General features: G+C 45.8%; 1 protein-coding gene across 1 annotated transcript; it reads left to right on the top strand.

Annotated features, from left to right (window-relative positions):
- The first annotated feature begins 48,744 nt into the window (after nucleotides 1-48,744).
- On the top strand, nucleotides 48,745-89,259 carry EHF (ETS homologous factor). The gene is made up of 9 exons (XM_062198038.1): nucleotides 48,745-48,792; nucleotides 69,622-69,721; nucleotides 74,752-74,997; nucleotides 77,776-77,838; nucleotides 80,716-80,784; nucleotides 80,896-80,964; nucleotides 86,454-86,516; nucleotides 88,111-88,306; nucleotides 88,421-89,259. Exons 2-9 carry the CDS (start codon nucleotides 69,625-69,627, stop codon nucleotides 88,518-88,520), a joined length of 903 nt encoding a protein of 300 aa, XP_062054022.1. The 5' UTR covers nucleotides 48,745-48,792; nucleotides 69,622-69,624; the 3' UTR covers nucleotides 88,521-89,259.
- Nucleotides 89,260-144,179: the final 54,920 nt, after the last annotated feature.

Genomic DNA, 144,179 nt, shown 5'->3' with positions numbered 1-144,179 from the left:
ACTTAGGCTCTCAGAATGTGCCTTCTCATCTTAATGTGATGGCCTTTGTACCTTATACGGCATTGAGAGGTTTAATCCTTTTGCGGTGCCTAGTACACGGTAAGCATGCAATCCATTAGCTAATAATAGCGCATTTCTGGAGACTTGGGATGGGCTCTTTGTTTCCCCTTTTGCAAAGGACCACAGCATGATGCACACAATGGCATGCACTCAAGTGGTGCTGGTGCCACGATGGAGATGATGATGAGGCTGTGCTGACGGTTGCAGGGATGCCCGTGCCAGCGTGATGAACAGTACGATGTACTAATTGTCATTCATTTCATGCATTTGTGTGACGACGATGGTGACAGGCAGGGGAGAGTTCCAGGGATGGTCATGTTGCAAGGGATGGATATAACCAGAAGTGGAAGCCTTTTGCAGTCTCTACCCAAACCACATCATCAACACTTGAACTTGGCTTTCCTGAGAATCCATTCCTTAGCTAGCTGACAGATAATGCTGACTAACTTGTTGCACCCTGACTTCCTTCTCGGCCTGGTTGACCTGCTTTGTTGCTGGGCCCTCCTCTCGTACTCCCAGATCTCTGCATCTTTGTCAAGCCTCACACTGTGCTTGAAGGCACCCAGGCCCCATAGACAGGTGATAGCTCAGCTCTCTCCAAGGTCATCCATCTCCCAGTAGGCAACTGATGCTCACATCAAGGAACATGCTTCTTAGCCCCTGAGGATGGAGGGCAGAGTACAGAAACCTACAAAACGCAGCTTTCTGGGGTCTTATGGGTGATGTGGCTCCTGTGTTTGCTGTTGTGAGAGAGGACAGGTGTTGTATGGAGCAGAGATGTGCACTTGTGCAAACCTGGGGCTGATGCCCAACCCCGGTCAAGCAGAGGCACCTGGAATGTACTTGCCCAGGAAATACTACCCTTAGTTCTGTTGCCTCTTCTTTCCAAATAATTGCAAAGGCCTCCTGGGGAGGGCCCAATTCCCACTGGCCTGGGATCCTGAGAAAGCTGCAGACAGAAGACTTTCCCGTTTCCAAGATCAAGACAAAGGAGGGTTAGTGTTGTGCCCTGGCTAGGCTGAATCAATTGCCTTAAGCTCTTTGTCTGAGGGCTTAGTTTTTCTGCTAACCTTGTCAACTAGACTTCAGGGAAGGAGGCAGCATCTTTTCCAGGAGTGGCTCAGATTTTATAGTTTTAACAAATTCATGAGACTAAGACATCTCCCCAAACTCTTTGGCTTTAATATTTACTTGTGAATTAATCTTTCTAGCAAATTCAGACACAGTGGCATCTCCTGACCTTTACTTTTTTCTTCTTTTCCTATAGGCCCCATTGTATCCATCTGAGATATTCTGAAAATAGACAGTGACACCTAGAATACACTCTTCCCTCTTCCTGCCAATTCTCTGACTGGGATGCTGTTCATGTCTAAAAATTACTAGGCTCCAACTTTCAAGCAAGGGCAATGACTAAAGGATGACATTATATGTTCTTAAAATACTAAGTCTCCATGAATCATTCTTCAACACAAAAACATCATGTCTGCAATACTGTGTCGGTTCTATACTTGACTATAAATATTCTAGGAGTTAAAGCATGGTTATTTAATAAGTAAACAGTTGTGCTCTTCTAAACAATTTGCCTTTCCGGCCACGTTCTTGGGGGTTTCTTAAGTTTCCTGGGAGAACCCAGAGAAGGGAAGAGGAAAAGATTTCTATATGTGGCACTAGTAGGATGCATGATATTCTTTTGATGGTGACTCTAATGAACACTGGTCATACCGCATGTTTTCTTTTTTCTTTTCTTTTTTTGACAGGCAGAGTGGACAGTGAGAGAGAGAGAGAGACAGAGAGAAAGGCCTTCCTTTTCTGTTGGTTCACCCCACAATGGCCGCTGCAGCTGGTGTGCTGCAGCCGGCGCACCACGCTGATCCGAAGGCAGGAGCCAGGTGCTTCTCCTGGTCTCCCATGGGGTGCAGGGCCCAAGCACTTGGGCCATCCTCCACTGCACTCCCAGGCCACAGCAGAGAGCTGGACTAGAAGAGGAGCAACTGGGACAGAATCGGTACCCCGGCCAGGACTAGAACCTATTTGTATGAATCCATTTACTTAAAAAAGAAAACAAAACCAACATCTGAAATAGGCAAATCTAGATAGAAAGAAGACTGGGAGTTTCCACGGGGAGGGTAGAGCAGGGAGTGACTGTTTAATGAGTACAGGGTTTCCTTTTGGGTTGATGAAAATACTGTGGAACCAGATAGAGGTGATTGTTGCTCTGTGAAGGAACTAAATTAAAAAGGTTTAATGATGAGTTTCATTTTATGTGAATTTTACCTCATGTTTGAAAGAGAGTGGAAACAAGAACCAAGAGAAAGTGAGAAGAAGAGACATAATTAGACAAGAGACTTCAACAAATTTTGGAATATGCAAAGCATCTGGAAAAGTTGCAATTGACTCAGCAGAGTGGAGGAAGCCAGAGCCCACAAGACAGCAGGGAGTGGGATAGAGTGCAGGGTGAGATGTCATCCAGAAAGTGATGAAGAGGTACAAGACTATATGTGAGGCTCCAGCTCTCTCCCTGGATGCTGGCAACATGTGTTATAAAAAACGGAGAAGTGGTAGGGATATGACATATAGTTAAAAAGTAGAAAACTTCATAGAAATGTAATTCTTCAGAGAGAAAAAGAAATTGGATCCCTAAAATTAGGATAAGTTGCCATGGAAACAGAATCATTAGTGAAGAGGAAAGAGTTTCTGGAAAACATAAAAACATGAACCATAAAATAAAAACATTAAGCTGAAAGTTGGAAGATAATGTTGAAACAGTGAGGTAAATAAAGAAAATAGAAGAAATGGAATATGAGAAGCAGAGATGCCACATGATCCAAGGGCAGAGCCAGAGCAGTCCCAGAGAGAACTTGTCTAGGGAGCCAAATCGTGGACAGCTCAAGAAGGAATAGCACCAGTGCAAGAAGCAAAGGAAAATCTGATTGTGTAAGCATATAGAAAGCAGGGTTAAAAAATTTGTGTAAAAGGTTTGTTGTTATGTGTTGTTACATTTATAAAAGCAATAATAGAAGTCACACACACACATACACACATACACACACACAAAGCCCAAGTGACTAAGGCAATAGTTAACTCCTGTAAAAACAAAAAGCAGCATTCAGGAAAGAAAAGGCAATCATGGTGTACTTCTTGACTAATGAGTTAAAAATAAAGATGAACATATTCAATAAATACAAGCACTTATTGATTTAATCCAAAGCTGTGACATCTGGAGGCAGGAAGAGGGACAGTGGAGTGTTAAGCTAAATTTTAATTTACCAAAATATCTAAAATTGACATGTCAAGCAACTGCAGTGGAGGCACATTATTTAGAAATATGAATGCCAATAGCAGAAGAACTTAAAGAAATGAAGATGATCTAGAAACAGGATTTAGAAGAAAATATAGGGGAATGGGAGCAAGTTTTGTTTTTGTTTCTGGTGGATTTTTTTCTTTTTTTAGTAAGCCTTTTAGTACCATTAAGCACATTTCCAACAATGTTAAAAATAAGGATAAATATTAGTCAAAATGTAAATTAGTTAAAAATGTGTGCCCATGTTGAGTGTGTCAATAGCATGCATGTCAAGACTGATTGATACTGTTGGCTTCCTTATATTCATTTCCAAAATGAGCACGAGTAATTAAACTTGCTGGCATTTATGAGGCGTTTAAGATGTGCCACTCTGCATTAGCTTAGTAAATCCTTATAATAACTCTGCAGCTGAGGCTCTTTTACTCTCTTTGTTTTGTAGACCAGGGAGCCCATAGAGGTATTAGCGTGCCCAGGGTCCTATGGCCAACAGCCAATGGGCGTGGGACTAGGAGTCAAACCAGCTGTGTGTGACTCCACATCCCCTGTGCTTCACCGTGTGATTTTCCTACCTTCCCCCTGCATCTTCATTATTTTCAGAGGCTAATTGCCCATGCTCCGTGCGGGGGGTGCTGCAAAGGAGGATTACACAGGTGCAGTGTGCGCCATGACTCTTGTGGAGAGCAGCACGTCCAAAATAAACACTAATAAGCACATGAAAAGATGTTCAATGTCACTAATCATTAGGGAAATGTGAATCAAAACTCTGATGAGACACCACCTCACACTCATTATGATGGCTATCAAAAACCAGAAAATAACAAGTGCTGATGAGGCGATGGAATAATTGAAACTCTTTGCACTGTTGGTGGGAATGGAACTTGGTCCATCCATGAAAGAAAACAGTAAGCAGTCCTTTAAAATATTAAAGACAGAATGACCATATGATTCAGCAATTCCACTTCCGGGCGTAGATGCAGAAGAATGGAAAGCAGCCCCTGAAGAAGACACATAGTCTGTAATTCTTTTTTTCCTGAGCCTCCCACGTGAGTGTCATCAACCTTTAGAAGTGCTGATTAGATTGCAATAAACTACTTATTTCTGGTTAAGAGTATCTGGACTGAATTTTCCAGGAAGTAAAAAAAAAAAATTGAGTCCAGTAAAATGCTGACTTGAAAACGAATTAAATTCAAGAGGATTGATACACAGCAGGAGCAGGCCAAAGAAAGCAGCAGGATTTGTAAACTGGTTCTAGCTCTTGCTTGAAATGGCTGTGAGAGTCTCGACTTCTCCTTTTTATAAATGATGCTTCCTGCAGTTGTGACAATTAGATGATCACATTTGGATTTGAAAGAGTAGGCAGTGGGCTGGCGCCGTGGCTCACTTGGTTAATTATCCACCTTCGGCGCCCATATGGGCACCAGGTTCTAGTCCTGGTTGCTCCTCTTCCAGTCCAGCTCTCTGCTGTGGCCCGGGGCTGGGTGGGGGGGGAGGGAAGTGGAGGATGGCCTGGGTGCTTGGGCCCTTGCACCTGCGTGGGAGACCGGGAGGAGGAGCCTGGCTTCTGGCTTCAGAGCGGCGGCCACTTGGGGAGTGAACCAACGGAGGGAAGACCTTTCTCTCCGTCACTCTCTCTTAAAAAAAAAAAAAAGAGCAGGCAGTAATAATTTTTTTATGATTCTTTGATTATTCTCTATTTTCAGCAAAACTATTTTCTGTGCTCAGATGTAAAATGAAAAAAAAATCTATGGGGTTAATATGATCTTATCTTGCTTTTATAATGCTTAGTAATTTGCATTATAATATAAAATATAAAAGCCTCACAAGTGAGTACATGGTGAGGTTAATCGATGAAGAGGACAAGGGAAGTATTTCTACATTTGAAAATAAAAGCTTACAGAGAACAGCTTTTAAAATTAAAGAGTGGAAAGTAGGCTCTCGGAGAGGTATCTGTACACAAATGTTCATAACAGCATTGTTCGTGGTGACCGAAACATGGCAGCAAGCCAAATGTCCACAAATGGACGGCAAAGCAGAATGTGGTATATTCATATAATGCAATGCTGAAAATGTTGAAAAGGAAGTGCTGACACATGTTCCCACAGGGGTGAACACTGCAGACATGAGATTGCTATGTAAAAAAGCCAGACACAAAAGACAAATACTCTATGATCCCAGTTTTAGGAAGAGTCAATACCACAGCAGTAGGAGGTAGGATGGTGGTTGCTCGGGGCCAGAAAGAGGGAGGTTGCAGAGTTGTTGTTTAATGCATGCCGAGTCAGTTTTCCAAGATGAAGAGAGTTCTAGAGATGGCCAGTGGCGATGAGTACCACCTTCTGAATGTACTGACCTGCACATTACAAGTAGTGAAGATGGTAAATTTGTATTTTACCATAATTTAAAAATATTGGGTCAAAAAAACGACAGGCACTCACACACATTACCCACTTAGGCTGAGCTGGGACGCAGGGAGGGGGTGGCTCAGGTAGCACCTGGGCCCTCTAATTACAGATGCTGCAGTGACCCTGGGGTGGATGGTGTGGTGGCGGTCAGGGACAGGGCAGAAAGTAAGAGTTCCGCTGGCCACACACATCCTTGCAAAGCTCAGGCAGATGGCGCATCACCTGCACCTGACCTGTCACCAAGGAAACCTCCTTTGCCCTTCTAATTTTTTTCCCCAATCCCTGCCTACTTACCTCTCTTCTTGTTTATATCTGTTGTTCTTTTTCAGGCTTCAGAACATTGATTTTATTTTTTTCCCACCTAAATATAAAGGCTGACTCTTGAAAAATGGAGAAATCCAAGAAATCACCCGGAGGTTGTTTGCCACGCCCCCTTGATCGCTTAAACAGGTTGTTTTGGTGAAAGGCATACATGTTGACAGTCCCAATAGCCAGACGGCACTGCAGGTTTGTATGAGGAAGCCGTGGGTCACAGAGTGCTGACTTCTCAGCCCTGCTCGCCAGTTCTTTCTGTTGTCGCTTCTGGTCGTCTTCCGTGGTTGGCAATGACTAGCTTCCTGGGCACCGTGCGGCATCCACTCACTTACTTACTCTTAGCTACTTGCTGATGGATTCTTTTTTTTTTTTTTTTTTTTGACAGTTAGTGTGAGAGAGAGACAGAGAGAAAGGTCTTCCTTCCATTGGTTCACCCCCCCAAATAGCCGCTAGGGCCAGCGTTGCGCCCATCCGAAGCCAGGAGTCAGGTGCTTCTTCCTGGTCTCCCATGTGGATGCAGGGGCCCAAGCACTTGGGCCATCCTCCAGTGTCCTGCTGGGCCACAGCAGAGAGCTGGAGTGGAGGAGGAGCAACCGGGACTAGAACCCGGTGCCCATATGGGATGCCGGTGCCGCAGGTGGGGGATTAACCTAGTGAGCCACGGTGCTGGTCCCAATGGATTCTTTTTTTTTTTTTTTAACTTTTATTTAATAAATATAAATTTCCAAAGTACAGCTTATGGATTACAATGGCTTTCCCCCCCATAACTTCCCTCCCACCCGCAACCCTCCCCTTTCCTGCTCCCTCTCCCCTTCCAATGGATTCTTTATTGCCAGTGAAAACGAGGATCTGGTCACTTGAAGTGCTTTCCCCCAACCGGGCTCGCCCTTCTCACAAGGACCCTTGGTCTCCCTTCCCCATCCTCCAGGGGGTGCTGCTACCACTGTGGCTAAGACGTCGGACTGATGCTACAGCTGTGTTAAGTCCCGTTCCTGTAGCACGGGAGGAAGTTCTTTCTTTTACTACTCCTGGCCTCCTGCACACCCTGCCTCCAATCTTGCCCCTGCATTCACGATGACCCCATTTGTCCTTTGCTTGGCTTTCTAATAGCCTCTCACCAGCGTTTCTCTCTACTCCACCTCCAGCTCTTTGCTCCATAAGACCATCTATCAGCTCTGTCTTCCCCATGCTGACATCCCTCCCAGGGCCCTCCCGCCTGCTCTGCGGGCCCTTCTGCAGGCTGTTCCAGTCTTCCTGGCTTTTCCTGTCTCCATCACCCCAGGAGTCCCAGTCTCCCATTTCCTGTGTTGGTGCACCTGCATCCTGGACCCTGTGTCTTTCTGAGTCTTGGTTTCTTCCCTGGCTTTGACTGAACAGACAACCCATGAACTTGCCAGGAGTGAGAGGAGTATTTTGTGAGTCCTGAGTCTCAACATCCCTACCCTGGAAGCACCACTGGGCCTTTGCACACCAAGAATCCCCTGGCCCTTCCCACCCACAGAGAGCTCCATTCCCTCAGTCTCCCCAGCTCATGGTGAACCCATCCCCCAGGACATCTCTGTGTGTCCTGGTCTGGCACAAGAAGCCTGTCCATGTCCTGCAAATGCCAATCAACACTTGTCTTAATAACACCTTAGCCTCAGCACTTAAGGTTTACGCTGTATTAATCACCTAATAAAGAAATCTTCACAGCTGTTAATTACTAACCTAGTCCTCATACGAGAGTGCCATCGTAGGAGCTATAGTGCGTATAGTCATCCAACAAACATTTATTGTCTACTACATGGAAGGCATCACGCACAGACCTTCGTGTGGAGTATCTGACGGGATCCTCACAACAATCCTGTTAAGTGGACATCATCGCCACCTGTGAGCGAGGAAACAGTTTCAACTGAACACCTACTGTGTGCTGGGTGGTGAAGATACTGCAGGGGGCACACATGTAGTGTTCACCCCTGTGGGGGCATATGTCAGCACTTCCTTGTCAACATTTTCGACCTTGAATGATATGTATATAGCACATTCTGCTTTGCCGTCCATTGTGGACAGTTGGCTTGCTCCCACGTTTTAGCTGCCATGAATCATGCTGCTACAAACATGGGTGTACAGAGATACTCTCTAGCCAAGGGCAAGAGAGGTTAAACATGATTTGATGAATAGTTCACTGAACACATGTGGGGCAGGCATCATGAAAAACAGTACAATGGGAACCCATCAAGAGGACAACCTGTCCCTGTCTGGGAATCACAGGTGCATTAGGTCTGTGAGGTAAGTGTCAGCCAGGTGAACTGAGGAAGAAGAAGGTGAGAGAGGGCAGGACAAAGGTCACAGTTATGGCTGGAACAAAGTGTGGGAGGGTGCAGCTCCGCAGAGGCCGGGTCAGAGAGCAGACTGGAAAATGCCCCTGTGCTCTGTTAAAGAACCTGCATGTTACCTCGACAGACATGGGGCATGCTACCAAGAATTTTGAACAATGGAAGGAAGCCATGAGATGATTTATTTTGTAAGAACCCATCCTTACTGTGCAGGGATTAGAATGAAGAGGGTGAGGAGACATGAGCAGAGCCAAGAGAAGGCTGTGGGGTTGTGGCGTAGTGGGCTAAGCCTTTACCTGCAGCGCCGGCATCCCATATAGGCGCTGGTTCTAGTCCCAGCTGCTCCTCTTCCAATTCAGCTCTCTGGTATGGCCTGGGAAAGCAGTAGAAGATGGCCCAAAGGCTTGAGCCCCTGGACCTGCCTGGAAAACCTGGAAGAAGTTCCAGGCTCCTGGCTTCAGATCATCTCAACTCTGGCTGTTGCAGCCATTTGGGGAGTGAACCAGCAGATGGAAGACCTTTCTCTATGTGTCTCCCCCTCTGTGTAACTCTGCCTCTCAATCAAATAAATAAAATCTTTAAGAAAAAAAAAACAGAGAGAGAAGGCTACTCCAGACACCATGACCTTGGCAATGATGCTTGGGGCAGAGGGGTGCCAGCAGGGGTGTGGAGAAATGGAGAGAGTCAGGAGTATTAGGCAAGAGCCCTGTCCAAGGTCACAGAGACCAGAGCTGGATCTGAACCCAGCCCTAGGCATCAAGGCCACTGTTCTTTCTGGGGCACAAAAGTTCCTTACTTATTTCTCTGTGCAGAATGGATCAGGGCCCTTGCACAGTTTCTTCCCCCAGCTCAGTGTTTGGGTTCATTAAGTTATCCCTCAAGAATTGTAAGGAATCTGTTTCCTGTGCAGTAGTGGAGCCCCTCCTGGATGCTGAGCCAGGTGTCAATCATTTGGGGTGTAAGATAAAACACAGCTGCTGCCTTTATGAACACACAGCCTACTAAAGACAGTAGGAGCAGACACACGGGCCCAAAGCAAGACTAAGCAAGAGGGAGATACGGAATCTTATACAATTCTTAGTGTCGTAACTCTGGGGCCACAGTTCTTGACCATTTGCACTATGGGCACTGTATCTTCAATGGTCCTGCAACGCAGCTGTGTTTTCCTAATTAGATTTAAAATACCATCACTTTTACACTGGCCTGAATCTCTGTCTTAACAAGAAATTGCATTCCTCAGGAACAATAGTAATACATTTGGATTTGTTTTTATTTTGAAAGTTAAACAATTCAGCTGAATAATGGATCTTCATGAATTTATTGGTCCGTGCTTAAAAACCTTCTCATTAACTAACGTCTTAGTGATGGGGTCAGAAGCTTTGCAGTTCCAGAATATAACCATGGGACCTAGGCTTCCTTCCACCTTTGTGGTTCCCAGGGTGCAACACTTATGTCAGAATGTGTTTCCACTTTCAGCTTGAAAATAGGATTCAGTACTCGAGGGTGTGTGTCTCCAATGGAAACTTTGGGGTTCAACCAGAAAGGGAGCACAGATGTCATAGGTCTGGACTATGGAGCCTTGGGGACTGAGCGTGTGTTCCTGGGGGACCCTACCTGAGTTGCCGTATGGATGGGCTAGCAGGTGCGAGCTAGGCAAAGAGCAAATGTTGCTTCTGGTGCATTGTTCGTTCTCCAGGGCTGTCGAGCCCTCTATTATCTGAGCCAGGCCTTCACAATCTGGTTTGAGAGTCTGTGAAGAAAGGGGTGAGCAGTGGTGTGCTGATAAATATTTATTGGAATGAAGAATGTGTGAACACAATTTCCAAATCACACAAAAACGTATGATCTCTTTATTGTCAATTCTTTACAGCCCATTGATTCCTACAGAGCGCGCTTGTTGATTTTTATCTGAGATCTTTTATCCGTAGTGGAACTAATCTCTTATTGCAGCTGATGACCCAGCACAGTTCCGACAAGACTCTGGTTGACTAAGGGATGGGAAGAAAGGGACCCAACGAAGCCATTCATTGGGCATTGCTCAATGACGTGAACAAAGGCTTTGCTCAGTTGGGTGAGGGGTTTTCAAGTACTGGAAGAGTATCTCCTCCAATTTGTGTGCTTTCCACCACAAACAGACACGTTTTAGAATTTAATCTGCATGCTTAACACTTCTCCAGCACTTTTAGAAGTCTGGCTCAGGAACCAGATCTAACCTTAACCCCCAGCCCCATCTGTTTCTCCACAGGAAGTTTATTGGTACACAGACACACCCATTCACTTCCGGAATGTCTATGGTTGCGTCCGTGTGGAATGGATTGTACAGGGACTGTATGGGTTCGGTATACAGCTCTTTACAGAACAAGGTTTTCTGCCCAAAGCAAGACCAAACACGAGGAAGGTACAGAATCGTACACAATTCTTGGTGTCATAATTCCAGGGCCACTGTTCTGGATCATTGGCTTTGTGGGAACCAGCAGAGCAATGCTACATCAAGCCTTGATGGGTTGTGTTTGCTGACTTCCAGTGTCGACACTGTCGTCAGGGCTGGTTTCTATCGACCCTGAGGACAGAGCTGGGGAGAGATGCACAAAGCACAGCACTACACAGTATTCTCATGGTGCAGCCATAGTAGGCACAAGTTAATAACTTCTACAGCACAAATAATAAAATGTAGCCATGTAATTAGAAGCTGACAAAGTTTGAGTAGTTTTCTTAATATATCTAGTCACAAATTGATATGTTAATTTATAACAATGACTGTGTTTAACAAGTGGCTTGCTAAACTTCTGAGGATTTAGCAATTAACATAAACTGGTATGATAATTTTCCTTCTTTCTGTGTGTGTGTGAGAGAGAAAGAGCAAGTGAGCGAGTCTGCTAGCATGGCAGAAGTGAGAGATGTCATTGAAATTCTTTTTTTTAAATTCATTTTAGAAAGCTTTTATTTAATGAATAAAAATTTCATAGGTACAGCTTTAGGAATATAGCAGTTCTTCCCCATACCCACCCTCCCACCCCCACTCCTGTCTCACCTCCTACTCCCTCTCCCATCCCATTTTTCATTAAGATTCGTTTTTAATTATCTTTATATACAGAAGATCAACTCTATACTAAGTAAACATTTCAACAGTTTGCACCCACACAGACACACAAAGTATAAAGCAGTATTTGAAAGCAAGTTTTACAGTTAATTCTCATAGCACAACACATTAAGGACAGAGGTCCTACATGGGGAGTAAGATTCTTTTTTGTTTTTAAACTATTTTATTTTTTTAAAAAAGATTTATTTACTTGAAAGTCAGAGTTACACACAGAGAGAAGGAGAGACAGAGAGAGAGAGAGAGAGATCTTCCAACTGCTGGTTCACTTCCCAGTTCCTATCCCAAGCCAGGAGCCAGGAGCTTCTTCTGGGACTCCCACATGGATGCAGGGGCCCAAGGACTTGGGTCATCTTTTTTTGCTTTCCCAGGCCATAGCAGAGAGCTGGGTCAGAAGTGGAGCAGCCAGGACCCAAATCAGCCCCCTTATAGGATGCCGACGCTGCAGGTGGCAGTCAGGGGAGTAAGATTCTTAATTCTCCGGAGATGACTGTCTTCTCCCATGGTGTGACCCGGGCCCACCCCTGTGCCTAGATGTTTCCTGCTGTTCCTGAAAACCCATTCCTTTTCTCTCTTTGTCAGGTGTGGCTCCCACCTTCCCTCCACTTTCTCTCTGGCTTAAACCTCACAGTTGTGGCTGGGGTGGGGCAGGTGTTGGCTGGGCTTGGGGAAGGGGATCAAGAAGCCCCCTGGCTGTTTGCCCTTATCCGGAACCATCAGCACTGGACTGGTGTGGCCCTGGCTGGCTCATCATGAGAAACAGTGCCCGCTCACTTCCTGGTTGGCCCTACTGTCTGGCTCCACAGAGAGTGATGCTGGGTAGGACGATGGCATGATGAGAGGCTGTGGGACTGGAGGCACACCCCTTAAAGGCCGGGTGCTGAAGTAGGAAGAGGGAAAAGGCAGTGTGAAGGCCCTGGGGCCCGTGGGGCTCCCTTGTGGTACAGCACAGTCTATAGGAGGAGGTCTAGGGTAGAAATACAGGAGGAGGGATTACATCAACCCCTGGACTGCTGGTGCTCACGACTGAGTGAGGCTGAGGGCACAGCATTTACGTTTCCACCAATAGTTCCTGAGCAGCTGCGATAGCCCACACTTTGTATAAGGCTCATGCTTTTAATTTCTCTCACATTTCAAGTGACAAGGATGGGGAGCAGAGGAAGCCTGGGGGAGAACAGGTGAAAGAGGGAACAAGAGCTGGACCACGGGGCTGCCACGGGGGCAAGAGGGGGGTCCCTTGGGAGGTGTTGAGTGAGGCAGGGCTGTGCTCTTAGATCCTAAACTGTGGATCCTGTAGAAGGGACCAGCTATGAGGCTCTTGCTGTAGCTGGGCGAGGGTGGCTGGGTAGAAGTGGATATATCATGGATGAATCCTAGGTGCACTGGGTGGGAGAGCTGGCAGAGTTTTTTATTTTAATTCTTTCTTTTTCTTTCTTTCTTTTCTTTTCTTTTCTTTTTTTTTTTTTTTTGACAGGCAGAGTTAGACAGTGAGAGAGAGAGAGACAGAGAGAAAGGTCTTCCTTTTGCCATTGGTTCACTCCCCAAGTGGCAGCTATGGCCAGCGCGCTGCGCTGATCCAAGCCAGGAGTCAGGTGCTTCCTCCTGGTCTTTCATGCGGGTGCAGGGGCCCAAGCACTTGGGCCATCCTCCACTGCACTCCTGGGCCACAGCAGAGAGCTGGACTAGAAGAGGAGCAACCGGGACAGAATCCGGTGCTCCAACAGGGACATAAAAATTGATTTATTTGAAAGGCAGAGTTACCGAGAGAGAGGGAGAGAGAGATGGGGAGAGAGAGAGAGAGAGAGAGAGATCTTCCACCTGCTAGTTCATTTCCCAGATGGCTGCAACAGCCAGAAGCTCCAGGCTCCCATTGAGCACCCAGTAAAGGAGGCCCAGGGCTGTAAAAGCATAAGGCATTTGTCAAAGGGCTAGTGGCAAGTGGGCAGAGTTAGGGGGAGACACGAAGCCCTCCTGAGAGCCTGCTCTGCCCAGGCCCATGGCCTATGCCCACTGAAACGTCCCTGTGGAGTGACTGTGTCTCAGAGCAGAGATTGTAATCATTGGAAAAAGTTCTGTACGTCATGTCATATGGCCTTCTAGTATGTTTTACAGTCAAGCCAAGAGGAGTAGGATGTGGTGGCTGCAGGAAGACTGGGGGCTCCTGCAGTTGGAGGTTGGAAGAATGAGGAGCAAGTAGCCCATCTCTTTCCAATTCCCACAGGGAGAAGCCCAAGAGAGCTTTCCCAGGGCACTCTGCGGACATCGGGCCACGGTAGACGAAGCACTAGATTCTCTCCCTATGCTCACACAGTACTGCCACTGATAGCATTGTTCCTGATTGATTTCTCTGAGTCTCTGTTTTCTCACCAGCAATGACTAATAATTCCCACCACGGGGTGTTGGTGAGGACTAAATCACTTAAAAATAATTGAAGTAGGCAGGGAATGGCAAGGTGAAACGCAACTGTGAGAGGTGCAAGTGATGGAGCCGTATGATGGGGCTTAGGCTACTCCATGATGGATTTTCACATTTGGCATAAGTAGTGAGGGCTTCCGTCCTTAACTCACTGGACTTACTATCTTCAGGATCCCAAACGTCCAGACAGAAAACATCTCTCACCATCGAGTCAGATATCTCCAGTTGCCTCAGAGAGTGAAAGCAAACCGCAGGGCCTCCTGGGCTGGAACAGGAAACAGAACTTTCGGTTTCCAAATCAATCCATGCCCTTTCCCCCTGGTTTCTGATCCATTCCTGCCCCTACCCCTTATCTGTGTAAAGCCCTGAGCAGGCTGCCGTTGAAAGCTCCTCTGATCTTTCTCTTTTGCCTCCCATGAAGCTGATAAAGGAGCAAAAAGGGAACATGCAGGATGAAAATGAACCCATGGCTGTTGGCCCCAATTATGTATGGGGTGTGTATACGCATGGGTTAGGGGAGGAGACTAGTAGAGACAGATGAGGGGTGACTTACTCCCATGGAGGGGTGTGTAGAGTTGGGTTCTAGGCTGACAACCACATACCATCTCGGTACAGATTTATGTTACTCAATAAGGTAAAGGGCATTGGGTCGAAGCTTTGAAGACCCTACTAGCTCTTTCTTGTTTCTGATTTCACCTCTTGCGGTAGACTCGAAGCCTGTGGCTCTTAGTCTAGTAATTCTCATATCTTGCCACCAGAGGGCGATGTTTCCTTAATCCCAAGGCAAGTTTTCACTCGGAAAAAGTCAAGTTTTATTGCCTGCCTTTTTTTTCCCCTTAAGAGAATGAGTTTCCAAAGCCATGAGGAAAGAAGGAGCTTTCCTCCCAAGCACCTTGGACAGTTTATGCTGCGCACAGATGAGACTGTTTGCAGGAGACCTCTGCTTTCTGCGAGGACGGAGAACTCCAGCTGGGATTCTGTCTTACGCGGTTGCAGGCAATGGGAGCCAGGCAATAGGGGTCCAAAAGGGAGGCTTAGGGGGCAGTGAAGATGCACTCTTGCCCGTGAGCCTGTGCAGCCTGGTAAAACCCTACCCCGGAGAGGGGCTTCACATCAGGTTTTCCCAGCCCACACGGAGCTCCCAGAGCAGCCGAGATGTCCTGACATGAGCGGACCTCTCTACTCCTGACAGTCAGAGATGCAGGAGGGCAGCCCAAGTCCAGCCCTCTTCTTGGGCAGGTGGGGAAGCTGACGCCCAGACCGGGTCAGCTCTCCTGATTCCAGCATTTCCCATAGAATTTGCAAATGTCTCCTCTGGTGTGCTCAGCCGGCGTACCTTGTTAAGCCTGCTGGCTCAGGGCCTCCCCTGCAGATATCTCTGCACACCAGGGTGCGTGGCCCTGAATGAAACTCCAACAGCTGATGGACTTGTTCAGAGCCATCTAACAGCAGGCGAACCCAGGAGGGGCGAAGAGGCATCTAAAGACATGGCTTATTAACCTGCAAAACAGATCTCACAGTAGAGGTCTTTAAACACTTAATAATTATGTAATAGTGATTGCTTTTTTATTTAAAGATTTTGTTTATTTATTTGAGAGGTAGAGTTACAGACAGAGAAAGGGAGAGATAGATAGAGAGAGAGAGGTCTTCCATCCACTGATTCACTTCCCAAATAGCTGCAACAGCCAGAACTGAGCCTAACCAAAGCCAGGAGCCAGGAGCTTCTTCTGGGTCTCCCATGTAGGTGCAGGGGCCCAAGAGCTTGGACCATCTTCCACTGCTTTCCCCAGACCATAGCAGAGAGCTGGATCGGAAGAGGAGCAGCTGGGACTTGAACCAGCACCCATTATAGGATGCTGATGCCGCAGGCGGAGGATTAACCTATTGTGCCACAGCGCCGGCCCCAGGGACCAGGTTCTGTGTTAAGCACTGACCATCAGCATGGCATGTCATCTTCCTAGCAAAGCTGTGGGACAGCTTTGAGCAACTGTGCTTTACAGGGCCCACAGAGGCTCCGCCTGGTTCAGGAGTTGCTCATGGTCGCACAGTCGGAGGGGGCAGAGCCGACTCTCACAGCCTGGTTTGATCTTTCAGCTCCTGCGCCGTGCTGCCACCCCACAACACATTCTCTCGTGTGTAGGATCTGGTGTGGAAACGTAATCCGAGGTGCTGCGGAAGCACCCGTCATCATCTCATCATTGCCTGTTGAGACACGAAGGCTCGGAGACGGCGAGCAGGCTGAGAGCTCAGAGCTGTGGTGACATCAGGCTGACACCTACAGGACACTTGGAATGTGGATGTGCGGGATGATGAGAGAGGCTCCTGCCCAAGGCTGCCAGCACCCGTGTCCAGGAAGCCCTCTGGTTCTGTCTGCGTGGACGTTTTCACCACTGTGTGCAAAAGGGAGGAGTCAGGGCGGCCCTGGGGGCGAGGGAACAGCACCCAGAGGATGGACCGGAGCAATTCATGTGCGGTGTCACATTGCAGCCAGGATTCCTCCATCCCCCCTCATGGGGACAGCATCTCAAGTACAGGAAGTCATCCTTAAGGAGAAGGTGACACGGCTACCGATGGCCCTCAGAAAGAGAGGCTCCTGTTTTACCTCCTAAGGGTGCGATGTGGAAACGGAAGCATCTGATTGAGATGCAGACACGTAATTCTCCATGTCGAGAGCAGTAGCTACTGTCAGGGGAAGAGAGACGAGAATTTCCAGACTGACAGATTGGACTCCTGACTCAGCACCACCCCCTTGGGCCCCGTGACCTTGGGCAGATTACTCTGCCTCTTCCAAAGTCTCAAGGTCAACATCTTCAGGAATCGGACAACAGTGCACCCTAATGTTGCTGTGACTGTTTAATGAAATGGTGTGTATACAGAGTGTGGGAAGTACCAGACCTGGGAGTGCTTGCAGCACACGGTAAGTGCTCATTAAACGCTAATGGTGGTGATGACCATGGGTGCTGTCGATGCCCAGCCTTCTCTCTGACCATTGGGAAGCACCTGAGAACTTTTGAATCCATTGAAAGCTTGACAATCTTGAGGGCCCTATGTCCCCGTCTGTTGACTGCTGCTCTGCCTTGAAGATGAGCCTCACCCTCCACACCCCCGTCCTGTGACCTTCCCAACTGTCAATTCTCAGGGCCCCAGGACCACGCTCTCTGATGAGTTTACTCTCTGTGCCCAGTACATGTTGAGTGAATAAATCAGAGCTGATACAACTATAAAAAGCTGGATCAGAAACAAGCTCCCTTAGATGCGCTTCAGATCTTAAAAGGCCTTCGCACTCAGGTTGCTCAGAGCCAAATCCATGTCTAATAAAGGTTTGACAAAGGACCTGGAACAACGTGATCAAAGGGAGAGGGGGAGCTCCTGTGTCCATCACTGGGAGGCAGAAGGATGGCCCTTGGGGTGGGGCTGGTGCCCCCCCAGTCTCCAGGTCTGATCAGCTCTGCAGAAGACACTTGGGTCACATTGTAGCAAAGGAAGGAGACCAGAGATGGAATCTGGAGAAAGGAAGAGGCTGCCTAGAGGCACTGGCCTCCAGGAGTAGGGAGAAGGAACCTACGGCCCTGGGCCTTGGAAAAGTGACCTAAGGCTACCTTGATGATGTTTTGGTACCTAGATTGACAAATTTATAAGGGCCTTGATGACCTCAAGTCCCGCCTCCCTGCACCTGCCACTGTGCCTGAAATTCCATCATCTGGCTTTCTTTCCTTTGGGTTAACAACCAAGGACAAGTAAATTCTGGAAAAGTCTTATCTTGTACCTTCAGCTCTGGGTTGCTTCCTCTAGATTAAGAACATAAACAAAACCCAACAACTTCGTTTTTTTAGATTATTTGTTTTTATTGATGCACAATAATTGTACATATTTATGGAGTACAATGTAATATTTTGATACATGCATGATTTTAATGATCAAATTAGGATAATTGGGATCCATCACTTCATAAATTCAAGATTTCTTTGTATTGTGAACATTCAAAAGTCTTTCTTCTAGCTACTTAGAAACATACAATGTTATTGAATAACTTAAAGATTTTATTTATTTATTTGAGAGGTAGAGTTACAGACAGAGAGCGGGAAAGACAGAGAAAGGTCTTCCATATACTGGCTCACTCCCCAAATGGCCACAATAGCCAAGTTGGGCTGATTTGAAGCCAGGAGCCAGGAGCTTCCTCTTGGTCTCCCACGTGGGTGCAGGGGTCCAAGCACTTGGGCCATCTTCTACTGCTTTCCAAGGCCAGAGCAGAGAGCTGGATTAGAAGAGGGGGAACCAGGACACGAACCGGTGCCCATATGAGAAGTTGGCACCACAGCTGAAGGCTTAGCCCACTACACTACGGCACAAGTCCCTAGAACACAATAACTATATGTTTTCCCTTTTCTATTAGAAAAGACATCCACACTTATTGTTGAACATTTGGAAAAAGATGTAAGCAAAATGAAGAAAGAATCAAGTCAGCCTAGAATCTAATCATGCAGAGACAACTGTTATAATACATTATTTCCTTGGCTATTTCCTTTCTAACAAAAATGTTTTTTCTTCTGAAGTTGAATAGAATGCAAGCTTGCCACCTTTTCTTTTATGGTTAATGGTTTTTGGTTTTTATTTGGGAAATCTATTCCTGAGTCACAGAGAACTGTCTCGAATCTCCATCTAAGAGCTGTGTTCGGTTTTTCCCGTCAGTAAAAGGTTCATAATCTTCCTAGAACTGACTTCTGTGTGTGGTGTATGGTGGGGACACATTTCAGTTTCCAGGTGTACCGAGACCACCCTTTCCCCACTACTCTCCACTTTGACTTTTTGTTGGAAAAGAAATGGTTCACGTCTGGAAGATCTCCTTTGGGGCACTTTTGTGTTCCACTGCTCTGTCGGTTAGACAGGATCAGAGAGGCTATGGCTGTACTTGGCTTGGATAACAAACAAGCCCCAGCATCTATGGGTTGACCTACTGTGGTCTTTCTCACTGGCGGGTCTCCGCTGACGTGGGAGACACAGCCGGACGCGTGTCCCTGCGGGGTGAAGTGTGAGCATCGCCTCCACGCAGAGAAGAGAGACCGGGGAGGGTCCCTGGGGTCTTCCCTGACTCGGCAGGAGTGCGTCGCTCATCATTGCCTTCCTCCGGCTTCCCATGTGCCAGAACCAGTCTGAGAGCTGCATTGCCTGCAAAGGACCATGATGCGCTGTCTGCCGGGCACCTGGAAGGGGAGGATACCGGATGATGGAGAACACTGGTGCTGTGTGCCTCCGCCGAGGTATCCTGGCGTGCAGGTGACCGTCCGCCTGGAAATGGCAGGCGTCGCCCCAGTAGTTTCAGCCGCGGGACCCCATACCTGGGAGAGCAAATGCTCCAACCCCGTGTTTCGTCTTTCAGAAGGTCTTGGCCAGCCTGGAACCTTGGCAGTTTCATAGGCATTGTAGAAAGTGCTTCTGAAGCTCTCTAAACATTCTGGTTGGGATTTCTCTTGAGCCTATAACTCTGTTTTAGGAGACCAGACATTTAAAGTAGTGAGTATTCCAATCCATTAACAGACTGTCTCACTCTCAAGTCTGCCCTAATTTCTCTCACAAATGTTTTATTATGCTTTGTGCAGAAATCTCAGGGCCTTTGCACTGGCTTCTCCTTGTGCCTGGGATGCTCTTCTCCCAGGTACCCAACTGTTGGAACCCCTCAACTCGCTTACATTTCTTCTCAAATACACCTCTCCAGAGACCCCTGCTCTGACCTCTTGGTCTGCAACAGTGTTTCCTCGCCCCTCTGCCTCTAGAGGCCATCTTGCCCTGCTGTAATTTGCTTCATTGTGGACACGAGGTGAAGTGGTGGTATTTTATAAATGTATCTTGAAACACAGAAGTCAAAAACTATTTGTTGAGCCAGATTATGGAGTTAAGCAAAGCTGCGTGATCCAGGGACAGTTATTCAATGTGCGACTCGGATTTCTCACCTGGAAAACAGAAATCAGAACCTCACCAGGCTGCTCAAAAGAGCACACAGCAGCACGCAGTGCCCAGGACTAAGGCCAACGCACACTAGGATGTCACCAAGTGAGGACGAGAGCCAGAGTGGCGAGATGTTCCTGTGGCTGGCCAGAAGCCAGCACCATGGTCACCTCAGGCTCCCTCTGTCTGTGCTGTGGACACTGACAAATGTTCTCTATCTCAAGGGACGGTAGCCCTCAAAAGTCGTTTTCATAAAAATCACCTGGGTTGCTAGGGGCACATAGGCCATAGGCATGGAAGTAAACCCAAGTCTTTTAATTCCATTGTCTTTTAAAATCCATTGGCCACGGACATCATGAAGGGTGATTGTACGTGGCTAGATCGACTGTTTCCATAAACACTTGGGGGACCTGGAAATCCGAGTTTTTAGCAGAATGCTCTCGCTATTGCTGGATGGCTTGTGTTCTTACTTTCCAAAGTCACCTGCTGAAGTTTTCACCAGGTGATGGCATTAGGAGGTGGGGCCTTAGGAAGAAATTAGGTCACAAGGGTGGAGCTCTGGTCCATGGACTCAGTGGTCCCCCACAAGAGACCCCAGAGAGCCCCTTCACCCCTCCTGCTGTGAGAAGACACAGTGAGGCAGGTACAGGTTCTGCCCAGCCACCTGACCTGCTGGCATCTTGGTTTTGAACTTTCTAGTCTCCAGACTATGAGGAATTCAGTTCCGATGTTCATAAGTCTAGGCCGTGGTGTTGCAGCTTCAGAGTGGATCAGTTCCTCTCGGAGAACGGTGGCTTTGAGAAATGCTGTCCCAGGACTCACAGAGTGCTGTCAAAGCCTGGGTCACTGGGATCCAAGCTCTTCTTGCAAAGACTGAACTAGAAATGAATATTCCCTTGAACCCCTTTGGCTGTGCCATTTGCATAGCTCTAGAACCTTTTCATCAAGTGCAAATGAGACCCAAATGAGTCTTGATTTTCACCCACAAAGAAGGCTGCTGGGGGTATGGATTAGCGGGTGAGAGGAGGGTCTGAGCACTCTAGGGAAATGAACATGAGTTGCAGTCACCCGGCTTCCGGCCTCTGCTCTGCACACGTGCTGCCTTGGCTTGCTAAGTCAGCATCGTCTATAAAATCAGGATGGGCATCCCCGCCCAGTCTGTGTCTCAGGGAAATGATGTGCCTACGTGAAATAAACAGGCAAAAGAAAGAAGAGCAGACTGCCTGGTGAGCAGCGAAGAGGAAGAGTTAGGAGTTATTGGCTGGGCTGGAACGTGGAGGCCAGTGGCTTCCTGCAGCAGCTGGAGTCCAACCAGGACAGCAGGAAAGACCCGAAGCGCTTCCAGCAGAGGGAACTCAGTGCAGGGAATGCGTCACACTCGGGCTAGGAAAGCTGCGAGACCAAAGAGGGGAGATGCAGTCCCTGCTCAGAGGGCAGCGGGGACAGAAAGGCTTTGGAGACTGGAAAGAGTGAGGGAGGAGGCATTGCTCCCTCAATCTCTGACAGGCTTGTCTGGAGGGAGCCGGAGCCGTGGAGGAGACAGCGACGGCGGAGCTGTGCCCAGGGCCGAGAGGAACAGAGACCTGCCCTGGCCTCTCACTTCTCCTCCAGTCTCCTGCTGCTCCCTCTGGCTGAAACCAAGAGCGCCTTTGTACTCTGCAGAGCTCAGTGCTTTCCGCACAAGAAGGTCAACACAGAGACGGCTCGGTTCCTTTTCTCACTTCTGTGATTCTCTGAGTGCAGGAGTGAGCGCGGTGTTCCAAACGTGGCCGCGGCTTCTCCCCTGTGGACAGCAGCCTCCATGTCCGTCAACTCTGCAGGAACCAGGGCTCTCATCAACTGCCCTTTGAGCTCCTGGAATGCCTGTGTGATCCCTGGAATGCCCCCAAGGCAGCTTCATGGAGGAAGCACTAAGTGATGCTAAGGGACCCTTTCCCGTAGCATATAGCTCATGGGATCCTAACACCTTGAAAAAAGTCATGGTGGATGTCAGAGCTACACAACCCAGTGTATCTGATTGATCTTATGTTTATTATTTGTTTGAGAGGTAGAAAGATACACACACACACATACACACACACAGAGTAAGTGTGAGAGAGAGGTTCCATCCACTGGCTCACTCCCTAAACACTTGCAGTGGTTGAGCTGGGCCAGAGCCAGGAGTCAGGAACTTGATCCGGGTACCCCACATGGATGGCAGAGACCCACATACTTGAGCCATCACCTTGCTGCCTCCTGAGGTGCACCTTAGTAGGAAGCTATGAATTCCAGATCGAGAGCTGACGATTGAGCACGTAAAGCTGGTGCCTCAGTGCTGGCATCCCATATGGGCAATGGTTGAGTCTTGTCTTCTCTACTTCTGATCCAGCTCCCTGCTAATGCACCTGGGAAAGCAGCAAAGGATGGCCCAAGTGCTTGGGCCCCTGTACCTGCTTGGGAGACCTGGAAGAAGCTCTTGGTTTCTGGCTTTGGATCAGCCCAGCTCCAGATGTTGTGGCCATTTGGAGAGTGAACCAGCGGATGGAAGGTCTGTGTGTGTGTGTGTATCTCCTCCTTTTTCTCTCTGTAACTTGGCCTTTCAAATGAATAAAATAAATCAGAGAGAGAGAGAGAGAGAGAGAGAGAGAGAGAGAGATTGATTGCATTCGCTGGTTCATTCCCCAGATACCTACAACTGCTAGAGCTGGGCCAGGCTGAAGACAGGAGCCAGGAGCTCTGTTCCAGTCTTCCATGCAGATGGCAAGGATCCCAGTACTTGGGCCATGACTCGCTGCCTCCACAGATACACATTAGCAGAAAGCTGAATTGGAAGTGGGGGTGGGGCTTGAACCCAGGCACTATGATATGGTATGTGGGCTTAACCGGCTGAGACAGAGTGCCCACCCCTCCAGGTGATCCTTATGCTTCATTTGAACTCATGGAAATGTGTTAAATGAAAAATGACTTAGGATTTTCAGTGCCCCCAACACAAAGAAATGATAAATGTTTGAGTAATGGATATGCCAGTTATTCTGATCTGATCCTTATACTTATATGGATGTATGGAAATATCAAAGTGCACCCCACAAATACATCTAATTATGTGTCAACAAAAATTTTTAAACAGAATGAAATGAGGAAGGAGGGCAATGTCACTATTTACCCATTCTCCTGCAGAGGTACGTTGAGGTTGTATACCATTGTTCATTTAATAAATGGTGATGTGATGGTTGACTTTGTACCCTGTCATCCTGGGGGCAGTGGGGAAAGCTTCCCAGGGTTTGTATCTGGACTTGAACTTGCTGGATCTTGGACACATGCATCTCCCTCCGTATTGGACATGAACAGTTCACCGTCCAAAGCATGTGTAGCAATCCACACTCCTGGAGCAGCAGTAGGTTCGAATTCCCTCCTCTTTACATCTGGCCAGTGTCCAGTACCACCATCCTTTCTAAGTCTGCAGGTTCACAGGACACAAGGTAGCGTCTTGTGTGTTAGTTTGAGCTTCTCTGATTTTCAGTGAGATTGAGCATCTTTTAACGTGCTTAATGATACTCATTTTAATTGACTTTATTCTAGGCTTTCTTTTCACTAATGAATTAGAGTATTAAAACATGCCTTTTTTTTTTTAAAGATTTAGTTATTTATTTGAAAGTCAGAGTTACACAGAAAGAGAAGGAGAGGCAGAGAGAGAGAGGTCTTCCATCCCCTGGTTCATTCCCCATATTGGCCACAATGGTGGAGCTGCACCAATCTGAAGCCAGGAGCCAGGAGCTTCTTCCAGGTTTCCCATGTGGGTGCAGGGGCCCAAGGACTTGGGCCATCTTCTACTGCTTTCCCAGGCCATAGCAGAGAGCTGGATTGGAAGTGGAGCAGCTGGGACTCGAACTGGAGCCCATATGGGATGCTGGCACCGCAGGCGGTGGCTTTACCAGCTATGCCACAGCACCGGCCCAAATATGTCTTACTTTCAAGGGTGAGCATTAGGGGCCATTGCTGTAGTCTAGCAGGTAAAGCCACTGCCTGCAACATCGGCATCCCATATGGGCACTGGTTTGATTCCCAGCTGCTCCTCTTCTGATCCAGCTGCCTGCTCATGGCCTGGGAAAGCAGCCGAAGATGACCCAAGGGCTTGGGCCCCTGCACCTTTGTGAGAAACCTGGAAGAAATTCCTGGCTTCTGGCTTCAGACTGGCCCAGATCTGGCCTATGCAGCCATTTGGGGAGTGAACCTGTGGATGGAAGATCTCTGTCTCTGTGAAACTCTGCCGTTCAAATAAATAAATCTTTAAATAAAAATAAATAAATAACTTGAGCCACCATAAAAAAAGAAGTTTGAGGGTGGACATTAAGACACCAGTTAAGATGCCTTTTTTTCATATTGGAGTGTTTGGGTTTGATGCACGGCTCCAGCTCCTGACTCCAGCTTCCTGCTACTGTGTGCCTGGGAGACAACAGGTGACAGCTCAAACAGCTGAGTTACTGATGCCCACATGGGAGATGTGGATTGACTTTCCAGCTCCTGACTTTGGCCTGTGTTCAGCTCTGGCTGCAAACATTTGGGGAGTGAACCAGCAGATGGGAGATCTCTCTCTCTCTCTCTCTCTCTCTCCTTCCCTCTTACTATCTATCTATGTCTCAAATAAAGAAATTTACAAAACCGAATATAAATTTCTTTCAAACTGGATCTCATCTCAATAAAGTCAGTTTTTCATTTGAATGAAAAACATGTTGTTCCAACAACTGTACTTGTTTGGAGCCAAATGGCCCTGTAGTCGCGGATGGCACTCACCATCCCTGTGGAAATGACAGACTTCCCTCCCTGCCGCAGCCCCAGCCAAGCCTTTGCTCCCCTGAGGATTCCGAGACCCAGCTGTCTCCCTTCCTCAGGTCTCTTTTGCTAACTGAAGGGAGTCCCAGAGCCTTTGCCTCACATCCACTCTTCAGGGTGCCTGCTGGTAGCCGCTCTGGTGAGCATGGGCAAGGCACAGGGAGATGGAGCGTCTGCAGCCAAAGGCACCATCACCACCTCGGGACCTCAGATCTGGGTCCACAGTGCCAGCTCCCTGCAGGTTACACTCACAATGCAGCAGTCATACTTCTGAGATGAATCTCCCCGCCCTCGCCCCCAAACCACCCTCCCCCACAATCCACCCCAGCATCCTTCCCCTGAATTCCCAAGGTTGGTACTCATAAGTTAATCTTCCCCTTCTCTTTCATAAAGGAGACCCATTCTCTTTCTGAAATTAGCCGCAGAAGGGAAAGCCGTTGCTGTCCCAGGAAATGCCAGATGGGAACGTCATCTGGTTTTGGTTTCTGACACAGATTTCCGGCTCCATGCTTCCACTCCTGTCCCAAGCCACCACCGTGCAACACAGTCTCCACACAAGCCTTCTTTCCTGTTGTCACTCATGGTCCCTCTCCCTGTCCACCACCCATGTCCTTCCTGGCCTTTTCCCCAGGCAAGCCAGGAGCCTAGAGCAGGACAGGGCAGGCAGAGGAGAAAGGGGCTTCTGGGATGGAGGGGCGGGCAGCTCCACAGAAGGGGGAAGGCGCTGAGAGCCTGCTGGTCTTTACGGAACAACCCGAGAAGGGCCTGACACCAACAATTTTCCCTACGAAACTCCCCACCTCCTGCCATGGGGCCCTCTGAGACATGGTGGGGCTCTGAGCTGAGGCCCTGTGCAGCTCATTGTCCAATGCAGCCAATACTTATTGAGCTCCTCCTGCGGGCCAGAGCTGGGTAGCCTGGGTGAGCTGGGAGTGGCAGAGAAATCCCGGCCTCGCGCTAGCTGTCGCTTAGCCAACACCGGGGCTTCAGGGCAATGAAAGGGACAAGCAGACTTTGATCTCTGCAGGGAGAAATGTCTGGAACAGGATGTGCTATCAGGACACTGGGGAAGGGGTCAGGCCCGGATGCCTTAGTGGTGGAGGAGTGGGGGGTGCTGGGTAGCCAGCAGGGAGCAGGGGCCCAGAGGGAGCTGGAAGGCTCCTGACCCCAGGTTTTTGCCTCTACTTAAAGCTTTATTTAGAGCTGAGAAGTAAAGTAGGTAAAAAGCACCAAAGACAGAGCATGGTACACAGCAGGTGCACAATCAAACATTCCTTTTCTTTTTCTCCTTGTTTCTCATTTCCCTTCTTCTTTTTCATTTTTCTCTTTTTCTCTGTTCCCTTTCCTACGTGGAATCGGAGTCTGCCCTCACCTCCCTCCTTAGCATGTATTGGAGAGCGGTGGTTGACATGCGTCTCTGTACAGGGCCGGGATGAGAGTATTTCAGACTCCCTGGCTGGACAGCCGGCTCTGTCCTTGGTTGTTGCCCTGTGACAGCAGCCACAGTGAAGACGCAAACTGTAAGGCTTTTGTGCCAATAGAGCTTCACTCATGGACTCTCAAATGTGCATATTGCATGCTATTCACTTGTTACTATTATTCTTTTGATTCTTCTCCCATCACTTAAAAAAGTGAAGACCATTCTAAGATCACAGGTTGCCCTGAAACAGAGAGTGGACTGGATCTGGCCCAGGGTTCTAGCTTGCTGAGACCAGTCATTTCTAAGTTCTAGGGCTTGCGGCCAAGTTGCTCATCTCATGCTCCAGCGCTGAGGAGGGGCCCCCTGCTCAGGCCCCGTGGCAGGTGCTGGGGTGATGGTTGTGGGTGGCACAGAGTCCTACACTCAGGAAGCTTGCATTTCTAAACCCTGCAACCTAGTGTGTGCCAGCCAGGGAACCCGGGCTGGGAGCACGGTGATTCAGCACTGGAGGTCCAGGTGGCCTTCGCTCAGTGTGGCACAGGGGTGCTGGCCTCTGAATTATAGGAGGAGGCCAGCTTGGGATGAGCTAGAAGAAAGTGAGGGCAGAGAGGGAGCGGCACAGGCAAAGGCCACAGGCCTGGACCTGAGCACTGTGGTTCAGGGCAGGGCCTTCTCTGTCCTCACAAGGGTTTGCTTCCCCGTACTGCTCAAAGCAATGGACTACCTGGGAAGCAAGGACAGGGTTTTCTGGGTAGAAGTGACAAGTTCTGATTGACATCCCATTAGCTGAGGGTAGGCCATCTTAGACAAATGCACTCAGAGACATAATCCCAATTATTTTGCTTGTTTAGTATATGTTCAGATGCTTCTAGAAGGTGCTTGCTTGGCCAAGTCAGCTGTTTTGTTTTCCTGAGTCTTTTGCAGTCTAACTGGGATGGGGCTTCCTGGGAAGAGGTGGGAGCTTGTACCTGCAAAGCATAGAGGCTGTCTCTAAAGGTGGCTCTTGGGGGATGGAAGCCACCGGGGGTCAGAGTTTGTGCAGAAAATCACCTTGCATTTCCTAGCCCATGTGCATATGCACCTACACACACACACACACACACACACACTTCCAAGCAGCTGGCACCTGCAGCCTCACCTCCCTCCTGCCCTTCCCAGCAACCCCTGCCAGTCCGTGCAGTGCCAAACCTCTCGGCCTTGCTTCGCTGAGCCTGCAACCCAGGGGCTGTGCCTCGGGTCCTCTGTGTCTCACAGAGAGGTCTGGGCCCTGACTCAGGTTCTTCTGCTCTAACCCAGAAGCCACCTGTGCTCCAGGGAGCTCCAGGGAGGCTGGGAAACTTGCAAAGAGCAGTTAATCACTAACTAGCTGGAGATAAGAGCGAGAGAATGAAACAATTGAGAAAATGCCCAACCCAGAGCTTAGTGCTTCCCTGCTGTACAAGCCAGGACCTGGCCCCGTGCAGAGAAGCCCGGGATCAAACTGGGGTTACTCTCAGGAAAGAACTGACTGGCTAGGCTCTGGGGAGGACTGTGCATCCTGGGCTGAGGGTCTGAGAGCAGCCCATGCCCCTTCCCTCTGGGGCCATTTCATTTAGACAAGCCTGGGCCCCAAGGACAAACAGGCAGTTACACAAGGAGGGCTCCCCTTATTGCTAAGGTCAAGGTCTGGACTTCAGCTTGGTCCTTGCACCTTGCCAGCTCTGTGCAGGGCATGGAGATCCAAGGTGAACCAGACAGGGTCCCTGCCTTTGGTGTGTTGGAGGTGGAAAGAAACACAAATGGACCGCCTTCCAGTGTCTAGGACACACTGATGGAGGAGGAGGCAGACACTGTGGCATCAAAGAGAAGAAGGGTCAGCTCTGCCTGGGCAGGTCGGGAAAGATGCTTGGAAGAAGTCTCAATCACTGTAGTTAGTGGAGGGGCTGCCATGCCAGCCACCAGCCGAGGAGCTTCCTAGACGTCTTCCAATCCCACAGCCCATGCGAGTGGGAGGTGACAGCCCCGCTTCACAAATGGAGCTCTTGGTGGTACATCCAGGGCTGCATGGCTGGTACATCCTACAGCTGAGATTAGAACTCAGGTCTTTGTGGCCTTCGAACTATATCAGTCTCCTTCCAAAGGCCCCTTTCCCATAGCTCATAGCTAATCTACGAGTATTCTCAGGGGAGTGATTTTTCCCTCAGCCAAAGACTTGGATCCTGGGGAAAATGAAAGCTCCAGGCTTCTACTCAGGCTGGCGACAGCCATTCAGGCTGTGGCATGGCTCCAGTGGTGGCCGCGAGAGTAGCTGGGGGCTGGGAAGGTTGGAGGGTGCTGAGAACAGTGAGAAAGGGACTCTTAGGCAGGAAAGAGGGGCCAGGCGGGAGGCAGTTGGTTCCCAGCTTTTCCTAATTTTCCTTAGATCTCATTGACCTGTTAAGCCCAAGGGCTTTTAATTTCTTCTGAGAACTCTGGTAAGCGTGCCTCCCTCCTTTCTGATGACATCAGCAGCACCCAGCAGAGTTGCCTCATCGATCTTTATTACCTCCTTGTCTCCTCAGGATCTGGGAGATAAAACTGCACCCCGAAAGCCTGGAGAGGCGTTTAGGGAAATCCAAAGCTCCCTGCCAACTGGAATGGCAGCCTGCAAGGCAGAGCCTGCTGTATCTGCCTGCCATCCCCCTCACCTCGTTTTCATGGGTGCAGCTCACGCACCTGCATGGCAGCCAGCCGGGGTGGGGAGCACCCTGGGCTCCTCTCACCGTGACCTTGGCTAGGATGGACTCATCCCTTTTGGTCTCAAGGGCTTTTCAGGGTGGCTTGGTCCGAGATTGGCCAGAATGGGGAAGAATCCCATGAGCGTTCTGGGATGAGTGTCCAGGGCACGGGGCAGAGTGGAGGAGGCTGCCTTCCTGTAAGGAGAGCTCTCCCTCCCTCTGCATCTGATCCTAGCCAACCATTGCCAAGCATCTCATACGTGAAAGCAAGACTAAGCCATGGGTTCATATATGTTAACTCATGTAAGTCTCCCAGCACCCTGCACAGCAAGTTGGAGTAACTGCCTTCAGGCTCTCTGGCTAGTATCAGCAGGGTTGGACTTCGAATCCGGGCGCTCTGCCTCCAGAACATTCTGGGTAGACTGTCCAGTTGAGATCAGGTCCGAGGCCAGCAGCACCAGCATCATCTGGAAGTCTATGAGGCAGAACCCCCGGCCCACCCCAGACACTCTGCAGTGGCCTCTTTAGTTTAACCAGGTCCCCAGGTGACTTGTGGGCACACCACAGCTTCTGCAGCACAGCTCTCAGTATAATATATGCCATTATTCCTGGTGGTCAGTTTGTCTCCCAGTTGTTTATCCATTCACCTGGCGGATAGTGACTGTCCCCCAGACATTGTGCCAGGAACTTTGGGTCGTGTCCTCGTGTGGGCAGGTGGGGAGTGGGGCAAGGTGGTGCTTTCTGGGACACTTACATCCAAGTCCCAGATCCTCCACATTCTGGCTGGGAGAGTGTGGCTGAGTCATTGCCTCTTCCTGGGTTCCAGATTCCTCATCCGTGAAACAAGGCAGGTGAGCCAGAAGTCCCCTGACAGAACACAGGGTGGTGTTCCTGGTGGGCATTTGTGAGGGTCGGCTGATAGAGGGAGTCTGAGTGAGTGAGTGAACTAATTGTCTGCCTCTGTTTCCATGGGATGCAAAGCAGTGCTAGTGTAGACGTGTGTCGAGGAAGAGGTGGGGCTTGCCAACTCCTCTCACTAGGATGGGGGGCCTAGTGTGCCCCTCTCTCTGGCCCACCTCTGCCAGCTCAGTTGATTTCTCTTGGCCATTGTCTGTCCTTGCCTATCCTGTCTGTTAGCTTTGGCCATGTGTCCCGTGTGGGTAGACATCAGGGCGGGAGACTGATGAGACTGATCCCGAATCCTGGCCTCTGACCTTAGAGAACTTACAGGTCACAGAGGAAGGTGGTAAATAAGGTCTGGGTGTCAAAGACTGGCTCATCTCCCCTCTCACTCTTCCCTGCTTGTCTGCAAACTATTTAGGGACCCTTTAGTAACTGAGATAACACAAGTGCTACTGTCATCATGCCCCATATGTCTTTAGCTCTCACTCCAAGGCAGCACATAGCACACTGTAAATGCATGGTGTCACCAGATCCTTCCAACCACCTCATAACGCCTAGGGACCACGTTTCAGCTGAGACCACTGAGGCTCACGGTGGTTAAGCAACTTCCTGGGGTCACTGAGCCACTTCCTTGTGGTGGACCCAGGATTTGAACCCAGGTTTTCTCAACTCTGAAGCCTGTGTACTAAAAACCACAACATCTAGTGCCTTGACAAGGTAATTGTGGGTTGTTGCTTGGCTAAATAACTAACCTTAGTTGGTTGGTTAATACTTCCAACCACGAATTGCAGCTCTTAAAAGCAGCCTCCAAAGGAAGACAAAATGCAGCTTTCCAGGCCTCACCTTCAAGTGACTGCAGTGGAGCCAGCCTGCTGTGGTCAGTTAGGCACCTGCATTTGGGTAAAGCTCCCAAGTGATTCTGCTATTGAATTTGTGTGGGAGCCATTGACCAGGGGAGACGTTGGGTCCGGGTCCTCTGGGGCTGGCAGGCTCTTCCTTATTTGTAGGAGGAAGCTGTTGGCTTCTGGGAAGGAGCTTCCTGCCAGCAACCTTTCACCCTCAGTGAAAGTGTGGAGATGGAGATAGGGAGTTAAACCATTGGCAGCTGCAGTAAGGGCAAGGTGTTCGCCGGCTGACTTAGATCCCTCTGCTTCATGTACTGGAGATAGTGTGCGCTGAGCCCTGGGGTGTAGGCAGGCAGGTGATATAGATGCGACTCTTTTTTTTAAAAAAATATTTATTTATTTATTTGAAAGTCAGAGTTACAGAGAGGCAGAGGCAGAAAGAGAGAGAGAGAGAGAGAGGTCTTCCATCTGCTGATTCATTCTCCAAATGGCCGCAATGGCCAGAGCTGCGCCGATCCGAAGCCAGGAGCCAGGAGCCAGGAGCTTCTTCCAGGTCTCCCATGTGGGTACAGCAGCCCAAAGACTTGGGCCATCTTCTATTGCTTTCCCAGGCCATAGCAGAGAGCTGGATTGGAAGAGGAGCAGCTGGGTCTCAAACCAGCGCACATATTGGATACCAGCACTGCAGGCGGTGGCTTTACCTGCTATGCCACAGAGTCAGCCCCAGTACAGTTCTTTAAAGAATTAAGCAGTGAACCTTCGGGCTATTCCAATTTGATTCTTAAAAAACCAAGAAGGCTACATTAGTGGGCTCTTCAGATGCAGAAATGCCCTTGGCTACACCCAGGTCCACAACCCCACCTAGTTCAAGTCTTCTAAGCATTCAGTGTTTTGCTACTACATTTGTTTACTACTTGTCCTAATAGCCTCTCAAGTCTTTCTTTAAAATGGCTCACTTATTAAAGAATTTGCATTACTGACAAAACAACTATATTATTACCTTCAGCATCACTGGCCACACATAGACGTTAACCACAAGTAAGCAGGGCAAAACCCAACAATGGGACTGACTTCTCACAGGATCCTGCAACCTGCTTGCTCTCTCTAACAGTTTTTTATTTATCTATTTCTATTTTATTTGAAAGAGAGAGGCAGAGATCTTCCATCCATGAGTTCACTCCTCAAATGCCTGCAACAGCCCAGTTGGGCCAGGCCAAAGCCAGGAGAACAGAACTCTATCCTGGTGTTCTGCATAAGTGACAGTGATCTAGGTACTTGACCTCCCAGAGTATGCGTTAGCAGGAAGCTGAATCGAAGCAGAATAGCCAGGACTCTAACTGATATAGGATGTGGGCGTCCCAAGGGGTGACTTAAATTCTGCACGAAGTACTCACCCCAAGCCCATATCTTTATGTTGAAAGGGGCTATCAGCAGACTGAGACCCGCTCTGAAGTCTCTGGAGGGTTGAAAAAAAAATTAAAAAGGACATTTCTCATTCTGTGATTCAATAGTATTTGATTCTGGGTCCATGGAGCATCGAAATCCATTCCCCTATTAAAGATCCTTACTAATACTACCGCAGCAGACAAGAGGCTACATGAGGCAGGGATTTTTTTTGTTTTTCTCTTTTAAAATCCGTTCATTCACTACTGGATTCTGAGACCTTGGAGCAGTGCCTGGAACATGGCAGGTGCTTAGGTGTTTACTGAGAAGGCGGACTGCAGGGCCCACGGGCCTGACTGTCCCACTCCTGATCTTTCCAGACTGAGAAGCAGGGCGTGAAGTGGGCAGGGTGTCCGACTGGCAGTCAGATTGCTTCCTTGAGCCGAGCTGTGCCACCCACTTAGGTCTGAGAACCCTGGGGCTCTGGCCTCCCGCTGTCCCCGCCTCAGCTCCTTCCCACTCTTTGGATGCTCCTGTTGATGTGCTGCTGTGAGAATCCTGGGTAGGAGATTGCACGGCCTCTTCCAGGGGAAAGGGAAGTTGATGGCCAACAGCAGAAGAGTTGCCTGACGGTGGCCCTATAGCAGTGTGCGTTGAATGACAGCTCATGTCACAGAGAGCATGGCTGTTGTACTGTAACAGTGATGCCCACAGCCTGACTATAGAAGGTTTTCTTTGCCACTTTCTAAAAGCCTACTCACTTTCCTCGTCTGATTGAATGATCGTGCTGATGTGGGGAAACACAGTCAGAGCTCACACTGGTGCCGTCGGATCCTGTGTCCTACAGACTCATGGAAAGGTGACCCAGGAATTGACACATCCTCCCTGTGAGTGGTTATTTTTAGTAGAAGCATTATTATACTGCTACTAATATTAATAATAATATTACTCCTGCTAATAACACAGGAAACACCTACTTGTCTGTGACTGAGCCAGCCTTGCCTGGAGGCGGGGGAATGGATTCATTGACCTCTTCAGTCTCATCTCAACCCTTGGTTCTATTTCCATCTTGTAAACCCGAGGGTGTTCGGTTTTGGCCGTATGGAGCTGTGGTTCAAATTTGCCAGAAATTTCTCACAATGGGGACTGTCCTTTGTAGCAGGTCTGGTTTTTCAAAGCTTCAAATGTCCCAGGCAGTGACAGAGAGGAGCTGGCCCCGTAGACGAAGGCAGCAGGATTTCTGACAGCCACCAGGCTCGGGAGGCTAAGCACCGTAGCTGAAGCCTGCTTAGTGCCCTCTTCTACATGGTGACCACCGTGCCGTGTCATTCTCCATTCCCTCAATACATGTGAGTGCTCAGGGATTGCTAGAACACACCACCATTGTGCTGGTGCAGCCAGGAGAGAGACAGGAAGTGAGGCGTTACAGTGCAGGGTGGTGAGGGCCAGAGAGGACTCAGCAAGCTGAGAGACAGCAGCTCAGGAGGAGACTGGCTGGCGGCAGGTAAGCGTCTAGAGAGGCTGCACTTGGGCTGAGACCTGAAGGATGGGAAGCAATTGGCCCAGGGAAGAAGGTGGAGAAGATGTGCTTGGTGTGTGCGGGCCAGTGTCAGCGATGCTTTGGGGTAGGAGGTAGGGACTGGAAGATGACCTTCCTGTTTGGGGTACTGGGATATACTGACATATACATTTGGTCTTTTTTCCTGACACACAACCCTGAAAATCCTTGGAAACCCCAAAGCAATGAGTTTTTTTGTATATATTGATGAGTTGACCCAAGGCTATCACCCCTAGGTGGTTTCAGCACAGGGGCTGGGCACTCGAAAGCCATCCATGTGCTCAGGGGGTTGAGACCCCACCTCCAGGGAGGGGAAAGGGGCAGGAGGCTGAGTTGCTCATCAGTGGCTGGTGGTTTAGCCACACGCACCTGTAGAAGGAAGCCTCCATGAAACCCCCAAAGGGCTGAAGTGGTGAGGCTTCTGGGGAGGTGGACAAGAATGCACCCACATTCCCAGGGGGTGGTGCATTCCATCTCCATGGGGGGAGAAGCTCCAACACTGGAGGCCTTTTCTGACCTTGCCCTCTGGTGCTCCACATCTGGGTGTTCCTTGGTACCTTTTCAACTAGCCATTATAATAAGCCTGTCAATAAGTGTTTCTCTGAGCTCTGCGAACATTCATCAAACTGATCAAACCCCAAGAAGGGAGTTAAGGGAACTCCAACATATAGCCAGTTGATTGGAAGCACAGATTTTAATAAACAAAACCCTGGAGCTGGCGATTGGCATCAGGGTGGGTGCAGTCTTGGGGGGCTAGGCCCTCAAACTGTGGGATCTGAGGCTATCTCCAGGAAGCCAGGGCCAGGATGGAGTCAGTGGGCACCCAGCTGCTGTCCATCAATGCACTGCCTACTAGGTATATGGCCATAAACTGCCAGGCTTTTGAGCCAAAGTGTTCTGTGTCAGGAGAGGATCGTAGGAGAAACTGAGTTTGGTTTTTCTCCACAGGTACTGAAAGGAATCCATGTGTGGAAGGCTGGTTGGGAAGCCATTGCAGAGGAGCTAGAGATCTGGGCAGGTGCCAGGTCCTGGGTGGTCCTGCACCTTCAGTTCTCGAGGCTGGTACTTTGTTCCAAGGGGCCTGGGAGCCGCCGATGGGTGGTAAACAAGCAGATGCCATTACGCGACAGCTGGAAAGTCCTCTTGGGTCTCTTCTACCTGTGGCTCTGGAGACAGCTCCCAAGGGGGTTCTTGGACAGAAGGTCATGTGACACACCCAGGTTATACCATCCCACCACTATCCTTGGGTCTCGGCTCAGCTCATATACAGCTTAGAGCAAGATGGTGACAAAGGTGCCGTGGGAAGAAGGCACCTGTTAGGATTTGCTTTCCTGGTTTGCGGATGGCCTAGACATTTCATTACAGAACAGGGTGCCAAGCCTCTTGTGCCTTCCAAACCCCTTTTAATGTCTTGTCCGCCATGTGTTTCATGTCCCCTGCCCTCTCTCTTCTCCCTTCACCCTCAGTTTCTGAGCCATGCCCAGCTACTCTGCTTTTCAACTGTGCCAGAGAAGACATAATTGGGGCCATAGAAAAAATATTGCAGATGTCAGCTGTGGGAGACTGGGCAGGGCACCCAGTGCTGGGGATGGAAACCTGAGCTTTTAGCTCTGGCTCTGAGTCACCAGCCATTTGACATAGGGCAGAACCACTTTTTCTCCTCTGAGCCTCTATTTTCCTTATCTCTAAAATGGGGGTGATCTCATGGGGATGGTGTGAGATTTAAAGGAGTTTTTGTTTGTGAAATTGCTTTGTAGATCACAAAGTTCTGAAAAAAGTATTTATCTGGGGGTTACGCTGCACTGCTTTGCTGGAGGATTCTACCAGAGGAAGAGATTCTACCAGGGAGAAGCACTGAGGAATCTGTTGCTTCCACATATTTTTGCCGTCTACTGATAAACACAAACATAAATACACAGTTGTTCAAAATTAAAATAAAGAACGTGAACCTTCCTTCCATCCTCCCAGGCACACACAAACACACATTTAAACAAAAGAAATGCAATCACACTGTACGCCTTGTTTTGTAGCCTGTGTTTCCGTTTTCTGTGGATGTCTTTCAGCATCCTGACATAGAGATCTCTTAGTTGTACTTCAAGGTAAAGATGGACCACAGTTTATTGACCCATCCTCCAATGAGTGGGCACTAAGGTTATTCTCATTTTTTTCATCACATATTTTTGTGACTTTTTGTCTGTGTATCTGTGGAAGAAATTCCTGGATTTGGAGTTGCTGAGTCAAAGGATAGGAATATTTAAAATGTTGATAGACATAACCAAACGGCTCACCACAGTGTGCCTGGCTCCCATGCTTGTATCATCCATGAGGGTTTCTCAGCTCTACTGGGACATTTGAAAGCGTGCCCTCCTCCCTTGCTTGGACACAGCCATGGGGTACGTCTTCCCTACTGCCCCTCTGTGGAACAAGCCTGGTACTCCGTGACATCAATTGCCCCTGCCACCTGAGAGGTGGCTTCCCAAGCAGATGGTAGCAACTGGGATATTTGGAAGCTGGCTTTGAGGGTTAAATGGAATATATGCATTTCCAAACAACTTCTAGAAGCAATGGAGTGGTGTGTTTCAAGTACAATGCATTGTGCCCAACCCAATAAATGACTATTATTGATGTTTTGTCCTTATAGAAAGCTCTGTCTGACACACAGATCTTGGTTGTGCTTGAGGGTTGGTAGGTAGAGAGAGGAGGGCGGGCGAGGTGTGAGTGCCTTTGTTATGGTCAAGCTGTGGCTGATCCCCAGTCTTTCACTTGCAGGCCTCTGGTGTTGCAAAATGCAAAACATCAGGGAACCAAACAGCATTTCTGTGGGAAGAGCCTGTGAGCTTCTGGGCTGCATGCAGGTGAGCAAGTCAGCACTGGCAAAGGGAAAGGGAGGGTGGCCAGTGTGGGGAGGGAGAAGGGGACCTCTCCAAGTGAAACAGGAGACTACGGCATGTCAGGACCCAACTGCAGACAGCACAGGCCCTGTTGCCGGCATGTCTGGGACAGCCAGAGCCCGGAACCCAAGACTGGGGTTGGCCCCAAGGGGTCAGGCTAAGATGACCAGGGGGAGATGGCATTTGGAGGAAATTGTGTAGGACGGTTAGTTGAGGGCTGGGGAAGGACCAGATCCAATTCAGAGTTATAGGCAGAATAAAGAAATACCGGCAACAGTAGCCCTTGATGTGTGTTATCTCACTCAATGCCCTTAGTAGCCTTCAGATAAGTATTGTTAGGGTCCACATTTTAAAACAAGGAAGCACGGAGCAGGTGTTTCACCTGGTGATTAAAATGCCCACATCTCAAATCAGAGTACCTGGGTGTGGTCCCCTGCTCCAGCTCCTGACTCCAGCTTCCTGCTAATACAGACCCCAGGAAGCAGCGGTGATGGCTCTAGGAGATGGATCCCCACTGCCTGTGAGTGAGATCAGATTGAGTTTCTGGGTCCTGATGGCCCCAGCTCTGGATCAGCCTTATCCATTGCAGACACTGGAGGAGTGAATCAATAGTTGGGACCTCTTCCTGTCTGTCTCTCTCCCTCTCTCAGTCTCTCAAATATATAGCTGGGGATGAAAGCCAGGTTCTCCGATATGGGATGCTAGTGTTGTAACCCGAGTCTCAGTAGCTAGGTTAAATGCCTGCTCCACTTATAAACTAACCTCATAGATTTGTGTATATGAGTGCTTGACAAGTTTATTACACTCCTAACCTACATACCCTTTCCCCTGTTTTAAGAATTTTGGGCTAATGAGGGGGCAGTGTTGGGAGACGTAGGTAAGGATATATCCTGTGGTAGTAAGGACTGCAGGAGGGTGGTTTTCTTTTCTTTTCTTTCTTTCTTTATTATTATTTTTTTTTTGGTTATTGCTTTTAAAATCCTAGTTGGGTCCCCAGTGCCCTGGTGGAGCCTCTAGACCTCCTCAAAGTCTTTGAGGTTGAGATTTATTACCTTATAAACTAAACCGCCCTCGGCCTTCGTGTCGCCGCTCCGGTCTGTAATTATCTCTGCCGCAGGTAGCTGCCTGGCTTTGTTCTGCAGTTAGATGCTCTGTCCTCGGTCCCTCCGTGCTCCTGAGTGCCTACGTGCACTGCTGAATCATTCGCCACCACCTCGGAGGGCAGTGCCACTGGGGAAGGAGGAGACGCTCCCACGGGGAGTCCACGTCCCTTCTCTGCAGGATGTGTAAGGAGCAGTGGCTGGGGACTGTGGAATGGGGGTGCTGTCACGGGTGACCTCTGAGCTGGGCACTTCCTCCTGTGCTGTCTCGCAGGAGCTTGACAGTGTAGGCTGTAGGAGTGACCCTTGCCACTTACCTAGAGCTAGGATGTCCTGGCTTCTCTGAGCCTCAACTTCTTCAAGTAAGAAACAGGCATCAAAAAATAGTAACTGCATGAAAAGACGTCTGGGAGAATCTGAGGCAAAGAAGCAAGGCTCATGCTTTGCAAACTGCTAAGCACTTGTGAGTGGTGGTGCTGATGATGTTGATGCTTTACAAACTTAATTCCCATTTTACAGATGAAACAACTGAGCCTCAAGTTGTCCAAAAAGGGCAGGATGCAAAGCCCAATCTGTTACCAAGTCAGGGACCCTCTCCTCTGTAATGGTCAGGCTATAAGAATTAGTCTGTAGGCTGATGTGGGCCAAGGATCCATCTGTGCAAATGGTAATGGTACATTGGCCCAGGTTGGTTCTGTGTTTTCTCCTTGGCCTGAAACTGCTGAGCAAAGTCATGATTATGTAAATATTTACTCAGGGTTCTGGGAAACCCAGCAGAGTTTCAGCTAGGGCTCCCCTGCTAATTCCCCTTCCTTCCAAGACTGATCAATGGCCCAGTGCCTACTCAAATGCCAATTTCCTTCTATTTGGAGGGGAGAAAGGCTCTCAGCTCCTGCAGATGCAGGGGAAGAGGACGTTTCTTCGACGTGGAGGTTGGGGCAAAGGCTCTGAGGTCAGGCATTCCTTCTTCCCAGCAGTTGGCCTTGGGCAAGTCACTTAATTTCTCCCAGCTTCAGTTCCCTCCTCCTTAGAATGGGGGATGCTGATGCTGCTTTGTTACATGCAAAATCACATGCATAGCAAAGAACTTCCTATCCGGCAGATAATACGTGCTTCATAAGAGTGAGGTAGAGCTGGGTCAACTGAAGCTTGGGTCTACAGCACTTTGCTCTTATTTCCTGCCATTTAGAGACCCTGGGGAGACCCTGAGTGTGTCTGTTGTGGCCACGTGATCCTTGGCATGGGAGCTTCTTTGATTCTCCCCTTTTCCCTGCTTTCAGTCTGTCTTCCGAAGGTATTTGTCAATGCCATCATGCATGGCACACTGGTCACCTCCCTCGACACACATCATAGCCCTGAAAGGTGGTATTGTCTCCATTTGCAGATGAGAAAATAGAGACTTCTCAGAGATGGTAAGTGATGGTCCAAGCACTCACAGCTATGCGGGCAGGTTGGGCTGTAGCATGGTTTATGTGACACTCGGCTACACCGAGCAGCTCCTGGCTTGCCTGAGAGCATGGAATTTCCTGGGGTGTGGGGCAGTTGATGCTAAAATGGGGGAGTCAGGTGTGAACTGAGTACTCTGTGTCACACTCATGCCACCTGCCTGTGGAGGTTTCACAGTGGTTCTGAGAGAGATGGAGGTGAGGAAGAAGAGAAAAAGGGGATGCAGAGAGAGAGAATGGCTGAGTGGCTCTGCACTTGTTCTTTCTTTCTGCAGAGATAGCTGGGTGCTTCTCCCAGCCGTAACGGTGCTCCTGGGTGTGCACTTTCCAGCAGCGCCAGTTGGCACTCAATACATTGTGGGTTTGAGTCCCAGCAGGAATTAGAGTCATATGTAGATGTAGAATAGAGTCTCATGGAGCTTAGAGCAACCAGTGGAGACCATGAACTTGACCTCAGGCCTCTGCCTGCCACATACTCACTGCATGACCTCTAGAAAGTCACCACACCCAAGGGACTCATTTCCACCATCCTGTTTGCATTGCACAGTCAGGGACAAGGTGAGGATCTAATGAGATATAAAGAGGAATTTTTTTTTTTAAATCTCAGAAACACAGGGAGTCTGTGGGTGATGCTACTGTTTATAGATACCAGGGTCCCTACTCTGGGGTTTCAACCTCTGAGAAAGGCCTTGCAATTCGATGCAATGAGCAAGTTTCAGTGCTCTGCTACTTGGGAGGAGCTATCTCAGATCAAGCTGGGGATATGGCCCTGAAAGAGACCCATCTGCCTGGGAAAGCCAAACTGGCTGGGACAAAGTGGGACCCCAAAAGCAGCTTTCCAAGATGGAATAAGAAACATAGGGATCTACTTTCCTTTTTTCCTTTTTGCCTCCTCCAACAATGCCTAGCACAGAGCCCAGGACGTGGTAGAACTCCATAAACATTTGTTGAATGTTGAATCCTGAATGGTTCCAAGCACAAATAAAAGGTCTTAGGTGATACAAATTCTGATGAAGGCCATTGCAGCAGGCTGAATGGAGAAATAAATTGGAAAATGATTTGGGTTTCACTGGGCAAAGATGGGCGCCATCTTTTCCCAGGTCATGGGTTGGGATCGGCAGGAAGCAGGGAGGAGCAGGTTATTTGTGCAGAAGTGACTTAGATCCACTGGGCCTGGGATGTGCCCTGTGAGGCAGAGCTGAAGAGCTAGGGGCTTAGGACTGAAACCTGGGTGGAGACCAGGGGCAGAGGCTGGTGAGTGGTGCTCCCTCAGGGAGATCAGGCTGCCTGTCTTGAAACCATTTTCTCCAAAATTTTCACCACGCCCGTCTCCTTCTCATTGCTTTGCCAAGTGTCTGTATCCACTTTAATTATTTACTTAATATGCTTATTAAATTGACTCTTTTTTTACTTTATAAAATTTGTTTTCATATTAAAAAAAACCCAACTGTTAAAAAGAAAACCAATTATTTGTCTTTAGCATACTTCCTTCTGAGAAACACAGCTCCAGGGAATGGGGAACTTTTGAGAAGAGAATGACCTAGTTGCTTTTTGAGAAGGCTACCAACATGAAGAAGTGCAGAAGAGGGTGCATGTGTGTAAAATCTCGCACAGTTGCAACGCAAATGATAAGAAATACCACCGAAGTGAGTTTTGGGGCATTTCAAAGCTTCTCTACAGTTATCAGGACAGAGCAGGTAAGAATTTCATTCACTCTCTCCCCCTTTCTCCCTGTCTCACCCTTCCCCCGCCTCCGCCCCATCTTTCTCTCTTTCTCGACTTTAGCTTACGCTTTTTCCTGGCAACTTTGCCCTGTGTTCAGTGCTTGCTGTCAACAGCTCTGAGCAGCAGAGAGAGACTGCAGGTAGAGGAATGAATGGGTCCAGTCCAAGTGAGGCTGCAGACCGTGCAGTGACCCATGGGGGTGGGGGGTCTAAGTGCCTGGCAATGGAGTCGCTACTGGCGTGGTGCTGTCGCTTTCCAGACTTGTCTTACCTGGTTGTTCAAAGAATGCTACCCCCAGCCGAGGCTCAAGTTCACAGAACATTGGCCCATCCCCTAACAGGCATATTTTTCCTCACTGTGCATTCAGTTTCCAAGTTAAGGTGACCTGTCAAGCTGGAAAGAAAATGGATTAGCAAGAACCAGCGCTTTGCCAAGGATGCCCCTCCTCCACCACAACCACACACAATTGTGAGAGCTAAGGTTGGTGTCCCTGAGGTTTTCTGCCCTGGTGGTTCTGGCAACCCTCGGAGAACCATGGACTGATGAATTTGAGGACCACAAACCATGAGCAGACTTTGAAGTTCTTTGGTTTGGATGGAAAACGCCCATCGACCTTGAAGCTTGGTGTTAATGGAGAAAGACGAGAGCGAGCTGGGGCCTCCCTCCTCTCACATGCACCTTCTCGGGGTGCCTCCTGCCCCACTACACCCAGCATAATAGAGCTCCAGGGCTTTCTGTTTTCCATTGTAAGGAAGTGAGCAGGGCTCACCTCCCAGGCGAAGTTTTCAGAGGCACTGACTGCAGGTTTTTGGCTCACTTTGCAGAAGAGTTCCTTATTTCATTTTTACTGTACAGCCACCTACACAAAAGCTTTTGGTTCTCAGAATTCAGAGCTATTAGCCTTCAACATGAAATTAGGATCCCATAAAACTTCCCTGGGGCATTGTCATGAAAGAAACCAAATCTCAAAATAGGTCTTTCGGCATTCCATCCTTGCTCAGGAGGACGGATTACTAATTTCAAACCCTGAACTCCTATGTGGTCAGTAAGGATGTGGGTAGGGGAGAGAGAAGGGTGAGAAATTGGAGAAATAACATGACACATGTTGGGAGATTTTGTCTGGATGTCCCCCAAATAGGAAATTATTCAGAAATAATGCCCAGGTCTTCCTTCTTGACATTCAACCAATGTGCAGGTGCATATGATTTGAATGTACTGAATGGATAATTTATTTATGCAAATAAGCTTTTGCATAGCCCCAGTGGATGTGCCTGTCAACTCTCTGGTATCACTTTCAGGTTTCTAGATACATTCTTTCCAGGGGCACGGACAGGTCTGGAATTTTTTTTTTTTAATTTGACAGGTAGAGTTATAGACAGTGAGAGAGAGAGACAGAGAGAAAGATCTTCCTTTCATTGGTTCACTCCCCAAACGGCCACTACGGCCGGCGCTGTGCTGATATGAAGCCAGGAGCCAGGTGCTTCTTCCTGGTCTCCCATGCAGGTGCAGGGACCCAAGCACTTGGGCCATCCTCCACTGTCCTCCCGGACCACAGCAAAGAGCTAGACCAGAAGAGGAGCAGCCAGGACTAGAACTCGGTGCCCATATGGGATGCCGGCGCTGCAGGCGGAGGATTAACCAAGTGAGCCAAGGTGCTGGCCCCAGGTCTGGAATTTCTGATTCTATCTGGAAGGTAGGTAGGGGCAAGCCATCTGGTTGATTATCATTCTACGTTACTCTGAGAGCCTCTCAGTTGCTTATGAACAATGGGGATGGAGAAAATGATGGGGATGTCTTCTCTCAGGTCCTACCACCGCCCCTAACCTTCATATCCGACGCTTTCATCACCATGGCAGCTCTGCTCCCTTGTTCCGGTTTTTGGATCTAGATGCTGGAAAGCTTCCTATCTTGGTATTCAGCCTGCTGGGGGCCCAAGAAGTGTGCTGGGTGGCAGAGTGACCTTTGCATTGAAACAACCCCATGATTTCCCAGGCAAGACCAAGTCACAACTTTTCCAATGGGTTTCCCCTCAATTCTTAATCTGAACGTTTAGCTTAAAAAATATGTGGTATTGAAGGGCAGGGGCTGAAGACTGCCTTATTAGCTCCAGACCTATTTGCATGTGGCATACTTATTTTCAATTTTCTAATCTCACTCTTTCAAGAAACCTTCACATTCCCAATGGCATTGCAGAACTGAGCTTGGCTTTCCATGCCTATATAAAATATGTAATCTGAATTTCAATATGCTACTAAGATTCTCCATTCTGGAAGGGGTAGTGGAATGACATTGACTGGCTTGAGCTCCAGCTACTTGCTGTGTGCATGACCTTGGCTTGGAGGCTCACTTTGCTCCTGTGTAAAGGGAGAAGCACAATAGGACCTTTGTGGTGGTACATTGTGAGGATTACATGAAGTAATGCCAATTGAATTCCTAGACCAGAGGCTGGGAAGTGATTGAAACTTAGCAAATGTGAATGAATAGTCATTATTCTCTTCCTTTCCTCTATGGCTTTCCAACTTCATCACTTTCTACTTTGTCTTAGAATCATGGAGGCTTAGTTCTCAGAGCACCCACAAGGACCTTCATAGCTGGTTAACCAACCAGTGTTCTTGGGGGTTCAAGGTCCACACTCAGGAGAGAGTATTTCCTGAAAGCCCAAATGCCCGGCACTCTCCTGATGCTTCCTATAGTTTCTCATTTCACTCCCCAAAAAGCTCATTAGAATGTTGATGTTCCTAAAAACAAAAAACAAAAAACAAAAAACAAAAAAAATGTTGATGTTCCTAATAAGCAGACAGGGAAAGTGAACCCTGAAGTGTAAGTAAATATGGTAAATTGTCCTCATCTGTCTGACTCAAAAAACTAGGTCTTCGCCACCACACCAGTCTGCTCTGAGGAAGTTGAGCCTCCTTGTCTTACCAAGGTGAGGGCATTGGTTCTGACAGCCCCTGGTCTTCCAGCGTCACAGGTTCTTCTGAGTCATTGGGAATCATGAAGGAGTTGTCGTATATTTTTTCACCTGGATCTGAGAGTTTCCTGATCCTCAAGTTCCTGGGATGAAGGTGCCCAGGCTCAGCTTCATTCGCCTGTCTTCTTAGACAGTAGGGCCCAAGTTTTTCAGTTTATTGGACATTGAACAGTGTGGGAGCCCACAATGTATGAATGGATGGCAACGAATGTGGAACAATGACTTTTGCTACTACCCCGACCTTGGAGATGCTTGCTGATTTGGTGATGTGGGGAGGAACTCAGGATTCTAACTTTGCAAAGGTGATTCTGATGCTGGTTAGCTTACAGCAAGAACACAGAACATGGAACACGAAGGCCTGTGTGGCAGAGAAGACTGTATGCTAGGGGTTCAAGGAAGACCAAGAGAGTGCACCAGGCTGCAATTGTCTTGCCTCCAATCCATAGGCAGTCACATTTCTTTCTTTTTTTTTCTTTTAAATTTTTAAAATTTATTTGGGAGGCAGAGTTACAGACAGAGAGAGGGAGAGACAGAAAGGTCTTCCATCCGCTGGTTTACTCCCCAAATGACCACAATGGCTGGAGCTGGACTAATCCAAAGCCAGGAGCCAGGAGCCAGGAGCTTCTTCCAGATCTCCCACGTGGGTGCAGAGGCCCAAGGACTTGGGCCATCTTCTACTGTTATCCCAGACCATAGTAGAGAGCTGGATTGGAAGAGGAGCAGCCAGGACATGAACTGGCGCCCTTGTGGGATGCGAGTTCTGCAGGCTTAGCCCACTATGCCACAGCGCCCACTGCAGCAGTGTTTCCTTATTTTGTTTTGTATCTTGAGATTCCATGGGAGTTATGATAAATAACATGTAAAAACACCCACTGTACTTTCGGAACATTTCCCCCCAGACAGTCAAAGAAAATACTAGACAGAGGAAGGTCGCCTGAAGTGGCCCACTTTAGCCCTCTTTCCTCCCTCTCTGAGACTGTCAAGCACATCTGATGGAAATATCGTGGAGAAGTCATGGCAGTTTGATCCAAGAACCAAAGTACTTATCCTAGCAATGCAGTTGGCAGCAAGTCAGGGCAGCGTGTAAAGCTATCTGGGAGGAAAGATAAGGCCTGAAAGAGGATAAGACGACGCAGGTGAGACAGAAGAGACAGGACAGGACAGAAGCAGTAAGGCGAGTTGCGTTAGGCAAGAATGGAAGTGTCTGGAGAACAATTCAAATATGAGGGATGAGTTCAGAAAATGCATCTCGGGTGCTTAAGTCGGGTTGGTGATATAATCAAATGCCTGAGTGGCATGCATGTGTGTGCGCGCGTGTGCACACGTGTCTAATGGGTCATTCTTTCCAGGAACAATGAGCCACCCCTCACCCCCACACTCCTGTACCGGTGTGCCCCACTCTTCAGCAGATGGTGGTCTGTGCTACTGGCAGAGAATCAGCCAGCTGCGGGGACACAGATGTGATGGCCAAGGGCATGATTGGAGTGCTCCACACAAACCTGTTGGGACATTGCTGGGGTGAGTGCCCCAGACAGAGCTCCAGTGACAGCTGCAGAGCCCAGGAGACTTCTCATGGGATAGGAAGAGCTCCAGGAATGCAATCTCACCCCACATCAAAAGGGCTTGGAAATCAGGCCTTTAGAGGCAAGAGGCAAGATGAGACTTATTAACCCTAGTTTTCTGTTGGACTCTGGCCAATGTGATTCATGGTCATATTCTGCTTTCTCTATTCCCCATCCCCAGGGAGTTTTACAGCACCAAGAGTTCTTGTTCCTGTTAGTCCTACACTGATATTCCTGGGGGCTCTCACTAAAGAGCTGACACATTCAACCCTGCAGGTGACACCATGCCATCAAGAAGGGATGATGAAAATACATACAAACACACACTTGCTTTCAAAACTAAACATAGGGCCTCTTGTTAAAGGCAGTAAGTGTAATAAGCAAGCACACAACGCCTGGCAACCTTGTAACCACAGCCTGCCTTGGTGTGAATGCTCACACCCCTTAGGCTTGACACTGGGCTCAGAGATTCTTTGTCTTGGCCATGATTTGGGAATTAAGATCTCTGGGATTCTTTAGTTTTGTGATGTGGAACTCCAGTAGACAATCTAATTGAACAGAGGGGCATGGCATCTAGGCCACTGCAAACAGCTTGGTCTGGTTTGCTTGGGTCTCCCTTTCCTCTGTGGGAACCAGCGGCAGGACTGAGCCCAAAGGCTCCAAGTCTTTGTGCAGATCGGAGACAGGGATGGAGCTGGACTTGCAGTGAGGACCAAGCAGATTTCTATGCAGAGTAACTGGACTTCCGGAGTGCGTTCCTGAACTCTATATTTTCTTGATCTTGATCAGAAGGTATGCTGCTTTAGCTCTCTCTCTCTTAAGTTTTACAATCCATAAACTGGAGGCAGTCAGCTCCTGTGTCATCTCTCTGCTCACTGCCAGATGTCTTGATCAGTCTTCCAGAGAGACCTGGAAGCAGAGAACACAGGTTGGAGGTCTGGGATGATAATGACTCTTGCCTGATTCCTCTTTGAAAAGCTTACAATGTCTTGCATGGAAAGGATTTGCTATGTTTGATGCTTTCATAGTTGTACGTTTAAACTTTCTATTCCTGAGGGACATACTTCATATATCTGAGATCCTTAGGGTAGGACTCCTCAGCATCACATCCAACTTGTAGTGTTCTTAAGAAAAGGACCACCCCCCTTCCTGTCTCTCTCTCTCTACCTATGTATCTATCATCTATCTAATTTGATACCAGCCCTGTCTTGTTGACAAGTATCCTATCTCAGCTATAGGATAAAGGATCTCAAACTCCAAAGTAATGTGTCTATGGATGCAGTATGCCTAAAAACTTGGATTTGGGGTTGGAGGGAAGTATTGTTTTTGTTTTCTAGGGGATAAAGCAAAGAATCAATACTTAGTAAGTACCCAATAAGTACCAGATACATTGCTAGGTGCTTTATATAATAAACATTCCATAGATAAAGTGGCTTGCAAGTGTGAGGGGACGTATTTCCATCCCCTTCCACTGCCAGCAGCACCCCAAACTCACACTTCTCAAGCGTGCCTTAACGGAGTAGTCTTCCCACCTAAAACAGAATAAGATTGGGTAGAATGGAACCCTAACCAGAACTCTTCAGCTAGAAATTAAAGGGCCTATAATTAAAGGCAGTTGGGACTGGGCCAGGGAGCCACACCACTTTGGATATTGCATTTGAAGTTCACTACCTCTTAACCACACAACACCTACCCCTGCCCCCTGCCCTCTGTCTGAGGTTAATCTCAGGCAAAAGTGGGACGAAGGCCAAGTTTTGCTTCCCTGGAGCCCCACTGGCACTCATACCCCCTGCCACCCCCACCCCCAGCACCAGCACCACATGCTAATACCTCCTGGTGGGTGGAGTGGAGGCTCCTTCAGGCTGCTCCTGATTCATCTAGCAAGCAAACTGCAGCAGGCTGTTCCCTCAGGGCCCTGCACTCAGATCTAGAGTTGATAAACTAATTGGGGCTAATGTGATAATGGGCAATAATGACATTTACTGTTTTTATCAGGCCCAGGGCACGCATTTGCATTTTAACAGGGCCCTTGGCAAGCTCACAAGGTTGAACAGTAGGGAAGGGTGGGAATGCTTGGGGCAGGTTAGAGAGGCAGGGGGGCTTCTAGAGCTTTCTACACTGCACTGCTCACACCTTCCAGAACTTTCTGCCCATTCCAGGACCCTCGGACCCTCGCAAGTCCACTCTTACTTTTCCACCAAGTCTTTCACACTCTCGGAAGCCTGTGCGTTCACATTGTATAAACTAAGAAAACAAGCAAGGAAGAAATAATGCTACCACTCTCAAGGCCACAACCACTTGCTTTGTGTTCTGTTAACAGGCAACCTTTGCTCTTATGCAGATCTTCCTTTTTTACACAAGGAACTTCTTGGTTTTGATCACAAAATCTTTGTCTGTTTGCCAAAACTCAAATTTCCCTTCCCTCTCCTCCAAGGGAGAGGCCCAGTGTCCAGGAAGACTTGAGAGAGAAAGTTAATGGTTAGGGGATGGTATTTTTCCTTGTCAGCAGCAGTCACTCATCTGTACAAGTACAGGTAGGTTTGTGACCCGGTGAAGCAGGTAAAGGTGACTCCCTAGATGCCCTTGGCCCATGAGGATATGGGTTTCATGGGTATTTCAAACCCATCGATCCTCTCCAACACTCCATCTTCTTCTTGCTTTTATTTCAAGTTTCAGCATCTTGGTCTTTGTCTCTCTAACTCTTCTAGGGAGCATCAATAAACAGAAAAAATGATCATGTAAGTGTCAAGAGGAAGCGAAGAATCTAGCTCGTCTGGCCCACTGGATAATCTGCCTGTGCATTGTTGAGAGTTGAGTCCTGGACCTGAACATTACAGAGTGGATCCTCATTTTTGAGTCTTCTCCTAAGGCTCTTCACTGGGGCCAGGGAGATTGGCTTTTCAAAGTCTACTGCAATCACCAAGGATCACTTGGATCACAGGGGTACAGTCGTGGTGCCTGGAGAGAAAACTGGCTAAGAGCCCCTTCTAGAACCTGGTACCTGCACAGTCAGGACAAAGATCTTGCTGCCAAACAGAGTAGGAAATGGGACAGATATCAGAGGGCCCCCATTCCCCTGTACCAACATCTCCAGATCGGGACTCCTGCTCATCTGGCTTTTACAGTCTCCCTTCCTGATGGGGTCTCTGGGGGAGCCTAGTTTTTTTTTTTTTTTTTTTTTTTTTTTTTTTTTTTTTTCGTTTGCAGCAGGCTCTAAGCCGAAAAGAACAGTCACCACCAAATCAAGTCCTCATCCATTAACAGGTCGTCTCTCTGGTCTTGAGACACAGGCATAACCTGGTTAGACCTGTTTTGTTTGAACACTAACGTGTGAGTTGGCCAAATGCAAATGAGCCAATGTTTGTAATCCTTTATTTTATTTTTTTAAAGGGCTGGGCAGCCAATGAGAAGAGGGGGAAGTGACTTAGGGAATTCCCGGTTGGTGGCTTATTGCTTAACATCCTACAAAATGATTTAAAATTATTGTCATCTGCATTTATCTCCACTCTGATGAGGGCTCAGACGTGATAACACCGTGCTTCCCCATCCCCGCAGGAGCTGGCGTGATTGCTGCCTGCTGCCTGCTCTCCATTAGCCACAGCTATTGGATTTCCCATCCAGAATCTTGGGGTAAATGAGGTAAGTCCTTCTTTTTAGACCTTTTGAATTCTGGAATCTAAACACCTGAGTGGAAAGAAAAGCCTGCCTGGAATCAGACAGATGGAAATAAAACACTCTTGGAGGGCAGCTGGCAGGAAGTAACGCTTGCCTCACCTGGCTTTCCTCACTCGCTCTCAGTCGAGTCTTATTTTGGAGGGCAGTTGGGCTACTTTGCTTGTTTTCTGTGAGTTGCCTGTATTGTCTTGACCCCCAATCCCTGTGAATTTCCAAGCCCCCTGGTTTCCCGCTCTTTGTAGGGGCAAAGTGATGTCTCTGGGTTGAATTCTTCTGAAACAAGTAGGCAGAGACAGGTGGCTCTGCTGTAGCTCAGGGAAGAACTGCTTGGCTAAATCGCTGTGGGGCTCAGAACACACGGCCTCACTTTCTAGAGATGTCTTCTGCTGGTAATTTTTCTGACTCATGAACTGTATGTAGGGAAAGGCCAGTTCATCTTCAATATGTTCCAGTGTGGGGACATGGCTGGCCACAGGCAAGGGCATGTATGTCCACGCTGGAAGAAGTGACCAGGCAGCCACCTGCCTCCTAGGCAGGGGCGCTGGGAAGCTCTGAGCACCTAACAATGACTCTGTCTAGAAAAAGGAAAAAAAAAATCAATTTTAGCAAAGGGTTCTTACCGTATCACAAGGGGACACAGTAACCCTTTGTTCCCTGATGGGATATCATAGCCAGACAGGCGGGCGTGACTCAGCGGCAACCAATGCCTTCCGAACAGGGACTCTTTTGATTTTGTTTGGACATCCCAGAGAAGTGTTGGCCCCCGGGTGAATGGAATGGGAGCAGCAGGGGCTTACTCTTCTTGCTGGTCGATAATGCCGAAGTGAGAGGGTCACGTCTTCACCACCTGGTTCACTGACTGAGCCTTCTCCCAGTCCTGTTGTGGGAGCATGTGCTTTTAAGAGGAAGTGTGAGACTGTGTGAGGCTGGCTGGACTGGCACCTCGGTTGGCTACCTGCACTGGCTCTAGGGAACAGGGAGAAAGTGAGCGAGTGGCTGAATATGGAGAACTTGGTAACAGACAGACAGTCCAGTCCAGGCACTGGCTCTGTGTGCGTGCAGGTGAGGATGTGTTCAGAGCGGGTTCTTCAGAGCGTCAAAGGGCAGGAGGGTAGTATGAAGAGGGGTGTGATAACTCCACTGAGGTGAAGGGAGGGTCGTTTTCCAGTTGGAGGTGAAGAAGTAGTATTCAGGAGAACTTGCTGGTTGGGCAAGGCTATCAGTAAAGGTTTGACAGAGTTTTTAAGAATGAGTATAATAGCTCTGTTTGCAGTTTACAGAGGCTCCATTTATCCTATTTTTTGTGGCCTAAAATCCTGGGACTGAAAATGAACTCATCTATTTCATCTTGTAGTATGGAATCATGGAAAACCATGTAGCTTCCACTCCAATGGCCAATAGTGTTGAAAAATCATGAGAGAAGAATTGCTTGGAAGTCAGTAATCACATTTGAAAAAAAAAATCATAAACATCATGGAGAAAATCTTTCTCCAAAGTATGTTACAGAGATTTTTTTTAGATATTTTAAACAAAGTTACTTTGAGTGAATAGCTGTGCTCTGTGTTCCTTGGGGTTACCACTCCAGACGGTGGCCTTAGCCCAGACCTTTTGGAAGCGGTAGCAGGGAGGGAGATGAGTTTGATCTAGGCGCCACTTCTACAAAAGCTCTCACATTTGATCTGTTTATTCTTTTGTATTAAAAAGTATCTATTTGTTAAATTCAAATAAAATGTGGGGGGCATTTTTTCCCATTTTTTCTTATATTATTATATCATGATCGCCCAGTAGAAGTCCCTTGGGCCTTTCTGGACCCAAGAAGAGCCCGACATTTGCACTCACGGTTCTGTGTTTATGGGCATCTTAAAGTGCTCCCATGAACTCCCAACTTTACACTGGTCCTCTTTCAATACCTTTTGACTTCCTGACTATCTGAGACAAAAGGGAAACTGAGAGGTCAACATGTTTCCACACCTGCACTCAACTAGATAATCGGGAAAGGGAGGGAATTCCTGTCAGGTTTCAGGTCGGAGCGTGAGTGCCTGTTGACCCGCGTTCACGTCTAAGGCAGTGGGCTTTCTGGGTTCTTGCCATGCTTTATTTTTTCCTTGTCTCTCCCGTCCCTCCCCATCTCCCTGCACTGGGGAGTTGGAGCACCTGTGTTCTGAAAGCCCAGTGTAAGGACCCCGTGCCATGGGATAGCAAGCACAGACATAGAGGCCAATGTAAGTCAGCAGAAAGTTGTTCAGTGTTTTTCCCTCCTTCCAAATGGAGTCATATGCATGTCCTTGCAAACAGATACAGTTTTCAAAGACCCCTGAGAGCTGGGGTGGGGTGGACACCAAGAGAGAACTTGCGCGCACGCTTAGAGAAGCCACAGCACGGTTTTAAAGACCCAAACAGAAATTCTAAACCTGGTTTTTGGTAATGCCATTTTGTGGCTGCTTCAGCCCATTTCTCTGTTAAGATCCCTCTCTGGTGGAGTCAAGGTGGTGATCTTTTCTGTTGTGGGTGGGGCCCTGGTTAGAGACCACACATTCTCAACCTGCTTTCGTTACTGGGTAACTGACACGCAGTGCTGGGACCCTCTGCTTGGGTGAGCTGGGTTCTTGGTGGTCTCTGAAGACAGAGACGAGTGGGCACCCACATCTTGTCCAAGTGAAGAACTGACGGGGGGAGGTGGATAATTAACTTTATCCAATGTTCCCATGCTCAGCTTTTAACAATAAGATCTTAAATACTTTAATTTCTTCTAAGGAGCAGGCGGTTATGCTCTGATTAAAAATATATTAGTGTTGTATGTTTATTGAAATTAGACAGGATCTTAAAGGGCCAGACTATTTGGCCAGGCAGGAACTAACAGTGTTGTGGAGTAAGGCGCTCCCCACAGTGGCTCACCTTAGGATGGGACATATTTTCAAACGAAATGACTATGAAGTCAGAAAGCTGGAATGTGCTGGAGTAGAAATTTCCATGGATCCTACAGCGTTATTTGATTTAAAAAAAAAAAAGTCATTGGTCTTCAGAGAGGGAAAAAAGTGTATTTCTTGAAGAGTCTTTCCTGGAGCCTGTCAGACTCCCACACTGGAGTGCTGAGGGTGCCGGGTAGGAGAGGCAGTCGGTGGGACACACTCAGGGTGGCTGTCAGGAGAGCTGGCTTTCTAGTGCTCCCAAAGCTGTGTACCCCAGAGCAGCACACTCCACTTTCTGGGCTTGGCTTTTCTCCTCTGGACAAAGAAGTTGGAACCCGATCGCCCGTGAGCTCCATGTCGACACTTCAATTGCACGATTGAATGACCAAGAGAGCTGGGGTTGAGGTGCTATGCCTGGAAGTCAGCAGGATTAGGGCAAGTCTGTGGAAGCTGAGAGCGGGCCCCGGTGGGGAGTGTCCCACAAGCATGAGACAGAAAAGAAACGCAGCAGGACCCTCAGATGGCTTTCCTAGGGTCTTCAGAATTTTGTCCAAGGGATATAGTTCATGGAGGAGCAGAGAGCGGGCCCCTGGAGCCTGTAGGAGGGGTGTTAGTTTACTCTCTGATGACAAACCACCTGTGTCAGTGGGTCTCATGTGTCCACTGCTGGCTTGAGCGTGCAGGATTGAAGCAGACTGCTTTGGGACCACAGCGAGCAGTCAGTGTGTGAGAGCAGGCATTGTCCTGGCGTCTTCTATAAAACACGGAGGCAGCCTGCTGCAAAGTCAACATTCAGGCAGTTGGGGCCTCTGCGGAGTTGGCATTGGTGAGCTTGCCTAACTTATTGTCCAGGAAGTAGTGGGTAGACTGGGGGACATGGATTCCCTTCTCCTAGAGGAAGACCCTGTGGACAGTCGTAAGGGGAGTATGTTTGGTCCAGCCTCCGGGCAGCTCCATCTGGAGCCCCCGTGTTCCCAGAGGGCCTGAGTTGACTATCTGGAGCAACTCCAACTTGCAAGAGGGTCAAGCAGGGTGTCCTATTTACTGAGGCTCCTAGGGTATCAATTGACCTTGTTTTAAAAGAGACACCCTGTAAAATACTCCTTTGAAAACCAATTTCACTGGCACCTAATCATATTCTAACTTTGGTTTGTTTTACTGGGCTGGGCCCCTTGTTCTGGCTCACTGGAGTCACTTCTCACTCCTCTTTCTATCCGTCCTCACATCCTGGCCCTCCAAGCCCCCTCACTTCTTTTCTTAGTAGCCTCTTAATAAAGAGTACTGGCCAAATTATGTAAAATATGACCAGGATAGGTACATTGGAGGCATGCTTTAATTAAAGTTTTTATAAATTACTCATTTATTTGAGAGGGAGAAGCAGAGAGAAAGAGGGAAAGAGGGGGGAGAGAGAGAGAGAGGAAAGAGAGAGAGAGAATCCACTGATTCACTCCCCAGATGCCTGTAATAGCTAGGGCTGGGCCAGACCAAAGCCAGTAACTAAGAATCCGATCCAGATCTCCCATGTGGGTGGCAAGAATCCATCACCTGCTGCCTCCCAGGGTCTCTTTATCAGGAATCTGGAGTCAGGAGCCAGAGCCATATATTGAACCCAGGGACTCTTACGAGGAACGTATATCTGAACCCGTATCTTAACCATTAGGCCAAATGCCAGACCCAAAACGTACTTTCTGATAAAGCAAAGAAAGGAAGGAAGAAATAGCCCAAATAGTTGGATTATTAGACCAACAAACTGTTTCCTTAACCCCACCATTTTAACACAACAGCTTATTTTTACTTTTGTATGCCCTTGTCTGGATGTCTACTTTTCTTTGATGTCGTAACTGTGGTGAAATAAAAAATTTATATGTGCCACTTTCCTGTCACTCTATGTCATAGACACACAACAGATAATCTTGGGACCTGGATCCTTGCTGGCCCAGTTATAGATCTGAGAATCTGCAGTCACTCTGCCAGCCCTCTCTCAGCCTGGTACAAAATTCGTCCAAGAGTTTTGAGCCTTTCTTGGAACAGAAAGAGGGTCTTCTACTTTTTGTATGTGACAATGGAGCTTGGAAAATACGCCCGTCTCCTGGAGTAGTCATAGTGATCACCAACAAGACTTGTTTTGCTTTTGCAGTAGGCCTTAGATGGGCCCTATACTCAGTCTCTGCCTCAGCTATGTCCACTTGAAAAACCAGAGCACCCAGCTCACCGCTCAGCCGCGTTCACTCCGCTGGCCAGAGGCTGTGTTCAAGGGACGCTGATGAAGAACAAAGTGTGACTGCTTGTTGTCTGGTGGGGCAGAGACTTTGAGTTTTTGCGGCCTGGAAGCAGCTGGGATAGGCATTGGATTTAGAGTTAGAATCCTGGGTTCAAGTTTGACGCTGCTACTGGATAGGTGAGTGACTTGGGTTGCACTATATAATAAGCCGTAGCATCTGAGTTGCTTCCTCTGGAAAATGGGGTTAATAACATCTTCTGTATAGGGCTGTTGTGAGGATTAAGTTAAATAAAGAATGTGAAAGCACTGGAACAGAACAAATGTTTGTGAGGAGATGCTCAGCAATCTGAGGAATGGAAGTCAAGAATAAATATTCAGTTTGAGTGTTTTTCAGTGAGTCTCTGTTGGGTTGGAGTGGATGAGGATGAAATTGTGGAATATCTTTCCCCGTAATGATCAACGTGGCTTCCGTTCTGTAATTTTTCTGGGGGGAAAAATGCTGTAGGGTTTTTACCAGGGAAGATAGACAGCTGGGAGATGGGATAAACCATGTTAATCGGGGACCTCCAAATTGAGCCTTATTTTGAGTAGGCTGCAAACCACAATCCGGGATGGGGGTGTCCTGGGGAAGACCTGCGGTGGGCACACAGGCATGGAAACACCCCGGTGTCTTGATGCCTGGTGCGCAGGGGCCAGACATGATCTCTCTCCAGGAAGTTCACATGACTAACTGCAACTTTATATACCATGGCCCATCCCGAACATTCTTGAGAGTACCTCCAGATGTTGCCCGACCATTGCCTTCATCTTGGGCATTCTAGAGGCTTTGGGGAGAAAAAATCCCTACCAGCTTACTTTGCTCGGACACTGAAGGGTCTGCCTCTTGTTGAATTGTTCAAATGTCCTGTGTAGAAGTGGGTGGAACAAGCAGTCTTTGCTGTTAGTAAAACTAGGGCCCAAAGATCTCTTGGTGTCCACAGAGAGAATTCAAGGGGTCTATGAATTTGAGTGTCAAAAAAATCACAATATTTTCAATAACCTTTAAGTAAAGTTAAACATTTTCTTTCACTGTGAATGCAAACAAAACTCCATATTAGTATCAGCTGCAGCTGTGACTGTCATCAAGAGAGTGCATTTTCATGACATATTAATTACACTTGTTGCAGATATTTCAAAATATCAGTATTTATCATTACAAAACTTACTTAACCTGTAGTAATGTTTCCTGTTTGGTGTGCTGATTAAAAAAACACACATATTATTATGATGCCATACATTTATTTTAAAATATTTTGTTAATTAGGACAATTCAGAAGGGGTCCTTACCAGAATGCAGAATTGGTCCATGGTATGAATAAAAGGTGAAAGCCCATAATTTATAGCATTCTCTCATGCAGGGCTAGTGAAATGACTTCTGAACAGACAAGAGTGATGGTCTTGCCTGTCTGTAGGTAGCCTGGGAATTGTGGTGGGACCTTGGTATAATGAAGATAATTATGCTAGTAACAATGGTGATGGCAGTAAGAGCCACCTTTTGCTCAGTACCTGCTGTCAGCAAGGTTCTATGTCATACTTCGTCTAATCTTCCTGACAACCTAAGGAGATAGTTCCCGGGACAAAGACAGACTCTCCTACCTTCCATGGTGATGGAACATTGGTGCAGGTGGAGACATACGTTGGGACTGGCTCCCAGGGCAGGGAGGGGTGGTCAAGGTCATGAGCGTATGACTTGTGCTGTTATACAGGGCCCCATTCTTAGAAAGACTGTGTTTGGTTTAGTGCTGTACTGTTGCTGTCTTGAAATTCTTACATTTTGAACAAGGCTCTGCATTTTCCTTGTGTCCTAAGCCCTTCAGATTACATCTCTGGTCCTGCCTCTGGATGTGGTAAGGTTATTTGGCTATCTGATGATTTCCCAAGCTGGGAGCCTGGGAGGCTGCCATGGAGAGCGTCCTGCATGCTGTTACCTTGCTCGTCTAGCGGCTCTCTGGCGGAAAGCAGAGGCTGTTGAGGAGGGGCGATAGAGTTTTTGAGTTAGTGAGTTTTACAGTTTTATTTGTGCTGCAAAGGTTTTTTCCAAAATGACTGGCAGAATGGCTGATTAATTGGCAGGAGGGGATTCCTTTTCTCGTAACGTCTTTCTGGTAGGGAGCTGTTTGGATTTTTCGTTTTCATTTTGTTTTCCAGAGGGCTCGCTGCATAAACCAGTGAGCTGGGGGAGACAGCACGGTCTGTTCTGGAGGGAAACTGAGATCCGGAGTGCTGAGAGCCTGTTGTTCTCCTAGGAAGACACTGAAAGGGAACTTGGCTGTCCTGCCTACTGCCATTTAATGAAGGAAAACTCCACTTCTTCTAAAAACCGAGGGTCTCTGATTTATCCACAAGCTCAAATGTTGTTTGCTTCAAAAGTTGCAAGGGTGATAATGGCTCCCAGCTCCCAAGGGCTGCCTTGGAAGGCCCTGTCTGTATTTTACAGCTAGCTTGCAATGAACTGTTTCCAAGGTTTACAACATGGTCATAGACACAGCAATGGTAGGAGAGGCAGAGAGCTCTCCTAGGTTTCTCTGAGTGACGGTCCTGGGCTTCCCGGCAATGAGCACACACAGCCTTGCTGTCATCGGTGCGATGTTCATGACACACACAGGTCTGTCATCGGGACGGGTGTGTGACGGCTCAGACATCAGGTACTCTTTTAAGAAGCTATAATTTCCCCGTGTTTTCCAACAGTTTTTCTCTCGTGGTCATTACTGCTCTTTTATCATGCTTATTAATAAGTCTGAGGTGGCTTCAGGCAGACAAGCCCAACCCCTGAGTCAAGCTGGGGTATTAAAGAGGAAGCCAGACTGAAGTTTGTTTTGTTTGGTCTTGTTTTTTAGATTTAGTTATTGATCTAAGAGGCAGAGTGACAGAGAGAGAGGAAGAGAGAGAGAGAGAGAGAGAGAGAGAGAGATCTTCCATCTGCTGATTCACTCCCCAAATGGCCACAACAGCTGGGACTGGGCCAGGTTGAAACCAGGAGCCCAGAACTCCATCCAGATCTCCTACAGGTGTGGCAGGGACCCAAGCACTTGGGCCATCTTCTTCTGTCTTCCCAGGTGCATCAACAGGGAGCTGGATGGGAAGTCGAGCAGCCGGGACTTGAACCGGATATAGGATGCTGGAGACTCAAGTGGCAGCTTAACCTGCTGCAGCACAATGCCTGCCCCCCAGACAGAAGTTCTGGCAGACAGGTCTGAGTGGCCGTGAACTGATGTTTCTGTAGGAATCGGGAATGATGTGCACTGAAGGAGAACTTTCATATTAGGGTTCAAGGATGGTCAATACGTCTCCTTCTCATATTTAGGTGAAAAGTGAGGGCAGCTGTATTCGAAGAATCTCAGCTTTCAAGTGAGAAGTCCAAGGTCCTAACAAGCATCCTCTTCCCCTTTAGAAACACAAGCTTCCATATCCAAAGCTGCCAAGAGTCACGTTGCTCTTCTCAGCCCTTCCCTAATGCACTTACAGTCTGGCCAGTCCATTTACTAGACCTGTGTCTTTGGGCAAGTTGCTTAACCTCTCTGTACCTCCTCATCTGTAAAATGGGGATAATATTAGTACCCATGTTTGGGGTTGTTGTGAGGATTAAATAAGATAATTTATGTAAAGCCTAGCTAGACTCCTTAGCATGTCATCAACGCTCAATGAACATGAACTATCATCACTGTCATAGTTTTGTTGTTGTTTTGTAATTATACAACCTGTGACATTCTGCACTGGTGGCTGTCCACCTTTCCTTGGCTTGAGCATCTTGGTCTTTTCCTGGGAAGAAACCTGACTCCCGAAATGGTCAACTCCATTGTCCTCGTCCATCTTGATCCCTCCTTGGCTCCCATCCCCACCCCTCACCTCCCTCCACCCTTCCCACATTCCTGCACAGTTGGTCTTATTTATTTTTCAGTCAACGGAGGGTGTTGTTAAATCTTTTATTTTTCTGCTGCCTGATTTGGTTTGGAGGCACTCCACTCCCTGCCCTGCTCATGACAAGAATGCTTGGGAGTGCTCAGCCAGCCATATCCCTCCCCTGTCGGAACACCCTGTTCTCAATGCTCCTGGCGGAGTGACATTTCTGTGGCCTTTCCCCACTGCTGCGACTCCCCCATCAAGCCAGTGGTCTGGTGGCAACCAAGGCCCTGTGACTGACACAATGCCTGGGGGAGCTTTGTGTCTGGGGGAAGGGGACCTTCCATATTGCCCAGGTCTGTGCTTTCTTCTCCAAAGCTTAAACAGAGGCGTTAAGAGGCTTGCTATGTATGTTGAGGGCTGGGTGATGATGCCATCACTTAATTAGTGTTGTTCATGATCTCCATTTGAGTGATTTACTTAGCTCTTGGTAGCCCTTTTTTTGGCCGTTGCTCATCATGTGCTATTGACAAACTCATGAGAGATCAGAGTGCGGTGATGCTTGGATTAAGCAGGAATGACACCTCAAACATCTCAGGCTCTTTCCACCCGGGACCTGGGACCTCACCCCCCTTGGCCGAGCACGAGTGAAACCGTGCAGCCCCTCTTTGAGGTAGGTATGCTAGCCTCATTTCTGCGTCGGGACAGCTGTGGTCTAGGGCCAGGGGGGATTCAAATTGTGCTCTTGGCCCAGGGCCCGCTGTAGGATGTCCGTGGGAGAGGCCGGTCTAAGGTTCAGCTCTGCTGAGTCTCCGCTTCAGGAGGCAACCCACGGACCACACCTATTCTCTAGACCATGTTGACTTTCAGAAGTCAATCATTTGGAAGAGTGTGGTTTGGGTTTCGATGGTATCCCAGCAGCCCCTTCTCTGCCCTTGTTAATCTGATTCATGATCGGGAACCTGGCTGGCTGGAAGCTGGCCATATCTCTCTGCAGGCCTTGGCTACCCCTCAGTGCCCTCACCGGAGCAGCCAATGGAAAAGTACAGTGTCTTCTGGCTTCTCTGGCCTGCCAGCTCCTGTGGGCCTGTTTGATACCTCCTTCTCTTCTGAGGGAGTGGGAGGGTAGCATCTAGACTGAAAGCACAGGGTTTTCTTTGGTTTTATAGGAAAAACAAATTGGCATGAATGCTCGGTCGAACCAGCTCAGGCTGTTTGGGCAGATGCCTTTCTTTGCTTTTTTCTGTTTATTTTCCAACAAATCAATGCTTAACTGCGTTGTTATCGGAGCAGAGCAACAGGTGCAAAAAAATAACTCTGCTGCCAACTCAAATGAAAAAGTAGGGCTTATCCCCTCTGGGAGGCATTGAGAAGATAACAGAAGCCCCTGCCAGGGGACCGAATTAACAGCTCTGTTTACGGTGGGTTTTATGTTAACAACCTGCTCTTAACCCTCTGCCGCATAAACACGCCATTGTCTTTGGGAGAGACATTCGGCCATCCAGACAACCCACTGCTTTATTCTGCCCTGAGTGGAGATTGGTTTTGGCTGAGGCTGCTCTGTGAAACTCAGAAACATTATCCTGTCTGCCAACTGCATGTCTTCCTGCGGGTTTTCTGTGAAGGCACCGGCCCGGTGTTGTTGGAGGAAGGAGGATCGGTTCCTGGCTCTCTGGGCTCCTGCTCCATTCCATTCCCCATGGGAGGTGGGGAATGCGCTCAGGCCACTTTGGAAAGAGCTACTATTGTTTTGGAAGTGGTGTCCTTGCTAATAGTCCATCAGGGCAGGGCGGTGTCCTTGTTTTGTTCACTATTATGGCCTTGGCACCTAGCTCAGGGGTGAGCCTTTGGTAGACATTTGATAAATATATATTAATTGAATTTATATAAATAAATACTTCCAGCAGCTAGGTAAGCAGTTTCTCAGTGATAGTTTCTCTCTGCCGAAGGCTGAGACACCAACATTCTTGGGAAACATGAGGCTCAAATCCAGGGTGGTGATGTAGTCTTTTGAAGGACTCAGGTGGGGTTGGCTCACGCGGGTGCAAGAATTTCTTGGTGGCAGTCACCATCAGAGAGACCCTCGGCAGGTGCCATACTCTGAGGCCAGACTTGTTTGTCCAGCCTGCAGAATGCACGCTTAGAAGCAGTCATCCATCGTGGACTTTGGCAGTTCAGGGGTTCTGACTGTCTGCAACCGCTTTCTCTCAAATGGGCAAATGATACGGTAATTAGGAGTCTCCACAGATGGATTGGGGCTTGAATTCTCCTGCCCACATCTTGTGTCTTTGACTTCACAGGGGTTTTCTTGTGTTGTGGATGGAGAGCTCCTGGAGGTGCTTATCCTATGGTAGGAAATCGAGGAGAGTCTCTAGACCAGGAATTCTTAGTGGGGACGGTGTGCAAGGAGATTCTCAGAAATGCAGATTCTGATCCAGAGGTCTGGGGTAGGACCCTCAAAACTTCAAGTTCAATGTCTCCTTGGATGATGATACAGGTGGTTTATAGGGCACACGTTGAGAGAAACCTGCATGGCTTCTTCAGCCAAGAGGGAAAATTAACATCATAGGAGTAACCCCGAGGGCTTCCAGGCCTTTACAAAGACCTACAAAGACTTGTGGTTGTCACACAAAGTGGGGTCTGTGTTTCTGCTATATTTTCTTCCCTCTACTTTATGGTCACTTGGTTTAAGACTAGAGAAAGGAGCCGAGTTGGGGAGACAGACTTTGAAGTTCAAGGGTGATGGTGAATTTTCAGGCCCAGAGTAACCCTGCCAGGAAACAGCATGGTTGCTATGTCAGCTGCCGATAGGAAGGAACCATGGGAGAATGAGACCACACTCAAGCCAGGTAAGACGTCAGCACTGGAACCTCTCAGGTCTTCTCTCATAGGTCAGAGTAAATTTATGTCTCTCAACCCTGACTCTCTTACAAACTTTTCTTTAAGTTTCAATTCAATGGGAATGCAAGAGAGACTTTCTGAAGAGATTTCTATCCACAGATCTGTGGGGGTCGATGGATGGTCTTCATAGAGACTAGGGCTCACAGAACACTTGTGCAAATGAAAATAGATGTGCAGTTTTGAAAGAGAGCCTTAGCTTCTACTGAGGTCTCAAAAGGCTCAGTGACCTTTGAAAAGGCAACACTTGCCCTACTCTTAGTCTGTCATATCTGAGCGACATTGATAAAGGCGCCAGGAGTTATTTCGAGCAATCTTGTCATTTGATCAACTTTGGTGCCCGCTGCTGTTGGTAGGTGCCGTCCTGTTTGGGTCTGGAGCCGAGGCTGATTAAGATCGGCTTAATATGTGTATTTCCAAATGGCTTGCAGTTGATAAGGTGCACCTGTAAGGGACCCAGGTTTGTCCTCCCAATAATGTGTGATGAAAATGCTTGAAATCCCAGGAATAATACATCTGATATTGCTCTAGGAACGTGAAGTGTCTGTTTCCAGATACACTATGAAGGTATGAAATTCCCTGTGATGTAAGGGCATCAAGTACATTCCCCAAGCTTGACTCACATCTTGATTCATTTGTAAAGACATGAAATAGTGTCTGTAGGGTTCTGTTCAGTTACATTTCACATATACGTGAATTCTCTTTTCTCCTACTTGGGAGCAGTCCTTGGACACACCAGTCATATTGAAACAGGAAGTCAGTAAGCTGTTGCAACATCCTTAGGCAAATGCTGTGAGCGCACCCAATGGTAACTTTGATGAAGGACTGGGAATGGTCTGGATATCGCTGTCACCATAAAAGTAATGCTTTAAAAGGCTGAGAGCTCTGCTGGCTTGAGAAGCAACAACGTCCACAAGGCAGCCAGCTCCGTGGCACTCGGGGTGGGGGCGGTGATGTGGTTGACTGGAGAAGGGAACTGGGAGGAAGGTTGTCCGTGGCCTTGCTTCTCCATCCCCCGGGGCTGGGAATGTAGGCACAAGCCCAGCAGAAGATCTGTGCTGTGGCCTGCTGGTTCCCAGTGTACCTTCCCTTCTGCAGGGGCAACAAACCCTGCTTTTTGGCCCGAGGTCTAATTCAAGTAAAACATAAATAATCATGGGCCAATTTATTTCTCAAATATAGAATTTGAACATAACTTTATTGAGTCCTAGGGGGAGCATTTGTTGACATTCAGTCTGTTTGTATGTATGCATATAGACAAGAGTGTGTACCTATGTAGGTACATGTGTGCCTGTCTGTGTATTTGTATATTGGCTTGAGAAAAGGGTTGAGGCAGGAGACAGCACAGAGAGAACGAATGCTGTGACCAAGTCTGGTGCAGGAGTGGGAGTAAGGATGGATAGATCAAGGGCAACATTTGCTTCTCTGGCCATGCACCCCCCTTCCCAGCAGAGAGTGGCTGCATCCCCAGGGTTTATTTCTAGACAGTCCAAGTTTCAATTCTCTTCTAGCTCTGCTTCTTACTAAGTTCTGTGATCTTGAACCAGTCACATGACCACTCAGCCTCAGATGGGCCACCCACTGAATGACATAATGCTTCGCAGAGTTGTCAGCCTTGGGTGAGATGAAGCATGAGACACTATTAGCACAGAGCTAGCACATTTTAAGTGCTCAATACGTCCCAGTTCCTACAGTCCCATTGTTATTGTTTTTACAGTAGACTTCCCTCCAGCTGAAAGGGCCCATGTGTGGCTGTGCTGTTCTCTCTCAGGAGGTTCCCTTGCATACTCAAGAAGAGAGGCCAGGGGAGCAGTTGGTGGCCTGTGTGGAGTCTTGAGACTGGGCCAAGCCTCTTGGGTTTTGAGATGCCTGGCTCCAGCTCTCTGCCAAAGTCTCACAGCTTCTGCTTCTTGCTTTTCTGCCCCTGTTTTCCCAAATCCCACACTCTATTCTTTGCAATCTCTGAGTCTCCCCTGTGCTCAGGGACCTTGAAGGATGGCGGAGCCCTTCAGCCACATTGTGCTAGGAGCTTGCATTTCAGACATGCAACTGTCCCTCGTCTTTGTTTCACAGCTGCTCACCAGCTGTGGTGTGTGGGCATGCTGTGCCTGTGGTCACCCGGAGCTTGGGGCTGCGTGCTCTCCTACTGCACCTGACAGCCACAGGCACAGTGAGTCTGGGGAGAGGAAGGGGAGCAGGAGGGTGCTTTTCAGTCCCTTGGCAAGAACTGTGCCCTCAAGGAAAAAACCACATGGCTTCTGTGAGCAGGGGTTGAGCCTCACCGTTCATCACTCAGCAGTAATGGTGCATCCCACCGCAGCCCCCAGAATGGTGTCTGGGGCAGAGAGGGAGCCAGGCCTGGCCTTGCCTGGGCCAGGCAGGTGGACTTGGAGAATACCGTGCAGGTGATAGATATCTGAGGCTTTGCTTGAAATACACTTGGGCCTCAAGTTCCTTCTTGGAAGTTCACTAAACAGTGACAATGACGACTATTATAAAGACAAGGTGATATTTACCAAATACTTCCTATATCACAGTTTCTCAAGCATCTTGCAGATATCATTTCATTTAGTCTCTCAACAACCCTTCTAGCATCCCCATTTTCTGAATGAGGAAACTGAGGCCCAGGGTAGTTACCTATCTTGTCTAAGCTTGCCCTGTTTAGTGAGTTAGCAATGTCAAGATTTAAATCATGGCCATCTTACTCCAGAGCCCAAGACTCCCACCCATCACACCCCCCTGCTTCTGAGGAGTTTTCTCCTACCCCAAGCACATCCCCAAAGTGAACCAATCCAGCTTAAAGACAGACTCATGCACAGACCCTATGATAAGAAGTGATCTTGACACTTTCCACATGTGAGCTAACGTGCTGAAGGCTTCACATACATTGTCCTTTAATCCTCATTCCAACTCCATTTTTTCCACATTTTCTCATAGGGGAAACTGAGGCTGTAGGGGGCTATAGAAATTCCCCAAGGTCAATGTCACCAGCCAAGGGGTGGCACCACAATTTCAACCTTTGCCATTTGAGCTGTTATACCCAAGGGGTGCCCTCCAGGCATGCAGTGAGGCAAGGCTGAGTTCGAAGCTGCTTGCACCCTTGAATGTATCTTCCCAACTCAGATTTGGTTGGATTCTGTCTCTGTGGCTAGGCCTGACCCTCTCCTATGCACAATTTGCCACTGACCAACAGCCAACATGTGAGCCACATAAGCCATAGGGTCAGGCCAGCTGCTCGGGTTCCCGTCCATTTTCTTCCTGCAATGGTGCAGCCTGTGTGTGTGTGTGTGTGTGTGTGTGGTGGTGGTGGTGGCCAGGGAGTCCTCTTGGGAGGGAAGCCAACCTTTGATGGACACCTGGAGGACAGGTGGGCGCAGAGGGCCATGGCTGTCTCTCTGTGGGGCTGGCACAGCAGCAATTCGGGGCACCATAGGAATGGATATCTATGTAAAACTTTCCATTGAACAAGTGAGGCACAGAATGAAGCCTGTGTCTCCCACCGCTGCTCAGGCTGTGGCTGCTGGGCGCAGCAGCATAGCACAGTCTCGCTGCAAAAGCCAGCTTTGAATCGGTCATGTCCTAGCAGCCCAGCTAAGCCTCTGGCTTATCATTCAGAGGGGAGTTGCTTCCTATAGCCGAACAGGTGCTGGCTGTATGCCTGGCAGAAGGCGCTTGTCTGTGCTTTGCCTGCACCTTCTCCTCAAATAAAGTCCCGTCTCCCACACTGTCAGTCTTATCAGCTCCTGAACCAGCAGCTGAAGTTCTGGCCCTTGTGTTAGTCTGGGCAATCCGTGAGGCACAGCGTGATACATTGCTCTGCCTGGGAAGGATAATCCACAGTCAGTGTCTCTCTTTGGATTTAAAATAAAACCTGTGTGTGTGTGCATGTAGTTTTCAAAAAAATATTTATTTGAAAGAGTTACAGAGACAAAGGGAGAATTAGAAAGAGATAGAGAGATAGATAGATAGATAGAGATCTTCCAAGTGCTGGTTCACTCTCCAAATAGCTGCAATGGCCAGGGCTGGGCCAGGCTGAAGCCGGGAGCCTGGAACTCCATCCAGGTCTCCTGTGGGCGCAGGAGCCCAAGCACTTGGACCATCTTCCGCTGCTTTCCCAGGCGCATTAGCAGGGAGCTGGATTGGAAGTGAAGCAGCCAGGACTCAAACCGAGCTCACATGGGATGTCAATGTTCCAGGCAGAGGTTTAGGCTGCTGTGCCGCAATGCTGGCCCCACGTGTGTAGTTTTTGATAGTCCACCTAATGATTTAGCTTATATTCCCCGAATACATACCACCTGGGAAGGGACAAAGAGGGGATCCCCTGCCCCATCTATCTTCTGAAGCCTGCTTTGATTAGGTCACTATGCGCGTGGCAGGCACCATGCTGCAGGTGCATGGTCCCTTATCACTTTTAGTCCTCTAGCCCCTGAGGTGGGGACTAAGGTGTGAGTTTCCCAGGACAGGAGAAAGCTTGGAAAGTCTACGGAAGGCCAAGGTTGCCCCACCAGTAGGAGTGAAGTGGGTGTTGTCTGCCTTCATGGGCTTTGCTTTTAACCATGGTTCACAACTGGGCTGATCATGTGATTGTGCTCTGGGGGATTTTAGGGCCAGGGGCCTGGCATTGAGTGGGCAGAAACCAGGGGTGCAGCTCAGCATGCTACAGTGCACAGGGCATTCCCACAATGAGTTAGTCCACCCCAAATTTCAGCCATGCACTGAGAAGCTCAGATGGGCTGAGGAGCCCCCCAATCCCCTTCCCCCATCACCCCACCTCCATTTCCCTCTATAGCTGGGGTCCTTGTGCCAGCTCGTCTTTGATTCACAGGGTGGAATCTCTAGGCTGTGAATGGAAGACCCAGTGCTGGAAGAAGCAAGGTCTTAGAGGAACTCCTTGAGAATTAATGTTTAAAGAAAGGAAATGGATTTTATTGGGGGCATGAGTGCCAGGCACTGGCTGAGACACCTTTAAATCCATTTTATTATTTATCCTTCAAAACAGCCCTTAGGCTTAAAGAAAAATCAGTATTGCTCCCCACCCCCACCCCCCTCCTTTTTAAAGCAGTGAAGAAATTGAGACTTGGAAAGATTAACATATCAAGGTCACATGAGAGAGAGAGGCAGAGCTGGGATTCGAATCCAGGCTTCTTTGATTCCAAAGTCTCTCCTTCACATACTTGGCACTTTTTAAAAAAAATAGAAATAATGCCGGCGCCGTGGCTTAACAGGCTAATCCTCCACCTTGCGGCGCCGGCACACCGGGTTCTAGTCCCGGTTGGGGCACCGGATTCTATCCTGGTTGCCCCTCTTCCAGGCCAGCTCTCTGCTGTGGCCCGGGAGTGCAGTGGAGGATGGCCCAAGTGCTTGGGCCCTGCACCCCATGGGAGACCAGGAGAAGCACTTGGCTCCTGCCATCGGATCAGCGAGATGCGTTGGCCACAGTGGCCATTGGAGGGTGAACCAACGGCAAAAAGGAAGACCTTTCTCTCTCTCTGTCTCTCTCACTATCCACTCAGCCTGTCAAAAAAAAAAAAATAAAAAAAAAAATAGAAGTAATGAAATCTATGCAGAAGGTAAAGCAGGGAGCTGAAAAAAGAACATTAACAATCCCCTCCTTTTAAATTAAAGGGACCACTTTTTATACCCCATAAAGTCGTCACTGCGCACCATAGAAGGTCTATGTGGGACTGTGGGTGGGTTGGTTATAATAAAGCTTTTTTACAGTTCTCAAGGCACATTTATTATCCATGATCTCATTTGATCTTCTCAACAGTCCTGCCAGGCTGTTGGGGGCAAACATCCTCGTTTACAACTGAAAAACTGGGCCTCACAGGGCTAGGACTTGGCCTGAGACCTTCAGCCAAGCCAGCCTCAGCCTCGTGGGCCCACCCTGGGGGCACTGTCCCTGCTGTTCCCTGCTGGGCTGGGGACCCTGACCTTCTTTGCTCACAAGCCTGGGTGAGCTCAAGTGAACTGTGACTCACTAAGGGTTAAGCCACATAAAATCTTTTATGAGTGGTAACCATTTAGTGCACCCTGTAAAAAGGGCCCCTCACCACGCTGGCTCCTTTCCCTTGGAAAAGGGGTGCCAGCCGGGATCAATGCTGGCATACAGGCCCACCTCTGGAGGGGGTGGCTGGGTGGGTGGGGCAGCTGTGGTCCTGCATTCCTTGAGGCTTCTCTGGGTAAAGGGTAGTTCTGGAAGCTTCCAGAAGGTCATGGAGAAATGATGCCTGCCTTCAGGAAAAGGGCTTCTGAGCATTTGGCCACAAGCAGAGAACTGGCCCTGAGACATTTATTGAACTCACTTTTTATTACCTGCTAAACGCTCTATGTACAATGGCTTCGTTGGTTCTCACTCTGCTAACTCCTTGAGTTTGGCGTTGTTCCCATTTTACAGGTGGGGAAAGGGAGGGTCATAAAGTTTTGGGCTAGCCTGATTTGGAACTTTCTCAAGGTTATCCAGAGTCAAGGAGAAGAAAAATCTGAGCTCTCATCTCCCCAGCCGCAACGACTGGGCGCTCCGTCCCATCACCCTGCTTTCTGTTGACTGGGAAGCAGTGGATGCAAACCCTGGGGTGGTAACTCTGAGTTGACCCAGTAGGTCTTGCTCCCACTGACAAGACCACTTTGAAACAGCCCTGTAAGCACATCCTGGTGTAAAAATTTCAGGGAAATCTTTCCCAGCCTGGCTGCTCCAAGCCTGGACGGCCAACCCCTTGGTGCAAATGGGCTGGGCTCAGAGCTTCAGTACATTCAGGGTTAAACAGTAACCTTTCCACTGCTTGTGGTTGAGCAAATGCTGGCAAGGAATAAGCCCAGCCTTGAGCAAACAAGAGACTGGGCCATGTCCACCCCTCCCCCAGCTACCTTCCTTGCAGACCTGGACATTGTCTTTTGCCTTGAAGTCCCCAGACTGATTTCTTAGCTTTAGGGCAAATGCTCTAGAAAGCTGGGTAGGAAAATATTGGGTTATTCTTGAGAGAAAAAGTGTGTGTGTGTGTGTGTGTGTGAGAGAGAGAGAGAGAGAGAGAGAGAGAGAGAGAGATGCTTGTCTTGAGTTGGCTTTCCTTCTCCAAGGGTGAGGATCATGATCTGAACATGAACTTGGAAATCAGTGGTGTCACCTTCTTCAAGTTACCTGATGGGGGAACTGAGGCCCAGCGGTGTTTCTGATTCCGGTTATCCAGACAGGAAATGACTCTCCTCCTCCTAACGCCTGCCCTGTTTAATTGTGCTACACGCTCTTGACCTATAGAAACTCATTTAATCTCCAACCAATATCCAGCCTCGGTATGATGATCTGGATTCTGCACAAGAGTAAACCAGGGTTCAAAGAGGTGAAGGAACTTGTGTGAGTGAGGACTAATCTTAGCACGTTAAGTAGGAGAGCTTGGAATCCACTCCAGCTCTTCTGGCTTCAAAGTTCTTACCTGGGGAGCCTGGACATATAGCCCAGCTTTCTGATCTCCCCACCAGGGTTCCTGTACGGTTATGATGGCCACCATTCCTACCTTCTCTTTCCTTCTCCACCTGCTACTTAGGCTGCATTCAGACCTGACTGTTTACAAGGCAACAGTGTTGACAATGCTCACAGTCATCACAAATGTTCAAGTCCAGCCTCGTTTAATTCTTAATCACTGCTCTAGCCCTGGTACCTAGCACAGCACCCAGCCCACGAATGGGCCAATAAATACGGTTGAATCAATGAAGGCATATGTACATTTTTATACCTTTCCCACACCCCTGTTCTCCAACCTCAGGCCCTAGGCAGGACCAGAGGAGCAGTAGCTAAATCAGGAGATATCAAGAGCAGGAATCATGCTGGGTGGGCATGGGTGACCCTCGAGGGTGCAAGATTGCCTCAAAACAGACAAGTGTTCACGGTCTCCTGCTATAAAGCTAGATGCCTCTCTCCACCCCGAGATTTTACAATGCGCAAGGTACTTTTACAGCTTCGGGGAAAGCGCAAGAGCCTTCTGGAAAGAGGCTGCTGCTCCTTTGCATGACTGAACACACTGCTGGGTCTGGTCTGTAAGTGGAGGGTGGCCAGCCCAGCAGCGGGGGCAGCGTGCACGCCCCATGATTGAAGAGAAGGTGTGCCGAGTGAGGACTTGCCACGCTGTCAGAAAGTCGCCACAGGTCCATGGAAGAAAGCTCTTCCCCAGGTCTTTCCCGGGAAAGCAATCCTGCAGATTGAGGAAGGAAGATGCCTGTGGAAGTCGGTTGAATTCTCCAGGTCTCCAACCGGAGAAGAAAACCTAATCATGATTTTTTTTTTTTCCCCCCAGAGAGGAACAATTTCATTTTCTTTACCCACAAAGGGGCCGTGTCTGTCAGAGAAACCACTGAGTTATGGCATGATCACGTAGCCAAGCTCTTGACCTAACTGGACCCTCTGCGGACCAGCCCACCCGGAGCAGGCACCACCCGGGAGAACCTGTTCCCGGGACCCCAGGTGCCGGGTGGCTGGGCTGGGCCGGGGACTTGTCGGAGTTCCTGTGTAGGCGCTGGGCCTGCCCCGCTTCCGGCTCGAGTTTTCATTGATTGAAATTCCACTTTAAACACAATCTCTTTGGCATTTTCACTTTTGTAAAATACTTGGATCCTAGCCAGACGCGCCCTGGGAGCAGGTATCGCATTTTCCTCTCGCTTCATTTCTGATCAGAGATTATTCATTTATGAATGGGTGGCTGTAAAAACTTGCCTCATGCATATGAAAATTGAACCTGGACATTTTTAATTGCCATTGAGTTTTGCTTTTGCTGAAAGGGCTGTGGCCATGGGCGGAAGGACACATTGTTTTTTGTTTTTTTTTTCTTTTCTTCCTAAAGTAACGCTAGGATCTGCACCCTCACTGCCTGAATGGGCTGTTTGGTCCCCTTACAGATCATGATTCTGGAAGGGAGTGGTGTAATGAATCTGAACCCCAGCAACAGTCTCCATCACCAGCAGCCCGCCTGGGCGGACAGCTACTCCACGTGCAACGGTAAGGGGGCCCTGCGGGCGCGGGCGTCGCTGCCGGCCCTGGGGATTCTTCCTGGGCTGGAATTCCTCTTCCACGGGAACGTTTGAAACCTCAAAGTTTTATCCAGGAGAGGCTGAGGCGATGGCGTGGATAGCTCTTGATTTCTAGAGTTCTCTACTGACCTCCAGGGCGCCGGGCAAAAACTCACTTTCGTTTTCCATCATCTCCAATGAAAAGTCAAGGTTCCGGGTTGGCAGCCTGGCAGTGAGGGTAGGGGAAGCTTGTTTTTGGGGGATATTGGGAGAGGATAGGAGGTAGGGGTGTGTGTGTGTGTGTGTGTGTGTGTGTTTAACACACAGAGACAGGAAGGCTAAGGGGCAGAGGACCACAACTGATCTTTTGTATATCATCTTCCACCTTAGGAAAGGGAGAGGAGACTGTGGAGGAGATAGGCGCTCTGCTTTAGAGCTTTAATCTACAACATACTGATCAGAACTTGGGGGGGAATGTATCGGAACAGAATGAATCTGTTGCAGAATCCGGGGCTGCTCACCCCGTTGGGAAGACACCGGGGGAAGCCGAGTGCTGCACATCCAACATCCAAGTGCTGGCCCTCATCCTATTCCACTCCTGTCGCTAATCTCCTTGCCAGAGGTGCTGTTGACCTTATTTGCCTTGAAACGTGGAACTGGCCTGTTGGGGAGCAGAGTCGGAGAGGCAGGAGTGGCAGGATATTGGGAGAGTTGGATTCTCCAACAAGTGGCCCTGATCCACGTGGAGCTCTGCCTCTTGGTATTTGGACTCCCAGCCACGCATGGTGGAAAGCGTGAACAGGTGGCCTTAGGTGGCCTTCCCTTATTCAATCATCCGTCCTACCAAAGCTCTGCCCTTTCTGGGCAGGTGCATTTTCCGTCACAGACCTCAGATTCCCTGGAGGAACCTAGAAGGAAACTTCCACGTGAAGCAGGAAGTCTTGGGCACCCCTGGGCGCCCTTCTTTCGGGCAGTGTTCCTCCTGCTGGCTTTGGAGAAAGCTAGAGGAAGGGAGAAGTTGAGTGGTGTGTTTATTTCTGAACTCTCAGAGGCCCCAAAGAAGGCTCAGCTCCCCATCAAGACTGATGGGGGCAGGATAGAGCAGGTCTGAACCCCGAGGACTTTCGGGGTTCCTCCTGAAACTCCCGGAAGCTGAGGGACCCACTGCCTGCCGGGGGAGTCTTCCCTCAGCAGCTATCAGACACAATTCTGTGATGTTCTGAGTCTGAACAGGATGTAATATCAGGAACTGTGCTTCCAGCTAGAGCCTAGTAAGTTTGCAGAAGAGATTATTCCTAGCCTGTTGTTGGGTTGTTGAAAGCTGTGGCCTCTTGTTGGCTGACCCAGAACTGCAGTGTCATAGCAACGCAATTCTTTCAGAAAAGGAAGACAAAGGACTCGGGGAGCCACTGAAAATAGACAGTCCACCCTTAAACAGCTATAGGTGTGAGACATCAGAAATGGAGGAAAACAGAAACAGCTAGTCTAAGCTCTGTGTGGTTATGCGTCTGGAAATTCGCTCTTTCTCCCTCCCTCCCTCCCTCCCTCCCTCCCTCCCTCCCTCCCTTCCTCCCTTTCTTCTCTCTTCTTTTACTTTCTTTTCTCTCTCACTCTCTTCTTTTCAATTATTTAAGAGGGAGCGAGAGCAAGTGAGCGAGACAGAGCAAGAGAGAGCGAGCAAGCAAGCACATTGATTTACTCTCCAAATGCCTACAACAGCTGGGACTGGGCCAGGCTGAAGCCAGGGCTCCCACATGGGTGGCAGAAACCCAACTACTGAGCCATCATGTGCTGCCTCCCGGAGTCTGCATCAACAGGAAGTTGGGGTCAGGAGCTGGAGCTGGGTATTGAATCCAGGTTCTCAGATGTGGGATACAGAGGTGTTTTTTTTTTTTTTTTTTTAGATTTATTTATTTATCTGAAAGTCAGAGTTACACACAGAGAGGAGAAGCAGAGAGAGCGAGAGTGAGAGCGAGAAGAGAGAGAGAGGGAGAGATTCCATCCATTGATTCACTCCCCAATTGGCCCCAATGGCTGGAGCTGTGCTGATCTGAAGCCAGACACAGCAGCCTCCTCTGGGTTTCCCATGTGGGTGCAGGGGCCTAAGGACTTGGGCCATCTTCCAATGCCCTCCCAGGCCATAGCAGAGAGCTGGATCAGAAGTGGGACAGCCAGGACTTGAACCGGCACCCATATGGAATGCAGGCACCGCAGACAGCAGCTTCACTTGCTACGCCACAGCACTGGCACCCGACACACACAGAGTTTGTTTTTTTTTTTTTATCAGTGTCTTAACTACTAGGCCAATTGCCTGTCTTGGTAATTCTTCTATATAACCAGATTTTTGAACTCGAGTTTTCAATCCTTATCCCTTCCCCCACACCAACACTAAAGACATCCTTTTTAGGGCTGCTTCTGTGTGGCCATGAGGATGAGAAGTAAAGCTCAGATACCTAAATAAATCTTTAAAAAAAGGAAGAAGTAAAACATACTGTGAGTGACAGCTATTGTCAGTGGTGGTCACTTTTGTGACCTAAATTATTTTGACCTCCTGATCTTAGTGCTTCTAAGGTTTGGAAGCAGAGGATGGATCCTGAGGGTGTTAGAAAAAGTGGGATTGTGTTGGAAACACTTCCCCCTGCCCCTTCTCCTCTGGGAGTGTTGAGGGCTAGGCCATAGGTATCACGGGGATCAGGCCTTTCTGAGCCCTCTAGCACCAGTCGCCTTACAGACCTGCGGCAGGGGCATCGTGTAGAAGCTTGTCAGGAATGCAGAAACTCAGGCCTCACCCCAGGCCTGCTGAATCAGATTCTGCATTTGGACAATCGTCCCGTCCCTGGTGATTCATGGTCACGGTGAATTTTGAGACGTTCTCATCTAGGATGACCTTGAAGAAAAAGGGACAGTCTGTTGGCATTGCATTTCCTCCACTGGGCCAACCTTGAGTTTGTGGAAGTATCTGCATGTTGTGTCAGCTGGATTGCACCTGCTCCAGTTAGTGGGCTGCAGCGGCATCACCCCTGGCCCTTGTTCCTCACCTTTCTTGGAAGGGACTGCTCCCTTTCACCTCTGCCTTCCAGGGAACTCTAAGGTCTCCTGGCCTTATTATATACCCAGGATGCAAGATCTCTCTTTTTTAATTTATTTGTTTGAAAGAGAGAGAGAGAGAGAGCGCTCTTCCATCTGTTGGTTCACTCCCCCAAATGGCTGCAATGGCCTGGGATGGGCCAGGCCAAAGACAGGAGCCAGGAGCTTCATCTGCATCTCCCACATAGGTGGCAGAGGCCCAAACACTTGGGCCCTCTTCCATTGCTTTCCCAGGCACATTAGCAGAGAGCTGGATGGGAGTAGAGCAGTTAGGACTCGAACTGGTGCCCATATGGGATGCCAGCCTTGTAGGCAGTGGCTTAACCCACCATGCCACAGCGCCAGCCCCAGACTATGTGATCTTTACATGCTTCAGTGGTCAGCACAGTCGAGGCTGAGCAGTAGTTACTTGAATGAACTTCACTTCTTCACTGCTATCTGCATTGATCACCTCATAATACACTGTACAACTCTTCAAGGTTCTTACCCAAGTGCTTCTTCAGGAACAAATTCTACTAAATAAACACGTAGTGAGCAACCACGATGGCAAGGTCTCTGGGTAGATTTTATAGGAGATACAAAGGTGAGTAAGAGTCTCTGACCTTGAATATACAATCTACAAAGGAGGATGAGACCATACCAGAGGCTCTTAAAGACAAGCAGAACATAACAAAGGCCACTATGAGAAAGACCATGATGTCTCCTGGAAATTCAGAGGACAGTGAGCCCTTGCTGTAAGTTGAGGTACCTGAGCTGGCTTTATGAGGCAGTCAGAGTTTGAAAGACGGGTAGGAGTTCAACAGGAGTGACAGGCAGAATGCTAACTGGGCTAACAACAGCACAGGTGAAAAGACAAGGGGCCAGCATTGTGGCCTAGTGGGTGAAGCTGCCACCTGCGAGGCTGGCATCCCGTATGGGTGCTGGTTTGAGTCCCGGTTGCTCCACTTCTGATCCAGTTCCCTGCTAATGGCGTGGGAAAGCAGTAGAAGATGGCTCAAGTGCTTGGGCCCCTGCCATTCACATGGGAGACCCAGATGGATCTCCTGGCTCCTGACTTCAGTCTGGTATAGCTCTAGCCATTGTGGCCTCTTGGGGAGTGAACTAGCAGATGGAAGGTCTCTCCCTCCCCCTTTCCCTCTCTGTAGCTGTGTCTTTCAAATAAGTAAATAAAAATTTGGAAAAAAAGACAAGAGTCCTAGTTCCGATGAGGAGTAGTTAGTGAAAAGCCTCAATGGCTGGATTGACAGGTTTATATCTAACTTCAGTGGATGGGGGGTGGGGGGGGGCTCCTGAAGGTAACTGAGCAGGTCAATGAAATCATGGTTGCTATAGTAACCAGCCTGGGTCAGTGGGATATCAGCACAGTTAGCAGATGGATAATCTGGACCACTTTGGGGAGAAACAAAGTCATTTTAGAGAAAAGGAACTTAATTTCAGGCCTGATTTTGGTTGCCAATGGTGTCTAAATTTGAGGGGTGGGATGTATGTGTATGTGTGTTTGTGTGTGTGTGTGTTTGAGAAAGAAAATGGGACAGACAGAGAGGTGAGAGGAGGAGAATTAGTTGGGCGTGGATAGTAAGCCACGGTGCAGATTCTAGCCCAGATTATTCAGCTTTCACATTACTTTACTCTGGGGGAGGTAGGGAGCGAGCACAGAGTGCTTCAGCTTTTGTGTCCTCATCTAGTGCCTAGGGACAAGCATCACGCTGCAGAGGACACAGTGACACACAGAGGCTAAATGACCACAAGTGGGGAAGAACCATATTGCTGTGAACCCACCCATCTTGTGTTCCACCCCATATCCCAGGGCGTACACACTGTGGTTGTGCTCCCCAGAAACTCCAGCGGCCAGCAGTGCATCCCCATGTCTGAGACTCTGTCCCGGGAACAGCTAGGGGTCATTCAGTCATGGGGCTGCCTCCTCTTTTGCAGTTTCCAGCGGGTTTTTTGGAGGCCAGTGGCATGAGATCCATCCTCAGTACTGGACCAAGTACCAGGTGTGGGAGTGGCTCCAGCACCTCCTGGACACCAATCAGCTGGATGCCAGTTGCATTCCCTTCCAGGAGTTTGACATCAATGGCGAACACCTTTGCAGCATGAGTTTGCAAGAATTCACCCGGGCAGCGGGGACGGCGGGACAGCTCCTCTACAGCAACCTGCAGCATCTCAAGTGGAATGGTGACTCTCTCATTCTCTCTCTCTCTTCTTTCCAGGAGCTAGTTGGGAAGTGCAGTGGCTCTGCCCATGGCTGGGTTCCTTATCAGGATTACCCATGACAGGGAAGTGGGAGGGAGATGAGGGGACAGGTGCAAAGCCTGGGGTACCAGATGTATCCAATCCCATATAAATGCTAATATAATTGAGGTGTTTCCTTAAGGCTCTGCCATGTCAATTTTTTTTTTTTTTAACAGGCAGAGTGGATAGTGAGAGAGAGAGAGAGAGAGAAAGGTCTTCCTTTTTGCTGCTGGTTCACCCTCCAATGGCCGCTGCAGCTGGCGCATTGCACTGATCGGAAGCCAGGAGCCAGGTGCTTCTCCTGGTCTCCCATGCCATGTCAATTTTTAAGGAGATAAGCATTGGCTGGATCTTCACAGAATACTTGCTACTCTGAAGCAACCCTTTTTTTCTCTCCTTTGCTAACAGAGTTCAATATTTTAATTCAATATTTTAATAATTTACTTTAAAAAACAATAACATCTTCTAGACTTAGGTTCTTAAAGTGAGAGTTTAAGGGGGATAGGATGCTGTATGCAATTAGATATGTGTTTGTGTTTGGGTGGAGGGAGGGTTTACAGTACTTTGACAGATCCTTAACATGTCCAGAGCTCTACAAAAGGGTTAGAATGAATGCTCTAGACACATGGAGGGTGTTTCTGCAGTGGCTTCTGCAATTGCTGCCGCCCCAAAGCCCCAGGTGTCTCTCCAAGGCCTCCCTTTTCCTTCAGATAGGTCACCATGGCAAATGCTGCTCACTGCTGGTAGCTTCTTCAACCATCACATATGCTACGCTGGCTTGTAAATCCCAGTAGGGCTGCCAACTCATCTTGCAAGCCATCTCTGCCACTGGCATAAGGTTCCTCTGATAGTGTTAAAAAAAAAAAAAAAAAAAAAAAAAAGCAATGTTTAAGGCCAGCAAGCTGTTTCTTCACAGTGGAGAGGGTGTTTATGTCTTAGCAGAAGCCATGTTTGGGCAGGTTAACTGGGGCTCCGGAAGTGTGAGCTCCAGGGCTGTGGTCCGGGGTCAGATCCTGACCACTGCCAGCAGCACCAGCGTAGCTCCAGAGCCTGGCTGCAGAGCCGGCAGTGGTGGCGGCCATTTTGCCTGACCTCATTCAGTTCCTGGCACTTGCTCCACTTCCCCACCGCACAGCTGTGGCTGCTCATTTTCCTTTTCCTAGAACCGAACCAAAGCCTCAGGAGTCTCCAGAAAGAACAGACTTACACTTGGAGACTTAAAAACTATTTACTTCTCAACTTCCTATTCAATCTACCCCTTTAAAGCTTTGCCCTGCCTGGTTGAAGCCAGAGGCGGGAAGGCCTGGGAGGTGCTGTGGCTGTGTTTGACCTCCCATTGACTTTTCCTGGCTTGTTTGGTCTTACTGCATACTGCTGTTGTCCCTGAGTGCCTGATGTCATTCAGTTTTCTTGCCCTTGTTTTATTGTTTGCTTTTTTGGAGATATTCTATTGACTTAACATTTACTGAGTGCTTATTTGCACTAGGTGATCTAAGGTGAATTGATCCATCCATGAACATGTAACAAAATATACTATGTACCCATTTTACAAATGGGAATACTGAAGGCCAAAGAGGTCAGAGGTGTGATCTCTGTTCCTGAAATGTTTATTATTTTTTAAAAGATTTATTTATTTGAGAGGCAGAGTTATGGCAGGGCAGGGTAAGACAGAGAGTTCTTCCCTCTGCTGGTTCATTTCCCAAATGGCCACAATGACTGGAGCTGGGCTGATCTGAAGCCAGGATCCGGGAGCTTCTTCTGGGTTTCCTGTGTAGGTGCAGGGGCCCAAGCACTTGGGCCATCCTCTGCTGCTTTCCTAGGCCATCAGCAGAGAGCTGGATTGGAAGAGGAGCAGCTGGGACACAAACCTGCATCTATATGGGATCCTAGCATGGCAGGCAGAGGCTTACCTTACTACACCACAGTGACAGCCTCTCTGGAAATATTTATAAACTCTCTGGGTAGTGAAAATATACTAGATTCATTCACAAGGATATTTGAGAATATTTCAAAAAGTCATGGAAAATTGGAATTAAAAGATAGGGTCCATTTTCCGCAAACTTTTTGAAGACTCCTTGTGCGTGTTTTGTGTATGACACAACCAGAGAGAAGTTGCCATAAAGCACAGGGAAATGCAGTGTGCACTGCTGGGCCCTGTGCTGAAGGCATAAATCAGGGCAGAGTCCCTGCACGCTACACAGACGTCTCTCGGATATTGGACTCCATCAAGATGCGTTTGATTCGATTTAAGTGAAAGAGGGATCACATTGGTTAAAATGATTTTCTCTGTACTCTCACTTTCATTCATATCACATCGCAGTACGGAAAAGCACCTCAGTGGTCACCCCCAATGTGCAGACAACGAGACTGAGACCCAGAAGGGCTGATAGGCTCCTCGGGTGGGAGTGGAAACACTGGTCTTCTGACCTCTGACACTCTCTGTTCTCCAGAGTAGAGGTCTTTGCTACTCAGTGCCACTTAATTCCCACTGATGGAGTACCCTAGGCTACTGGGGACTGCAGTAGGTTTTCTGGGGCTGGAGTCTGCAGGCTCGGGCTTGTAGAGGCTGAGTGCAAAGCCCCCTTCCATGAGCACCCACGCTGACCAGGTAGTGAAGGGACTGGCAGAAGCTCTTCAGAGAGGCCGGCTCTGACCTTATTGAAGCATCAACCCGTGGCTCCCGCTGGGTCCTGTCTGACTTTCCCAATCTGTCTTTCCTAGGTCAGTGCAGCAGTGACCTGTTCCAGTCTACACACAATGTCATTGTCAAGACCGAACAAACCGGTGAGTAGTAGGGGCCAAAGGCAGCCAACTTGGCCAGGTGAAGCTCTGGGGAGAACAACAGGGAGGGAGCACAAGAGAGAGAGAGAGAGAGAGAGAGAGAGAGAGAGAGAGAGAGAGAGAGAAAGAGAGAGAGAGAGAGAGAGAGAGAGAAAGAGTGGGATTGGGTTTTGGTGGGAAACCTGGGGAGGCCTCTTCCTGGCTGTCTCCAGTGGGCCACTCCACCTTGGATGCCTTTCCTTGCCCTTGCGAGCCAGTACCTGCCAACTATTTCTGACCTACAGACAGATGGTGAGAGCTGCCTGTGCCCACACCTCTTTGCTTCTTACTACCGCAGGTCAGGGCATCCTCCAAACTCCGGGCAGGACCTAGGAGAAGGCAGAATCTAAGGCAGACCTCCCCGCTGTGAAAGAGTCTGGGGTGGGGGGCTTGGCCACATTCAGAAAAGTGAAAAAGAGAAGAGGGAGAGTCAGCATCTCCTCCCCTTGCCCCCTCTCCTAATGAGGGCGTATTTCATAAGAAGGAAAACATGCTAGCCTGGGATTGTGCTTCCCGTGGTCCCTGGAGCCCTCAGGAGCTTCTGGAGGGATGGCCAAAGATCGTGGAACTCAACCCCTGCTTCCAGTGCAATATTTTAGAGCAAAGAAACAATGCTGGGCTCTGAGCAATCTGCAGCCCCGTGGTGCCACGTTCCTTTTGGTTGCCCTTCCTCTGTCCACAGCCTCTGTCCCAGCACTTTTCCCCCAGGCCCACAGCTGTGCTGCAACTGTGGCTGCCACTGCTCCTGGGCCCCTCCCTATGTCCCCATCGGGGAGATCGGGCTTGCCACAGGCCTCCTGAAGGTTGCGTGCCAGTCACCAAGGACAGAATTTGACCTGGTGGTGATTTGTGAGTCACTTGGCACCAAAATTGGCTCATGCAGTTATTTGTTCTTTAAAAGGGGGCTGGTCTGACATTATTAAAGAATAATTAAAAAAAAAACCAATAGCTGCTAAGCATGCTAATTGGGACTTCCATGCCCTGCCCTTCTGTCTAGAGACCAGGGACTGTGTTACCAGGGTGGTCTTTGCTTTAGAGACTTGCCCTTGCACTAGAGGCAGACGGAGGACTTGGCTAAGAGGATACCACCTCCCCACCTCCGACTTCACCTGCCAGATAGCCCCACTGGAGGAGCCAGGGTGATATTGGAGAGGTCTCAAATAGCGCGATAATCCCTCCTTGACTGCCCCGACATTCTTGTGTCGCCAGTTCAGAAAAGCCAAGCTGAAGGGTGGGGAAGAAGGTCCACCCTGGGAGGAGGTGGGGGGCAGAGGCTCCTAGAGGGGCCAACACCCCCAAACCTCTGTGGCTCAGTTTGTTTTCAAAGACAACAACAGGTGTACAAGATGACCCAACAAGAAGAGAGGGTGTAACCCCGAGAGATTGGGCTTGGGGTGTCCAAACACGTAGCTATTAGTTCAAATACCAACTAAATCCCTATGTCGTAAACAAGACTTAGCCAGTGAGTCAAGTTTTATACCATTTATGCTATAAAAACAAAATGAAACTCGGCCGGTGGCTTAGCACCCTGGGCCTAACATTCAGAACCTGGGCGGGCTGGCAGCTGGGGGCAGACTGCATTGCTGGCGAGGGGAAGCAGGGAGCCTCGGGTGGGGACCGGGTAAGGGAATCTCAGTGCTCTGGGGCAGCTGGGGAAGAGAATGCCTCTGTTGGAGACCAGCCCAGACCTGGGGGTTGTGTAGGAGTTGGGCTTCACTTGGGGCAGGTGGAGGGGAATTTCCTTCAAATCTGGGATCTAAAAAGTCCATCGGAGAGAGACGTGCTTACCCAGCACACAGGAGAAACAGAGAGAGAGAGAGAGAGAGAGAGCGAGCACGGGGAGAGAGCAAGATGAACCAGTGGGGCTCCTACTGTTAGGAGTTGTTTGAGGCTGGTGCCACGGCTCAATAGGCTAATCCTCCACCTGCGGCGCTGGCACCCCGGGTTCTAGTCCCGTTCGGATTCTGTCCTGGTTGCTCCTCTTCCAGTCCAGCTCTCTGTTGTGGACCGGGAGTGCAGTGGAGGATGGCCCAAGTGCTTGGGCCCTGCACCTGCATGGGAGACCAGGAGAGGCACCTGGCTCCTGGCTTTGGATCAGCGCGGTGCGCCTGCTGCAGTACACCAGCTGCAGCGGCCATTGTGGGGTGAACCAACGGAAAAAGGAAGACCTTTCTCTCTGTCTCTCTCTCTCACTGTCCACTCTGTCTGTCCAAAAAAAAAAAAAAGTTGTTTGAGTTGTTCTCCATTTTAAGAATTTCATGTCACCTCATAAGCTACTTGTGGATACCCAGACAGAGTGGGATGTCAGTCAGCCTCAGGGTGGATTCCCTCTGTATTTCAGCAATGAAGAAACTAGTCAGACTGCCTATCTGTTTTCTGAGAGAATAAACATTAATTTTCCCAGGAAGATATTCATAGGAGATGCTCACTACCATGCATTGTAAATATTCTTATTCCTGATGAGGCTTCCCTCCCCACCCGGGGTCGAAACATTGTGGGGATTATATAGTAGAACGTTAAGACAAGGCGGGCTAGGGAAATCCCTAGGAAGCTAAAGGATTGGGCTGAGACACAATCCTGCCGCCATGATTTCTCTTCCTTCCCGGAAAAACGCATCAGGGATGGAGCACATGGTGCGGACCACAGCACAGCCTGTCTCCCCTGGGACATTGGAAGAACAATGGGATCGCATATTATTTACAGTCGCATGGGACAGAAGCAAAATCTCTTCCCTTCCCTCTGAGACCAGCCCTCCCCCTTGCCTCTCTGATGGTTAGAAAATGCAGACCCCTCACCCTGGGAGAAATGGAAGCTGACATTTTCCATTTTTATGTTTTGTAGATCCTTCCATCATGAACTCCTGGAAAGAAGAGAACTACCTATATGACACCAACTATGGTAGCACAGTAGGTAACTAACTCCCCAACACTTAACACCTTCACATTCTCATTCTGTCTCACAGCCACAGTCTTACGTTGCAAGGAGGGGCTGCTAATGCCATTTATTTTTCCACTGCTGTAGACTTGTTGGACAGCAAAACCTTCTGTCGGGCCCAGATCTCCATGACAACCACTGGTCACCTTCCCGTCGGTAAGTTGTACTGACAACTGAAGCCAACGTGCCTAATGCGAGTGCCTACTGAGAATGAATGGGAATGAGAGGTCCATTACACACACATGTAGGAATTAGTTGAGTCAAAGAGTTCCTGTGGTCCCTTAACTTGTACACTTCTGGATCGCTCCAGTTCTGTGAGATGGGGCCAGAGAAGTGCCCTCCTCCATGAACAGAGTCTGGGGCAACTTCAGAACTGGGATTTAATTGAGTCTCTGTGAAAGAAAGCACGGACTCAAACAACAACTCTTCCTTTTTTCTTTCATTGAGCGTATGTTTTTGAGAACAGGAATACGGAAGGGTTTGGGTTTGAGGTTTTGTTTTGGGTCAAGTGGCTTGAGTGAGACAGGGCTGGGAGCCAGCGTAAGTTGAGAGGCGTTGAGGTTTAAGGACTGAGGGCCATTCATTTCTCTGCTCCCCCCCCCCCTCCAATAGCCTTTAGCATTATGTCTCACTCGTGTCACTCGAAGGGTTTGTTGAAGTTGGGAAATTGATCAAACACTGGGAAGGCATTGTCACTCTGGGAAACTAAGCCAGCTGGGGTGACATTTCTGTGGCTGTTGTCACCCCATCGAAACCAAGGGCTCCGGGAACCTCTGCTTTCCTCTAGAATCGTCCTTCCATTTGAGTCTTGGACTTTCGGCAAAAGATCCAGCTGAAAAGAAAGCTAAACCCACCTCTTCCTGAGCCTTAGTGCTTGAGGCACTTGGGAAATCTAAAAGCTGTCATCACAGCTCTGCTGTCCGCAGCCCGGCTTGTTCTTCCTTCTCACGTCTGTATCTTGACTTCCGCCTTTCAGAACCTAGGAGTCAATAGTGGCCGTCGTGGGCTGGGTCTGCTTCCATATTTGCAGTAAGAGCAGCTCACGGTCTCCTGAGTCTACCTGTTGCGTTTTTGAACCGTCTGACTTTACAAATCTCTTCTTATTTCCCCTGGCTCTCATTCCTATCCCGCAATTAGAACATGAGCTGGAAAATGAGTGACCCAGCTCGGGATGTCTATGGGAATCACCACCTAAACAGTCAACACAGGGTCTGGGGTTGGTGAGTTTTTTGGAGTAGGAACTCTCCATAGTCCGCAACAACTTTGCAAGGCTCTGGGGGAGATCAGAACCACTCCCCCCATGCCTCCTCCACCCCCCCAAAAAGACCTTGGTCTTCTGCCTGCGTCTTTACATTTCGGATTCCCATAAAATGGAGTGCAGTTGAGTATGTGTCTAGGTTTTCGTGCAGGTTACAAGCCGAGCTGAGGCGAGGCTGAGTGTAAACTGATGCCCTTTGTGATAAACGCAGGTGGGGAAGCAGGCTTTGTTTTGATTTCTCTGTCATCTACCCATTTCATAAAATGGCCCCTGCCAGTGTTCTGATCTGCTGGATAGTCTTGTAGCCAGTCATGCCAACCCAGGCTTGATGTGTTTATCTACTGACTTGTTGAGCCCAAAGCTAGGGTGGCACAGCCTATTGGAACACTGACATTTGTATATCCCGTAAAGAAATGGCTCACAGGTGAATCATATGCAAATACACCTAATCTTTGCTTCTTGGGAAGCAGCTTAGCTGAAGTCATGCTCCCCCACTTGCATCATAATCTGGCTTCTCACTGCTCCTGCCTGGGCCCGCCGGACATCGGCCTGCAGTGACTGGGAGCCCTGCAAGAGAAAGCCGGGCCGGACAACTTCCCCCAGAGCGAGCGAGCCATTATTTTATAGGAATGAGTCACTTAACCACCTGGCTGACTTCAAAGGTCTTGCTTTGTATTTGGGGTAGGGGAGGGCAGAGGGGGCGAGACCTTCATATGAAAGCAAGGTTGTAGATCAAAAGCTGTAGCATGAAGTCACGTCGGCGAGCCATGAGCTGTGCCTGCTCATTGGAACGGGGAGAGAGGGCTGGAAGAAATGAGATTTTTTTTGCCTTTGGCTGCATTTTCCCCCATGATATGGTATAACCATTTTTATTTAGGGATTTTGTTTTTTTTAATCCTTCCTTTTTCTTTTCTTTTCTTTTCTTCTTCTTTTTTTTTTTGACAGGCAGAGTAGACAGTGAGAGAGAGAAAGGTCTTCCTTTTGCCATTGGTTCACCCTCCAATGGCCGCTGCGGCCAGTGCGCTGTGGCCGGCGGACCATGCTGATCCAAAGGCAGGAGCCAAGTGCTTCTCCTGGTCTCCCACGCGGGTGCAGGGCCCAAGCACTTGGGCCATCCTCCACTGCACTCCCTGGCCACAGCAGAGAGCTGGCCTGGAAGAGGGGCAACCGGGACAGAATCCGGTGCCCCGACCGGGACTAGAACCCGGTGTGCCGGCGCCGCAAGGTGGAGGATTAGCCTATTGAGCCGTGGTGCCGGCCTTTAATCCTTCCTACAGTGGATGGGAGTCTAGCTGGGGTAAACAGCTAACATCTCAGGGTTTATGTAGTGTGGAAGTTTTTATTCAAGAGTCCATGGGCTTGTGAGCAGCCATGGACCCCTAAAATTGTTGACAAAATTTCCCAAGTGTGCACACTTCACACATGTGCACATTTCTCTGGGGAAGGGGCATGAAAGCTTGAATCTTACTCATAAAGGTAGCTGAACCCAAAAGAAGGGTTCTGGATCAGCTCGGAACTCACCGTGACAGGGGCCAGTATGCTGAGAGACACTTTTTTTTTTTTTTTTTTTCGGATTTCAGCCCTGGCTCTGAAATAATAGCCCTGCCTCCCTTCTGGGTGCTGGTTGAAAACCAGCATTGCTTGTGGCCTGCTGGGTAAATGCCACTCTTTGTCTGCAGAACAACATGGCCCTGTCAGAGTGATGTATCACTTGGAAACCGGGGTGGGTGCCAGCCCTGTTGCAATATTGTCACATCCTGATGGGATGTTGCAACCTCACCTTGGAACCCACAGGGAGGCAGAGTGAAGACGCCTTACATTTCCTGTGAATTTGTCTTTCCCGATTTCAGAGAAACAGAGTCAGGCGCAGGAACTCCTGATGCCAATGCCAAGGCAGAAATTCTTAACCAGGAGAGGGTCCTCGTGGGCCCAGATCGTATTCAATCCCTTTTCTTCATCCTGACATGGAATTTGGAGAAATTGTCCAGGGGGCTGAATCATGGCTAGCTGGGTGATCAGACAGACAAATGGGCCCGTGCCCATTGAGAAATACAGACTCTTCAGGTTGGAATGAGTTTTTTCCACTAGTGAGAGCATTACAGCCATGAACTGACTCAGGCCAGGAAAAATCTTTGTGAAATCAGTTAAGTGCCAACGGTGATTGAGTATAGGCCACCATCTTTAGAAATGCCGTGGAGTGGTGGTTATGAGTTAAAGGTTTGTGTTCATATCTTGGCTCCACTTTCAGTCTGGGTAACCATAGGCAAGTCATTGGTCTCTCTGGTTTTCAGAATTTTCACAGTTGTAATGTATGGATTAGTGTACAGTATGGTATAGCACAACAGAGAGTCGTGGTAAATGCCTAGAGTGGTGCCTGGAGCAGGGGAAGTGCTCAGTAGATACTAGCTCTTCCTCTTAGCCATTTTAATTAGGAACTAATAGTCCACGTTGATACACTGTTTTGAAGAACAGATTGCTCTCGACATAGCAATGATGTGCACTCTCTCCCTTAGCGTGTAGTTTCAGTGAGTGCAGAATGCCCGGGAAGCCCACATGTGTGTGAGTGAGCCCTCAGTTAGAAGCCCTGATAATCACGCACATGTAAGATGCCAGTTTGACTGGACCGATCCTTTTACAGCATTGGCTTGTGCTTAGGGACTACTTATGTTAAAATTGGCTGGCTTTCCCATTGTGGGCATTTTTGGTATGATCTTGGTAAGAGCCTTGGTCTTCAGCTGATCCAAAGTACCCTCTGACAGACAGACAGACAGACAGACAGACACACATACACACATACACACACACACAGGTCACTGGGTTTTCTGTTTGGAAGCTTGAGGTGATATTCATGAGCGAGAGCATACTGACTCATTGGCTAAACTAATCTATTTTCCATAGTCCACTGCCGCCTCTGTGCTCAGTTCAGGCCACTCAATGGCCCCTTTGTCAGGGTGATTAAAATGTAACTCTGTATGCCAAAAAAAGGCACACCTTTGGCTTAAAAGCTATCTTTCTTTGTTGTAAATGTTTACATTTTTGTGTTGTGGAAAAAAAAAATCCCTCCAATGACCTAACTCTTTCCATAGCTTCCCATCTCTCACAGAATAAAGTCTTTGAAAAGTCTCATTAGACATTAATGGTCAGAGTGCCAGTTCTTATTCCCCTGCCTCCTGATGGCAGCCATATGGCTTCCTTTTGTTCTGTATGCATAACTCATGCACATTGACCTCAGGGCCTTTGCATTTGCTATTATTAATCATAGAAGGTAGAAGGCTCTTGCACGAGCTCTTCACATGCATCCTTCTTTTTTTTTTTTTTTTTGACAGGCAGAGTTGACAGTGAGAGAGAGAGACAGAGAGAAAGGTCTTCCTTTTTCCATTGGTTCACCCTCCAATGGCCGCCACGGCCAGTGCGCTGAGGCCGGCGCACCACGCTGGTCCGATGGCAGGAGCCAGATGCTTCTCCTGGTCTCCCATGTGGGTGCAGGGCCCAAGCACTTGGGCCATCCTCCACTGCACTCCCTGGCCACAGCAGAGAGCTGGCCTGGAAGAGGAGCAACTGGGACAGAATCCGGCATCCCAGCCGGGACTAGAACCCTGTGTGCCAGTGCCGCAAGGCGGAGGATTAGCCTGTTGAGCCATGGCGCCGGCCTGCATCCCTCTTAATATCCTTCAGATCCCCTTAGCTGAGAGGTCCTTCTGACCACCTTGTATTAAATTGCAAGCTATTCCGACTTCCTTACTTCAATTCCCACTTCTTACTTTGCATTGTTTTTCACTACAGCATGCATCATCTATTTTGTTTGGTTCATTACCACATAGCAACATGGTGCCAGGTATGCAGTAGGTGCTCCATATATACACAAGCACTTCGATACTTGGTAGAAAATGAAAAAAAAAAAAAAGCTGTACATGGATTTCAATTTCCTGTACCAAATAAATAAATCTTATTTGTGACTTATTTGAAAGTCACAGTTACACAGAGAGAGGAGAGGCAGAGAGAGAGGGAGGACTTCCATCTGCTGGCTCACTCCCCAGAGGGCTGCAACAGCCAGAGCTGCGTCAATCTGAAACCAGGAGCCAGGAACCTCCTCCAGGTCTCCCACGCGGGTGCAGGGGCCCAAGAATTTGGGCCATCTTCCACTGCTTTCCCGGGTCATACCAGAGAGCTGGATCAGAAGCGGAGCAGCTGGGACTCAAATGGTGCCTGTATGGGATGCTGGCACTGCAGGTGGTGGCTTCACCCGCTATGCCACAGTGCCAGCTTCCCAAGAAATCTTTTAATTTCATTTTTCTCTGAACCTCTTGAACTACCCTCATACTAGTCAAATGGATGTAGTGATTTGGGGGGAGTGAGTTAATGCAGTGGCTTTCATTCTTCTCCTTAGCAGAGTCAGCTGATATGAAAAAGGAGCACGACCACCCTGCCAAGTCCCACACCAAAAAGCACAGTAAGTTGGTCACCTTCCCCTTGCTCTTGGCTTCTCCTTCTGGTTGGCCCTCCCTGGAGGCCACTTGTTTTAAGGCAAATTTGCCTCTGCCTGCTGCCTTTGTTTCTTTGCTGCAGAATGCCTAGGAAGAGAAAAAAAGAGGCTTTGCTGGCTGGCAAAGCAACCCCCTCTGCAGATGTTCCCCCAAGTGGGGTCTACATCCTGTAATATTTGCTGTAAGACTGGGAGTTCCAGTGGGGGCAGGAATGCACAGCAGGTGTGGGGGTAGTGAGTTTTTCCTCTCTCCAACCAAAAAGAGGGGGAAGAAAGCAATGAGATGAATCCTTCTTGCTCTTGTCGAATGGCACCCCCTTGCTTCTGTGAAATGATGGTCCCAAGACGGGACCGTTTAGTTTAAGATTTGCCATTGCTCTTTGGGAGTTGAATTTCCTCCAGTAAGAAAACCTCACGGACACATACGAAGTATCAAAGGTTTGGGATTGGTGGTAGTGAGGAGGAGTGTCACATAGAAAGAAATCAGGTTGGTATAACATAGAAATTAGAGGGACTTGGAATGTCTTTATTATCCACTGCTCTAAGTTATTCCAAAGAACTCAGTTTCCATAGAACTCAAATGGATCGAGGAGGCATCCGAAACACAACAGGAGTGGCACTGAGTGTGTTGCTAGTCCTGTAATGGTAGCTGTTTCATTTTCTAATTGAGCCCCTCAGCCCTCAACCTGGGTGACACTCTGACCCCTCTAAAATTCTTGAGGCTTACTTATAGTATTTGGCTGGGTCAAAACAATTAGTGGGTCAGACTGGTCTAGTTGGTTGAGGCACTGGATGAAACTGCTTGAATGTTGCTCTCCCAGAGAAGTAACAAGTGGAAGTGAGTTGCAGGTAATTTATGAATAATAATTAGAAGGAATATTCTTTGGCTTAGGAGACCTAAAATTGATTCCTTAGTCTTGGCTTTGTTGCTAGTTGGCTGTATAACCTTGGTAAACTCACTTCATTCTCTGTATACACAATCAGTTCCCTGATTGTGCATGCTCATGCTAAGATTTTTAAAAATCTATTTATGTATTCATTATCAAGAGAGAGACAGAGCAAGAGAGAGAGAGAGAGAGAGAAAGAGAGAGAGAGAGAGAAAGAGAGAGATTTTCCATCTGCTGGTTCATTCCTTAAATGCCTGAAACAGCCAGGGCTGGGCCAGGGCAAAGCCAGGAGCTTAGAACTCAGTCTGGGTCTTCCACATGCATGGTAAGAATCCAAATACTTGAGTCATCATCTACTGCCTCCCAGCGTGTACATTAGAAGGAAGCTGGATCAGAAGTGGGGTGGCTGGGACTTGAACCAGGCACTTTGATATGGGATGCTGATGTCCCAAGTGGCAACTTAACAACTGTGCCAAACACCGACTCCCTCAAATACCTTTTTTTTTTTTTTTTAATATCCAGTATTTGGTGACTCTGTGATCTGGCTTCCTTGGTGCGTAGGGGAGAATGGCGTGTCTCCTGCTCAGTGGGAGGCTCTGTAACTCAGCGCTCCCTCCGCCCCTCCTTTCCTGGGAGTCAGGACATTAATAACCGCTTTTTGTGCTTTGCGTCAGATCCAAGAGGGACTCACCTGTGGGAATTCATCCGCGACATCCTCCTGAACCCAGACAAGAACCCGGGGCTAATCAAATGGGAAGACCGGTCCGAGGGCATCTTCAGGTTCTTGAAATCAGAGGCCGTGGCTCAGCTGTGGGGCAAAAAGAAAAACAACAGCAGCATGACCTACGAGAAGCTCAGCAGGGCCATGAGGTGAGGGGTCTCACGTCTCTGAAAATGCTGAGGCCGCAAGACCCGCCACTCACCCAGTGCTCTGTCCGATCCTTCTGCCTGACCACTCTGTGCGTTTTGCTTTGTTGCATTCAGGTATTACTACAAAAGAGAAATTCTGGAACGTGTGGATGGACGCAGACTGGTATATAAATTTGGGAAGAATGCTCGTGGCTGGAGAGAAAATGAAAATTGAAGCTGCCAACCCTTTTGAGCACAAACCAGCAAACACACAGAATACTCACAAATGGCGAACTCCTGGATGTGACTATTTCAAAGACGGCTTTTTCTCTGATATTTATGTACCATAAGGGGAAAACAAAATCTACTTCTAACGGGAAGAAGGAACACTACAGTTGATAAAGAAAATTATTTTGTTACTTTGAAGTATGTCCTATATGGGGAACAAATGTACACAGTTTTCTGTGAAATATGATGCTGTACGTGGTTGTGGTTTGGTTTTGCCTCTATTGTGAAGTCCTTTTCCATTGCAAGAATCACACAGTTTGTAGCCTTGTGCTTCTTGCTAAGAGAAAGGGGAAAAAAATGAAAAGAAAAAAAACCCAGAGGGCATTAAATGTTTTTGTATGCAAAATGATTTAGACAGAGGTGATGTATTCTCTGCACAGGAGCATCCACATGGTTGCTGGGTTGAACTTCTGGGTGGGATACACTGCATGGATGACAGGAGGTTTGACTTGACCTTTAGGAGCCAATGAATGGAGAACGGGGACTTGCAAAATCCAGGGTGGACTCTAATCACTGTATAATCGCTTGACTTGGAGTGTTTAACTTAGTGAGAGGAATAACGGTAGGGTGCTTTGTGCTCATCCTGGGATGATTTACCTGATGCTAGGGTTCTCCTCCCGTCTTCCCCTTGGATGGTTGGTGAAAAACCATCCATGGCCAGGACTTCTCACTTCTAGCTGTTTAAGAGAGGAGCCAGCCTTGGCTGTTTTTGTTCCAGCTGTTCACAAAGAAGTGGGGAGAAGGAGATGGTGAAATGGAAATGACAGATGAGTTTTCTCTTGAGTCCTCAGAGCCTAGGGTTTCTCAAGCAGCACAGCTGACATTTTTGGCTGAGTGGTTCTTTGTGGGAGGGGCTGCTGAGTGCCTTGTCAGCCGTTTAGCCATATCCATGGTCTCTGCTCACTAGATACCAGCAACACTTGGAGCCAAAAATGTCCCCATATATCAGAAAATGGCCTACTGGGGACAACATTGCCCTTGACTGAGACTCTCTGATTTAGCCAGTCAAGATGACGATGGTGATTTATTCTTGGAATGAAAAAGATATGAAAGGCCTTTCAGTCTCAGGAGCAAAGCAAAGCAGGATTTCATAGATTCATTTTTCAAAATGTTAAGGACAGGGGTTAAAATATCTACCATGACCTCTTTTCAGAACCCCAGATAAGAACCCATGTAAGACAGATTAAAGATAGCAACAAAGCAAAAACTCCAATAAAAGACTTTTCACAAGAATCACAAAGTGAAGTGAAGATTACATTCCAGAAGGAAAAGTTGAGAAAAATGTGTGTGTGTGTGTGTGTGTGTGAGAGAGAGAGAGAGAGAGAGAGAGAGAGAGAGAGAGAGGGAGGGAGGGAGAAAATCTTTACAGGTGTTAATTCTTACAATCCTTCCATTGTTGATTCTTCTCTTTCCTGTCTCATCTGAACTCATTCTGAAGTGAATGATTTGTTGCCTAGATTTATACCCAATATTTTATGTTATAATTTTTTTAAAAGAAAGGAAGAATAGAAAAGATAAATAGAAAATTCAGCTCAGAAACTATTGTCACCATGCAGTTGGAAGCTTCTGCAACGATAGGATTATTCTGGGACACCCGGAGATTCATCTGGGAGGAACGTGAGTCTGTAGACACTTTGAAAATGACTTTGCACATCAAGTTCCCTTCTACAACTTTTCTTTTTTGGGTCTCTCTTGTTTTTTGTTTTGTTTTTGTCTTTTTCCTCTCTCCTGGATTTCTATCTTGAGCAATAATATGGGAACAAAAACATTCATTTGGTAGGAGGGAGCGCTTTTCACCAGCTCACAGAGGACCTTCTACAGGGTCTTTCCTAGCTGAGTGATTCACATTCAAAGACTGCTAGATGTTTATAATGCACTCATATTCAGAAGGCTGGGTGTAAGAAGAATTAATAATTTTCTCTAATTACATTAAGAATCACTATTGATGGTAACCTTGGAGCATCTGCAAAAGACCTTCTGAAGGTACAACCACGTTCATTTTTATTTCTGCCTAGCCTGGTCACCTCTACGAAGGCTCTGCGTGGTGTGGTCAAGTAGCAGTGATAGAAGAAGTAAGGAAAGTTCCAATGATCAGCCAGGACATTCATGCACAAAAGACACATCTTGCTCTCCAAGCAGTGCTAAGGAACTTTGAGGCCTTCCCAGCATTTGGCTGTACTTCACACAGTATAAATGAAAAATCCAGATAACTGAAGTGTTGTGAATACATGGATATTTGGGTGTCCGTGTGCTTGTGAAGTTATTAGGGGCATTTTCTTTCCCTGGCTTGGCCTGTTCATTATCTGAGGCGGCTAGCTCCTTCTCTGAGTTCACCCATCCTCAAACCTGCAAGTTTCTCATGTTTCTTCAAATGGGTTTTGGCTCTTTCTAGATTGAACAGCAGTCCTTGCTAGGGAGTAAGTGAATCTGGGCAGTCCCAGCCAGAGGAGTTCTGCAGATAATTAGCAGATTGTGTTATTTGTTGAAAGTGATGGCTTCTTGGCACACAGTGTCTGTTTAAATAGGCTGGAGAATTAAGTTCTCAGCAGATCTCTCTATTGTCTTGGCTTGATATTGCTGCATTTTCTATGTGCTGTTCGTGACTTGGAGAATGCAAGGTAATTGAACCATGCCAACTTAAGGTGTAAACAGCGTACTTCTTACCACAGTGTTGAAAGGGAGAACACAGCCCTGCAGAGAAGTCCTCCTTTCTTTTGGGGAGACATGGCTTCTCCCTGGAGTAGCTTGTCTGTGCTAGATGTCCACATGGTCACCAAGCACAACCTTCTTGGACCTTCCTTAAGCTAAGGACTTCCACAGCTTTTCATGGGAACTTGAGGCAGGAACTGTACTGCTAAGACTTTGCCAGACTTGAATCATCTGAGGCTCCTAGACATTTGACCTATGTGCCTTCAGCTTCTTGGAGGTGCCCTGGAGCAGCACAGACCCAGATGTCAAGATGAGACTGGTCCTTCCTCAAAGTTCTGATCTTGCCGGACTGTCATCTCTTTAACAACAGGGACTGTATCTTATCATTATTGCTTTCCTGGTGCCTAGCATGAGACAGTGCACACTAAGTCTTTGTTGAATAAATGAATGAGTGAGTTCTAGAAGACAGCTGTGATTTGGAGGACATGCCTGTTATTGGGGTATAGATCATTTCTTCACTGGAATAAGAACACAACGCCAAGCCTCCAAGGACATAGGATCTTTTATGGATGTTCTACTGTGAGATTCCTTACTTGCCTTACTACCGTGCTCAAATGAAACCAAAACAGGCTGTTTGGTTCCACAAGTCAATGTATGTTAGATGAGATTTCTGTTGCCTTATTTGGAACTGTGAGACTTCCCTGGTACATGGCGCCAGTGGTGAAGAACCTTTGACCTGTTTTAACAAATGAAGATTATGAATGTGTTTTTATGATGTAAATTGCTATTTAAATGGAAAGTAGTCCTAAGTTTTAGTGTTTTGGGGTTGGTTTTTATTTTTTCTTTTTGAAATGTACTTAGGGATCTTAGGTTGACACTGTATATGAGATTTTAGTTTTACAAGTGTGTTATTTTTCAGATGTATAAAATATAGAAAAAGGTAAAATAGAGGAAAAGGCAATTGTATTTTTCTTTTATGGTCAAAAAAAGCATTTGCTGAGTGCCTACTATGTGCATAGCATGGAACTGTATATATGAGGAAGTTGTCTAATTCTATAGTGTGCCATAGACACTTGTCATGTACCTACTGGATGGATATTTGCAGTGTAAATGAAAGAACATTGTAGCAATCACAATATCAGAGCTGAATTTTCCTCAGTGTTAGTTCCCAGGATTCAGCTTCTGGAATAAGAAATAGAGCAGTTGAAAACAAAACAAAACAAAAAACAACTTGTTGAGACTATGCCTTAGGAACCTCTGCAATGTACAGGCCTTCACAGGTTTAGCTAAATTGGGATCAATCTTTCTGTAGCTATCTGCGTAATTCTTGCTTTTCTTCCCATCTGGCTTCTGGGTTGACAATTTGTGGGAAATAACCCTTGGGCTACTGCATTTTTTTTTAAAAAAAAATCACAAATCTTTCCCTTGAAACTGTGTTAAATTCAAACTGAGCATTTCTGTTTTATGAAAGAATTATATTTTTCAAAATGTGGTTTTTTTTTTTTGATGAGTCCCTGAAAACACTAATAAAACCAGAGACCAGCCTATAAATGTATGCTTCATTCTTTAACAGACCATCCAAAAGTAAGCAGTTGAACATACATAGATTTTGCATTTGTTTCCTCCACAAGCGCTTATTATCTACCACGTGACAGACTGTCTCTTAGGCACTGAGATATGGTAGAGATCGACAGAGACAGAAATCATCTACTGTCATGAAGTCCATATTTGGGATGGAAACAAACCAGAAAAAACCGCCAACCAGCAGATAAATAAAATGCAGCATATCAAGTGTGTAGTAAAGATACGCAGGGCAAGGAAGAGGGCCAGAAAGTGCTAGAGCACACACGTTTCTGTGCTTAAATACACACTAAGCTGAGCAATTATTTCCAGAGGTGTTTACTGACAGATTCCTTAGAGTCTTCATCATGATGGCCATTGTCAATCTGAGGGTGCTGCAGAAAGTGCGCGGAAAATGGGATTAAACAAAACATTTATTTTGGTGACAAAATATTTGAAATCCATGCATAGTTTCTTCATACTATGCATTTTGGGTGGGGAGAGGGTTGCAGCATTATGGTGCAGTGGGTTAAGCCACCGCATGCAATGCTGCGTCCCAGCTGCTCCACTTCCCATCCAGCTCCCTGATAATGCACCTGGGAAAGCAGCAGAAGATGGATCAAGTATTTGGGCCCCTGCCACCCATGTGGGAGACTCTGATGGCTTCAGCCTGGACCCGCCCAGACCATTGTGGTCATCTGGGTGGTGAACCAGCAGATTGAAGATCTAGCTCTCTCTCTTTCTTCCTCTTTATTACTCTGCCTTTCAAATAAATAAATAAACCTTTAAAACATACACATTTTTTTCATGGCCTTTGGAAGACACCTTGTATGTATGTATTTCAAAATTTGGGGCTCCAAGATAAGGTTATCTTTTATTTCCCATGACCTTGCTGAAGTCCTCTAATTCAAGGGAAGGAGAAAGTGCGCCCAGTTTCCCAAGCCTATGTGACAATAGGTCCTGTTCAGCAAAGAAGACCCATGAAACCAGCACTCCTGAGAATACACTTAAAGAAATAATGATCTTTGCAGATTATTTTTCTTTTTTTAAAAAAAGATTTATTTTATTTATTTGAAAGACAGAGTTACAGAGAGGTAGAGACTGAGAGAGAGGTCTTCCATGTGATGGTTCACTCCCTGGATGGCTGCAACGGCCAGAGCTGCGCCAATCTGAAGCCAGGAGCCAGGAGCTTCCTCCAGGTCTCCCACAAGGGTGCAGGGGCCCAAGGACTTGGGCCATCTTCTGCTGCTTCCCAGGCCATAGCTGAGAGCTGGGTCAGAAGAGGAGCAGCCGGGACTAGAACCGGTGCCCATATGGGATGCTGGGGCTTCAGGCCAGGGCTTTAACCTGCTGTGCCACAGCGCCGATGCCTGCAGATTATTTTTCACATGTACAAGAAGTGGTATCTTTATATCTGGGACAAATAATTATGATAATAATATTCCTGTATATCAAAGTTCAGAAATTATGAGTATATTCCACTTTTTTTTCTCCTTGAGAAGAAATGTCCTCACTGACTGACCTGGGTGTATTTATTTGCATTGGTGCACTTCTCAGTAGTCACCAACAGCTTGCAAAGCAACTCTTCAGGAATTGAGAACACTATATTTTGTCTTTCTAGAGCTATCTATTTTAACCTATAGGCAATAGCCAGATGTGACTGTTTAGGTTTAAATTAGGTAAAATGATATACATTAAAATTTTAGTTCTTTACTCACACTGCCCACATTTCAAGTGCTGAATAGCTCCATGCGGCAGAGGTTACTAAATCGGACAGTGCAAGGATCGAACATTCCCACCCTCCGAGAAAATTCCATTGAACAATGAGGCTCTAGGATCTGACATGGGAGGGTGGGGTAAGGGCAAACAGAATGGAGAGAAAAACTAAGCAACTGTGCAACAGGATCCAAGGAGCCTTAGAAATCAAAGGCAGCCCCGAATTGTGGAGAACAACGATAACACAAAGGAAAGATTCAGAGGAAGTAGCTCTGTGTTTGCGGGAATGATGACCGTATCTGTGAGTACAAACACGTTCGATGCTGTCCGGCACTTCGCAGTGGGAGGAACTGATTAGCCTTATCTTCAAACCCACAGTTACCCTACAGTCAGCACTAAGCATGTCTCAAGGATGCCGTTTTCTGGTTGAGAATATTGGTATTGAGGGGGGATCACGGAAACGGGAAGGGAAATGAAAGTTCCTCAAATAGGAACGTCTGCCACTGTCATTTCTGCTTAGGGAGAAATAAATACTTTGACTGCTATCAATGATTCTAATGCCATTTTCTTTCTTCTTGTTGGGAACAACTTTTTTGCATAAGTAATGGAGCCTTAGGCTCTCTGTTTCCTCGTAAGTCAATTTTCCCCTGTTAACGATCAAGATCCAGCCTCTGTTCACCTCAAATCACTGGCAAGGCCCCACTGAGGGTCATAGTCAAATTCACTGTTGCCTCAAGGACTTTGCTTCAGCTGTTGTCTCTACCTACAATGCATTTGCTTTTGAGCTTCATGTCTATGGCCCCTTCTAGACAAGCAAGCCTCGGTTCAAAAACTCCCCTTCCCTAATTACACTGGCTTCCTTACATCAGCCGCTGCTTATGTTATCCACAGTATATTCTCAGAGCTTAAGTTGTCTGAAATTATACTTTTAATTTATTACAGTATCTTTTTTCTCTGCTGGGGCATAAACTCTGGGAGGGCAGGGACCTGGCCTTGCCTGTTCACCGATGTATTCTTAGATCTAGGGTGTGCCTAACACATGCACCGGACCCTGGCGTTATTTGTTAAACAAACAAACGTAGGCTCCTCTTGTTTTCTCTTCACTTTGTGACTCTTGCCCCCAGTGGCCTTCCTCCCACTCCCTTGTTTTTGGCAGCGGAGAAGTTCTTGCTCCTCTGCAGTTCTTACTGTGCCCATCACTCTCACCGTATGTGTTCCCCAAGATGGGATACCCCAGCCCTCTCCCTTTCTCTCTCACACACTCTCTCAAAAGTTTGCCTCTTGGAAACTCAGTCTCTGAGCGATCACAATGATACAGGGAAGAAAGAGGCTGTTTTCTCCAACTCTAGCTGGCTGGAGAGCATAGACATGACATTTAATTTTCTACTCTTTGGTCCCTCTTCCATTTTTCTTTAAAGATTTTATTTATTTGAAAAGCAGAGTTATAAAGAGGCAGGGGAGGGGTGGGGATCTTCCATCTACTGGTTCACTTCCCAAATGGCCACAATGGTCAGAGCTGGGTTGATCGGAGCCAGGAGCCAGCAGCTGCTTCTCCCTGGTTTCCCATGCTGATGCAGAGACCCAAGCACTTGGGTCATCTTCTAATGCATTCTCAGGCCACAGCAGAGAGCTGGATCAGAAGTGGAGCAGCTGGGTCTCAAACCGGTGCCCATATGGGATACCAGCACTGCAGACAGTGCCTTTACCCACTATGCCACAGTGCCGGTCCCAGTTCCTCTTCTATTAATTGGAAACACAAACCTACTTCTTGGTGGTGCTGTGGGACTCAAATGAATGGTCTCTAACATCTGATTATTCGATAATTTATGGAGGGTTTATACACCCTAGTACTGTGCTAAATATTGGGCTTTCATTTTTTCCTCTAATCCTCACTCCAACGTCATGAGATAGGTTTGGCTGTTGCTTCCATTTTACAGAAGAGAAAATTGAGGGCAAGAGAGGTAAAGATCTTGCCAGAGTTTGCCCTGCTGATATGTGGCAGAGCTGTGGTCTGAACCTCTGCCTTTGTGAGATCTTAATTATGATGCTCTATTGTCTCTCTTTGAAAGTATCCTGAAGGGGTCAGCACTGTGACAGTGGGTTAAAGCCCTGGCCTGTAATGCCGGCATCCCATATGGGTGCTGGTTCTAGTCCTGGCTGCTCCTCTTCCAATCCAGCTCTCTGCTGTGGCCTGGAAAAACAGTAGAAGATGGCCCAAGCCCTTGGGCCCCTGCACCCACGTGGGAGATCAGGAAGAAGCACCTGACTCCTGGCTTCGGATCAGCACAGCTCTGACCTTTGTGGAGTGAAGCAACAGATGGAAGACCTTTCTCTCTGTTTCTCCCTCTCACTGTCTGTAACTGTACCTCCCCAATAAATAAATAAAAATCTTTATAAAAATATTTATTTATTTGAAAGTCAGAGTTACACAGAGAGAGAAGGAGAGGCAGGGAGAGAGAGTCTTCCATCTGCTGGTTCCCTCCCCAACTGGCTGCAATGGCCAGAGCTGTGCCAATCTGAAGCCAGGAGCTTCTTCCAGGTCTCCCATGTGGGTGCAGGGGCTCAAGGACTTGGGCCATTTTCTTTTTTTAGTTAAAGATTTATTTATTTATTTCAAAGAGTTACACAGAGAGAGGAGAGGCAGAGAGAGAGAGAGAGAGAGAGAGAGAGAGAGAGAGGTCTTCCTTCTGATTGTTCACTCCCCAATTGACCACAATGGCCAGAGTTGCACCGATCCGAAGCCAGGAGACTCCTCCAGGTCTCCCACGTGGGTGCAGGGGCCCAAGGACTTGGGTCATGCTCCACTGCTATCCCAGACTATAGCAAAGAGCTAGATCAGAAGTGGAGCAGCCAGTCTTGAACCGGCGCCCATATGGGATGCTGGTTCTTTAGGCCAGGGTGTTAACCTGCTGCACCACAGCACTGACCCCTACTTGGGCCTTTTTCTACTGCTTTCCCAGGTTACAGCAGAGAGCTGGGTTGGAAGTGGAGCAGCTGGGACTCGAACCGGCACCCATATGGGATACCAGTACTGGAGGCGGCAGCTTTACCTGCTACTCCACAGTGCCGGCCCCATAGCCCAGCATGTATTGATACCTAGCATATTATTTTACCCTGTCACAGCTGACTATCACTAGTTAGTGATGAAGAATTGGTATCTGTTTCATCTTTTTTTAAAAAAGATTTATTTATTTAATTAATTTGAAAGTCAGTGTTACAGACAGAGATAAGGGAGAGAGAGAGAGAGAGAGAGAGAGAGAGAGAGAGAGAGAGAGTTCTTCCATCCTCTGGTTCACTCCCCAAATGGCTGCAATGGCTAGAACTGAGCCGATCAGAAACCAGGAGCCAGGAGCTTCTTCCAGGTCTCCCACATGGGTGCAGGGGCCCAAGCACTTGGGCCATCTTCCTCTGCTTTCACAGGCACATTAGCAAGGAGCTGGGTTGGAAGTGGAGTAGTTGGGACTCAAATCGATGCCCACTTGGGATGCTGGCAGTGCACATGGCAGCTTAACCCATTGCACTACACAGTGCTGGCCCTGGTATCTGATTAATCTAAAAACCATAGTCCCAGAGTTGCTTACAGCCAGATGGTTATTTGATACAAGATTTTTCATAAGAGATTGGCAAGTTTAATGTACAGACCTGAGGCCACTGGGGTTCTTAGCTACGAGAGGAAGTCAGTTTTCCCACTTTCCTTTTCCTAAATCCTTCCAACCAACTTTGAGCTTTCTTGACCTCGAATCCCTATGATTTTAGAGATCTTTCAAACTCAGCACAGATACCGTCTCAGGGAAATCCCTCACTCCTCCTGGCCTCCATGAAGATGCCATGCAACCTTCTTAGGTTGATTCTTCTAGTCCAGACAACATCATCTCCCTTCTGCATCACAGCAAGTCAAAGAGGAAGAGCCACACTTCCTAGAGGTTGATGGAAGAGCAGATGTGGAACCAGAGTGACCAAGTCAGAGCTGCTAAGGAATGATGAATGAAGGGGCCAGCATTGTGGTGTAGCAGGTAAAGCCGTCACCTGAATTGCCAGCATCCCATGTGGGCAGCAGTTTGAGTCCTGGCAGGTTCACTTCTGATCCAGCTCCTTGCTAATGTGCCTGGGAAAGCAGTGGAAGATGGCCCCTTCGGCCTCTGCACCCATGTGGAAGACCTGGAAGAAGCTCCTGGCTCCTGGCTTCAGCTTGGCCCAGCGTGGCTCTTGTGCCCATTTGGGAGTGAATCAGCAAAAGAAATGATGAATGCAGAGGTCCCAGCTCTTCTCAGAAAGGTGCACAAGAGAGCGTGGCGTCTGGTCAAAGATGGGCTCTTTGTTGTCTCTCCTGTGTGTGTGCGTGTGTGCATACACCTGCCCTTCCCACTCCTGCTCTCTATGTTTCCTTAGGAATCCCTGTTTCTCTCTCATATCCTTCCTTCCTCTTGCTCACCAATCCCTTGTAGACTTGTTTCCTTTCCAAACCTGTCTTTCCGAGTGGGTGCAAGACAGAGCCAATGGGAGGATAGCCCAGGAGCAGGAGTGGTGCCCTTTCTCTGAAAGCTCAGTGGTGACAATAACAAATGGTGTTTACCTAAGAGTTATTAACACATCAATTGTTCTCTCCTTCACTGTTTAGTCATGTCATTCAACACCACTGGACTTTTCCAAGGGCAAACAGAAAGAGAAGAAGGAAAACAAACAGTGTATTCACCAGAGGTAGAGTCGATGATCCCTGCCCAAGCTGTGAAAACAGAGGCCATCTCTTACATTTGACCTGAGGACACTCCTCGCCTGAATGGGGACTCTCAAGATTTTTAGTCCCCCTTGGATTCCCCACCAAGAGAGAAAGCAAGAAGAAATAAAGACATGGCCCCAGGTGCAAGGAAAAAAGTACTTCACTTAGTCAACAGCTTTCAGTGGCGTGTTGATGACAAGCAGGGTGACAGGCAATGCATTGAGCACTACTACAGTGCAGACGAACTAAAGACAGAGCCCAGGGACCGATCCAGGCTCACACAGCAGTTGGGTGGGAAAGCCCACCTGACTTCCAGTTCTGCCCCACTGTTCTGCCTCTATTGATGGTGGAAGAGCTCTCTCCAAACCCTGGAAGTGGAAAACAGGCTGACAGAGTAAAATACAGGAGTGTTTCAGCTGGAACAATCCCAGTTGCAATTCCCCTACCTTCCCTTCTAAGCTGGGTGACTTTGGGCAACTGACCTAACCTCTGGAAACCTCAGCTTCCTCATGCAGAAGTGGTGAGTTCTAAGCGGAAGCATGGACTTTACAGGGGGAGAGAGCCGAGTGGCCAGGACATCACATGGCAATGTGATCCATAACAGGGAGCTGCTGGGAGACCCCTCCCCACACCCAGGGTTCCAGTTGTGGCCTCGCTGATGTGGGACAGCTTAGATAGATAATGGTACATTTGTGAGCGTGAGGCTGCACCTCCTTCAGTCTATGTTGCCATGTGCACCTACCTGTCAATCAGGGGTCCTCTCCCCAGGAAGTACTTCCTCTTACGCAGGACGTGAGGGTGGTACCATGTAAACACTTCCGTTTTTCTAAGCTCCTAAAAGGCTAGGAAGAATGGAAGCACACTCTTTTTCCTCGTGGACTCAAGATGAGCAGAGCAGGGTATGATAACTCCCTTTCTTTAGTCTGCTTTCCCAAAATAAAGCCCTTTTCTCATTTTGAAAATAAAGTTTATCACACTGTATGCCGTGTTTGGGCCTGTACTTAGAATTCATCTCTAGGTAAAAGGCAAGAGTCTGGAAGATTCATTTAGGCCCCAAACTAGCACACAATACCACCACCAACTAGCCACGGGCCCTTAGCAACTTTCTTAAACTCTCTCGCATTAGTGTCTTCATCTGGGAATCCAGAGGTTGGGAGAGAGCATCTCTGAGGTTGTTCCAATTAGAAAGTTCCAGGAATTTATGAAAATAAGCTTGAGTCTACTCCAACATTCATGTAAATGTACATGATTCAGCCAGACTGTCTGGAAATGCCTTCCCTTGTTGCCCTGGGATAAACTGGGGAGCTAAAGTGATCCCTGGGTGAACTGTGGTAGGGCCATGGTTTCGTGGACGTGGGAGTCTGATAGCGGAGGCAGAAGCAGCCAAGTCCGGATCCCCGGACATGCGAGACCAGTGCCAGGGGAGGCTGCCCCTGGGGTTCTAAGAACTGCATCTCCTCCAAGTGAGGCTGCCGCCTGGGAACACTGCTCTCTCACTGAGTGTCTTGTCGGTGTCGGGCAGAGCACTGTGCTTTGCCTGTGTGGTTCCATTTGACTGCACAGAGCAGGCACATCCATTGTTAGCGCTGCTCCCTTGGGACGTGGATGCTGTTATTCAGAATGACTGCACCGCCTTCCCAGACGGCGGAAGTAGGGCACGAGCAGCTCCCAAGCAGCGTTGTCTCTTTCAGAGGAACTCTCAAGCTGTTAGAGGAAGCATCACCTGAGGTTGAATAGCCCAGTGTACTCCCGTGTTCCTTCGAGTCTGCTTTCTTAGAAACAGGAAGTTGAGTTCTGCCAAGAGCAAACAGGCATCTGTGGCATCGAGTGTAATTTGAAATTCAAAACTCAAGAGGGATGTTGCGTTTTATTGAGTCTCATTGGTCCCAGAAATGCTGAAGGATGGAACCACAGAGTGGACTTCCAGGGAGCGCCTGCAGCGGGAATACATGATACACCAACAAATAGCATTGGGCCCAGACAGTGTGTGGGTATGTGTGTGTGTGGGGGGGTAACCCAGAGTGGGGTACAGGATGGCAGAGAAAACAAAGGCAATCGCTGGTGCTGACGGCCAGGAACGCTTCCCAAAAGCATGGAATTTAATTGCCACCGAAGGAGAGGAACTATTTTCATTAAAAAATATTTATTTACTTAGTGTATTTGAAAGGCAAAGTGACACTCATGCATGTGGATGCACACACATGCACACATGAGAGACAGATCCTCCATCCACTGGTTCGCTTCCCAAATGCCTGCAACAGCGTGGGCTGGGTCAGGTTGAAGACAAAAGCTCAGAACTCAATTCAGGACTCCCATGTGGGTGGCAGGGACCCGAGTATTTGAGTACATGAGAGCAGAAAGCTGGAATGGAGAGCAGAGACGGGACTTGAACCCAGGCACTCTGATACAGGATGCAGCTGACCTAAATGGCATCTTAACCGCTGCACCAAACCTCTGCCCCATTTTCATTTTTCAGTATTGTACCTTGTAAACAGTGATGTCTGATCATAATTTGAAAAAATCAAAAATATAGGTAAACACAAAGTTTAAAAAAAGAGCAATAACTCAAATCTCACTACTCAAAATGACCATTGTGCAGCTTTGGTGGACAATCCTCCAGGCTTCTAGAATAATGAAAGTATATTAGATAGATTGAGGACTGGGAACTGGGAGGCTGCAGGATATTCACAAGAGCAAGCTTCACAGCAAAATTTTGTATCTGCACCATATTAGCGTACTAGTTATTCAATTAAAAGAATAAGTGCATAGACAGGAATAATTTTATGAAAATATAATCTCATATGTCATTTAGAACTTAAAAATCATTCAATTTTACTTGAACTCAACTTGAAGTAATAGAAAGGGGAAGAATCACCGAATTCAGATAGACAGTTCTTTAATATAAGCTATATTCATCTTTTTTTGTTTTTGACAGGCAGAGTGGACAGTGAGATAGAGAGAGAGAGAGAGAAAGGTCTTCCTTTTCCATTGGTTCACCCTCCAATGGCCACTGCGGCCGGCACGCTGCGGCTGTTGCACCGCGTTGATCCGAAGCCAGGAGCCAGGTGCTTCTCCTGGTCTCCCATGCGGGTGCAGGGCCCAAGGACTTGAGCCATCCTCCACTGCCTTTCCAGGCCACAGCAGAGAGCTGGACTGGAAGAGGAACAACTGGGACAGAATCCAGTGCCCCAACCGGAACTAGAACCCGGGGTGCCGGCGCCGCAGGGGGAGGATTAGCCTGTTGAGCCACGGTGCCAGCCCAGCTATATTCATCTTTACAAAGATACCTCTAAGTTTATGAAAATGTTGACTGTTGAGTAAATTATGCATTTCAAAAATACACATTCCCGTGTCAGACAGGACTGATGGACTGCTTGAGAAAAAAGGGTTAAAACTGACACCTGCCTGGCTCCTCCCACTTCCCTTCCCCCACTTACTGATTTGGCTATAATTTTATTTTACAAAGCTGAGGTTTATTCTTTTCGACAAAACTCAAGACTAGAATTCCTAAGGTGTTTAGTCTTTGATCTAAGTTTAAGTGTGTAAGATGTTTACCATGAGAATTTTTACCTTGGTTATCCACTTTTTACTTCTTTATTTTGATTCACCTCTGGGTTGGTCAGGTTGCATATCGGAATGCATTCCTCTTGGTTCCTCCTACAAATACTTCCTTTTCTTCTTTCTCCACGGGAGATTTCCGTTTCCTTCCCGGAATCTGTGTGGTTGCTAGGAAAGTCACTCTTCCTTCAGCTCCAGCCATGGAGCACATGGCCCGGGCTGCGGGGATCAAGCATTCGGGATCCCTGACACAGGCTGTCAGCATCACCTCAGATGGTCCCACCAGAGTGCATCTCCATTGGCTGGGAATGTTGGGATGAAGAAGTCACTTCCTCAAGATTGAGGATGTGAATCCAAGAACTACTGACACTATCTTTTCATTTCCACCCAGGAACTGAGCCTCAGGGTAAAGGCAGCACCCTGAGTGGGCCAGAAGAAACAAAAATTTGGAGAATGGCTGCTGGATCTCTGATGATATCTCTAACACCTGCACTAGTTTGAACCTGGATCGGAAGCACTCCTTTCCCTTTCCTCCGGGAACATTTATTTATTTAAGGAATAAAAACTTCATGCATTTCATAAATGCAACTTTATAAACATAGTGATTCTTCCCCCCCACCTGCCCTCCCACACACAGTCCCACCCCTCTTCTTCCTCCGTCTCCTATTCCCTATTATTTTTTACTAAGATTTATTTTCAATTAACTTTATACACATACAATTAACTCAATACTAAATAGAAGGTTCAACAAATAGTAAACTATTCTTCAACAGTTGAGAAAAGGGATGTTCAAAGTCATTGCATCTCAAAGTGCCAAGTTCCCTTCTATAGATTACCTTTTAGGTGCTCTATTAGTTATCACAGGTCAGGGAGAACATATGGTATTTGTCCTTTTAGGACTGGCTTATTTCACTAAGTATGATGTTTTCCAGTTTCATTCATTTTGTTGCAAATGATAATATTTCATTTTTTTACTGTTGTGTAGTATTCCCTGGTGTACATATCCCATAATTTCTTTATCAGTCATCAATTGGCAGACATTTGGGTTTATTCCATATCTAAACTTTTGTGAATTGAGCTGTAATAAAACATGGGGGTACAGATAACTCTTCCATATACTGATTTCATTTCTCTTGAGTAATTCCTAGGAGTGGGATGGTTGGGTCATATGGTAGGTCTATATTCAGATTTCTGAAGTATCTCCATACTGCCTTCCACAATGGCTGCACCAGTTTACATTCCCACCAACAGTGGATTGGGGTATTTTTTCCTCACATCCTCACCAGCATTTGTTGTTTGTTGATTTCTGTATGAAAGCCATTCTAATGGGAGTGAGGTGAAACGTCATTGTGGTTTTGAATTGTATTTCCCTGATAATTAGTGATCCTGAGCATTTTTCCATGTGTCTGCTGGCCATTTTGATTTATTCCTTTGAAAAATGACTGTTTCTTCATTGGGTTGTTGTTTGTTTTGTTGTTTTTGAGTTTCTTGTGCTCTTGCTAGATTCTGGTTATTAATCCTTATCAGTTGCATAGTTTGCAAATAATTTCTCCCATTCTGTTGGCTGCGTCTTCACTTTGCTGAGTGTTTCTTTTGCAGCACAGAACCTTCTCAGTTTGATATAATCCTCTTTGTCAATTTTGGCTTTGACTGCCTGTACCTTTAGGGTCTTTTCCAAGAACATTTTGCCTATGCCAATGTCTTAACAGGGTTTCCCCATTGTTTTCTAAGAATTTGAAGGTATTGGGTCATTGGTTTAGGTCTTTGATCTATTTTGAATGAGTTTTTGTGTAAGGTGTAAGGTAGGGGTCTTGCTTCATATTTCTGCATGTGGAGATCCAGTTTTCCCAACACCATTTGTGGAAGAGACTGTCCGCATTCCAGGAACTGGTTTTAGCTCCTTGGTTGAATATAAGTTGCTTTTAGATGCATGGGTTGATCTCTGGTGTTTCTATTCTGTTCCATTGGTTTATCCATTTGTTTGTGCACCAGTGACAGGTTGATTTGATTTTAACTGACTTATAGTATGTCTTGATATCTGGTATTGTGATGCCTCTGGGTTTGTTTTTGTTGTATAAGATTGCTTTAGCTATTTGTGCTAAATAAGTAGCTAAATAGGTCTCCTGTGCTTCCATAGGAATTTCAGCATCATTTTTTTTTCTAGATCTTAGAAGAATGTCCTTGGTATTTTAATTGGGATTGCATTGCATCTGTAAATTGCTCTTGGTAGTATGGAAATTTTGATGATGTTTCTTCCAATCCATGAACATGGAAGATTCTTCCATTTTTTGTGTCTTCTATTTCTTTCTTTAATGTTTTGTATACTCATCATAGAGATTTTTGAAATCTGTGGTTAAATTTATTCCATGGTATTTAATTTTTTTGGTAGCTATTGAGAATGGGATTGATCTTAGAAGTTCTTTCTCACACATGGCATTGTCTATTGGTTTTTGTGTGTTGATTTCATATCCTGCTACTTTACCAAATTCTTCTGTGAGTTCCGATAGTCTCATAGTGGTCTTTTGGATCCCCTATATATAGAATCATGCCATCTGCAAATAGGGATAGTTTAATTTCCTCCTTCCAAATTTATATCCCTTTGATTTCTTTTTCTTGCCCAATGGCTCTGGCTAAAACTTCTAGGACTATATTGAATAGAAATGGGGAGAGTGGGCATCCTTGGCTGGCGGAATCACTCCTCACTATTAGACTGTTCACTTACAGGATGGAGCCTGTCCTGATTTTACATAGTATGAGTTTTATGCTGACTGTGAAATGAAGAATACTAGTTAATACAGTTGTGGGGGTAACTGGTGACAAGGGCTTGTAGAGAGCACATTTCTGTTGGCGAAATGGCATGAATAAAGATTCAAAGGCCTGAGAACACAGGGTATGGGGCCCAATCTCTAGGAGTTTAACTTTTTTCATTTTACAAGGGTCCCTATTCTTGTTAAGGAGGTACAGAACATTGTGATGACAGCCTGCTTATCATAGTGCAAGCTGTTTCTTGACAGGCAGATTTGTCCCTCGGGCTGGGAGAATGCAAGGAAGCCAAGAAGAACCCAGAGGGAGAGTTGGGAGATTGGGGAAAGGACTTGTCCTGGCAGATACATGGAGCCTACTGCATTCTCTGGTGGAGTGTTTGGAGGCATTGGGTATAATTCAGTCCAGGGGCAAGTAGAGACAGAATCCTGAGCCAAGGAAATCTGGATGAATGCTTATGTAGTTGGTAGCTTTTTATTAGACATTCTGATTGCTGTGGTCTGTGGGTCCAAGTCCTTTCCTGCAACCCCCTGATCTGGTGGCAGTGCTGATGCTGGGCAACTACAGAGGAGTTGGGTGGACTTGACCAATCCCTGTCTCCTCCTCCAAGCTTTCTAGTTTTGGGGAAATTTGCTTTGGGAGTTCATCAACACGCTCTGATTCTTAGAGACATAGTGCATTGTAATACTTGGTACCCAGGCCAGATCCCCTGGGTTTGAATCCTGCCTCAACCATGATACTAAAATCACATTTAATCTGTACAATAACTACATGGTATTAGTATTTCTATTTTTCAGATTAAAAAACAGGATTCAGAAAGATTGTGATATTACAACACTAATACAATTTGTTACTGCCAGGGATAGAGTTAAACCAAAGTCTATCTGGTGTCAAAGTCCTTCCTTTTACCTCTGGACTACATTTATCACTCTGTTAGGAAGTGGTGCCCGCAAGCTCACTGTTGCAGGATGAAAGATTTTTTGATTCTTCTTAGAGCAAGAAGTTGAAAGATTTGGTTGTTTCTCAAGCAGGGATAAGAAGTAGGGAAACCATTTTTGATCTTTCTATTTTTGGTCTCTCCCATGTCTATTCCATTTCATGCAGTTCTTTTTTTTAACTTTTATTTAATAAATATAAATTTCCAAAGTACAGCTTATGGATTACAATTGCTTTCCCACCTATAACTTCCCTCCCACCCGCAACCCTCCCCTTTCTTGCTCCCTCTCCCCTTCCATTCACATCAAGATTCATTTTCAATTTTCTTTATATACAGAAGATAAGTTTAGCATATATTTAGTAAAGATTTCAACAGTTTGTACCCTCATAGAAACACAAAGTGAAAAGTACTATTTGAGTACTAGTTATAGCAATAATCACAATGTACAGCACATTAAGGACAGAGATCCTACATGAGGAGTAAGTGCACAGTGACTCCTGTTGTTGACTTAACAAATTGACACTCTTGTTTATGGCATCAGTAATCACCCTAGGATCTTGTCATGAGTTCCCAAAGCTATAGAAGCCTTTTGAGTTCACCGACTCTTATCATATTTAGACAAGGTCATAGTCAAAGTGGAAGTTCTCTCCTCCCTTCAGAGAAAGATACCTGCTTCTTTGATGACCTGTTCTTTCCACCGGGATCTCACCTGCGGAGATCTTTCATTTAGTTGTTTTTTTTTTTTTTGCCACAGTGTCTTGGCTTTCCATGCCTACAATACTCTCATGGGCTTTTCAGCCAGATCCAAATGTCTTAAGGGCTGATTCTGAGGCCAGAGTGCTGTTTAGGACATCCGCCATTCTATAGTCTGCTGTGTATCCCACTTCCCATGTTGGATCGTTCTCTCCCTTTTTTGTTCTATCGGTTAGTATTTTCAGACACTAGTCTTGTTTATGTGATCCCTTTGATTCTTAGTCCTATCATTATGATCAATTGTGAGCTGAAATTGATCACTTGGACTAGTGAGATGGCATTGGTACATGCAACCTTGATGGGATTGTATTGGAATCCCCTGGTATGTTTCTAACTCTACTGTTTGGGGCAAGTCAGCTTGAGCATGTCCCAAATTGTACATCTCTTCCCTCTCTTATTCCCACTCTTATATTTAACAGGGATCATTTTTTCAGTTAAGTTTCAACACTTAAGAATAACTGTGTATTAATTACAGAATTAAACCAGTAGTATTAATTAGAACAGACAAAAAAAATACTAAGAGGGATAGCATATTAAGTTGTTCATCAACAGTAAGGGCAAGGGCTGATCAAGTCCCCGTTTCTCAGTGTCCATTTACTATAACAGGTTTCCTTTTTGGTGCTTGGTTAGTTGTCACCGATCAGGGAGAATATATGATATTTGTCCCTCTAGGACTGGCTTATTTCACTCAGTATAATGTTTTCCAGATTCCTCCATTTTGTTGCAAATGACCAGATTTCATTGGAAAGGCACCAAATAAATGAGCTTTCAACGCATCTCAAGGATCTAGAAAACCAGCAGCAAACCAGACCCAAATCTAGTAGGAGAAGAGAAATAAGTAAAATCAGAGAAGAACTCAACAGTATTGAATAAAAAAAAAACATTACAAAAAATCAGCCAAGCGAAGAGCTTGGTTTTTTGAAAAAATGAATAAAATTGACACACCATCGGCTCAACTAACTAAAAAAAGAAGAGAAAAGACCCAAATCAATAAAATCAGAGATGAAAAAAGAAATGTAACAACAGACACCACAGAAATAAAAAGAATCATCAGAAATTACTACAAAGAGTTGTATGCCAGCAAACAGGGAAATCTATCAGAAATGGATAGATTCCTGGACACATGCAATCTACCTAAATTGAACCATGAAGACATAGAAAACCTAAACAGACCCATAACTGAGACAGAAATTGAAACAGTAATAAAGGCCCTCCCAACAAAGAAAAGCCCAGGGCCAGATGGATTCACTGCTGAATTCTACCAGACAGTTAAAGAAGAACTAACTCCATTTCTTTTCAAATTATTCAGAACAATGGAAAAAGATGGAATCCTACCAAATTCTTTCTATGAAGCCAGCATCACTTTAATCCTTAAGCCAGAGAAAGATGCAGCATTGAAAGAAAATTACAGACCAATATCCCTGATGAACATAGATGCAAAAATACTCAATAAAACACGTGTTTGCATATGCTCTTGAAATTCCTGAGTTTCTGATTCCCAGCTTTATTCCATTGTGGTCAAAGAAGATGCCTGGTATTATTTCAATTTTTTTGGAACTTGCTGAGACTTGATTATGGCCTAGTATATGTTTTATCCTAGAGGAAATTCCATGCACTGATGAGGAGAATGTGTACTCTACCACTGTGGGTGAAAAGTTTTGTAGGAATCTGTTAGGTCCATTTGGTCTATAGTGTCAATTAACTTTGTTGTTTTGTTGCTGATTTTCTGTCTGGTTTTTCTGTCCATTGCTGAAAGTGGGGTTATTGGAATTTCCTGTTACTATTGTATTGTAGTCTGTGTCTCTCTTTAGACCCATTAAAATTTCTTTTGAATAGCCAGGCACCCTGTAATTGGGTGCATATACATTTATTATAGTCACATATTCCTGTTGAACTGATCCCTTAATCATTACATATTGCTCTTCTTCTCGTTTAACAGTTTTTATATTAAAGTTTATTTTGTTAAGTTATAAGAAAAGAAATCAAAGGCTGCAAATTGGAAAGGAGGAAATGAAACTATCCCTATTTGCAGATGACATGGTACTATATATAAGGGATCCAAAAGACTTCTCCAAAAGACTATTGGAACTCATAAAAGAGTTTGGTGAAGCGGCAGGATATCAAATCAACATGGAAAAATCAATAGCCTTTGTATACACAGACAATGTCATGGCTGAGAAAGAACTTTTAAGGTGAGCCCCATTCACAATAGCTCCAAAAAGAATCAAATACCTTGGAATAAATTTAGCCAAGGATGTCCAAGTTCTCTCCTATGAAAAAATTACAAAACACTAAAGAAATAAATAGAAGACATTTAAAAATGGAAAATCTTTCATGTTCATGGATTGGAGAATCAACATCATCAAAATGTCCATATTACCAAAGACAACTTACAGATTCAATGCAATACCAATCAAAATATGAAAGACATTTTTGCAGATCTAGAAAAAATATTGCCAAAATTCAGGTGGAAACACAAGCAACCCCAAATAGCTACAGCAATCTTATACAACAAAATAAAGCTGAAGGTATCACAATAACTGATTTCAAGACATACAACAAGGCAATTATAATTGAAACAGCCTGGTACTGGCACAGAATTATCTCTTTTTTTTGTAGTAGTTTGAGAAAAATCAGAATTGGTCTCCTTAAATGTTTTATAGAATTCATCAGTGAAGCTGTTAGGTCATGGACTTTCCTTTGCTGGGATATTTTCTTTCTTTTTTTTTTTCATTTATTAAACTTTTATTTAATGAATATAAATTTCCAAAGTACAGCTTATGGGTTACAATGGCTTCCCCCTCCCATAACTTCCCTCCCACCCGCAACCCTCCCCTTTCCCGCTCCCTCTCCCCTTCCATTCACATCAAGATTCATTTTCAATTCTCTTTATATACAGAAGATCAGTTTAGTATATATTAGGTAACGATTTCAATAGTTTGCCCCCATATAGCAACACAAAGTGAAAAAACTACCATTGGAGTACTAGTTATAGCATTAAATAACAGTGTACAGCACATTAAAGACAGAGATCCTACATAATAGTTTTTTTAAAAAATTAATTAATTTTCTATGCCATTTCCAATTTAACACCGGGTTTTTTTTTTTTCATTTCCAATTATCTTTATATACAGAAGATCGATTCAATATATAATTAGTAAAGATCTCATCAGTTTGTACCCACACAGAAACACAAAGTGTAAAAATACTGTTTCAGTACTAGTTATAGCATCACTGCACATTAGACAACACATTAAGGACAGATCCCACGTGGGATGTAAGTACACAGTGACTTCTGTTGCTGACTTAACAATTTGACACTCCTGTTCATGGCATCAGTAATCTCCCTAGGCTCTAGTCATGAGATGCCAGGGCTATGGAAGCCTTTAGAGTTCGCTGACTTTGATCTTATTCCGATAGGGTCATAGTCAAAGTGGAAGTTCTCTCCTCCCTTCAGAGAAAGGTACCTCCTTCTTTGATGGCCCCGTTCTTTCCACTGGGATCTCACTCACAGAGATCTTTCATTTAGGTCTTCTTCTTTTTTTTTTTTTTTCTTTTCCATGGTATCTTGGCTTTCCATGCCTACAATACTCTCATGGGCTTTTCAGCCAGATCCGAATGCCTTAAGGGCTGATTCTGAGGCCAGAGTGTTGTTTAGGACATCTGCCATTCTATGAGTCTGCTGTGTATCCCGCTTCCCATGTTGGATCCTTCTCTCCCTTTTTGATTCTATCAGTTAGTATTAGCAGACACTAGTCTTGTTTGTGTGATCCCTTTGACTCTTAGACCTATCAGAGCCATCAATTGTGAACTGAAGTTGATCACTTGGACTAGTGCGATGGCATTGGTACATGCCATCTTGATGGGATTGTATTGGAATGCCCTGGCACATTTCTAACTCCACCATTTGGGGCAAGTCCGATTGAGCATGTCCCAAATTGTACATCTCCTCCCTCTCTTTTTCCATTCTTATATTTAACAGGGATCACTTTTCAGTTAAAATTTAAACACCTAAGAATAATTGTGTGATAATTACAGAGTTCAACCACTAGTACTAGAACAACAACAACAACAACAACAATACTAAAAAGGATAAAGTGTTACATTGTACATCTAGAGTCAGGACAAGAGCTGATCAGGTCATTGTTTCTTATAGTGTCCATTTCACTTCAACAGGTTTCCCCTTTGGTGCTCAGTTGTCACCAATCAGGGAAAACAAATGATATTTGCTGGGATATTTTCAATGACTGCTTCAGTCTTTTTTTTTTTTTTTTTGACAGGCAGAGTGGACAGTGTGAGAGAGAGACAGAGAGAAAGGTCTTCCTTTTACCTTTGGTTCACCCTCCAATGGCTGCTGCAGCCAGTTCACCGCACTGATCCAAAGCCAGGAGCCAGGTGCTTATCCTGGTCTCCCATGCGGGTGCAGGACCCAAGCACTTGGGCCATCCTCCATTGCACTCCAGGCCACAGCAGAGAGCTGGCCTGGAAGAGGGGCAACTGGGACAGAATCCGGCACCCCGACCGGGACTAGAACCCGGTGTGCCGGCACCACAGGTGGAGGATTAGCCTAGTGAACACAGTACCGGCCATGCTTTAGTTTTGTTACTTATTATTGGCCTTTTGATATTATCTATTTCTAGTTGATTCAGTCTTGGTAGGTTTTGCATATTCAGGAATTTATCCATTTCTTCTAGGTTTTCCAGCTCATAATAATTTCTTATGATCTTTTGTATTTATGTGGTAACCATTGTAACATCTCTTACATTTCTAATTTTATTCACTTAAGTTTTTTTTTTTTTCTGTTTGTGTTGATTGTTCTAGCTACAGGGTTGTCAGTTTTATTTATCTGTTTAAAACTTGGACTTCTCATTTTATTTATCTTTAATTTTTGTTCTCAACTTTTTTTTATTTCTGCTTGCTCTTCATAATTTCTTTCCCTCTTATTAATTTTCTTTTGGTTTGTTTTTTATTTCCTTGAGGTAAATAAGTAGGTTGCTTATTTGGAATTTGATACTTTTTGGACGTACACGTGTTTTGCTACACACTTCACTCTTAGTCCTGCTTTTGCCATATCTTACAGCTTTTGATATGTTTCATTTCCATTTTCATTTGTTTTAAGAAATTTCCCATGATTTTGGATGCCAGGCTGGTGTATTGTTGTAATTTGTCACACTGAGCGTAATAGGGAACGTGTGTGTGTGTGTGTGTGTGTGATGTTATCATGTACATTGGACTCCAGGTGACTACTACTTGTTCTTTCCCCAGTACCACACAGCTCTGAGCACAGAAGTGTTGAGTGATGGCAAGAACGTGCATTTCTCAGCCTCTGTGATTATGTGCTTGTTTTATGATATAATTTAAAAACTCATTTTAACTCTTAAAAGTGTCGTCCTCCAACCACAAAACAAAATAAAGCACAAAAGCAAAACAAGACCAAAGCCCACGTTGACCATGAGATACATAGCTGTCCTTTCACCTTCTGTGTGTCCTTTACTGTCTGAAGCCATTTTCATCACTACTGCAGTTTCGCTCTTCTCAGGTTCAGATCAAAGCACCAATCCTGGCTTCTTGGCCTTGGCCTGGTTCAGCCCTGGCTATTGTGGCCATTTGGGAGTGAACAAGAGGATGGAAGATCTCTCTCTTTCTGTCTCTCCCTTTCTCTGTGTCACTCTGCCTTTCAAATAAATAAATGAATCTTTCAAACAATTGCGAAGTAAAGTGAATTAACAAGTGAGTCCACTGACAATGAAATATGAACTTGCACCCAGGCCTCCTTTGGTACAATACAATATCTGCTCCCTCCAGCTATGTGTGGGCACCCTGGGAGATGATGAGGGAAAGGGAAAACTAACCCTGGCAGTGTTAAGCAGAATATTCAGCAGGTGACAACTTCCACCAGCAGGCTCATGTGCCAGTCTGTCCTAGGAATCAGGTGGGTCTGGATTATATTTTAATTTTGACTAGTTTCTAGCTTTTTGACCTGGGGTAAATTCCTTCATCCCACTACACCTGAGCATCTTCATCGGTAAAATGCAAGAAATAGCAATGACCATCTCATAAAATAGTTACAAAGATGGAATGACACCACATATATTAAACACCAGCTGCTACAGTTTTTGAGCACTTACTATATGCCAGGTGGTCTGCTAAATGTTTTATATCTGTTGTCTTAGTGACTGCAGCTTCACAACGGCCTTTTGAGGTGGGCATGTTTGGTCTGTGATTGGATACGCAGCAGGTGCTAAGGTGGCAGTGTCATTATTTTTTTTTTTTGTCTTTTTTTTTTTAACTTTTATTTAATGAATATAAATTTCCAGTGTTCAGCTTATGGATTACAATGGCTTCCCCCCCCATAACTTCCCTCCCACCCGCAACCCTCCCCTCTCCCGCTCCCTCTCCCCTTCCATTTGCATCAAGATTCATTTTCAATTCTCTTTATATACAGAAGATCAATTTAATATAAAGATTTCAACAGTTTGCACCCACATAGAAACACAAAGTGAAACATACTGTTTGAGTACTAGTTATAGCATTAAATCACAATGGACAGCACATTAAGGACAGAGATCCCACATGAGGAGCAAGTGCACAGTGGTTCCTGTTGTTGACCCAACAAATTGACACTCTAGTTTATGGCGCCAGTAACCATCCTAGGCTGTCGTCATGAGTTGCCAAGGCTATGGAAGCCTTCCAAGTTTGCCGACTCTGATCATATTTAGATAAGGTCATAAAAGACAGAGTGAGGATAGTAACCAATGATCCTAAGAGTGGCATTTACCAGGTTTGAACAATTATACAGCATTAAGTGGGGAAGAGGACCATCAGTACACACAGGTTGGGAGTAGAGCCATTGGTGGTAGAGTAGAGGTTATGATTACAAAGAAATGAGGCCCAAGTGCACTAGACAGGGCCTAGAACAAAGGACAGAGTCATTATTAGAGGAGCTAAGAAAGGTGCTGTCTAAGCTACAATGAAGTTTTCTGATTGAGAGGCAAATAGAACCTGATAGAAGGGGCTTGATAATAATCTGTTGGGCTTTAGGCCTTGTAAATTCAGAGGCCCAGATCTATCTATCTCTTCACATGGGGTATATCCTAAGGGAGGTGTGAACCTCCTAGGGGAAGGCACTCTGTTGACTTTCATTACTTGGCTGGCCTGGGAGGAGAGCTGGCCAGGTAAAGGCAGGGGGCATCTCTAACAAGAAATTTACAGTTCTGCCTGCAATGTTGCTGACCCTACTTGACCATCCCCTCAGCTGCAGTGGTCACTTTGGAAGTTGGGCTGAGTGAAGGGCTTTTCAGCTTAGAGCCAATAAGATCTGTGGCTCTGACCTGGCCATCCTTCGACTCCAGGGCAGGTCCATTTCCAGTGATCCAACTCTTGGCAGAGCTGCCAGGGCTCTTCATAAGCTGACTTCTGCTGAAGCCCAGGCTTACCACATTGAAAGCCACTGCAGTGGACTGGCCTGTTGGGTCTCCTTGAGGGCAGATCACTGTACAGATCAGCCATTAATAGGCCTGCCACCCATTGCTTCTGATGCCGAGCTTTCTTTTCCTCCTGGTTTGTGTTAAAGCAGACCAGAGGATGCAAGTCAAGGGAGTGCCCGTTTCCCATCTCTAATCTTCGGTGGCCTGAACTACAAGTCTATAGTCACAGGCATGTTCTGTAGTAGTTTTTCTAAGGTAGACAATGCCCATGAGGAAAATTATATTCTCACTTTAAAACTTTCTTTCCCTTTGGTCTGAAAGGGAGGTTTTTTCTACTTACTGTATACTTCGCTGATGGCGAAGTGAATCTAGCTATGAGATTATTATTTAAGTTCTTATTTTGGTTATGCTATTGCAGAAAAATGTTAGCCATCTCTTTTATAAGGTCTAAAGATTAAATTGTGCATCCTACAGATTCGTTCATAATAGAATTAGTTTCCTACCTTGAAGAGAATAGAGAAATGAAAGAACAAGTTGGGCTTAGAATAGAGAAATGAGGGAGCAAGTCCTAGATCGCTTGCTGACAATAGCAATATTACAGTGTCATTATTACACTCATTGCTGTGACGATGACACAGAGTTGGGTCAGCCATGCTGGATGACTGCAGGAAGTGCCCAGTGCAATGATGCTGGGTGGACCCTCTCCCGTGCTGTCTTCACCTGGTTCTTGTTGGGGAGAACAATAGTGCACTACAGAGCTAAGTGAGCTCTTCCTACCGAGTTTTCTCCTCTCGTAACCAGAAGATCCTGTGCTCCCCACCGCACCCTAGTGCCAGCTCTGCTCTTCCTACCAACTGGCATTGACAAGGGAGAGGGGAAAGAAGTTCAGAAAATGTATTCAAAATTTTTTAAAAATTGGACCAAATTCCAGCTTCATTATTGTGGTATGTGAAATTGAGTTTTGTTTTTTAAAGATTTGTTGGAAAGTCAGAATGAGAGAGAGTAAGAGATAAAGATTGAGTATGAAATCGTCTGTGCACTGGTTCCTTCCCTCAAATGGCTGCAACAGCCTGTGCTGGGCCAAGCTGCATCCCGGAGCCAGGAATTCCATCTGGGTGTCCCACGTAAGCCATCATCCACTGCTTCTCAGGAGCAGTAGCAGGGAGCTGGGTCTGAAACAGAGTAGAAGGACTTGAAGTGGCACTCCAAGATGGGATGCAGGTACCCCAAGCAGAAGCTTAACCTGCAGTACCTGCCCCTGCATTAGATTTTAAATCAAAGAACTAAAATTCCAGTTCTTCAGATATAGAAATCTGTCATTCACCATTAATATGGGAGATTCTAGGAAAATCGCTGTGTCTCTCTAAATCAAAATTTCCATTTCAGGAAAAAGGTGGAAAGAGAAGGGACAAAGAAACGAAACATTTCTTGAACACGTACTGCCTGCCTGGGGAGCCAAGGAAGCGCTGTCAATCATTTCACCCAGCATCTTACAAGTATCATGAGCCCCATTTTGCTCACGATAGAAGCTTTGGCTCAAGGAGGTTATACGGCTCATTGCTGCATGAAGTGACGGAAGTGACCTGGACTTCAGGTTTTCTGGAACCAAGTCCTCTGTTTTTTCCACCACACCAACCAACAGTGCCAACGGTTGTCCTGGAACTGCATGGCATCTCTCCTTTTGAGCCTTTTCATAGATAAACATCTCTTTGCAAAGCAAGCACCACACTGGGGGTAGGTGCTGCAGCCTTTCGGGGAATTTCAAGGCTAATCATGCCTCCACCTGCAGCCAACTCAGCAAGCCACCTTTTCAAGTAATTTGGAGTTAAATGAGCCTCTGGTGATTTCTGGAGATTGTCTCTTCCCCACATCTTCCAGTTTAAACACAAATGTAGCTTTGGTTCCTGTAAACAGAGCCAGTGACACACACACGTGACTCATCCACCAGTCATTTCCAGTGGCTTTCCAAAGCACGGGCATGGCATGGCGCTGACCACTCATTCGTCTCCCTGGGAAGTAGCTTGCAGGACACACCCGGGGAAATCAGCTCACATCAGTCACCTGTGTGGTGCTAGCCTGGTAGGATAAATCAAGGAGGGGAGGAACAAAGTCTGGGAGCAAGGGGGCATTCGAGGCTTTTCTGAGGAAGAAAGAATTTTTTGTTGTTGCAGGGAGAAATTGATTATTTGACAATCCACCGACTTAGCACCTACTGAGAGCTTTGGCATCTGAAAAAGCATGAGCTTAGGGACCTTAGAGACCAGTCCATGTTTGGAACATCCTGCTTGACCAGCACAAGTGGCAGAATATTCGACATTGTGGTTAGTTAGGAAAGTCTGGAATTTTGCCATCGAGACCCAGCCTTAATTTTACAAACTTTGGTAAAGGAAATCCAAGTATTTGCTATCAAAAGGCCTCTCTCAGCCGGCACAACGGCTCAATAGGCTAATCCTCTGCCTGCGGCGCTGGTACCCCGGGTTCTAGTCCCGGTTGGGGCGCTGGATTCTCTCCCAGTTGCTCCTCTTCCAGTCCAGCTCTCTGCTGTGGCCCGGGAGGGCAGTGGAGGATGGCTCAAGTCCTTGGGCCCTGCACCCGCATGGGAGAACAGGAGGAAGCTCCTGGCTTCAGATCGGTGCAGCGTGCCGGCTGTAGCGGCCATCTGGGGGGTGAACCAATGGAAGGAAGACATTTCTCTCTGTCTCGCTCTCTCACTGTCTAACTCTGCCTGTCAAAAAAATAAAAAATAAAAAAAGCCTTCTCCAAATATCCTCCCCCAAAGTTAGTCACCAAAAATTCCACCTTGAGGTTTTTGGTTTTTCCTTGAGCCTAAAGTTTTGATCACTATTAACATATACACCTCCTGGAAAGGCATGATACTATAATCCCAGGGACAGGCTTTGAGAGTGCCACGCTGATTGGTTTAGCAGGGCAGAGCTGACTACTGCATTAGGAAGGAATCCGAGGGGCTGGCGCTGTGGCATGGAAGGTTAAGCCTCTGCCTGCAATGCTGGCATCCCATATGGGCGCCGGTTTGAGTCCCGGCTGCTCCACTTTTGATCCAGCTCCCTGCTATGGCCTGGGAAAGGAGCGGAAGATGCTTGGACCCTCTGCACCCATGTGGGAGACTCAGAAGAAGCTCCAGGCTTCTGGCTTCTTCTGGCCCAGCCCTGGCCATTGCAGCCATTTGGGGAGTGAACCAGTGGATGAAAGATTCTCTTTCCTTTTTTTTTTTTTTTCCTCTCTCTCTTCTTTTCTCTATTTTGGCCACTCAAATAAGTAAATACATAAATCTTAAAAAAAAAAAAAAACTCTAAGTTCCAGGGAGGCTTTAGTATAAGAGGACCATCCTCCTTGGGCTGGAATGAAGTGAAGGATGGACGCTCTATAGGTGCGATTGCAGACCCTATAGCAGGTGCATGTTTATGCATTCAGTGGTGGTATTTGTGAAAAATCATTTAGAAATAAATTGTAAAATTAATCAAAATGCTTCTTTCCCATTAACATTGCAGAGAAATTGGGAAATCAGAAAAGAAAAACACAATCTGGTTTCACCCCCCAAATATTTGTTATACGTGTTAACATGTGCCTTTGATATGGGTAGGGGATTGGTGCCAAGATTCACCACAGATAACAAAACCCTCAGATGTTCAAGTCCATTATATAAAATGGTGTAATGTTTACACACCCTCCTGTATATAGTAAATCATCTCTAGATTAGTTATAATAACTAGTGCAGTGTAAGTTCAATGGAAATAGTTGTTATGCTGCTTTGTTTAGGGAATACTAAGAAGGGAAAAAGGTCTATAAGTGTTCAGCATGTATATATTTTTTTCGGAATATTTTCAGTCTATGGTTGGTTGTATTTGTAGATGTAAAACCTGCAGACATGGAGGGTCAGCTATATTTCCAGCCCTTTGTCCTTCTCATTGCTTTTTTTTTACAGGCAGAGTGGACAGTGAGAGAGAGAGAGACAGAGAGAAAGGTCTTTCTTTTTCATTGGTTCAACCCCCAATGGCCACTGCAGCCGGCGCACTGTGGCCGGTGCACAGTGCTGATCCGAAGCCAGGAGCCAGGTGCTTCTCCTGGTCTCCCATGCGGGTGCAGGGCCCAAGCACTTGGGCCATCCTCCACTGCCCTCCCGGGCCACAGCAGAGAGCTGGCCTGGAAGAGGAGCAACCAGGACAGAATCCGGCGCCCCAACCGGGACTAGAACCTGGTGGTGTGCCGGTGCTGCAGGCGGAGGATTAGCCTATTGAGCCGCGGCGCCGGCCTCTCATTGCTTTTTAAAAACCATTTGAGATTGAATTGTTGTTTAATTTTGTATCTTTCATCAGTACGTTGCACACCCTTACAAACTTCATTCACACTAAAATAACTAATCTATTCTAAGCATTGTTAACTAGTCTATGCTAGATAACATACTAAAAATGTTGCATTCATTGTCTCATTTAATCTGTATATTAACTATGTGCATTGCATACCTATGTATGATAGTACATTGATATGTACCATTCGTATTTTTTATATTACAGAGGCTGGCACTAGGCTTAGAGAGGTTATTTCACTTGTCTGTGGCCCCACAGCAAAACATATAAGCGTCAGGATAGAAAACCAGATTTGCCAGGCTGCTGAACATGTATTACTGTTTTTTAAAGGTTGGCATCTTGTCATAGTTTAATTGATGATGCTTTTTCTTCATTAATGATATAGAAAACATGGAACATCTTACAGGCAATGGCACCTCAGCATAGAAGTTGTATTGTGTGAGGATTATTCATTATACCCCTACAAATCTCTATAGCCTCACCCAATCAGTTTTGAAAAGAATTTCTTATTCTGATTTTTCCTCCATGTGAGACCTACTCTCGTGAGCAACAACCATTCTGAGTTCCCGAAGGACAGTAGAGGTGTGGGCTCTGTTAAAGTAAACACTGTTTGTGATGCAGATGAAATGAATCACCAGGGCCACCAGCCTGACGGACTCACCAGGGAGAAATTGAGCTCTGCTCTTGAACTCGTCCTGTTGAAAAAGGAGCACCATCCCCCCGTGGTGCTCTCAGTTTTCCTTCTCCTTTAAAGTTATTTTTCATGACTATATCGTATTCTACCAAGTAGGAAAATTGATTGACTTGTTGTTTCCCAAAATTTTCATGTTTTCACTGTGTGAGTAAGGAGCATGTATTAAAAGGCAATGGAAGGCTGGTGCCGTGGCTCACTTGGCTAATCCTCCACCTGTGGCACCGGCACCCCGGGTTCTAGTCCTGGTTGGGGTGCCGGGTACTAGTTCCGGTTGCTCCTCTTCCAGTCCAGCTCTCTGCTGTGGCCCGGGAAGGCAGTGGAGGATGGCCCAAGTGCTTGGGCCCCTGTACCTGTGTCAGAGACCAGGAGGAAGCACCTGGCTCCTGGCTTCGGATCGGCATAGTGCTGGCCGTAGCAGCCATTAGGGAAGTGAACCAGCAGATGAAAGATCTCTCTTTTTATTTCTCTTGTATTTCTGCCTTTCAAATAAATAAATCTTTGAAAAGAAAAAAAGAAATTGTAGTAGATCTACACAAGCGAATACTATTCAACCACACACACGAAAGATGAAATCCTGGTATTTACAACAGCATGGATGGAACTGGAAGACATTTGGTAAGTGAAATCAGTCATGTGCATAAAGACAAATGCTGCATGACCCGATTCGTATGTGGAATCCAAAAATGTTGATCTCATAGATGTTAAGAGTGGAGCGGCAGTTAGCAGAGGCTGGGGAGCGCAGGGAGGAGGGAGGGATGGGAAAATTTGGTAAATGGGAGCCAAGGTATAACTAGATAGGAGTGGAAAGTCTGGGGTTCTACTGCCTACTGGGTGACCATGGACAACAAAAATGTACTGTGTGTTTCCAAAAATGGCTGTCTCAAAGAAGGAGGTATGTTTCTCTGAAGGGAGGAGAGATGACCCTGTTGGAATAAGATTGAAGTCAGCAAACCCTAAAGGCTTCCATAGCCTTGGCAACTCATGACTAGAGCCTAGGGAGATTACTGACGCCATAAACAAGAGTGTCAAATTGTTAAATCAACAACAGGAGTCACTGTGTACTTACTCCTCATGTGGGATCTCTGTCCTTAATGTGTTGTCCAATGTGAAGTAATGCTATAACTAGTACTGAAACAGTATTTTTACACCTTGTGTTTCTGTGTGGGTGCAAACTGATGAAATCTTTACTTAGTATATACTGAATCGATCTTCTGTATATAAAGATAATTGAAAATGAAAGAAAGAACTTGGTGTTAAATTGGAAATTGCATAGAAAATTAATCAATTCTTAAAAAAAATATCATGTAGGATCTCTGTCCTTAATGTGCTGTACACTGTTATTTAATGCTATAACTAGTACTCCAACAGTATTTTTCACTTGGTGTTGCTATGTGAGGGCAAACTGTTGAAATCTTTACTTAATATATACTAAACTGATCTTCTGTATATAAAGAGAATCGAAAATGAATCTTAATGTGAATGGAAGGGGAGAGGGAGCGGGAAAGGGAGGGTTGCGGGTGGGAGGGAAGTTATGGGGGGGGAGCCATTGTAATCCATAAGCTGTAGTTTGGAAATTTATCTTCATTAAATAAAAGTTAAAAAAAAAAAAAGAAGAGAACCAACCAACCAAACAAACAAACGAAAAAACAAAAATGGCTGTCTCACAAGAGAGTAAATGGTTTAACCTCAAGGAAACAACAAATGTTTGAGGAGATAGAAACACTTAGCCCAACTGGAACATTATATAATATATACACGTAGTGAACCATCACATGGCACCCCGAAAGTAGGTATGATTTTGATGTATCAATTAAAAAAAAAAGACACTGTTTTTCTCTACAACATGAAGATTTTAGTTAACAACCATGCATTAGGTACTTCAAAGTCTCTAATATAGTAGATTTTAAGTGTTTTCACCACAAAATACCAATAAGTGTGTGAGGTACTACATGTTAATTTAGTCATTTCACAATGTATATATATTTCAAGACATCATGTTGTACACTGTAAAATATATACTTTTTTAATTTAAAAAACTTAGTTAAAATAAAAAAAGCTTTTCTCTGATTGCTAGTAATTGTAATGTCTTCTATATACAAAGTAGCTTTTTGTGTTTCCCTTTCTGTAAATTATCTTTTCATACCCCTACCCCATTTCATTTTTCTTGGAGACTGTTGTCTTTTACTGAATCTGCTTGAACATTTGAGATATTGGTTTTAGAGACTGAAAGAGTTTCCTCTTGAGGTACCCTCTCACCTCAACTTTAAGCGCTATCATCTATCTGTTGGTTTTTTCATGGCGTTCCTCAATGGAAAAAAAATTAAATTTTGTTAGTGTCAAGTTCTTCATTGTGTGTGTGTGTGTGTGTGGTTGTTGTTGTTCTTGTTCTTGTTTTGCCCTGGAGTTTTTGCTCCTGCCCCACATGACTTCCATTTCAAAGGACACAAGGGCATTTTACATTTTCTTCAAGTTATTGTATAGCTTTAACAGTCACATTTAGGGGTTTAATCCATCTGTAATCTGCTCTTGGTTGAGGAATTGGAAAGGAATCTTTTTCTTAAAGATTTATTTATTTATTTGAAAGAGTTACACAGAGAGAGAAGGAGAGGCAGAGAGAGAGGTCTTCCATCTACTAGTTCACTCCCCAGACGGCCACAATGGCCAGAGCTGCACTGATCCAAAGCCAGGATTCAAGAGCTTCTTCCGGGTCTCTCATGTGAGTGCAGGGCCCCAAGGACTTGGGCCATCTTCTACTGCCTTCCCAGGCCATAGCAGAGAGCTGAACTGGAAGAGGAGCAGCCAGGACTAGAACCAGCGCCCATATGGGATGCCAGCACTTCAGGCGGCAGCTCTACCTGCTACACCACAGGGATCTAATTTCAATTTTCTTAAAAAAGTAAATTTCAGCTTCCCAATTGCATTTATTAAAAAAACAACTTTCTCAATGAGTATGTGGCCTTTGTATCTTTCTATCATCTATCTATATCTATCCCCAACCCCATCTATATATCATCTATTTATTTTTGTCTTAAATTCATTTCTTCTTCTCCATTGGCAGATTCTGAACAAGTACTGCATTTTTTTCATCATTGGTGTCCTAATATGTCTTAAAGTTATGTTAATATTATCTTGGTTATTTGTGAGCCAATATAAATTTTGGATGATCAAGTTTCTCAAAAACAACCCAACTGGGAATGCAATTGAGATGGCATTAATTCTGTAGGTCATCACCTGAAGCTCCAAAGGATCTTTGGCTGTTGGTGACCTTGTGACCGTTGGCAATGAGCCAGTTGTGGTGCTCCATGTTAGGGTAAGGGTTGGTGAGACCAACATATCTTGTGAAGCCGGCACTTCAAGGCAGCTGTCAGGCTCCTGGAAATGCTCACCGATAGCGATGACTCATGGTTTCATGAATAGCTGCTGATCTCACTGGTTTCAGAAATGATTGCATGGCTGGGCAGGGACTCTCGGGTAGATGTGCTGCTGACTGGGTGCCCCCAGGAGCAACACCTCTCACCTCTCCTTAGGTGGTGAAATAGCCAGAAACTGGTTCCCATCCAAACCTTGGAAACTACCTTGGTGAGATCATGCCCGCACATGCCAAGACCTTAATGAAGTTGTTATCTGCATAGCCCAGAAAAATCACTTTTCCACCAAATATTCTAAAGGACTGATGGTGAAAACAATTTTCTGATTGAGTTAACCTTCATTGTTATTACTAAAGGAATATGTACCATCCCCTCCTCCCCCAGCCCAACATTCAGAATATTCAGGTAAGGGAAAAGCATAATTAGTCCCTTATACAGAAAAAAAAATAATTGGCCTGAATCATAACAAACATGAAATCGGAAAAGAAATCCTAAAACAAACAACAAAAAATTCAAACACCAAGAGCTGATCATAAGCTTTGATTTGAGTTTCCCTTCTGGCTTTTTATGATAATTGTGAAATATACAGAGTCTTTCTGTCTTTTTGAGAAACAGCAGATTATAACAACAGATACAGTTGAAGAGCACAGAGTACAATGACCCTAGTGCTAGTCCCTTGCTGCTCTTCTGAGAGACAATTCAGGAGAGTATCCTGGATTCCCTTGTTGAGTTTTACTATCTGTATATGCATCCCTAAATGGTAAATAGTGAAATGTTGTACATTTTAAGACTTTATATAAATGGTCTTATGTTGTACATTATATAAATGGTCTTCTGCAATTTGTTTTATCAATATTGATAATATTGATGCTCTTACCATTATAAGTGCTAAAAAGTATTCTATTATCTATTTCACAGTTTGTCCATTTATTTTCTAAAAGATAATACTTTTGTTCCTAAAATTTTATTTAGTTGTGTTATTTGAAAGGCAGAAAAATACACAGAGAGAGAGAGAGAGAGAGAGAGAAAATCTCCCATTCGCTGGTTCACTCTCCAAACGCCTGCAGTAGCCAAGGCTGAGCCAGGCCAAAGCTAGGAGCCAAGAACTTGATCTGAGTCTCCCATGTTGGGATACTCAAGTATATGAGTCATCACCTACTGCCTTCCAGGGTACACATTACAGAAAGCTGGAACAGAGAGTAGAGTGATGCTCAAACCCAGACACTCTGATATGGGATGCAGGCATCCCAAGAGGCAGTTTTTTTTGTTTTGTTTACAGAGCAAGGGAGAGACAGAAAGAGAGATCTTCCATCTGCTAGTTCAGCCAACAAATGGCTACAATCACCAGGGCTGGGTCAGGCTGAAACTAAGAGACAAGAAATTCATCCAGGCCTCTCATGATGGTAGAAGGGACCCAAACACTGGTCCCATTTTCCCCTGCTTTTCCAAGGCCATCAGCAGGGAGCTGGATTAGAAGTGGAGCAGCTGGGACTCAAACTGGAGCCCATATGGGATACCAGATTCTCAGGCAGTGTATTACCTACTAGGCCACAATGCTGGCTCTGCAAGAGTCAGTTTAACAGCTGCAGCAAGCACCCACCCACATCCCTTTATGCTGATGGACATTTAAATAATTCCCTAATTTTTGCCCCCATGAAGAAACTGCAATCAATATTCTTGCACCAATTTCTATGTGCACATGTGTTAGGGTTTCTCCAGAGCACTAATTTGGAGAGTATGAGCATCTTTAGAGTTCCTAGATAATGCCAAAATATTTTCTAAAGTAGTGTCATCCACTTATCCTTGCAAGGAATTTACCACTGGTCCATGTCCTCATCAACACTGACCTTGTCATAGTGTTGAATATTTATGAATCTGTTGGATGGGAAATAGTATTTCATCATCACTACAATTTGATTTCATAAATATTAGTGAGATTTACCATATTTTCATATATTTATTGTTTTATTCAGTTTTTCTTTCCTGTATTCCTGTATACTTCCTGTTGTTATACTTGGTTTATTTTTCATTGAGTTTTTTTTTTTTGTTATTGATTTCTAGGCTTTTTGTAAAACATAATTTGGATGTACTGCTGCCTTTAAGAATGATATTTTTGCTTAAATATACATTTACAAACATGCAAATAAGCTGTTCATAACAACTTCTTGTTATATTTTAAACCTCTATCAAATTTATAGTTACGTCCCCTTTTGTTAATAATCATTTTTGTATTTTTATTTTTTATCAATAAGAGCCAAAGATTCATATATATGTTTTTAAGATTTATTTGAAAGGCAGAGTTACAGAGAGACAGAGGCAGGGAGAGAGAGAGAGAGAGAGAGAGAGGTCTTCCATCCACTGGTTCACTCCCCAAATGGCTGCAAGGTCCAGAGCTGGGCCCATCTGAAGCCAGGAGCCGGGAGCTCCTTCCAGGTCTCCCACATGGGTGCAGAGGCTCAAGGACTTGAGCCTTTTTCTGCTTTCCTAGGCCGTAGCAGAGAGCTGGATCAGAAGTGGAGCAGCCGAGATGCAAACGTGTCCATATGGGATGCTGGCACTGTAGTCAGCGGCTTTACCCAGTATGCCACAGCACTGGCCCTGAGATTCATATTTTTTAGTCTTTTAAATTTCTACTGTTTTAAGTTTTCAAGTTCCATTCATTTTACTATTACTTAATAATAGTATTTAATTAACAGCAATTGGGTGGAAAGAGTGAAGTCTCCAAGAAGAGTTAGGGAGAAAAGAGTAGAGGAAACTATGCAAATTGGAGGGACATGGCAGACCTACGTGGAAGGCACAGACACCCAAAACTCAGGACCACAGCAGCCGAGAGCCTCCACACTAGCGTTGGAGAGTGAGGTGAGATCAGACTGCAGTAGCCCAAGCCACTGGCGATAAAGCAGCAGGAAGAGCCTAGAGAGACAATGGCTTGGAGCCCCATGGGGTATGGTGTACCTACCAAATTAGAGGAGAAAAAACAAAAGGGGGCATGTTTTCTCTCTCCCTGATCACCCTGTAATGGCATCCTGTAACAAGCTGATAGAGAGCAGGCACCATTTTGGACATATGTAACAGCTGTGCCAGCTGTGTTTGTGCCCAGAAACCAGCCAATAAGAAACTCCTGAGTCTGATGGAGAGAATAGACAGAGGGCTGGGTGCTCATGACTGTGGGAGGCTTCTGTGCTGGGACTGTGAAAACACTGAGGCTATGTGAGAGGACTCAGGGTGTGGCTGGGACTTTGGGCAGTCACTGTGGGAGGCTCCACACGATCAGGGCTCCATGGTTACCTGGTGAGGGACATTGCTGGGGAATCTGAGCTTATACTGAAGACTGCACAGATCATTTGTGTGATCCTTGTGGCAGAACAGATAAATAATATATCTTCTGGGGCTAGCACCTAGGCACTGGTCTCCTTTGAGGAGAGGAGCTCAGCTGAATGTATGCCAACAGACAAGAACGAACCTCCCCTGTGATAAAAAAAAAAAAAGAGGAGATTTACCATGCCAAACCTGGGTGTGTCACCTCAGACATGCCCTTCACCCTGGAGCACTGACCAGAACTTCTTGGCCACACTCACCACATGCCTCTAGGTATTCCCTGAAAGCAGACACTCCATTAATTCACTCAGACATAGTCCAAAGATAAAGGCAATCACAATGAATAAATAAAGAAGAAACCAATGAGTATCTCCAAAATGCCAAATTACAAACAGACCAATTTAAGAAAGAAGAATAAGGAAGACAACATGATGATGACCCTAAAAGAACACAACAATTCACTGCTAGATTGTGAAGATGATGAGATTGAAGAAATACCAGAAATGGAATTCAAAAAATTGAACATAGAATTACTTAGAAGTAATCAGAAGCAAATGCGCAAACTAATGAAATCCATACATGACATGAAAGAAAATTTCTTCCATGAAATTGAGATCTTAAAGAGAAATCAAAATGAAATCTTGGAAATGAAGAATTCAATAGAACAAATAAAAAATGCAGTGGAAAGCCTTAACAACAGAATCAGTGAAGCAGAAGAAATATCCAACTTAGAAGACAAAGCACAGAAAATTATACAATCAGAGCAAACTCAAGAAGAAAGTAGAAAACTAAAAAAACACTTGGTAATCTTTAAGATACTATCAAATGATACAACGTATGTGTTCTAGAAGTTCTTGAAGGCATGGAAAGAGAGAAAGGATTAGAAGCCTTTTTTAGTGAAATAATAATAGGAAATTTCCCTAATTTGGAGAAAGAAGGGGACATCCTAGTACAGGAATCACATAAAACACCTAAGAGACATAACCAGAAAAGGTACCCTAATCCACTATTGGTGGGAATGTAAGCTAGTAAAACCACTATGGAAGACAATTTGGAGATACCTCAGAAATCTGAATCTAGGCCTACCATATGATCCAGCCATGCCACTCCTGGGAATTTACCCAAGGGAAATGAAATGTGTGAATAAAAGAGTTATCTGTACCCCCATATTTATTGCAGCTCTAGTCGCAATAGCTAAGACATGGAATCAACCTAAATGCCCGTCAACTGAAGACTAGATAAAGAAATTATGCAATATGTACTCTCTGGAATATTACACAGCAGTAAAAAAAAAAAAGAAATCTGGTCATTTGCATCATGATGGATGAATCTGGAAAACATCATATTTAGTGAAAAAAGCCAGTCCCAAAGGGACAAATACCATATGTTCTTCCTAATCTGTGATAACTTCTAGAGCACCTAAAAGGAAATAAGAAGTGAAATTGACACTTTGAGGAGCAATGACTTGAATAGCCCTTGTCTTGGCTGTCGAGGAACAGTTTTGATTTGATTTTTTTCTTTATACTATTTGTTGAACTCTTTACTTAACATAGAGTTAATCATATGTGTATAAAGTCATTTGAAAATAGATCTTAGTAAAAAGAGTGGGACTAAGTGAGGGAGGAGGAAATTTATAACTATAAAGCTGTATAGTTCTGCATACACTCTTATGGACTTACTTCTAAGGGTACAGTTTAAAAACTTGTCATGGGACCCCAAATCCCATTAATCTGGGTGGTAAAAATGCCATCTTAAGTTAAAATTTTAAAATGGTCATAACAGTTAAAGTGTTAAAATAATCATATTAAGTGTTAAAGTGAACATATAAATAGGATTAAGTGTTAAAGTGACCATATAAATAAGATCAAGTGTCTGGTAACAATAATAGGTAGAATTAAAAAGGAGAGAATGTTCCAACCTGGGAAACAGTCCACACAGCAGACTCATAGAATGACAGTCGCTTTCAATAGCACTCTGACCTCAGAATCAGCCTTTAAGTCATTCCAGTCTGGCTGAAAAGCCCGTGGGAGCATTTCAGGCATGGAAAGCCAAGACACTGTGGCAAAAATTGTCCTTCATGAAAAATCTTTGTGAGAGACCCCAGTGGAAAGAAGTGGCCATCAAAGAAGGATGTACTTTTCTCTGAAGGGAGGAGAGAACTTCCATTTTGCTAATCCATTATCTAAATATTGACAGAGATCATTGATTCAAAAGGCTTCCATAGCCCTGGTAGCTCATATCAAGAGTCTTGGGTGACCACTGCTGACATATAGAGTGTTAACTGTTAAATTAACAACAGGAGTCACTGTGCACTTACTTCCCATGCAGAACTTCTGTCCTCAATGAGTTGTATTAGGAGTGTTAACTGTAAAACTTGTTCTCAAACAATGGCACAACAATCCTTTTTCTGATAGATGACTATAATTATTGAGGGAATGTTTGTTTTCTTATAAGACCCTAGTAAAATCTTGAAAGTACACATGTATATGTGTGTACACTGATTTTTTTAAATTCCACATGTAAATTTAATAGGCTTAATCTTATGCTGGCGTAAAGGAAGTGAATTTCTCATCTCCACAACGTTCATACTTGGGATGAAGGCCATCACCAGTGAAGAATTTTTCTCCTATCCCAAGAGAGTCTTCCAATTTCCAACTGAAGTTTCCACAACAGAGACTCGATTCAGCATCACAGAAAGAGCTAAGATATTTGAAACTGTGATCTTTTCAAACTCTTGTTTGTTGTGGAAAACCAATGCTTGCTTTGATAGTATCCACTCATTGTACAAATGAATGATTCCTGATATGTTTTGATTCCTTCAGTTAACACCTAGTAAAGGGACAGAAAAAATAAAACCAATTTTGAATTATCAAAAAAAAAAAAGATTTTGGCCTCAGTTCTTTCCTGTACCACCTACTTAGTCTGTCAGGTATATTACTGACATTAAACTTGGCTAAAATGCTTATTGATAAAAAAATTTTAAAAATTAACCATTAGTATATTAACTATATTAATATAATTATCAATCATACTATTATATTATGTTATACAATAAACAATATATTAATATTAATTAATATGTTGTATTAATAGTTAATTAAATAGTGATTAATAATATTACTATTTTTATTTCTTCTGTTTTCTTTTAGATTTATTCTTTTATTAATATTTTAAAAATCCCAAATTAAGTGCATAGGTTATTGCTTTCCAATTTCTCTTTAAATATTCATTTTTAAAGGTTTATTTATTTGAAAGTTGGAGTTACAGAAAGAGAAGGAGAGGCAGAGAGAGAGGTCTTCCATCTGCTGGCTCACTGCCAAGTTGGCTGCAATGACCAGAGCTGCACAGATCCAAAGCCAGGAGCCAGGTGCTTCTACTGGGTTTCCCACGTGGGTGCAGGGGCCCAAGGACTTGAACCATCTTCTACTGCTTTCCCAGACCATAGCAGGGAACTGGATTGGAAGTGGAACAGCCACTTCCAATGGCCCATATGGGATGCTGCCACTGCAGACTGTGGCTTCACCGGCTACACCACAGCATCAGCCCATAAACATTCATTTAAGTCTGTAAATCTACCTCCAAATTTTGTGTTAGCCATAGTAAACAGGTTTTGATATTATGAATCTTTGATTTTTTTTGTTAATTTCATTTGGTAATTTCCATTCTTCCTGTCTGCTAGGTGCTCTCTTCATTTTCTAAAAATCTCTGTCTTTCTATGTTGTGTTTTTGTTGAGTTCCCCAGTGCAATATTGTAATTACCCATTTCTCTCTTTGTGCTTAATCTGAACTTGATAGTATCTTGCATTTCTTTCCATTTTTTTCTATCCAATATTTATAACTACTTCTTTCTCATCTTCTACTTGTACTTTTCTTGATTCATTCTGCTTTTGTTGAATAATATTTTTGCTATTATTTGGACATTATTCAAAGATCTTAAGAAGACTCATTTGGAAGCCTTTGTGAGATTCCTGCATAACTCTATTTTCATGTGGAATGAATCTGTGTCTTGATTCTTTATTTTGTTTGCTATCTTTCTTGGCATTTGACTTCTGCTCTTGTGGTGAAACATTGGTATGGAGTCTCATTTTGTGTGTTCAGTTTTCATTGTTGCTACTCCTTACCCCAATGTCTGTGTTCACATTTTTGTTGTTTTATAACTGCTCCCACCTGCATCTTCTGAGCCTCTCCATTTAAAATCAAGTTTTGCAATGGCATCTAGGCATTTTTTTGCCCCTACCACACCTCAGGATATCACAGATAGACCCATCCACAGTAGTGGATGATGTTGTTGATGTCTGCTGAGTTTGGATACAGTTTGTCCCTTCAAGGTTTGTGTGCTGTAAGCTTGGTCTCCAGTGTGGTGGTGTTGAGATTGAAGGAATCTTGAATAGATGGATGAGGGGCAGGTATTGTATTTCACTGGGTTAAGCCATCACCTGGGATGCTTGCTTCCTACATTGAGCCACTGGTTCAAGTCCTGGCTGCTCTGTACTTCTGATCCGGCTTCCTACTAATATGCCTGGGTAGCAGCAGATAATGGCCCAAATACTTGGATTCTTGTCACCCACATGGGTGACTCAGAGAGAGTTCCTGGCTCCTAAACTTTGCCAGGTCTAGCCCTGGCTGTTGTGGGCATTTGGGAGTGAACCAGCAGGTGAAAGATTTCTCTTTGTCTCACATCAGTCAGGTTATTTTAACACTTTTATGAACTTCCTGGTAGCAAAGTAGCAAAATCTTTACTTGCATCTTTAATTATTTCCTTAGGATACTCTTCTAAAAATGGAATTCTTCAGTAAAAAATTTTTCCCTTTTCTGACTTCTGATATATTCAGAGAGACTTCTGTGCCTCCTTGAGAATCTGTCGCCAAGAATTCTGAGCCAATGAGGCACCTGATCTTGAGCTATGAACTTGCAAAACTGTGGGCCAAAGGAAACCTTTCCTCCTTATAAAGTTAGTTTCCTCATGTATTTCATTGTAGTCATGAAAACTTCACTAACACAAAAGGCCAATTTTGAGCAGAAGAGTGACATAACCTACTGTTTAAAAACGTTGACATCTTTGTTGAGAAAAGATGCATGTTGGTGCAAGGGGAGAAATGCAAGATCCAAGGGCAGACATAAGAAGTTCAAGAGATAGTTATGATAACCTAATAAGAGAGGATGATGTATTGAACCACAAGGGGTAACTGTGAAGGTGGTGATAAGTGATCAGATACATAGTCAGCTTCTGGATATATTTTTGACTACAACATAATTTATTGTGGTAATTAGGAAAAGGTGTCAGGAATGCTAAGGATATTGATTTGAGAAAACGAAAAGGTGGAGTTGTCAGATGGGGAAGACATGAGGGCAAGACTGGAGCAGGAAAGCAAGGAGTCCAGATTTGGACACTTATGAGGTAGACATTCAAGTGGGGATATGAAGGAGGAAGTTGAACACATAAGTCTGTGGTCAGAGAAGTATGAGATACTGAGAAAAACCTGGGCATTGTCAGCTTACAGATGATATGAAAGTCATAAAATTTGATGAGATCTTTTTAGTTATGAGTGTAAATGTAGAAGGGCCTGAGAATGAAGCCCTGGTTGTCCAACCTTTGAAAGTATGCAGGTTGATAAGGAAGAACCAGGAAGGAAGACTGGAAAGTACTGGCCAAACCGTAAAAAGAAAACCAGACACATGTGATCTTCCAGAAGAAATTGTTTAATTTAGGACGGAGTGATCCATCATGTCTATTATGAGGGCACTTTAGCAAGTTAATGGAAAACAGAATTAAAAGACACATTTGTTAATATGCTTATTATTTTGGTGCAAAAGCATTTTGAAATCCATGCATTTGAGGAGCCATCAAAAAGTTTCCTAGAAAATGTGTTATATGAAAAAGTGTGGTTTTCACACATTTTACAGCAAAATAAACTTACCTTTTAATTGCGGTTTCCATGAACATCTTGAAGTACCTTCACACTGCTGGTGTGTCAAGTAAAAAAATGAGAATTAGCCATTGAACATAGTAGCACGGAATTCATTGGCAGCTTTGATATGAGACCAAAGTCTTCAAGAGAGAACAAGAGGAGAGAATCAGAGATGGCTAAAATATATTCTCCTACAAAAGAGAGCATGTGCTGGTGATTGAAGATAGATGTAGGTCCAGTACAGAAATTTTAAATATTTTTAATATTAATTAATTAATTTAAGAGGCAGCGAGACAGAGTCCCCATCCACCATTCTACTCACCAAATGTTCCCAATGAGCAGAACTGGGCCAGGGCCAAGGCCAAAGCCAAGAGCCAGGAACTCAGTCCAGGTCTTCCACATGAGTGGGAGGAGTCTAATTAGTTGAGCCATCACCTACTGCCCTCAGAGTCTGCATTAGCGGGAAGTTGGAATCAGGAGCTGGAGCACTCCGATGTGCGAATGTGGTTAACTTAACTACTGGGCTAAATGCCCATGCCCACATTTTCACTTTTAATTGACACTCAGTAATTATACATATTTATGGGGTACAGTGTGACATTTCAACACCTGCATACAATGTGTAATGATCAGATCAGGATAACTAATGTATTTATCACCTCAGGCATGTATCATTTCTTTCTGTTGGGAACATTCAAAATTATCTCTACTAGCTATGCTGTAACATTCGATTAACTGCTGGAACTGTGGTGCAGTAGCTTAATCCTCTGCCTGGAGCACCGGCATCCTATATGGGCGCCAGTTCGAGTCCCAGCTGCTCCTCTTCCAATCCAGCTCTCTGCTATTGCCTGAGAAAGGAGTACAAGATGGTGCAAGTGCTTGGGACTCTGCATCCACGTGGGAGACCTAGAAGAAGGCTCCTGGCTCCTGGCTTCGGATTGGCGCAGCTCCGGCCATTGCGGCATTTGCGGAGTGAACCAATGGAAGGAAGACCTTTCTCTCTTTTCCTCTCACTGCCTGTAACTTTACCTTTCAAATAAATAAATAAAATCTCTTTAAAAAAAAAAAGAAATACTTGAGAAGATCGAGAACATTAAAAAAAATTCGATTAACTTTTGTCCACCATAGTTTGTCTTACTATGCAATAGAACATTAGAAACTTTCTCATATCCAACTGCACCCTGCCCCTATTAATCATTTTCTCCAACACTCCTCCTACAGCCTTTCCAGGCTCTGGTAACCACTATTCAATTCTGTAGTTCTAACAGATCAACTTTTTAGCTTCAACATATGGGTCAGAACATGTGGTATTTACCTTTCTGAGACTAACTTAATTCCCTTAGCATCATGCCCTCCAGTTCCATCCATGTTGTTGTAAAAGGCAAATCTTCATTTTTTTTTCTGAATAGCATTCCATTGTATATATTGTGGACATCGAACATGTGTATTTCCTTTCTTCATGCATCCATCAATGGACACCTACTTTGATTTCATATCTTGACCATTGTGAATAATGCTGAATGTACAAGTGCAGAGGTCTCATTGCTATACTGATTTCAATTTCTTTGAATATATACCCAGTAGTAGGATTGCTGGGTCATATAGTAATTCTATTTCTAGTCTTTTGAGGGTCCTCCATCCTATTTTCCTTAGTAGCTCTACTAGCCTATATTTCCACAAACAATAGGAGGGTTCCCCTTTCTCTACATACTTGCCAGCATTTGTTATTTTTTTTTCTCTTTTTCATAATAGCCATTCTAACTGGGATGAGATGATCTCTCACCGTGATTTTGATTTGCGTTTCCCTGATGGTTAGTGATGTTAACTATTTTTTTTTTAATATACCTTTTGGCCATTTGTATATACTCTTTTAAGAAATAATTGGTCAAGTCATTTGTCCATTTTTAAAAATCAGATATTTTTTCCCTGTTGAGCGTTTGGGTTCCTTCTATATTCCAGAAATTAATCTCCCTTTGGATGAATGATTTGTAAATATTTTCTCTTCATTCTGTATATTGTCTCTTCACTCTGTTGATTGTTTCTTTTGCTCTGCAGTATTTTTTAGTTACATGCAATTCCATTGTCTATTTTGCCTTTATTGCCTGTGCTTTTGGGGTCTTATTCAAAAACTTTTGCCCAGATTTATACCCTAAAGGATTTCTACTATGTTTTCTCCAAAAGGCTTCATAGATTTGGGTCTTATTTTCTGGGTCTCTGACCCATTCTGAGTTGCTTTTTGTATATGGTGAGAGATAAGACCTGATGTTTTTCTTCTGCATATAAATCTTCAGTTTTCTTAGCACCATTTACTGAAGAGACTTTTCTTTCTACAATACATATTCTTTCTGCTTTTGTTGAAATCAGTTGGCTACAAATATGTAGATTTATTTCTGGGTTATTTACTTTGTTTTATTGATCTATAAGTCTAGGACAGGTGGGGTTCTTTTTTTAAGAGAAGATAAAATAATGTTTGTTTGTTGATGTAGATGTCCAAAAGAGAGGGAAAAATTGCTGAGTTAAATCCTTACATGGTGAGGGTACATGTCCTAAGTATAAATGAAGGATTTGGCATAATAGAGGAATGTGGAGAGCTCATCAACTGGAATGGAAAGAAAGACAAAGTAAATGGGTTTAGATGCAGGTGGTCATAGGTGACGGGAACATTTAGAAACTCTCTTCCAAATGCCTCTGATTTGTGTGTGTGTGTGTGTGTGTGTGAGAGAGAGAGAGAGAGAGAGAGAGAGAGAGAGAGAAAGAGAGAGAGAAAGAAATAAGAAGAAAGATAATTAGCTGACAGTGAGGGTAATATAAGGGAACACAGGAAGAGGCCTGTGATTGGACGAGCTCACCATTTAGAGGGGTGGGAGGAAGGCACACAACCAGTTCCTTCCATGCTAAGAAACTGGAGAAATGGAGGTTGGGAAAAAAAATCTTAGGAATACCAAGTGGGAGTGACGAATTGCACTGTTGCTTGTTTAAGTCTCCATATAGGAGTAGCACTCTCTAGATATTCTAAAAAAAAGAAATTACATTATCAAAGGCTTTTTTTTATGTAAGTAAGGCTATTTTAACCAACACTGTAATGAGTATCCTGGTAGCATACTCTTTACTTACATTTTAATTATTTTCTTATTCTATTTACTGAAACTGGACTTTCTGGGTTAAAAATGTTGTCATTTTTTGACTTTTGACATATTCAGAAACACTGCTGGGAATTATAATTAGAAATGTTCATGAAAGAGTCTGTAAAGTTTCTATAAATAATCCAGTTTGGTCAATGAGTTGTAGGAATATCGTGAGTTACTTAAATACGACTACAGAGCATAGCTTGAACAAATTCATTAAGGATTTTAAAGTTTAACTAAGTATTTTGGATGTCATCCTGTGAGCAATAGAAAACCATTACTAGTCTAGGTAAAGCAGACAGCTGTTTGTGCTTTTAGAGATGTAGTTTTAGGGACAATTTGGAAGATGAAGCAACTTATAGCAGACAATATTGCTTAAGTCTGATCCCCACTGGCCATAAAACACCATATGAAATTGGGATGGTTATCAAAGGAGTAGATGTCGTTTGTTCTTCAATATGAATAGGCACTCAGGACAATCCAGTTACCACATCCACATTGTCTTTAGATATTTTATAGTATTTTGATTTTGGCTTTGCTGTCTTGTTTAGCTTCTTGTTGCCTCCACTTAGGAAACAAAGACCACAGTCTCCAAAGACCCTAGCAAGAGAGCCTCCTAATCCAGCTTCTTCTTCTTCTTCTTCTTTTTTTTTTTTTTTTGGAAGTCTCCCCTCTGCCCTTCTCTGGCCATGACTTTCCCTATAAGGTGAAGGATCCAAAGAACCAAAAGAAGGGACTCACTTGGTGTCCATATCCTTCCTTTAAGGCCATGCTTCCATACCCAGTGATTCTCTGTTTCAGTGGCATTGAACTTGCTTTAGGGGCCTACAGAGTCCTCTCTCCTGGATCTATTCTCCTGAGGTTGGACTGTACCTCTGGGAGAGCTATCCAATGGGCAGATATTTTTGAGAGGTATGATGGAGCTTAGACATATGAGCTAGGATATCTACACACATGTGTGCAAGACACTCTTGGTATAGGATGGAGCAAGAGTAAGAAGAGAAAAAAGGATACCTGAAGAATGACAGGAAATACTTCTTCCTGGACCACCATGTTGCAAGGTGTGAGAGAATTCCAAATTGTAACCTGGTTTTTTGTGTTGTTTACAAGGTATATTTGTCAAGGTAGGGGGCAGAACATATTTTATATAACAGCATTTGAGCTTAATTTATAAATTTTAAATATTTAGAAATATGGCATGTGACTGTTAATTTCCACTCTTGCTCTGACCTCTCGCTCCACACATCTTGTTCTGCAGCCTTTCATGGTTTGTAGCAGTTATTCCTTGGAGTTGATTCCCTATGGGAGAGCAAGGAAAGGGTTAACCACATCACATTGATGCCCACCAGGCAATCTGGACAGTTGGTATTCTCCAACATGGCCAAATCAAGTTGTAGAGTGCAGGGCTTTTTATTTTGTGCCAAATCTGTGGGCTGACAGTGCTAAGGAAGCTTGAAAAGGTCCTAGGTGTTGGCTACCTGTCCAAAACCCTGTGAACTTGTGGTTTGGCATGGCAGGATTTTCTCTTGGTAAACCAGTTTGAAGTTCGTCTCTGACGTCATTGTGGTTTTGGGTCTGGCACAATCTGGTCATAACTTTGCCACAGGAATAAACTATGGCAGACTCTTACCAAGCTGAACAAAAGATATGTCCTTGTGTAGCTCACATACATAGACAAATGAATTATGGGATGGATGTTACAAAGGAAATACAAAGGGCATGAAAATAAATTTCAGACTGAGGGAGTCTCCTTGGAAAGAACCCTTGGGCAAGAGTAGGATCTTGGGGCTGGCATTGTAGTGTGGAGGGTAAACCTGCCACCTATGATGGTTCATGTCCTGGTTTCTACACTTCCAATCCAGCTCCCTGCTAATGGTCTAGAAAAAGCAACAAAGGATGGTCCAACTGTTTTGTCCTCTGCTACCCACGTGGGAGACCCAGAAGAAGCTTCTGGCTCCTGGCTTTGGCCTGGCCCAGCCCCAACTGTTGTAGCCATTTAGGGAGAGAACCAGCATATGGGAGATCTCTTTCTCTCTGTCTCTCCCTCTCTCTCTGTAACTCTGACTTCTAAATAAATAGTTAAACCTTAAAAAAGTAAAGAATGGGATCTTCATTTGTTGACAGAGGAGGTAAGAGACAGGCAAGCAGCATCAGACAGAGGGAACAGCCGAGTCAGGAGCCACTGTGGACCTGTTCAAACGATAGGGATGGGTCCAATGCTGCTGTTGCAGTGGGAGAGGAAGGAGTGGGGGAATTCCCTGAGCTCTTTCTTGCCTCAGGGCTTGCTTGCAGGCTATTTCATTTGCTGGATGCTCTTCCCATCATCACACCAGAACAGTTTGATGAGACTCTCAGAGGGATTTTATCGCTCCTTCATAACACTTATCACAATCTAATTAATTAGCCAAGATATAATCTCTGGCTAACATTTGCTCCCTTTGCTAACCTGAGTGTGTAATGCACACATTCCGTGAGGGTCAAGGTCACATTTGTCTTGTTCCTGGAGAAATCCTCATCATTCTACCTGGCATTTTGGACACAATAGGCACAAAAACAAGTTGCATAATGAATAAATGTAAATTAAATGACCTAATAAATAATGTACAGTAATTAGCAATGCATAAATTGATTGATAAGGCTGGAAGAGTGGGTTTCAGTTAGAATGACATTCTAATGAGTTTGGACTTCATTTGGCAAACAATGACGTTTTATTCATTTCTTTATCCAAAGTCAAATAAATATCCACTAAGGTGTTTATTTTGTGTCAGGCACTGTGTTAAATGCCAAACATAAAATGATAATTAAAATAATTTGCCAGCATCTTGTAGAAATGTAGGAGGAAACAGATAAACAAATAACTGTAATAAAAAATGTAGGAGATCTTTATTAGAGATATGTCAAAAGTATGTGAGGACACAGATTATATGCTAATGTACTCTGTATTGGGAGGGAGTGGGACAATGAATGTATCTCATAAAAGATGACATTTTGGGGCAGGTGCTGTGGTGCAACAGGTTAAGCCACAGCATGCCACATTGGCATCCCATATGGGTGCTGGTTCGAGTTCCAGCTGCTCCTCTTCTGATCCAGCTCCCTGCTAATGCACCTGAGAAAGCAGCAGAAGATGGTCCAAGTGCTTGGGCCCCTGCACCTATGTGGGATGCCTGGCTCCTGGCTTTGACCTGGCCCAGCCCTGATAATTACAGCCATTTGGGGAGTGAACCAGCAGATGGAAGATCTCCCTCCCTCTCTCTCTTTCTCTCTCTCTCTGACTCTGCCTTTCAAATAAATAAATAAATCTTAGAGTGAGAGAGAGAAAGAGAGAGAGAGAGAGGCAGAGAAAGACATTTCACCAAGGAATTTAAGGATGAGTGGGGGTTTGCAGGAAAAGGGGGAGAGGAAAGAACATAACTGAGGTTTCTTTTTTAAGCAATATAGAAGACTGGATAGTGTAAACAAATCCTTATTAAAAAAACAAAGACAAAAAAGAGAAAAAACTAATTGTAGATAAAATAGAAAGTAGAAATCTTGTAAGCAATATAGCTGTCATAGCAAGAAAAGAAGGAACCCCCTCAATGCTAAACCTAAAGTACATCTGGCAGCTTCTCCAGTAACCTATAACCTAGGTTATTTGCTTTTGATAGCTGCACGTATAACAAAGACAAGATACAAAGACTTGAGAATGCTCAAAGTGGGAGTTGGAGCAGAAGATGCTACAAAACATTGGGAACCTGAGGAGCTTGCTCCCTCAGTGAAATAGTGTCTAGGAAAAAAAAGATACACTCCAGGAAAAGCGATTAACCTCATAAAAAGAGATATAGCCCATAAAAGAATCAGCAAGGAAGAAGGTGAGTCTCAGATTTAGCTCCATGTAGAGGGGAAAAATCGTTTCCCCTACGAGCTCATATCTGTAAGCAAGTCCTCATATGAACTTGGATTCTAGTTTGTCCTCACTGTGTCACACAAATGCTTCAAAGCAAATATCAGCAGTAGTTCTCTCGAATGTCGGGCAGGAGAAAACACCAGTCCTCTGGTGAATGCCCTTAAAACCACCCACAGAGAACACCATGGGTGGTGTTGTAATTATCACGGAAGTAAAAACCCCAATACACATGCAGCACAAGCCATGAGAAGTGGGAGATAGACCCACAAAGACAAGATACTTGACTCACAGACTCAGGATAAAAACTGACCACTAAAAACAGAACAAAAGGATCTGACCAGGCTGATTTGGATGATAACCAAATAGAACTTCTACACATGAAAAATGCCCCTGCACCCTCATGGGAGACCAGGAAAAAGTACCTGGCTCCTGGCTGCAGATAGGCGCACCTCTGGCTGCTATGGCCATTTGGGGAATGAACCAATGGAAGGAAGACCTTTCTCTCTGTCTCTCCCTCTCACTGTCTGTAACTCTACCTCTCAAATAAATAAATAAATAAATAAGTAAATTAAAAAAAAAGTACAGAAAATATATATATTAAGAATTTTCCAGGCTGGCGCCATGGCTCACTTGGCTAATCCTCCGCCTGCGGAGCTGGCACCGCTGGTTCTAGTCCCAGTTGCTCCTCTTCCAGTCCAGCTCTCTGCTGTGGCCCGGGAAGGCAGTGGAGGATGGCCCAAGTGCTTGGGCCCTGCACTCACATGGGAGACCGGGAGGAAGTACCTGGTTCCTGACTTTGGATCGGCGCAGTGTCAGCTGTGGTGGCCATTAGGGGAGTGAACCAATGGAAGGAAGACCTTTCTTTCTCTCTCTCTCTCTCACTGTCTATCACTCTCTCTCCGTTCTCTCTCTCTCTCTCTCTCTCTCTCTCTCTCACTGTCTAACTCTGCCTGGCCAAAAAAAAAAAAAATTTTCCAGATCTAAGAAGTACTATATCTCAATTAGATTCAGAAAGTCTAGCAAATCATAAGCAGGCTAAAATAATTGTCTTAAAATGTGTAGCACTGAGAAAAAATGATTTAAAAAAATAACTAGAGAAAGGCAACTCAGATAATCTTTAAAGGCAGAAAATTTTAAGGAACTAGACTGGGATTAAATTTTTGAAAAGTCATACTGGAAGAGACAGGGGACATCTATCTTTAACTACTAACGGAAAATAACCATCATCCTGGACTTCTATACTCAGCAAAACTAGGGTCAAGAAAATAGTTGGGAGATTCCACTTCCAGAATGACCATATGAGAGGACTTGAGGTACTGTTTTCCAGTGAAACTACCAGAACTGGGGGCAGTTGTTTTTTAAATTTTTGCTTATTTAATTGGTCTTTGAAATTTATTTATTTTTTTTTAATTTTTTTTATTTATTTTTTTATTTAGTGAATATAAATTTCCAAAGTACAGCTTATGGATTACAAAGGCCCCCCCCACAACTCCCCCCCCCCCCGCAACCCTCCCCTTTCCCACTCGCTGTCCCCTTCCATTCCCATCAAGATTCATTTTCAATTCTCTTTATATATAGAAAATCAGTTTAGTGTATATATATATATATATATATATATACCAACAATTTGCCCTCCCATAGTAACACAAAGTAAAAAAAATACTGTTGGAGTACTAGTTATAGCATTAAATAACAGTGTACATCACATTAATGACCGAGATTCTGCAAAATAATTTTTTTTAAAAAAAAAGATTGATTATTTTTCTATGTAATTTCCAACAGATGTCCTAAATAGCACTCTGGCCTCAGAATCAGCCCTTAAGGCAATTGGATCTGGCTGAAGAACCTATGAGAGTATTTCAGGTATGGAAAGCCAAGACACGATGGGGAATTGAAATTTATTTAAGTGACTGAGAGATCGACAGGGCTGAGTCTTTGGCCTAGCAGTTAGGATACCATCTAGGAGACCTGCATTCCACATCAGACTAAGTTCAATTCCAAGTCCTGGCTGCTGACTCCTGCTTCCTGCTGATGAGGGCTCACATGATTGGGTTCTGCCAGTCACATGGGAGACCTGGATTGAGTTCCCAGTTTCACCCCCCAGACTTTGTAAGCATCTGAAGAGTGAAACAGTGGATAAGAGTACACACACACACACACACACATATGCGCTCCCCTCCCGCCCTGTCTGGCTCTTAAATAAATGAAAAAAAATTAAATATGTTTGCTAGAGGGCATTACAGAGTGAAGAATAATGCACAAAACAGGATAAAACATGGTATTCATATAACTATGCAGAATTAGTATCCTGAGAGTCTAATATATTTAAAAAAATTCCAAAACAGGGGCTTGCATTGTGGCATAGTGGGTAAAACTGCCACCTGCCATGCTGGCATCCCATATGGGTGCTAATCTGAGTCCGGCTACTTCACTTCCAACCCAGCTCCCTACTTATGCACCTGGGAAATCAGCAGAAGATGGCCCAAATACTTGGGTCCCTGCCACCCACATGGGAGACCCAGAAGAAGCTTCTGACTCCTGACTTTGGCCTGGTCCATCCCCAGCCAATGCGGTCATCTGAGGAGTGAACCAGCTGATGTAAGATCTCTATTTCTCTCTGTCTCTCCCTCTCTCTAACTCTGACTTTCAAATAAATAAGTAAATCTTTTAAAACAAAGCAACAAAAATTATACAAATCAAGAAAAAAGATTAAGCAACCCCATAGAGAAGCAGCCAGATCCATGAAAAGGTATCTTACTCAAGAGACTGCACAAGTGCTCGCCTAGACAGCTCATAGCAAGAGTCTCGGGTGATTGCTGATGTCATAAATAAGAGTGTCAATTGTTAAATCAACAACGGGAGACACTGAGTACATGCTCCCCACGTAGGATCTCTGCCCTTAATGTGTTTTACTATGAAACTTAAAAACACTACTAGTCGAACAATACCCTATGCCTTGTGTGGTTGTGTGAATGCAGCCTGTTGAAATCCTTGCTTAGTATATACTAAGTTGATCTTCAGCAAATGAAGGTAACTGAAAATGAAACTCGATGAAGGGCAGGATGGGAGAGGGAGTGGGAGAGGGGAGGGCCACGGGAGGGAGGGAGGTTGGGGGGGGGGGAGCCACAACAATACAAAAGTTGCACTTTGTAAATTCACATTTATTAAATAAAAAAAAACTATATAACAAACAAAAAAAAGAACTTAATACTTTACCCTTTTAGTATTTTTTATGTTCTACTTAAAACTATTGGTTGAACTCTGTAATTAATACACAATTATTCTTAGGTGTTTAATTAATGCTATAACTAGTGCTCAAATAGTATTTTTCACTTTGTGTTTCTGTGTGGGTGCAAACTGTTGAAATCTTTACTTAATATATGCTAAATTGATCTTCTGTATATAAAGATAATTGAAAACGAATCTTGATGTGAATGGAAGAGGAGAGGGGGTGGGAGAGGGGAGGGTTGTGGGTGGGAGGGAAGTTTTTTTGGGGGGAGCTATTGTAATCCATAAGCTGTACTTTGGAAATTTATGTTCATTAAATAAAATTAAAAAGAGAGAGAGAGAGAGAGAGAGAGACTGCACGAGTGCTCGATAACCTCTGGAAAGGTACTCAGAATTCTCAGTTAACAAGAATGCAAATTAAGGCCGGTGCCACAGCTCACTAGGCTAATCCTCCACCTGCGGTGCCGGCACCCCGGGTTCTAGTCCCGGTTGGGGCACCGAATTCTGTCCCGGTTGCTCCTCTTCCAGTCCAACTCTCTGCTGTGGCCCGGGAAGGCAGTGGAGGATGGCCCAAGTGCTTGGGCCCTGCACCTGCATGGGAGACCAGGAGGAAGCACCTGACTCTTGGCTTCGGATTGGCGCAGCGCGCCAGCCATAGCTGCCATTTTGGGGGGGAACCAATGGAAAAAGGAAGACCTTTCTCTCTGTCTCTCTCTCTCTCACTGTCTAACTCTGCCTGTCAAAAAAAATGCAAATTAAAAGTAGAATGAGGCACCATTTAATACTCCTAGAATGGAAAAGATTAAAAAATTTCAGGATACTAAGTAATGGCTAGGGAGTAGGGCCATGCAAACTCTCCTATACACAAGTAATATCGTAAATTGGTGCCACTTTGCCTACTCAAGTTGAAAACATCCCTCATTACTGGAAACAGAAAATCTACTTGTAGGAATATAATATGGAGAAACTCTTGTGCATAGGTGCCAAGAAAATATGAATAAAATCATTTAGGGGTGAACGTGACTTCAAAGAGTGTGACGTTCATACATATGGGAGTTTGAGAATAGCTTTTGTTAAATAAAAAAAAAGGAAAAATACATCACTTGGTAGTATTTTTGATTGATGACAATGCCTCTTAAATGGGTTCTAAAGATGGGTAGACCTGAGTTTGAATCCCAGCTTGCTCATTTTCCAGCTATATGACCTTGGGCAAATTGTTTCTGTTCTCTAAGCCTTGGTCTTTGCCTCTGTAGACCAAGCATACAACACCTCTCTTACAGACTATTGTGAGTGTTAGGTATATTCCATGCAAAACACCCAACACATAGTAAAGCTCCATGGACGCCTACTGCTATGACTGCTCCCTTGGAAAGGTTGGAGAGTGAACCACTAAGAAAAGAAGGGAGAAGAAATGAGCCAGCTACTTACTGAGCATCTTCAACACCTGTTTTTCTAAGAGAAAGAAAGATACGATCTTATGGGCTGGGTGAATTCAAATGTGAAAAGAATATTCCCTGAAGGTAGAATGTGACGTGTAGGTGTGAGGGCATGATGAGAAAAGCAACAGGACCCTGAGAGTCAGGCTCTGCATGTGAGTCCTGGCCCCACCCCGTATTTATTGGATCTGTAACATTGGGCAAGTCACTTCAGCTGTCTAGGGTTCAATTCATTCTATG

The sequence above is a fragment of the Lepus europaeus genome, chromosome 7, assembly GCF_033115175.1.
Source record: "Lepus europaeus isolate LE1 chromosome 7, mLepTim1.pri, whole genome shotgun sequence".
Classification (NCBI taxonomy): domain Eukaryota; kingdom Metazoa; phylum Chordata; class Mammalia; order Lagomorpha; family Leporidae; genus Lepus; species Lepus europaeus.
The sequence above is the reverse complement of the archived record's forward strand: the minus strand, read 5'-3'. Positions and strand labels throughout refer to the sequence as shown.

Excerpts from the sequence above, each read along its gene's own strand:
- EHF (XM_062198038.1), top strand. The coding sequence starts at position 69,625 with ATGATTCTGGAAGGGAGTGGTGTAATGAATCTGAACCCCAGCAACAGT. Across the intron at positions 69,722-74,751 it reads CAGCTACTCCACGTGCAACG|TTTCCAGCGGGTTTTTTGGA; the intron begins GTAAGGGGGCCC and ends CCTCTTTTGCAG. Across the intron at positions 80,785-80,895 it reads CAACTATGGTAGCACAGTAG|ACTTGTTGGACAGCAAAACC; the intron begins GTAACTAACTCC and ends CCACTGCTGTAG.